We start from the raw sequence: 144,179 nt of genomic DNA, 5'->3' as shown, positions 1-144,179 counted from the left end.
CAAAAATCCTTACACCACCTTTGTTGAAATAAATACAATCTCTACAAAACAGATTCCTACTACCTACGAATGCGGGCCATGCTTTACCCCCGCCCCCATAACTTTGCAATTTCCTCAAATCTTGAGTTAATTCACAAGGCTTTCGGCTTATTATCTCTTCTATCCTGTGTGGGCAGAATTGCAGACACACACATTCTGACCAAACTCGTGGAATTTTCTCAGCATAGTCCTATATTTATCCAACATACCGTGTACGTTTAATATCAGTAGTCCGCACATGAATAATAACGTTGGTCGGCTAAAAAAAAAACTTTTTTTCGTTCCTTTAAAATTCATGGCGATTTCTGTACATTTGACGTTGCCGAATTCAAATATTGCAACCATATTGCTGCAACACAGAAATTTTAAGGGAGAAGGGATTAAAGTCGTGAATCCGTGATCCTATTAACTGAAAGGTCAAAATCTCTGACTAAATCGTCCAATTCTGCCTGAGTGATTAGATGCTGCTTTGCAGTATCAGGAGTTGAAAAGTCTGTATCTGTACTCGCTCTGGGTTCTGCATCTTTTGGAAACCCGACCCTGAATCAGAGTCAAGTCCATAAGTTTCTGATAGATTTGTCACTGTCATTGTAATATCCGGAGGACCCAGCTTAAGAGCAGAAGGTATGTTGGATTACTCTACTTTATGCTTGGATTTCCCAGAAAAAACAGAAACATTGGTCATGCAAAATTAACAATCGTTTATGTGGTCTCGAGGGTTCTCGCCACATCACCAGAACAGCAAAAGGCATTGATTTAAGACTACCTCTAAGCCAGCCTGTTAATGTCCTTGAACATGATTTACAGAAAATCTTTGGAGCCCATACTTTTTCTTCACCTTCGTGCTTAGATCTAAAATAGAGTTCATTAGCTTTCTTCACAAAAAAAACAAACTACTAGATTATGGTCACCCATAAAATTATTTCATATACCCAAGTGTATTGCCCAAGTGTGTTCTCTGATCGATTTGCCTGTTTTGATGGATGAAAAACCAGTGTTGATGGGGGGGGGGAGGCTTACAATCTATGCCTGAGACTGACTAATCATCCACGGAATGAAAAACGTCCATAAAAGTTCCACGCATCATCGACAGGATTCGAACCCGGGCTTTTCCACCCGGTATGGATAGGATAGTGACGAAAGTTGTCTACACACGCAGACAACTTTCCTCACAAGTTGTGATAGTGGCTTCTGGTACGATTTTAATACTTCTCCACAAATGTAGCAAAAGTTATCAGGCTTATTTCAGCGAGAATGGGACATATTTCACGTACAGTTAAGGTATGTGCACATAAGAACAAATTAAGAAATTGCAGATTTTTATTTCTACATTTAAACATGATTTACACTTAGGCACACACTTGTTTACAAACACTAATTCACTAAAACACTTGCTCTCTGAAACGCTTTTTGAAATACAAAATGCTTTCTCGTGCGGAACCCACTCCATAACGCAGATGGAATTCTCTTATCAGACGAAATCAGTGTTGCTCAAGAGTTTGCCAACATTTTTCCAGAATCCAAATAAATGATACATTGAGACCTGCCCCATTTCCTGAATTTACACCTGTTAAAGATGATATCCTCATCAACCTCTTTATCACAGATGACTATACTAGAGGATGACATTCCTGGCTTATTTTGGAAAATGACTGTAACTACCTCAAAACCCCATATACTTTGGATCTTCAACTTGTCTCTCAGGCTGACAAAGTATCCTAAGCACTTTAAGCACGTCAATATAGTTGCAATTTTCAAAACAGGTGATAAAAATGATGCAACTGATTACAGACCAATATCCTTGCAAAAAACAGCCTGGCTAAACTCTTCGACAAAGCAGTACACAAACATCTCTTTGAATTCTTAAGTTCTTTCCTTAGCATTAGCATTAGTACAGGCATATGATTCAAGAAAGCAAACTTATGCAGCATCAGTCAAAAAAATAAAAAAATAAATAAAAACTTCCACTTCACCCCTCCGTTCGTTCGAAATACCTGTCCAGCTGAGCCTTAAACTTATTTAGGCTATCAACTTCCAAAACAAGGGATGGAAGTCTGTTCCACCAACCAACTACCCGCTGGCTAAAGGCAAATTTCCGCACATCTATCCTACATCTGTCTTTCCTCAATTTGAATTTTGGCCCTCTCAGGCGATTATTGTTGGCAAGAGGAAGAATCCCATCAGCACTGAGCATGCTCAAACCATTCAAGGCTTTATACACCTCTATCAAATCCCCTCGCCGGTGCGTAGCCTCCAGACACTGTAATTTGCAAAATTTATGCCTTTCTTCGTAAGAGCAACCCTTTGTTCCATTCACTAATCTTGTTGCCCTTTTCTGTACTCGTTCCAGCAGCTCTACATCCTTCTTGAAATGAGGCCTCTAGACCTGTACACAGTACCCAAGGTGTGGCCCGACCATTGCCTTATACAAGGGAATAATCACCTCCTTATCCCTGCTAGAAAAATTCCTGTATATCATTGACAAGACACCATGAGCTACTCTTTTTTTTTTTTTTTTTTTTTTTTTTTTTTTTTTTTGATTTGGTAGTTATTGGCGCATCGGCTTCTGTGGCCATATTGCACCTCCCAAGGTTTTTGCAGTACTTTGATCCAAGCCCGAGGCGGGAATCGAACCCGCGACCTTTGGGTTGCCGGGCAGGTACTTTACCCACTCGGCTAGCCCGGTCGGCTGAGCTACTCTTGCAACCCGTCTGCACTGCTCAGAGAATTTCATATCTGCCTGCACAATTACCCCCAGGTCCTTTTCATTCTCTACCACTGTCAGTGTAGTACCACAGAGTTGATACGTTACTCTGGGTTGCTGTTTCCCATATGTAGTACTTTACATTTGTCAATGTTAAACTTCATTTGCCACCTTTCAGCACATCTGCTCAACCTTTCCAGATCCTGTTGCAACAGCATAGCGTCAGTAGTGTCCTTAACAACCCTGCCAACTTTTGTATCATCTGCAAACTTGGACATTAAGCTTGATATACCATCATCAATATTATTTATAAATACAGAAAACAACAATGGACCCAACACTGAACCCTGAGGGACTCCACTAATAACATTAGTCCACGATGAGCAGTGTCCATTGGTTACCACTCGGTCTTCTCCCCTCAACCACCCTTTTATCCATAGCAGCAATTTGCCTCCAATGCCACACTGCTCCAATTTGTGCAGCAGTCTTCCATGTGCAATAGTATCAACAGCCTTTCTAAGATCCAAGTATATAATATCAAAGTTATTCCCTGCATCATAGTATCCAATCGGGTCACATTTGCACATCTCGTCTATGAGTACCTCCCCTGAGTCCAAGGAAGCTCTCATAATTATGGCTAAGGGTTTGCTTACTTCCTTTGCTGCCTCCTTTAATATAACTGGATAGATCCCATCCACCTCAGGTGCCTTTCTTGTGTTTATCTTCAACAATTTCTCCTCCACTTTACTCTCAGTTATTACAAGATTCTCTAGCCTACTGCCAGATTTGAATACACCTCTGGCATTCCCCTCGCTGAATAACTCCATGTTTGAATGCCGATACAAAATATTCACATAGTTTGTTAGCCACCTGAGCAGGATCATCAACAGTTGAACCATCGATATCAAGTGGACCAATCTGATTCATCCCCTTCCTTCTAGAGTTTACCTTGCTGTTTTTCTTTGCATCCGTTGCCAAAGATTTCTCGTAATCTATCTTCGCCTGCCTAACCTCCTTTGTAACTTGTTTACAGATCAACTTATATCTATCATAGACTTCTGTGTCACGTGTTAATTTATATGTATCCCATGCGTTTTTCTTCTCTGCCATATGTCTCATTAGTTCATCTGACATCCATTTAGGCCTAAACCTTGAACAATATTTCTTAGTTGGTATGTAAAGCCTAGTAGCTTCCAAGATAAGTTCTTTGAATGCTTCCCATTTTGAATTTGCTGTTGGCAACATCATCAGTTGGTCCCACTGTATAGAATTTAAATACTGTCTCAGACCATCGTAGTCGCTTTTACGAAAGCAATAACCCTTCCCTTTATCCCTGATGGTAGTTACCTCTTTGAGTAAATCCCACTTCAGCACACTGAGATCACTGCCACCTAGTGGTTCCTTTATCTGCAGATTCTTAATGCATGAAGAATCACTACTGATAATCAAATCAAGAGTATTACTCCCTCTAGTTGCCTTCCGAACATGCTGATGTAGAAAATAATCATCCAATAAATCCACAAAAGCTTTGCTAGTGTGTGAATGACCAATCCACAAATACCAGTCAATATCTGGGAAATTAAAATCCATTATAAGACTCTCTGATTTACTGGCCCACTCTATTTCCCTGTACAGTTTCTTATTATACTCATCAGAGTCATTAGGCCTATAGCACACTCCTACTCTCAATTTTGATCTTCCAATGCTTATGTCACACCAAACTGACTCGACACTGCACTGTCCAGCGAGGTCGACTTCCTTGGATTTTATGTGTTTTATGCGTTCACTTCCTTGGATTTTATGTGTTTCTTAACTAATATCATAACCCCTCCCCCTCCCTTCCTATCCTTTCTGTAGACGTTATACTCCCCAAATTCCAGTTCTGCATTCCTTATATCTGTGTGACACCACGTCTCTGATGTCCCAACAATATCCGCCTTTGATGCTTTGAGCAATACCTCAAATTCATCAAATTTATTTACCGATCAGAATTTGTAAATTCTGATTGGTCAGAATCAACATGGTTTCTGCAGTGGCAAGTCAGTAGTCACAAATTTGCTTCCTTTCTGGCAATACACTTTTGAAGTTCTTAATAACCACCTTCAAGTTGACGCAGTCTACACAGATATATCTAAGGCACTTGATAAAATCCCGCACGAACAACTTCTGGAAAATCTTAAGCTATATGGTATCCGTGACCCTTTGCCCTCATGGCAACCCAGCTATACTGCACATTATTCCTTGAGTGTTATCATCAATCAAATGAACTCGGCCCGTTTTATAACGCCGAGTTCACTCAAGGCTCCCCCCTTAGGTCCTCTGCTTTTCATTGTTTTCGTAAATGATCTTCATTCTTTCATATGCACCTCCAATGTTCAAGTTGCTCTCTATGCAGATGATCTTAAGATCTACTCAGTAGTGAAGATTACCGATTCTCAAGAGCTTCAGTGGGCTCTCAATTAATTCTCTTGGTGGCTATCTCTAAATAGCTTGTCTGCTAATCCTTGGAAGTGCAAAGTAATCTCTTTGTCATCCTGCAGATCTCCACAACTAATAAATACGGAGCACGCTATTAACTCTGTGATCATCGAAGGGTGTGGCCAAGTTAACAACCTGGGAATTCTCTTTTCCTACAGTGTTAAATTCGATGCCCATGTCCTTAAAATCACTAGCAAGCATTCAAAACACTGGAATTCATCAAACGGAACACCTACAAGTTCAAAAACTACAGATATTCGGTTATCCTTTATAAAACTATTGTTCAGCCAACTATTGTTCTTGAATTCAGTTCACCTATCTGGAATCCTCACACAAAGACCAACAAAATTGAAGCAGTCCAAAAATTTTTTGTTCGTTACCTTACATTCCGTAATCCTCTATTTTATCACTCAGTGTATTAGGAATTGCTGTGTGATTACTTTCACCTGAGGCCTCTGTGCACTAGAAGCTTTATTGCTGGCATCACCCTTCTAGCCAAAGTACTCACTGGAACTTATGAAGAATCTGATATCCTTAGTAAAATCAACTTCAATGCTCCTTGCAGAGAAGTCAGGATTTTGATTTGATTTGAATTTTATTGGTGCATTAGCAACTAAGGCTACAATTCGCCAAAACCAGGTCATTAATAAAAAGTTAGGCCACCATGTCGAGATACATAACACAGGAATAAACCATATATCAACAAAGAAATAACAATAACATGTAAATTTTAAATACGAGCAAAAACGTTTATTGATTTTAAATAGCTAAAAACAGGAGACACATGGTTATCATCGGATAAAATGTGACTGAGTGTATAAGGCTCAGCCAGATGACTAAAAGCGGTAAAATAAAAATCACATTAGTGTCTAAAACGTGGACATTCTTTTTGAAATGTGACAAATACGTAAAAGGGTGTCACAGTTCTCACACATAGGACAGTCATCTGCCCTTAGCCGAAATGCATGTGTAAGATGACTGTGTCCTATGCGGCGGCGAGCCAGAACAACTTCCTCTCTGTGATTCCTGCGCAGACTAGACTGCTAGTGTCAGATGACAGGCTTTATCTAATAGAGCTTGTTTGTGACTTGCTCATGCCAAGATTTTGCCATTGGGACAGTAATTTAGTGTGTATTAACTGCCTGTAGTCTGTATAGGGGACTAACAGGCAATATGTGTTGTGGGGTTCTGGTGATCTGGCCGCAGCATCGGCCAGTTCATTTCCCCCGATCCCAATGTGGCTTGGAATCCAGCAGAAACGAATGTCAAAAGAACACTCAGACAGAGAGTGTAGCGTCTGCTGAATCCGGGTAACAAATGGATGAGGATTATACCTCATACCCTATAAAGCCTGCAGTGTACTTAGAGTCAGTGTACATCATACCTTTGATACCTATGGGTTTTAATGTAGTCCAAGGCTAACTCTATAGCATACAACTCAGCTGTATTTATGCTGCATTCTTGGAGAATCTTTCCAGATATAGAACGACCCGGAAAGATAGCAGCAGATCCAACAGATAACTCCGATTTCGAGCCATCAGTGAAGACAGGCAAGAAATCGGAATATTCAGCTCGGTGGACAGCATAGAGTTGGTGGTCGACAGAAGATGGAGTTATGGACTTACCCGAATTTTTAATGGAGAAGTCGCATGATGGGAAGCGAGCATGCCAGGGTGGAAGTGGTTGCCCTGGTGACTGGGCAACATTGTCTACCATGATGTCGAGCTCTCTGAGTAGCACTTGGACACGGATACCAAATGCCGGTTGGCAGTCTGACAAGTGTTATATTGGTTTTCCCATCGAGGCTTGAAAACGGATGTCCACATAGGGTTGTCTGGCAGGGATTTTAATTTAAAGGTACTGTACATTTTAAAGACAATTGCTTTCGTCGGAATGACAATGGTGCTTCAGTTGCTTCAACATATAAATTCTGGACAGAGGTTGTTCTAAATGCTCCAGTAGCAATACGGATGGCTTGGTGGTGAACTGGGTCCAGCCACCTAAGTACGCTGTTTCTAGCCGATGCATACTCGTGACCCACAATCTAGTTTAGATCGGATAAGCGCACGATAGAGGCTGAGTAAAGTGGAGTGGTCTACTCCCCATTTATTGGAGGAGATAGAACGTAGGAGGTTCAACCATCATCATAAGGTAAAAAAATGTCAACTTCTTGTCGAAAATGAGCCCCAAGAATTTTGTCTCGGGTACTGCTGGAATGATGTCTTGTCCGAGTTTAAGTTCTGGTTCAGGGTGAAGGTTCCGTTTGCGACAAAAGAGTATGCAGAGTCTTCTGTGGCGAGAACCTAAAACCATTTGTCACTGCCCAAGAGTTGACGTGGTCAATAGCATGCTGCAATTGTCTTTGGCGCCTCCGTAGCCAGGTGGGCAGGAGCAACAGTGCGTAGTACACGCTTCTTGATTAGACCGGGGTTCTAGCCCATGACCACCAAATACGGAGAAGGCGGAAAGGTCAGGGAATGACCACCGCATATCCCGGAACAATATGGCCTTAGTTGCTAATGCTCCTAAAAACCAAACAACAACAGCAGCAGCAATTGTCTTTCAATGACCCTCATATTGCATGACTGCAAAAAGATGCTAAAGTCGTCTACAAAGAGGGCACTGTTTATGGTTGGAGGAAGTTATTATTATTATTATCCATATGGTGCAAAGAAGCCTGAGGCTTATGCTGCACTAGCCAAAAAAAAAAAAATTCCATTACCCTGAGAGAGAGAAGTAGAAAGGAATCACCAAAAAAGGGAAGAATGATGATATCCACTCAGGACCCTGGGTGTGCCAAGCCCATACTCACCAGATGTGAGCCCCTGGGGATAAGTTGTTCAGTTATAGAGTTAACTTTGATAGCAAAAAGCATAACACTTAAAACTGATCCTTGTGGAACTCCCTCTTCTTGGCAGAATGGCCGGGAAAGGGTGGATCCTACACGAACTTGGAAAGACCAGTCTGCAAGAAAGTTTTTAATAAAGAGGGCAATGTGTCCCCTAAGACCAAAGTTATATATGTCTTTTAAAATTCAATATCTCCAAGCCGTGCCGTACGCTTTTTCCATATCAAAGAAAACCGACACCTGGTGCTCACGTTTCAGGAAAGCATCATGTATAAATGTTTCCAAGCGGATTAAATGGTCAAGTGTTGACCTGTTCCTTCTGAAGCCACACTATATCCTGCAAAGGAGGTTGTTAACTTCTAAATACCACAAAAGACGAATATTGACCATTCTTTCCAGGATCTTGCACAAGCAGCTCGTCAGAGCAATAGGACGGTAATTTTTTGGTATTTTTGGATCCTTTCCTGGTTTTGGAAAGGAAAGGACGGTTGCCATATGCCATAAATGTCTCTTCAATATAGATTCTATTATAGAGAAAGAGCAAACAATCCGTGGATTCCGATGAAAGGTGTTTAATCATCTCATAATGGATGTTGTCTGGCCCAACAGCACTCTCCTTGGATAGCGAGAGTGCTGCTTTCAGCTCCCACTGTGTAAAAGGCTGATTGTATTCCTCGCAATTGTTAGAGGGCAGCTTTAGGTGATGTTTTTCTGATCTTTGTTTGATCGTGAAGAACTCTGGGGGATATGTTTTTGAACCTTTGGCGAATGTCTCCCCGAGAGTATTTGCAATTGCAGTTAGATCTGCAATTGTACATCCATTGTTCCAGGATCGATGAAGGGTGTGAGGTGTATTTGCTCTTCATTTTCAAAAAACTTTGTCCCAGATGGCTTTGGGATTGGTAGCCCGTGTAAGGGAAGATGTAAATTTGATCCGTTTCCTTTTGGCTCTGACGTCTAATGTGCCGTGGTTTGGCACGTGCACGATTGAAGGCTATTAAATTATCTGTGGTGGTGTAACGACGAAATGTTCCCCATGCTTTGTTTTGAGCGTTCTTAGCTGCTGTGCATTCTCCATTCCAACATGGTTTTGGAAAGCATGACGATGGCCTTGGAATGGCAACTGCCACTGCCTGGACCATACTTTGTGATGTGCTTTACTGACTCATTAATTGGCTCCTGGCCGACTGTTGTGGTATTGAATGTTGCCAGATGACGAAAGGCATTCCAGCTGGCGTGATCGATCTTCCGAGTGGTATCCTCGACTGGTGACATTGTCTCCCATCAGAAATGGTGGATAACACGGGGAAGTGATCACTACCATAAAGGTTTTCTTCAATCTCCCATGTACTCAGAGGCAGGAGGGAAGCGGAGCATATGGAAAGATCAATGGCAGTAAATGTACAGGTAGCCGTGTGGAAAAAGGTGTTAGATCCCACATTTAGAAGGGCCAGATCATTTTCAAGTAATTGCTCGATAATCTGACCTCTTCTATTGATGTCAGAACTACCTCACAGAGTATTATGTCCATTGAAATCCCCTAATAATAGAAAAGGGGGTGGCAACTGCTTAATGAGATCAAGGTCTGCCTCGGCAGTGTCGTTCCAGGTAGCAAATAAAAGGAACCCTAGTGTAAGACGAACTGTTACAGCCTCTAGATTAGTGGTGAGAACCATAGCTTGAAAGAGGATGTGGTTACCCACAATGATAGCGACCTCTCCGTGGGCAGGCCATCCCCAACTCTGTCTCTGCAAATAACTAAGCAGTTACGTAAGGATCTTCATTTACCTTTAAATACATCTCCTCTAAGCAAATGCAAGTTGGTTCATGCCTTGATGTCATCTCTATTTCTATGGAATCCACAGCAGTTCCATTGTAGAAATTTAAATGTACCCATTATTTAGATATATTGGGTCCGTCTGATGGCTTTGTTTTCTCAGTCCTGGGTTTATCTCTCTCTTTGGAAAGACTGTACATTGGCCTGTATCCATTTATTCTTCTTCCGCAAAGAGTTCCAGGACAGACTCATCCTGTACCTCATCTTCGACATCCAGTCTCTTGGATTGCAGATGCCTGTTCCCCTTTCTTTGGAGTTTCTTTAGCACTGTGTTTTGGAAGTGCTGGAGCACTAGGAGGTATGGATATAGGAGTGGCAGCTCACTGTGATTTTTGGGTGGACTTTTGGGAACTTAATAAATAGTGCACAATGGGAGTAAATGACTTCCTTGGTGGAATACTCATATCGGTCTGAGTACCAATGGTACGTTTCCCAGAAGCTTTCTGGGCATATGAGGGCTTGGCACTATTTATTGGTTGGATGCGTTTTCTGGCCTCTTGAAAAATGTTTAGCTGTTTTTAGTCTCTGAATTTCCTTTACATCTTTCCACTGCTGGCATGCTCGAGAATATGCAGAGTGTTCTCCTTGGCAGTTAGTACAACTTGGCTTAACATTCCTTGCCCTCGTGGTCTTTAGCACCACAGCAAGCACAGGCAGGGGTGCCATGACAAGCTGTTTGAGAGTGGCCATACTTTTGGCATTTAAAACACCTGTGGGTTCGGGATATAAATCCTCACTGGGCACCTTAAATAGCTTGCTTGGAGGCCATGGGGTGTTGAACGTTAGGATGAGAACTCGGATAGGTACGAGATTCCCATCCTTCCGCATCGATATTCTTTTGACAACCATCACTCCTTGGTCAGAGCAGATCTCTTCTTCAGAAATATGAAGGTCCCACTCTAATATGACACCTTGTGAGAAATTCAAGGCTTTATGGGGGTAACGATGATTGGTAATCCCCCTAAAAATGTGGCTTTCAGTAGTTGCTGCACGTTTTTGGCTTGCAGCCTCAACTAAAACGTCTCCAGAATGTAGCCTTTTGACAGAATTTGGAGATCCTGTCAACCCTTCTAATCCTTTCTGGATGAAAAAGGGTGACATTTTCCCAAGTACCCGCTCTCCGGTGGAATGGAGAATGAGGAAAAGCAGTGTCACATATGGTCTATCCTCAGCTGCAGTTATCGGTATGTTCCGATCGATTAGGTAGGGGCCTTGTTGGGCCCCAGAAGAAATATAATTTAAATTACTCATAGGAATAAGATAAAAATTTCCAACGCCCTAAGCACCTCACCCTCCACGGAGCCCTATGAGGGGAAGCCCACTCGTGAACTAGCAGGTACTGCGCCACGAACAGGATGCCAAGTTCGCTTAAGAGTACCATACTTACGTTTCCAATAAGCCTTTATCCCATCCCAGGACCGAAGGGAGGGAGACTTATTAGAACGCAGTAAGAGCCACCCGGCGATTGATCCCAGTTGGGCCGGTCCCCCTTTCCGTGTTTCACGGGTCACGGTGCACATGCCGGATTGCAACGATGTAACCCTGGAACCAAGGTATGGGTGTTAAATCCCAGTGATGCTAATCTGGAGGTCCAGCAGCTTCATTGGGAGGTCCCCTCACCACATACAGGTGCCCACGTCGAGGGGACAAGTCAGGAATCTTACGCTGTTTTGCCTTGACTCTGCCACCACGGAATGGACTAAGTTCAGTCCACTGAACAGAATCAGCAAATGACTCTCACTGACCTTTCTGACAATTCCCAATCACTGATGAACTCCATCCACAAGTTTGCCTCCTCTCTGAATTGCACAGTGATTTTATTATTTTTTTTATTCTCTAACTAATTAATTATTTGTTTTACCGGTAACTTAACTTAATGCCTACTTCTTTTTTTCATATGATTTTAATGTTTAAATCTCTATCAATGTTTTTATTCCTATTGGGTTTCATATTATTGTTATCAACTCTGTTCATTGTTCTTCTCTCAGATACACTGTTAATAGTTACCTGTTCTGTATCTTGTTATTAATAGAAATAAAAAAATATACCGGTAGAGAAGTTCTAGATGGTTCACAATGATTCTAATGAACTCTGTAGAAAGTTGTAGAACCTTCCTGAAACATCCTGACCTTGATTCAACACAGCAATATTCTAGAACATTCAGAAATGTTCTCGAATGCTCTAGGAATCTCCCGAATGTTCCAGAACAAAATTAAAAAAAAAAAAAAAAAAAAGAAGAAAATAGATACAATAGATGGAAAACCAATTAAACCGACTACATGTCTTGGTTTTCAGTCATTAAACTAAAATTAAACGATATTTGAAAACTGAGGATGATCAGAACTTTTAATGCACATATCTATGTTTTTGAATACCTATGAAATTCTGACGAAATTATTTAAGGGAGTAAATTAATGCCTAGCAGTGTAATTCTCTCTTTACCTCCCTTAAAATCCGACCATCTGTTTGTAACATCAATTGTTGCTTCTGGCGAACACACTCTGATTGTGGACCACCTATCTTTATTACAAAAAATGTTACCCATTTCCCTGACAATATTCTCCCAATAAAACTAAGTCAGCTTCGACCAAAGCAGTCTGCACTTCCCAATATTTTGCCGACCAGGCTAGCCGGGTGGGTAAAGGGCCTGCCTGGCAACTCAAAGGTCACGGGTTCGAATCCCGCCTCGGGCTTGGATCAAAGTACTGCAAAAACTTTGGGAGGTGCATTATGGCCACAGAAGCCGATGTGCCAATAACTACCAAAAGAAAAAAAAAATATATATATATATATATATTTTTTTTTTTCTGGGACCCGAACCAGGGGTGCCTCACTTGGCAGGTCAGGAGATACTTGAGTCCCCGACGAGCTCACAGTTAAATTTATTTCTAGGGCAAGCGTTTGTTTCTTCGTTAACTCAAATTCTTTCCATAATGCACTAAGTTGTATTTGAGATTAGTACACTCCTTACATAGGTTGAAAAGAAAAGAATCATCAATTGAGCCATGTCTGTCTAATTGACCAGCCTTAGAATACATGCCAGAGTGCAGTGGCATAGCCAGAACTTTTTGTCAGCAGGTACATTCACAAAAAAAGTGGCAATTGCAATTCACAACAAAAGGTGTCATTTGTTTTTGTTAAAAGTGCCACAATACCAGATTTCAGTGTCAGGGGGTACAATGTACCTGCTGACCTTCCCCTGGCTATGGAACTGTATGAGCCCTACAAACTGTACTACCCACGAGGGCGTTCATGAATGTAATATATCGGGGCTGGCTTGTATCCAAATCTCCAGTTTCATTTTGTCTACACCAAATCTCAAAACTGTCAAATAGTTATCAATGAGTCCAAACCAGATTTATAACAAGCTAAAGTAGAAAATTTGCTCCCTTTAGAAACAGTTGACTATTCTGTTCTCTTAGCACTGTTATATTGGCCACAACTCCCATCCATCAATGTTCCCACCTCTATCTACAAACTAATGATTCTATTGCATTCACATTAAAAGAAAGCTGACTAACTAGTACGGTGATTTCCTTCTCTTCTATGGATGATCTTGGTAAACCAACTCATCATACCCAATACTCAAATCCTTCTAACGGAATGTAGAGAATTCTGAACAATCTTGATGGCAAGAAAGCTCTAGTTCTGATGGAATTCCTCAACTTGCTCTCAAAACCTGTGCTCATGAGCTTATTCCTGCTCTGTGTTGCCTTCTTCTTCCTTATTCCACTGCTGTTTTCCCTTCTTCTTAGAAATTTCCTCTTGTGCAACCAGTTCCACAAAATGGTGATAAATCTCTCCCTTCCAATTAATGTCCTGCTGCACTTGCCTCTACTCCTTTCAACGAAATAGGGAAATTCATCAACCATCAACTCTTAAATTATTTCGAAACCTTCCATATAATCAATATTCACTGATATGAATTCTCTTGGTGTCAACTCATTTGTGATATATTGACATATATTACTTGTTTTTGAACAAATGAAATGGTAAAATCTGGTTAAACTCATGCATTTATTATATTTCTAAGGCTTTTGGTCGTGTTTGGCAGAAAGTCCTCTATATAAGCTCCCATCTTATGGCCTGTCAAATAACATTTGGGTATCATTTTCTCTGTGAACATTCAATGCAGTTGTTGGTACAGTGTTCTAATTTCTTTACTAATGGTGTTCTAAAAGTTTACTTCCTTCTTTCATGATCCAATTTGCTGATGATAGCACAGTAAATTCCACCTTCCAGTGTAAGAAAGCTTGCCCCAAATGTCTTCTTGAATATTAACCTTAAATGCTGATCCTGAACTTATTCTCGAGCAATGCAAAGGAAAGTTACTTCAGCACTTCTAAACCTGTAGTCTTATTTCCCACAAAAAAAAAAAAGTCCATTGCTCCCTTCAATGACACTCAGATTTCAAGACAAGATCATATACCACTATCAGCAATTACCCATACTTCTAATTTCTCTTGCTATAAGTGCTTGCTATTGTTTGTTATTTGGGTTTTTAGGAGCATTAGCAACTAAGGCCATATTGCTCCGGGGATATGTGGTGGTCATTCCCTGACCTTTCTGCATCCTCCGTATTTGATGGGCACAGGCTCGAACCCCGGTCTAATCAAGAAGCATGTGCTGCTCCTGCCCACGGAGGCGCCTGCTATAAGTGCATATAAAGGAGAAGTTCGAACACTTAGCAGGCAAAATTGCATGTATTATTGTAGTGATTGGGGGCCTCAAAGACCAACCCTGAATGTCTACTTAAATACACATGAAAACCAGAATGCAGTTTCATGAACTCAAATATGGCCTTCAACTGCAGCCACCTTCAGAAATTGCATAATGCTTCCAGACCGTCATGTTCAAGAAGAGATTAAATGTTTTGCACTGTTCTACATCAGGGTTAAGCGAGTTCCACTGCATTAGGCAAACAGCTATGGAAAATACATCTGCATTTCGATGCACATTTCTGATTCGTAAGTAACGATCCACAGAATTGCGCAAAGCATTTGGCCTAGGTGTGGTATTGTGGATTATAGCTCCCATGTGCAAGTTACTGCTATGGATAGAGATATGGTTAAGTGGAACAAGAGAGAGAGTGGTTATCAATGGGCACTGCTCTTCGTGCACTAATGTTATCACTGGAGTCTCCAGGGTTCAGTGCTGAGCGCATTGTTTTCAGTATTCATTAATGATACTGAGGAAAGTATGAGTTTATGAAGGTGTATAAGGCTTAATATCAAAAGTTTGCAGTTGAGATTTAACGTTGACAAATGCAAAGTATTGACACGGATAGCAGTTATTAGTGGAGTTCTCCAGGGTTCGGTGCTGGGCCCATTGTAGTTTTGTGTATTCATCAATGATATTGATGAAGGTATATCAGGATTAATGTCCAAGTTTGCAGATGATACAAAGGTTGGCAGGGTTGTTAATGACAGTAAAAGACAGTATGCTACTCCAACTGGATCTAGATAAGTTGGACAAATGGGCCGAGAAGTGGCAACTGAAGTTTAACATTGACAAATGCAAAGTACTGCATATGGGTAGCAATAACTCAAGAGAAACGTACCAACTGTGTGGTACTTCCCCGAGTGTAGTACCAACTGTGTGGTACTACACTCGGGGAAGTGGAAAGTGAAAAAGACCTGTATGTAGTTGTGCAGTCGAATATGAAATTCACTTAACAGTGCAGATGGGCTGCCAGGGTAGGTCATGGAGTCTTGTCAATGATATATAGGAATTTTGCTAGCAGGGACAGGCAGGTGATTATCCCATTGTACAAGGCAATGGTTAGGCCAAACCTAGAGTACTGTGTACCGGTCTGGAGGCCTCATTTTAGGAAGGATGTAGAGTTGCTAGAACGAGTACAAAGAAAGGCAACAAAGGTGTGCTCCTACCAAGAAAGGCTTAAGTTCTGCAAATTGCAGTGCCTGGAGAGTAAGCACTTGTGAGGTGATCTGATCGAGGTGTATAAGGCCTTGAATGGGTTCAGCAAGCTGATTGCTGATGGGATTCTTCCACTAGCTCAGATTAAGAACCTGAGGGGGCACAGTTTCAAATCGGGGAAAGACAGTTATGAAATAGATGTGCAGAAATTTGCCTTTAGCCAGTGGGTGGTTGATTGCTGGAACAAACTTGTTGTTGTTGTTGTGGAAGTTGTTAGCTTAAATAAATTCGAAGAACTGGACAAATGTTTGGAGCAAATGGATGGGTGAAAGGGGGAAATTTTTTTTTTCTTTTGTTTTTTTTGGCTGATGCTGTGTAAGCTTGCATGCATCATAAATGCTAATGCGTTTTTACAAATCCTACTATCCATTTCAGTCAAGACGACATCAAAGAAAAGTGTATCTTGACCAGTTTCACTTGTCGTCTGGATTAATTTGCCATAAAAAAGAATGGAATAGTATTAATATAATTTAACAATGTATAAATTTAAGTCTATAGTTTTCTATGAAACAACCAATATGATGCTGTTTCACAGAAAAGTTGATGTTGCCTACACGGTACAGGTAGAGCTGATTTGCACAAATCTATAACCTGTTTGTGGCATTGAGAAAATAAAGTTTTTCACAAATTGCATCAATTTCATATCGTAGACAAACTTCATCAGAAGTTGCCTGGGCATTGCAGTACACACTGCAAATAAGAGCCACTGCTCCATAGGAAAAGGTATATCACTATTTATTTCAAATATATGCCATTATTCAGTAGGGCAATAGCCTCAGTGTGAAAGTATAAGCTATGAGTAAATCAAGTTTACTTAGAAATGCATGAATTGCAGAGATTGTTCACCACAGTATTTACTAAATGTTAAGATATTATAATTTACTAAGGTTATTTATTTATTTTTTTGGTAGTTGTTGGCGCATCGGCTTCTGTGGCCATAATGCACCTCCCAAGGTTTTTGCAGTACTTTGATCCAAGCCCGAGGCGGGATTCGAACCCGCGACCTTTGGGTTGCCAGGCAGGCACTTTACCCACCTGGCTATCCCGGTCGGCACTAAGGTTATAAGTCTTGGTATATACTAAACGCTGAAAACAGTATTACAAAATAGCAATATACCTCTTCTCCTTATGGAGCTATGTTCTTTATTTGAAGTGCATCATGCAATACCAGGGAAATTTGAAATGCCTCTGCAACATGAGAATGGTGCTTTACGTAGCGTCTGGTTTTTTCACAGCTGTGTTTTCAAACTGAGGCATACCTGTACAATAACTTTACCTTCTTTAGTGGTGCCAACTCAATCTAAAACAGACTACAGTATGCTTATAGCTACATACAACATTGAGGCTACTTAATTTGTACAATCATCTTACAGTGAACAAGTTTTTAAAAGGATATTGAAACTGCTAGAGAAACACATGAAATGAAAAATTTTTTTTTTTTTTATAACACATCTCAATTATGTCAAATATTTATTAAATTTCAATAATAACTGCATTTCAAAATAATTTTGTCTTCAATTAATGTCCCTGCAGCACTAAACAATCCACATAGACCCTTACTGAAGCCTAAAAATAAAGAGTTCATAATTGGAAAGATGTTTTGTGGTGAGCAGTACTGGATTTAGGTAGTAGTCGGAGGCCATGGTCCACATATATTTAGAGGACCTTGTCTGATGTCATATGCACTTGCTCCCAGAGTATTTTAAAATGAATGGGATATGAACATAAAAAACACAATAAATGAAAAGAGCAATAATTATAGTAAAAGAAATACAATTAAAAAGCTATAAAAACTTTTTTTCTTAAAACAGTTGCATTGGTCTGGTGATGAAGTATGATTTATGATAAATATCAAGAAAAGGATTTAAAATATTAGATTAACAATTATATTAAGAAAATACTGAATGCAATGCAATGTAACACAAATTTTATTGAAAAAAAAAAGAAAATAAAAAAGGAAAAAACTAGTACACTGTATTTACACTGTATATATTAGTATCAAAAGATTGCTTCTGTTGAAGTTAAGAAAAAGTCAATAAATCAAATATGCAGCATCAAAAATCATCATTGTTGACACCTGTTATATTCGGTGGTCATTACAGGTTACTATGATAGCAAAAATCGGTTCTTCTGGACTCTCAAGCCCTCCATCCACAAATTTATTTTCTTCTATGCTATCCTATTTTCTGTTAGATCTTTAGCTGGTTAGCCTTCATTCTTCTAATATCTGCATGACCAATTAATCCACTTTACTCTTCATCTGCCTATACATCTATACCATTCATTTGTTTTGAACATGTAATAATCTTTTTTCATCCATTTTTTCATTATGTAATAATATGTCTATTTAATTTTCTTAAAACATTCTGGAAGTTCTAAATTTTAATAAATTCTTTAATTTTAGTTTCCAGGTACACAATTTTGTCTTTCAGCTAAGTTTATTTTTGCTGCAAATGAATTTGAGCATATGGTTTCTTACTTCCCGCTTTACTTATTCTGTTGTTCTATATATAACTTTTCAGCTTCATTAAATAACATTGTTAAGAAAATAAATAACTTGTTCCAATTGCTGTTATTTAGTCTAGATTAAATTGCTCTCTCTCTCTCAAATTTCTAAAGTTTTATTTTTTTGGAACTAATTTTCATTAGTTGAAATTGCCTAAAACATTTATGTAATTTATTCAAAGATTCTAGAATGACACAATAACATCAGCATACAGTGATGATCTAAATTTTACATGTCCACTGATAAACTTTGTCAGTGATATTTTTTTTTTGTTAAACCTGTGAATTTTAACATGTGCCCAATATTTTCTTTCTTTTTGATCTGTGTGGCTCCTTGTTTTTAATTTAAATATCTGGGCACCACCCCAGATATGGGAACAATATTCCATGGCAGGGCGAATTTGCGATTTATACAGAGTGAGAAGCTGTTTGGAAGAAAAGTAACGCCGAGAGCGAAAGAGAAAACCAAGTTTTTTAGATGCAGAGGAAGCAATATTTGTAATGTGCTTGTGCTAAGAGAGATTAGAAGTCAGGGTAATCCCCAAAAGAGATATATCATTTTGCCTAGAAATCGGAGTGTCACTAAAGATAAGCATAGGAGTAGAAGAATCCTTTTTGCGAGATATAAGACAAGACTGAGTTTTAGAAGGGTTGAAATCAACTAAGTTGTCTTTGCCCCACTGGAGAATTACCCGAAGATCGGCATTTAAGGAATTGGTAGCAGATTTTCGAGAAGTAGAAGCTGATTGAGCAGGACAAGGTTTCTCCAAATGGAAAGTGGAATGCAATGTGCTATCATCGGCAAAACTATGGATAGGATTTCCCGTTAATGGAAGAAGGTCATTAATATACAAGAGGAAAAGAGTGGGGGAAAGAACTGAACCTTGGGGGACACCGGCATTAGTGGAGAAGTTAGAAGACAGAGAGCCATCTACCATCACCCTCAGTGAGCGATCAGAGAGAAAACTGGATAACCAATTACTAAAACAGTTGGCAAACCATAAGATGGAAGCTTGTTTAGAAGACCTTTATGCCAAACACGATCAAAAGCCTTTGAGATGTCAAGAGCAACTACCTGGGTTTCACCGAACCTTTCCATTGAATTAGTCCATAAATGGGTAACATAAGCCAGAATATCACCAGTGGATCGACACTGACGGAATCCATACTGGCGATTGTTGATCAGATGGAAGGTTTCTAGGTAGTTTAAGAGTTGGCGGTTAATTGATTTCTCCATTACTTTAGAAAGAGTAGAAGTAATTGCAATGGGACGATAATTGGATGGGAGGGATTTGTCACCCTTTTTAGGAACTGGCTAGATATGAGCAAATTTCCAAGCAGAAGGAAAAACACCTTTGGAATAAGAAAGTGAAAAAAGGCGGCAAAGAATAGGAGTAAGTTCAGGAGCACAGGTTTTGAGAACAAGTGGAGAAATACCATCAGGACCTGGAGCTTTCTTAGCATCCAGATTCATCAAAATCCTTCTGATATCCTTTTGACGGAAGACCACAGGAGGCATTGAATGGAGCGTGTTGGGAATAGTGGGAGGTGTTTTACCAAGATCATTAATACATGAGCTGGAAGAAAAATGGGATGCTAGCAGGTCAACTTTATCCTTGGCTGAAGTGACAACAGAACCATCTGGTTTAGACAGAGGTGGGAGAAGAGATGGGCAAAAGTTGCGGCCAATAGCTTTGGCAAGAGACCAGAATGCTCGGCTACCATTAGGGTAAGAAGCAAGTTTTCTACTCTTATTCTGTTCAAACTCTAGTTTGGACTGATTAATAACTGCTTTACAATTGTTGCAAGCTTTGGTGTAGGCAGAAAATGAAACTGAAGAATTAGAAACAAGCCAATTACGATATGCAACATTCTTCTCTTGAACAGCCTTAGCACATTTATTGGAAAACCAAGGTTTAGATAAAGGACGAGATTTTAAAGTGGAGTGTGGAATAAAGGATTCCATTCCTGCAAGAATAATTTCACTGACACGATCTGAACAAACGTTGACATCAGAAGTTTTGAAACAGTAATCTGACCAAGGAAAAGAAGAAAAGAAGTCTCGCAGGTCATCCCATTTTGCATTCTTGTAATGCCAAACAACACGAGGTTGGGAATAGCCATGAGATAAAGGTTCCATTGGAGAAGAGACAATCACCAAGTTGTGATCTGAAGTGCCTAAAGGACCTCTCACTTCGACCGCGTACTTAGAAGGGTTGTTTGTGAGAAAAAGATCAAGCGTATTGGCTGTATGATTAGGATTGTCCGGAATTCTTGTAGGTAAATGAACAATCTGTGCTAGGTCATTAGTAATTGCAAAAGCCTCAGCATCTCGACCTGCTGGGTCGGTGTGACTAGAAAACGGAAGCCAGCTGGAGTTGTGAACATTAAAATCACCAAGGAAAATTACCTCACTGTTAGGAAAGTTGGACTGGAGAAAGTCAAGTTGCAAAGAGAGGAAGTCAAAGAGCTCCAAGTGATTAGTGGAGTTGGGAGAACGGTAGAGACAACAGATGAATTTGACACAATGAGGTAGAGAGATTTTAAGCCAGAGAAGATCGAAGAGAGGAGATTCCAAATTTCCAAGTCTCTGACAGGGAATATCAGAACGGACATATGCACAAGTACCACCTTTGAGGCGAAAGGAATCATACAGCGAATAATTTGGGTATTTGAGATGAGCAGTAGTTGAATCAACCGATAACTGAGATTCTGTCAGAAAAAGTACATGGGGTTTGGCAGACTGCAAGTGGAAATGGACATCGTTGAGATTAGAACTGAGACCACGTATATTTGTGAAATGAATTAGGAAGTGCTTGGGAGGTTTAGATCTTTTCGCAGATAAGCTTGCTCTGTTATTTTGACAATTCATGGTGTATTCAATAGTAAGAAAAAGTGGGTGGGACATGCTGTATGAAGTAATGAAATTTTTGGATATGGCGTACACGTGGTAAGAATATACCCAGATCCTTGACATAACGTGGCCTCGACAATGCTCCCCACATACACACTACTCAGACTCCCTCCAGTCACTATCTGGCAGAGTAGAAGTAGCAAGATTATACACTAGCTGATCAGGAAGCCTCCTATAGAGTTACCAATAGGTTTGGTCCGGTGTACTAACTAGTGGCCGGCCTGCGAACACCGTTTTAGAGCTGTACCCTCGAAATGTAAGGAATATTGGATCTCGCCACGACGTTCATCATAACTTCAAAAGTCATCAATCATACTGCATGATGGAAGAGATAGGGAAGGGTTGACCGGAACTTAGCTCTAGAGACTAAACATGGGTTCCACCACTTCAAGCCTCCAATAAGCAAAGTGGTGGTATTTCACCGGTTGATGAGAGTCATCTACCACCTAGTAAAGGACCGGGATTAGACCCGGGTTCGAGCCCGTCACCTGGCTGATGATGATGATACCAAAATTGAGTCTTCTAGATGAACAGAAAACTCGCTACACTATCATTATGGGGGACTTAAATGCTAAGGTTGGAAAGAGACAAAACAGTGCAGAAAGGAAAACTATGGGAAATTGGATTAGACCTAGATTAGACCGGGGTTCAAGCCCGTCACCACCAAATACGGAGGACGCGGAAAACCGCACATCCCGGAGCAATATGGCCTTAGTTGCTAATGCTCCTAAAAAAAAAAAAAAAAAGGACACATAGCTCGAAGACATGATGACAGATGGACTAAGAAAATAACAGAATGGTACCCAAGAGGAGCTAGAAGAAAACCTGGAAGACAAAGGTGGAGATGGATAGATGAAATTCATGAGTTTTTGGGTAGTAAATGGATGGCCAGTGTTCAAAACAGAAGGAACTGGAAAGTTGCTGGAGAGGCCTTCATCCTGCAGTGGATTGAAAATGGCTGATGATGATGATACCAAAATTGAGTCTTCTAGATGAACAGAAAACTTGCTACACTATCATTATGGGGGACTTAAATGCTAAGGTTGGAAAGAGACAAAACAGTGCAGAAAGGAAAACTATGGGAAATTTAAAATTGGTGAAAGAAATGAAAGACTTGTGGAATTTGCAAATGAACCATTCACCATTCTCTTGACCTTTTTTCAAGAGAATGGTGAACAGAAAGTGGACATGGAAGAGCCCAAATAGATTAAAACTAATGAAATCGACCTCAACCTCACCAACAGAAGATATATCGTGAATGATGTTACTGTCCTGAACAAGGTAAATGTTGGAAGTGATCACAGAATGGTAAGGTGCACACTTGATATAGATGTAAGAAAAGAAAGGAAAAAACTGACTCGAGTAAATAATACAAAGGTTTTTGAGATAACAGAAGAGGAGAAAAAGCAGTATGTACTAGAAAATACCCCAGGGGCTCATATCTGGTGAGTATGGGCTTGACACACCCAGGGTCCTGAGCTGGATATCATCATTCTTCTCTTTCTTGGTGATTTCCTTCTCTCTCTCAGGGTAACTCAGAATTTTTTTTTTTTTTTTGCCTGGTGCAACAAAAGCCTCAGGCTTCCTTGCACCATATGGCTGATAATGATATGATATGAAAACTTAAGAACAAGTTCAAACTTCTGCACTACTCAGGACCAAGATATTAACGAGGAATATTACAACTTTTTGAAAGTGATAAAGCCCAAGAAACCTATAGCTAAAAAGAAATCCAAAGAAGGAAAAAATCAGTCAAGAAACACTTGTCATGATGAACCGAAGACGACAAATGAAGAGAAAGAAAAACACTGACAAGGAGAAAATTGAGTATACTGAGTTATGCAAAGCCATTAGAAAGAGACTCAGAGAGTTCTCTCTGAGTCTCTTTCTAATGGTTTCTATGTTCATAAGAAAATTTAATACAACAAAAGTAGAACAAGCATTAAGGGAAAACAAAGGATTTAAATCAGCAGCCATGAGCAGTAATACAGAAAGACAAATGATACTGAAACTGAAGAATAGCGACGGTGTACTTATAAATAGCAGAGAATGCATAATTCAAATAGCAGAAGACTACTAAAAAGAGTTATATAAGGAGTGAGGGAATGATGCCAGCAGTGGGGAAGATGTATCGCAAATTAGTAACACATACAACATACCTGATGTGGTAGAACATGAGTTGAAGAAAATGAAGAATCAGAAAGCCCCAGGGGAAGATGAAGTTACTGTAGAGTTGTTAAAATTGTGAGGAAGAGACATGACACAAAAACTGGCAAGACTCTTCAAAAATGCATTAGAAAAGGTGTGATGCCTAAGGAGTGGAATAATGCTGTTATAATTTTGTTGCATAAGAAAGGAGATAAATCAGAAATTTGAAATTATAGACCAATTAGCTTGTTATCCCACATCTACAAGTTGTTCACAAAGGTTATTACTAACAGATTAGAAAGAATACTTGATGAGAATCAACCGAAAGAGCAAGCTGGCTTTAGGACAAGATTCTCAATTATGGATCACCTTTACGTAATGTCACAGCTAATGGATAAAGCAAATGAATATAAAACACCATTATGCCTGGCATTTTTGGATTATGAAAAGGCATTTGACTCCATACAGCATAAGGCAATGTTTTGGGCACTAGAAAGACAAGGCATAGATACCCCACATATTATGATTTCAAAGAAAATATATGAGAATGTACCTCCTTTATTAGATTCGACAAAGATAGTAGTAAATTTAAAATTGAGAAAGGAGTTTGACAAGGAGACACAATATCTACAAAGTTGTTTACTACTGCCCTTGAGGAAGCTTTCAGAAGATTAGACTGGTTGCAGAAAGGAGTCAGTGTGAATGGAGAATACCTAAACCATTTACGATTTGCAGATGACATTGTGGTCGTAAGCCACGATCCCAAAGAATTAGAGGAAAATCTTAGTCAGTTATGCAGAGTCAGTAAAGATTTTGGACTAAAGATGAATACGGCTAAAACAAAAGTAATGATGAACAAGTATGCCACAGAAAGGGATAAATCAGAAATTGAAAAGGTGCAGTCGTATACTTATCGGGAACAAGTGATTGGCTGTAATAATGATAAATGGCTGGAAGTCAAGAGAAGAATAAATTTTGGATTGATAGCATTCAGGAAATATAGTCACATACTGAGAAACAGGATCCCAATTTGTCTGAAACTTAAAATAATGAACCAATGTATACTCCCCAATGATTTATGGAAGTGAAACTTGGGCACTCACCAAAAGAATGGAAGAGAAGCTGAACTACAGAGCGAAGAATGGAATGAATTATATTGGGAATCAGACTGTTAGATAAGAAGAAATACACATGGATTAGGCAGCAAACTCAAGTAAAGGACATTCTTATCAAAACTAAAAGAACTAAAAAGGTCTTGGGCAGGACATATAGCTCGAAGACATGATGACAGATGGACTAAGAAAATAACAGAATGGTACCCAAGAGGAGCTAAAAGAAAACTGTTATTTGTTTGTTATTTGGTTTTTAGGAGCATTAGAAACTAAGGCCATATTGCTCTAGGGATATGTGGTGGTTATTCCCTGACCTTTTCCGCATCCTCCGTATTTGGTGGTCACGGGCGCAAACCCCGGTCTAATCAAGAAGCGTGTGCTACCCACTGCTGCTCCTGTCCATCTGGATAGGGAGGTGCCTAGAAGAAAACCTGGAAGACAACAATGGAGATGGACAGATGAAATTCAAGAATTTGTGGGTAGTAAATGGATGGCCATTGCACAAAACAGAAGGAACTGGAAATTTGCTGGAGAAGCCTTCATCCTGCAGTGGATGGCTAATGATGATGATGAACATAAAAGCCCAATAAACTGGAAATTATTTTTATTGTCGTGACCTACAGAAATGTGCTTTAGAAAAATATCAAGAAACCGTTCAAAACTGATTCTTATAACGGAACATATGATAATGATGAAAAGGTAGTTCTCCCTTATAAAAATGACCTTTTAGAGAGGAAACTAACCCCTGGCTTAGTGCTGTGAATGGTTTGTAAAGTCTGGGTACCTGCGTGTACTTTTGTACCTTACAATAAAGATCATATTTATAAATTGCTTAGTTATATAGCGAAAATTTCAACTTCCGAGGTCTTGGAAAGAATTACCAAAAAAAAAACAATATGTTATTGGTTTCACATTGCGACATTTTCACAATACTTCCATTTATTCCTATAGGATGCAAAATATGTTTCCGCAATTTTTTTAAGTTTATACCAGCTGGCAAAAACTTAAGTAAAGTCGAATTTATAGAAGTCGAGTATTACGTAAGTCGAGAAGTGCCTGTACTGAAAACACCAATGGGGCCAGCACCGAAGCTTGGGAGACTCCACTCAACCATCCCTTTTGTTTATGTGCAACAGTATCAAAAGCTATTCTGAAATCTAAGTATATGGTGTCAAAATTATTACAGGCTGGCCTCGATTAACGCGATTAATTTGTCCCACAAGCGCATCACGCAAAACGGAAACGCGTTAATCGAATATAATAATCAATAGGAAAAATTATAATTGGTCCTTGACCTTCTGGAATGTCCATAAAAAATTTTAAAAATACCTTTTATATAACGTTTTAACTGTATACAATGTAAAAGATAATGAAAATAATTATGGAATTAAATGTTTATTGCATAAAACAGCAGTTCCAAAACTGCGCGTCGCGGAATATTTAAAATTTTCTAGGGAAACACAGCAATACTCGACATCTGTCGGACACCGCGCGAACTACTAGCTCGAGGTAGTTCACAGTTTCAGCATTTCTTATTAAGTTGTTTGGACCTAACTACTAAACGGAACTGTTAGTTATTTCTTTTGGTCTGGGTGCGCTTTGAAAAAATTACTGAGATACTAAGGGCGCCGTGAACCGAGAAAGTTTGGGAACCTCTGACATAAAATACACAATGAAGAAATGACTGTTGCGGAAATATTTGAACAGTATTGACTTTCTCTTTTCATCAATCAATTTTCGATAGTCGACAACAATCTTCTGTGGGCCCTGGATAAATATCGCAGAAAACCTTTCTGCGATATTCTCTGTGATACGAAAGATTTCATCTAATTCTTTTACTGTTATCTCCTTCGCGGTAACATTTTCATCTGGCTCATTTAAAAATTTGAATTTTTATGCAAGTGTGCATTGACTTTATTAACAGGAGACAAACAAGCAACACGTCTTCTTCCAATGGTTGATAGAACACACCGAGGCGGGCAGCAGGCAAACGTTTGTTTATTGACCGCATGACTCGCGGTAAGCTTAACGCGCGATTCGAATCTTTTTCAACTATCGCATTAAAAAAAAAAAAAAAAAAAAAGATCGTGTTAACTGGAAATTTGCATCGTGTAAAGTGAAAAGTGGTATAATTTTTCAAATAGCGTTAATTGAACTCGCGTTATGCGAGGCCTGGCTGTATTATTATTTTTTTTAATCCAGTTCCTTCGTTATTGTATCAGACAAGATTGTCCCTTAACAAATCCATATAACTGCATTCCTATCTAGATGGTCTTGCATTACTTCTTTAACCAGTGAGATTATTTTCCATTGAACAGAAGTCAAACTAATAAGTCTGTAATTACTAATTTTACTCTTTGATCTCCCTTCATGAATTGAAACAGATTGAAGTAATCTGTTTAAGATGGGGATATATTCTCACTTCTCCTTTCCATAGGATACTTACCTGAATTGAAGAATGCCCTTATAATTATAACTTAGGGTTTGTTGTTCTGTTTTGCTGCCTCTCTCTAATATAATTGGATTGATCCTGTTCACCTGAGATGCTATAGTTACATTTAGTTTCAATAATTTCTCTTCCACTTTTCTCTCAGTTTTCATACAATTGCTTAGCTCACTATTAGAATTTTATAAACTTCTGGTATCCCCACCCAGAAAAATGTCCTCATGTGTAAAAGGAGATGCAAAATACCTATTCAGTTTGTTAGCAATATAAGCAGGATCATCACCACTTAAACCATTCATATCTAGTGGACCAATGTGATTCATCACCTTCCTCTAGTGTTTGCATAAGTGAAGAAGTCTTTGAAGCTTATTTTTCTGTTCTTTGCCAGATACTTCTCATAATCTGCCTTAGCTTGCCTAACTCCCTTTGCAATTTGATCCCAGACTAGTTTATATCTACTGTAGGGGTCGCAGACTAATTTATATCTTCTGTATCACCTGATAATTTATATGCATTTTGTCATTTTTCTTCTTTATGACAAGTCTCACCACTTCATCTGACATCCACTTAATTCTAATATTTGAACAGTATTCTCTTGGTATAAAAAGCCTAGCAGCATCTATGATTACATCACTGAATACTTCCCATTGACAATGGCTGCTGGTAACTTCATTAGTTGGTCCCATTGCCTAGAATTTAAAAACCATATGAGACCACTGTAGTCACCTTTACTAAAGCAAAAGTCCTTCCCCTTGCCTTTGACTGTAGTTACATGTTTAAGTAAATCCCACATTAATACACTGTGATTACTGTATCACATCAAGAGTACTGCTTTCTCTAACTGCCCCTCGAACGTGCTGGTGTAGAAAACATTCATCCAATAAATCCCCAAAAGTCATGCTACTGTGTGAATGTCCAACCCAGAAGGTCCCATCAATATCTGTAAAGTTAAAGTACCCCATTACAAGACATTTTAATTAAAATCAAAGAAGAATACTGTTGTCTTTTTACGGCTACGTGGTTCAAGCCTATGTGGCCATAAAAAGACGACAGTATTCTTCTTTGACCCCAGGGGCTCACATCTGGTGAGTATGGGCTTGGCACACCCAGGGTCCTGAGCTGGACCATTCTTCTCTTTCTTGGTGATTCCCTTATAATTCTCTCTCTCTCTCTCTCTCTCTCAGGGTAATTCAGAATTTTTTTTTTTTTTGGCTGGTTCAGCATAAGTCTCAGGCTTCCTTGCACCATATGGCTAATAATAATAATTAGTACACTCTATATGTCTGTATATTGTCTGTTATACTCCTCACAGTCATTAGGCCTAACACACTCCTACTCTCATTTTTGTTCTCCCAGTGCTTATGCACACCAAACTGACTGAATACCACATTAGCCATAACCACCTATGTTAACTGGATGCATTGCCTTAGACTTTGTGCTTTTTAACTAAGAGCACAATCCCCCCCCTCTCCTGCAATCCTGTTTTGCCTGTCCTTTCTGTACGCTGTACCCCCCATTTTCAAATTCTGCATCCCTTACATCTGAGCAGGGGCGGCTCGGTAGGCACTGTGGAACTAAATATACAGTCAACGGAGTTATATGAAATTTTGTGAAGAACAATGCAACGCATTGAATATTTTTATTAACAAGTCCCACATATTGTATACTCATCCTCTATTTCCAATAATCATTTCAATAATAAATGAATAAAAACACGAAATTGTTTTCAACTTTGAAGTTTAAATGTAGGTGGAACGGTGTGCTACACAGTTCCACATTTTGGCCCCAGTGGTTGAGTCAATGCCTAGTTCGCAGATTGCCAATATGCATTTTTCAGAGGCGATAAAATGAGTCAAGAGGAACTGCAGAGCGAGCAGTGCTGATTTGAACAGAACACCAAACTTGAATGAAAAAGTTATTAATCTATTTTCAACAAATAAAAACAGAAGAATGGATTTTATTTTTAAATAAAATTTAGAGATTACCCAGTCTATTAATGGTAAGTGTCCAGTTAATGTTTTGTAATATTTTTAACCTGCTTATTATTATTATTACCATCTATGTCTACATGTCTTATAACCAAGGCAATTTAATGTAACGTTAAGAAGCAGCACCCCTGTACATCAGAATCACGAGCCACCACTGCATCTGAGTGACACCATTTCTTCGATATCCCTACGTGTACATTTGAAGACTTAATCAGCACTTCAAATTCATCAAATTTATTTTATATGCTCCTAGCTTTGGTGTACATGCAACCATACATGTATTTTTTTTTTTTTTTTTTACTCTTAGTAACCTTAACACAGGCCATACATCTGCCTGTTCCATGAAGACCCCCTTCATCTCAGCCGACCTTTAAATCCCTGACACCTTGCTTTCCAGGCTGCTGCATGTTTCAAGAGAAGCAGCTGCAAGAATCATTTACATATCTGCCTGCAGCTGCTTTTAACAGATTAACAGCAGCTGCATGCAGAGAAATATGCAATGAAAAATTCCATCACCTAACATTCCAGTTTTAACGTTGTCCACAATTCTACTGGATAATGCTTTCTAGTCAACTTAAACCTTTTCCCAAAATTACAATACCATCCCAAAAATTTAATATTGTCCTAAATATGGTTGAAGCTCATGGTTTATCAGTGCATGTAATTGCATAAAATACTGTAAAGATTTAAATATTACTATTATGGAAATACGCCTCATATGAACTTTACATGCAAATAAAGGTGTCAATTTTAATTAAATTTAAAAAAAAAATTCAGGTGAATAAAATGTTATATCAAAGTTACTGAAAAATTCTGAATACTGAATTTTATTTATTTCAATGTACATATGAATTATTACTTGATAGGGTAACCAGAGCTCCTCATAACCTTACTATCTTCAGTTTTTCACTGAATTAAAGAAATTTTAATATTCTGATTTAGGAAGGTTTCCTGTCTCTTTATTTCTAAAGATCTAGTAATTAAACAGTTAGGAAAAATTCACTAAAGAATTACACTAGGATACGTGAAAGTATTTATTTATTTATAATTGTCAAAAGGAAACAGTGTGTTGCTTGGTGGCATAATGTTCCGCAAAACAATCAAATGCCACTGGTCACCCTTTTTCGAGTGACATGTCACTTGCTAACATTTCTGCTATCAGCTTCAACAGTAGCACAACTACAAAATGTAAAAACTGCAGCTATTATCAACCCACTGCAGGATGGAAGCCTCCTCAACAATTCATGCTGAGGGAAATAGACCATAATCTGCCATGCTGGTCCAGCGTGGGTTGGCAGATTGATCGTATTTAGCAGTCAGGGGCTCGAACCCCAGTCTACTCAAAGAGCGTGTGCTACTGCACTCTCGCTCCTGACCACTTGGCTATGGAGGCAAAATACAGTAGAGAAATAACTATTTTCGGCAAAATAGTGCTCATTGCCTTCACATTTTTTGAAGCATACGATATACATACAATTAATGCCTACGTACCTTCATTAAAGATGGTGAAAATAGTGTCCACTGGATCTGAAGCACACCCTGAAAAGATTCAGGGCTTGGAGACAACAACACTCCATGTGTTGTTGTCTCCAAGAACAGTCTTTGAAAACCCCTCAGTATGTGCACAGGCTGTGGTGGATCTAAACAAAAGCAGGGCACTACAAATGTATTAAGATTTTTTAATTTTTTTAAAATACTTTTATTTGTTGCTTTCTTTGTCTTCTTTCTAAATCTATAAAATATTTTATTTACTAAATACTGATACAACCAGATACTATAAATAAAATTTACTAGTAGTTACTTAATCAGCACATTTACAAGCCTTGCAATTAAAAATAGGAAAAACTGTCACAAAAAAGGAAGACAGTATCATAATACTGATATAATAGGCTAAAATGAACATCCAAAACAAAAAGGTCACCCATCAGACACATACTTTACTGTGTTAATCAAATTAATATTATATTGTGCCAATTAGGGATTGTTTAATGCTTTACACACATGTCAATTGCTTCCTCCTACCGTAGTTAAAATGACAAGGATGGGATCACATTTCTTGAAGCTATTCAGTGTGTTTCTCTTCATACATGGCATATAACAGGGACTGAATTTGTGATACTGGTAAATCTCGGAAAGAAACTGACTGGTGCAAATGAGTTATTATTATTATTATTATTAGCCATATGGTGCAAGGAAGCCTGAAGCTTATGCTGCACCAGCAAAAAAAAAAAAAAATTCCCGCGTTACCCTGAGAGAGAGAGAGAGAGAGAGAGAGAGAGAGAGAGAGTCAAAAGTAGAAAGGAATGATATCAACAAGAAAGAGAAGGATGATGATATCCAGCTCAGGACCCTGGGTGTGCCAAGCCCATACTCACCAGATGTGAGCCCCCGGGGTTAAAAATAATACCCACCCCATGCAGTTATTTTATACTGTAAATTAGATTGAAGTAATCTGTTTAACACGAAAGGAACATTAACATTAGTGTAAAGTTAAGAGACAGCCAATGAGGTATCTTATCTTTTATAATCTAATGAGATGAGAAAAGTCTTTCAACATTAGAAAGGTTGAGAAGTTTTGTTCATGCAAATGTGGCATATTAATAGCATATTCCAAGAAATTTCAGAAATATTGGAACTGGATACACCTCGAGATTGTCATATTTGTGTATTTGATTATGTGCAAAGCATAGTTACATATAATAACTTGGCATGCTTCTTACAAAATGAATGAAATGAATAATGAGATTTAAATCATGGCTTTAGTTCTTTCCCATGAATGGTTTTAGTAAAGCTTGTAGTCAAATAAAGACCTTGGAATAAACTACAGGCAATATTATATTGATATCTCAATATTTTTTTTTTATAAACATCAACGTTCTGAAACTTCTGTCAATCCTTTTGTCACATGCACTGCTCCTCTTGATGATTAGAATGCCCAAGAAAAAGAGATGACATCATAAGAGTGTAACTGACCAATCAGAGTAACCCAGTAATTCCATTCCACCCTACCCTCCAAAGACTCTTTTATTTATACACATTAATTTTAATCCATTAGTGAAAAAAAAAAAAAAAAAAAACCTCAGGTTTTAAAAAAAATTTTTTTTATAAATTTATATTCTTTTCCCAAATAGATTTGCATCAATCTCTCTCTCTCTCTCTCTCTCTCTATATATATATATATATATATATATATATATATATATATAGATTTCTATTTATCGTTCTATCTTTAAATTTTTTATATACATGGCTTCATTAACTTTTCTTTTAATAAAATCTCTCCCCCATCCTGATTATTTGAATTTTTTACATTAAAAATGTGTTCAGCTACTTTCGATTTGCTAGTACTGTATTTTCCTTTTTTAATGTTTACAGCGTTTGACAATACTAGTTTCAGATAACCTGTAATTGTTCTCCTTGTTCCCATGTCAGAAACATATCGTTCACATATCTGATCCACATAGAGGGTCTTGTAGTGATGAAACCAATGGCTCTTTCTTCAAAAAACTTCCAGTAGAGTCAAGAGTGGGTCCCCCAAACTTTAACTTGTATGCCTGTATATAAATATTCCCTAGAATTTGAAATACCAGGGTTCAAAAGCCAATTGTAATAATTTAAGTAGCATCGTTTCTGGAATTCAAATTTCCCGCCATCTTATTTTGCCCTTGTGGGTTGCTATAATCACCGTCCTCCCAACACCATGCTGAAAAGACCTGAGTTTGAATCCTGTCAATGATCCATGGATCTTTTTCATGCTGTGGCTGCCCTCGTGGGAAGCACAGCTGGTAGGATCGCAGTCCTCCCCACACCGGGCGGAAAAGTTCGTTGTTCGGTTTTTAGGAGCATTAGCAACTAAGGCCATATTGCTCCGGGAATATGCGGTGGTCATTCCCTGACCTTTCCGCATCCTCCGTATTTGGTGGTGACGGGCTTGAACCCCGGTCTAATCAAGAAGCGTGTGCTATGCACTGCTGCTCCTTCCCACCTGGCTACGGAGGTGCCCAGGGCGGAAAAGACCTGAGTTCGAATCCCGTTAATAATGGGAGGGATTTTTATGGGTATTTTTCACACCATGGCTGAGTTTGTCGGTGTCAGGTGAGAGTAGAATGGTTTATTCTCCCAGAAACTCTGCTTTTTCGTCCAGCAAACAGAAAATTGACCTCAAAACACACACTATACACGGAGCTACATGGCCTTAGTCACCCATGCTCCTAAAACCCAACAACACAATGTGGCTGAGTTAGTTGGTCTCAGGCGAGGGTAACATGCTTTTTTCTCCCTGAAACTTGGCTGTTTAGTCCAGTAAACAGCAAATCGACTACAGAACACACTCAAGTTTACAGACATATTATACAAGTATATGCCATAAGTTGCTGATGCATGTAAAATCCTACTACAATCACCAACCCTTTTATTTTCGTTTTTTCCCCCTCTATATTGGTTCTCTAACGGGAATGTTTGTAAACATGTTTTTGAATTTTAAAGTAGTTAGTTTTGAGTGGTATTTAAAATGGAAAATGTTTGGAAGTCTAAGTCATCGTCAACACCGAAAAAAGCAAAAGTTGCTGCTTCTGCAGGAAAAGTTTGCCAATATGTTGCTATGCCCTATCACAGTGGTGTGCAAGCTTATTTTGCTTGCGACCCCCTTTATTAAATATAAAATTGATGCGACCTCTCAATGTAAACCCCGAGGGAGGATGACAAGATTTTTAGAGAAGAAAAGTGGCATTTTATAAATTATGGAGTAGAAAATTTCATTTGAATACTGAGAAAGGAATAAAAAAATTGTTTCCGTTTTAATTTACACATTAAAATAATTGTTTAATATTTTAATTGAATACAGAAAAAACAAAAAATCAAATTCTTATTCTTCAATTAAGATTACAAAACAATAAAAAATGAACAATTACAAAACAAAACAATTAATGAGAAGGATGAGCTTGGATAATCGATAATATTTGGTCCGTATTTGGACACAATATTTGAAATTGCTAATCTCGTGTCATCTGGATGAAGTCTGGAACGTTGTTTTGTTTTTATAGCTGTTAATTTTATGACATAAATATGTAGACTCGAAAGGCAGCTAGCTATCTTTGTATCGCCATTATTTTTGAAAGCTTCTGAGTATTAATATATTTGTTCCCTGTCCTTAAAGACTTATATTTAAATCATTAAGTTTATCAAATATATCAACAAGGTAGCCAAGTTTTCCAAGCCATTTTTGCTTTGTAAACAATTGAGCAAGGTTCTGATCTGTATCTGATAAAAACAATAAAACTTCCTGTTTGAGGTCAAAAAGACATCTCCCTTGACAACCACCTCTCACTTTTGTATATAAAAGCAGCGTTTCATAAGCAGATCCCATTTCATTACAAAGTATAGTGGAAAGTCTACTATTTAAGATTCTGCTTTCAATAATGTTGATCACACTTACTGCATCTTTTAAAACTTTGTGCAAATCAGTTTGCATTTCCTTCGCTACTAATGCAATGATTAACTATTTGGAGCAATTTCCTTTACTTTGCCTTTTAAACCTTTATTTAATGCAGCCATCAGTACAAATCACAACACAGTTGTTCCACATTAGATTATTTGTTTGAAAGAAAATATTTATAACGTCAAAAATCTTCTGGCACATCGTTCTTCCTGCCAAAGCTTTGCAAAATAGCAAATCCTCCAAAATAACCCCCTCGTAGTAGTATCTGACATATACAACAAGTTGAGCAAGGTTTGAATTATCTGTGGATTTATCTAACTGTATTGCAAAAACTGGACTTACTCTCAATCCATTTAATAAATTCAATTTTATGTTGTGCGATAATGCAATACGCTGCAAGACTGTCTCTGGACAGAGGAATGGTTTTGAAATCATTGCTCTACTTTTTTCCATGCATAATTGAAATAATTTTTATTGCAGCAAGGAGAATGCACCGAATTATGAAGCAGAGTAAAGCTTGCATGCAACACACTTGCCATGTATATTTACTTATATTTACTTCTACCGCACATTCGCATATGTCTCTAATTTCCTGTACTATATTGCCTAAAGGCAATATAGTACAGGAAATTAGAGTTTTTATACTGTAGGAAGCACGAATTACTACTCAGCACTTGAGTAGTATTGAGAAGTATACTGAGAAGCCGCACTAGTCAGTTGCTTTTTGTGTGTCCATAGCCAGTGAGCAAATTAAGGCATATCCCTGATGCAGTAGGGTTCATTTGTATCTCAGACTAAGTTTGAGTAGCAAGGTCTGTTTTAACAACAGATTTTTAGCTTTTATGTACACAAAAAATAAATTTATTTAAAAATTTCCGCAACCCTTTTAATTTATCCAGGGGGTCGCGCCCCATAGTTTGTGCACCACTGCCCTATCATATGACTTATGGTATCCTACTACAGAACTGTACTACACACTTTGTGGGATCACATTCGTCGCAAACGACCACAACTGCATGCAGGTGGGTGGATGCTGCATCACATCAATGAAACGCCTCACATTGCTCATACTATCATCAAGTACTTATGCAGCATTGACATTTCAAATGTGTTCCTCATCTGCCCTACAGACCTGACTTTGTAGCCTGCAATTTTTTTTTATTTCCAAAGCTAAAAAGTTGCTGTGAGGAAAACGTTTCTAGTAGTCAAAAGAAGTGTAACCACAGCAGAGGCGATCCCCACATGCATGTCAAGAAATGGCTTCCACCATGTTTTTGAAGAATGTTAGAAATGTTGGAGTAAGTGCACTTCATCAAATGGAAAATATTTTGAAAAGGACCATCAAAATATGGATGATTAATAAAGGTATGTTGTGAAAAAAAATTATGATCATTCTTTATTGAAAAGCCCTTGTGGTTTTTTTTAATGCACTATTGTTAACTTTAGACAGTCCATAGATGCTTCTCTTGTACTGTTACACAATACTCATGGATGTGATGTTGCCTGTAAAAATATACAGAGAGAGAGAGAGAGAGAGAGAGAGAGAGAGAGAGAGGGGGGAGAAACAAAAAAAAAAAAAAAAGTAAAAAAGGAGTAATAAGGAAGGAGATTAAAATAATATTTTTCAAGGCATAGTTTGCTTCCATGCGGTGTGTCCTGTAAACTATCCCATCTGTCTTGATGCACCTGGGTCATGTCATAGAAACTATCCTATAGCAGTCCGGCCATACTTGGACTATGTCTTTTTTTCGCAATGCAACCCAAATATTAAATTTTTCTGATTGAGGATATGCTTAAGACCACACAAGATAATCTTTGTGGGCTTGAAAGGTGCACAAGATTACCAGGAACTTTGGAAAGCTGGATTCCTTCGGAGTGGATATGTGAATCTTATTAAATAAAATTGACATATGAAATAAAAATTTACTTTTCAGATTGAGCCATTTCAAAAACATGATTAATAGCTTTGTGTTAATAGCATTTAACATGCTCATAAAGTAGCGTATAGCAAAATACTGTTAATGATAAAAAAAAAACGGTTTTACACTACGATGTCTGTTTAAAAAGTTAGGTAACAGTATTTTGTGTTCGAAACCAATTGCCTTTTGTAATTGCGAAACCTCACATGGATAAAGGCGAAATAATTGTTTATAGGAATTTTTGGCATGTTCCTAAATCAGGAATACTGTATGTGCATTTATGTTTCTTTATGAATAGAAGTTAGGAACAGGGCATGAATTTCTTGGAAAACGCCAATGAGGAAGTGATGTCGACATCCAGCAGCGTATGTAATGCTCTTATAATTTAAATATTTATTAATGTATATTTTGATTTATATTTTTGTTTTCCTACCATAATCTGGTTTTCTGATTAGAAAATTAATTATTTTATCCTATACAAGGTCCCCAGCACTTTATATTATTTTTTAAGTTCATTCCTGGAATCATTCATCTTAGTAAAAGTTTTGTATCAACAGTGATTCAAATCTAAATGGTTGCGGAGAGGTAGCAGGTATACGTTGGGTTCATGCAGGTCAGTCAAGTGAGCTAGCAAACAGTGCAATCAGAGATCATGTTTTATGGCATAACACATATTTTTGATGGGTTTTGCGTGGTTATGCCAATGAGTAGTAAATATTGGCATTGACTTCTGCAATTTCCAGCATGACAGAACATGCTCTGGCAAACAGATCGGCAGAGAAGTATGCTGCATTGGCCATCACATTTACCAGATTTAAGCCTCTTAGAGGTTACTGCATGCGGGATCACTTGAAAAACATGGTGTTTGAACAGGAAATTACTTACTCCGGCGATGTAAGTCATTTTTGATGCCACAAGACAGGTTAATTACACTGCACTTCTTTGCGAAATTACACATTCCATGGACGTACAGAGTGAGAGGTTACATCCAATCTGTCAATAGATGTTTTGAACAAATACCGTAGCCTCAGTTACGTAAACTTAGAACATAATGTAGTCATTTTGTACTTTACCGTAGTATATATATACTATAGTGCAGTGTAATCATTTTTTCCAATACCAGACTCCTTCAAGTCAAGCTGCATTTCAGCTGCTCAGAGTACAGTAATCGTTGAGAAGTGGATCGGTGTTGATACAGTATACCATTTTTCACTCAGAATGATCTCAGGAATCACTGTCTGAAGTTATGACAGTATACCCTTACTTGAATCTTGACCAAAAATAGAAAATTTTCAGCTGTTTTAAGTGTATACTACAATCCGTTTTGCGCTTTGGAACTCCCAGTTGCTAGTATGCACTTAAATTAGATCACATTTCTCTTTATCATCATACAAGTAAATCTTGAACTCTGAACTTCAGTATACGTTGTCTGAGAATGGTTCAATAAGAATTTTTAAGAGGACGAGAAAACAGTGAACTTTAAATGGAAAGACGTATTTAGTGGTTTCTGGTAACAAGAAAATCGAAAGAGGCCACTCATACACCATAATTTATTTTATTTTATTTTCTTCGTAGGCTGTTTTGCTGTCTGTTCGTAGGTTGCTTATAATTTCAACAGGGCAAGGACGTCCAGAAACTTTAACATTGGCATACGGTGCCTTGCTTGTGAGTTAGGGTTTGAAGTACAGAGTTTAAAGGATATCAGAAAATTTTCACTGATGTCACCCCACCCCTCCCACGCGCGCGCGCACACACACACACACACAGTATTCAACTATAACAACATAACATTACGTCTGTTCTTAGGTTGCTTATAATTTCAACAGGGCAAGGACGTCCAGAAACAACATAACATTACGATTGTCATTATCTAAATTCGGTAGAAAAATTAGATGGTTTTTGTTGTTATTAAAGAGTGACTCAGTAAATTCCTTAAAGAATAAAGCAATTTCAATGGCATATTTGTGGATTTAAACAAAAGATTTTGATGGAATTGATTTTTAGTAAATATACAACAATCTGTGCAAAAAGGTGTAAACCGAAGAGGTCATATGTGCAGGAAAGCACAAGAAAGCTTGTGATCTGACTATTGCCCAAGTTTGTTCACCAACAACGGAAAACAAATAGTACCTCACGGTCTTCCGAGAAGTGGTATGAGTATCGGTATGCATTTAGCAGATGCTACAGCAGAGAGGATGGGCTGTGCTTGTTGAGTGTTCAGAGAGTAGTGTCTTTAACCACTTATTATTTTCATGGGCTGAAAACTCTGCTCTCTCTGCCTGATCGGCAAACTATAGCCTCATTCGAAGAGGAATTTAGAAATTCCTCACAGTCATCGATGGGAATCGAATCCAGACCTCTCCATGAGTAACAAGTGGCAAAACCGCTATACCATCACAGAGGACTAGTGTCTTTAACAAATGGGAAAGGATCTGGAAAACATCCATAAATAAATAACTGCAGCAATTATCAATCCACTGCAGGACGGATGCCTCCTCACAATTCATGTTGAGGGAAATGGACCATAATTTGCCACGCTGGTTCCAGTGCAAATTGGCAGATTGACTGTATTTAGCAATCAGTGGCTTGAATGCCGGTTTACTGAAAGAGCGTGTGCTACTGCACTACCATGCCTGACCACTCGACTATGAAGGCCACATTCCCAAAGAAGGTGCAAGTGTAATTTTGTCCTAAGCCACTGACCTGAGTCAATTGTGTGCAGCCTTCCTTAACTCTCCCCTGCACTTTTAATGCTTCCTCAATGGCATTAGCAAAAATCCTTGCATCTCTTCTCAATAGCGCAAGCAGTGGCCAGGTAGTGGAGAAAAGAGAAACACATAACACTGTTACTTGCAAACAAAATAGACAAATCACAGCAAATAATGTATCATATTCAAGAAGAAGTGTCATTGGCTCACCAGATTCCCTTCATTGTAAGCTCAGCAGCCTGCAGAAAATACTTCAATATTCTGAATAAAGTTCGTATACACTGGTGTTCAAAGAAAGTGCATCACCCCTTAAAATTGTAATTGCTGTCCGAATAATATAAGTATACAGCAATATTTCTTACAGATTGCATCAGATAAGATTTACACGTGCAGGTGATGATGTAATATTGCATCAGTTGTTACTTACAGCTACATAAGAAAACTCTGCAAGAGCTGCAGTCATTCCTTGCTTGTGTCAGGACAGTGAGATATGTGCAGTTGACGCCACGAAGAAAGAATGCTATTGTTGCTTTATGTGAGGAAGGATGTTCTTCCCATTGAGTAGATTTCTTTCCAAAATCAAGAATACTGGTTCTGCTGATAGGAAAAAAGGAACCAGATCCAAATGTGTCTCTATGCTAAAACAGGACTGCATTTTGAAGTGCTTATGCCTTAAAATCCATAATTGTTCTGTTGTTTCTTTGACCATTTAGCCCCTATTGGGACCCACTGTTGCTCACACTTTGCCACGAGAAGGCAGGTCAGGCACCCAGTAGATTATTTAAGTACTCTGGCAGGTCCCGCCACCTATTTCCAAGGAATTCAGTGGAATGGCTTATTTAAAAAAAAAAAGGGGGGCGAACACTAGAATTTGGAAAGGTTGAACTTGGCAGCATTGTTAGGGGCATGTTCGGTCGGTTTAGTTAGTGGGGGGAAGACTGAAGGCTGGTGGGAAAACAGGTAGAAGGATGGGGACGATAGAGTAAGCATCCCCAAAGCAGTCAGCAGGGACAAGCCCTACCAGGCGAAGTATGGGGTAGGCAGAGAGGGGAGGAGATAGAGACCCATCCCCCCCTGCCTGGGGATGAGATTTTAAAAGGGAACGGGGTTTGTGCAGCCGGTTCAGATCGCCATGCTTGTGATGCAGTGTGACTGTTTTTTCAACTCTCATTACTTTTTGAATTATTTCCAGATGTGTGTGTGTGTGTGTGTGTGTGTGTGTGTGTGTGTGTGTGTGTGTGTGTGTGTGTGTGTGTGTGTGTGCGCACAAAATTAAATTTATTTATATATTATGTATGAATGAAATCTAGGATTAAGTATGATTGTGCTAGAGGTTTAAAAGGAGTTTTTTTTTTTTTTTTTTTAACATTAAATCCATAAATACATATTTTTGATGATCTATGTATTGTATGTGTTATTCGGCAGAAGAAATAAAGCACCTTTAGTGAATTTTCTGAAGAATTTTAACTTTTCTTTTCACAACCCAAACTGTACAGAATTCATCTGGTATGATGAACATCATTAAAGTTTTTAGAATGAAAACTGCAATCAAAAGGGATGAAACCATTCAAAACTGTAAGAAGGAAGTCAGTAAGAAAGTAAGTCACAAAATAAAGGGGAAAAAAGCAGTAAGCAGGAAACTGACTTGAACACATTTACTTTTCAATCACCAAAAAACGTTTGTAAACATGTCCCATCACTTTATCAAATTCTGGAATCCGCTGCATAAAAAAAAAACATTGGTCACAGTCATAACCTGTGCCTTACATCATCAGAAAAGTCTGCCATCAAGTTGTTTAAGTGGAATAAATGAATGGAAACTGTTAGGGGCATGGTCAGAGCAACAGAAAGGATGATCAAGAAATCCCACCCCAAATCATTAACACTCTTGTGTTGCACCCACTGTATGTGTCATAGGGTTGTCAAGGAATAGAATTTCACATATCAAAAGCCCAGGCAATTTTCTGCAAGTTGACTCCCTAAATTCTTTCAAAAGTGTCCAATATCAGTGGTGCAACACAGTATCACCAGACTTGAAAATGCACAAGAACATCACGAGAGTCCCAGAAACCAGTCACCTCTATTTTCATGAGCTGTGCTGTCAGATGCTCTACATAATCTAATGGTACAGCCTTCTTTGTTGGGGGTGAACCCAGGATCTTCCAGTGCATTCATTTATGTTTTAATTTGAGTTGAAATGGTGGACTCACGATTCTGTTGCTGAGGATGTGAAGATTGAAAATGATATTCTTGTAAGTCACTTTTTATACAACAAGTTTCCAGAATATGATAAGTACGATAAGATAAGAGTATAAATGTTTTTGGTGATTATGATAAAAAATAATCAGGTCAGTTTCCCTGCTTGCTCCCACCCCACTCTGTAACTTACTGGACCTCCCCTCAATTTTGAGTCTATAAGGGTGGTTCAAAAAGTTCGTATTCTAACACATACAGGACAGCTGTACTATAATGATTCCTTTTTATTTTTCAACATAACTCCCGCCCTGCAATGTACTTCTCCCATTGATGCTCTAGCACCTTGATCACATTAGAGAAAAAAAAAAAAAAAAAAAACTTTTATCTTGATCATCTAACCACACACCCACAGCTGCAATTTCCCCCCCCCCCTCAGATCAAAGGCATATCTCTTTCCCCAAGATGATATCTCTTTCCCCAAGAGATATCATCTTTCAGCTTAGGGAACAAATAAAAGTCACTAAGGACAAGATCTGGAGAACAGGGAAACAACTTAAATCTTGCAGTCAGTATGGTAGTCATCACAATCTAGGAGATTGTGATTGAGTGCACAGTTGTGAAGGAGCAAGACACCTTTTTTTGCAGTTTCCATGTCACTTTTCCTTGATAGCGTCACGAAGTTGCTTATGAGGATTAACAGTTACAGTGGTGCCCTTTTCCAGATAGTCAATCATGATGTCTTCTGCATCCCAAAAAACTGCCATCATCACCTTACCAGCTGATGAAGCAACACCAAATTTCTTGGGAGGTAGAGAACATGGACACATCCACATTACACTTTATTTTTAAGTCGTTTGGTCAAAGTGATGAACCCATGTTTCATCCATTGTAACAGTCCGGGACCAGAAATTTCATGGAGCCTCATGAAGCATGTTCAAGTTGATGCACATTTGTTTGCAGCATGCCTTTTGCTCATCTGGAAACATCTGTGGGATCCATCAAACACAAAACCAGGATTTAATTGACACTGCCGACTGAAATGCCTACAGACTCAGCTATACAACTACGAGTTATTTGTGTGTTTTGCATCACTGAGTCATGCATGGATTGATGTTTTCATCAGTGGTGGTTATGGAGGATTGGGAAGAATGATCTGCATCAGTGCAGGATTTCCAGTCACAATGAAATTCTCCATGCCACTTCACAACAGTGGAATATGCAGGAGCCTTATCGCCCAATGTCAGCATCATATCAGCTTATACCTCCTGTGCATAGAATCCTTTCAAAGATAGGTATTTTATTGTTACTCATCGTTCTCCCCACCGCATTTCGAAAATTTTCTGATCCTTATTTAACAAAATCACCTGCAAAAAAAAACTGACAGCATCTATTAAATCGAAATTTGGTACAGTGACTTTTAAATCAGGTTTTCAACAACTACAAACAAAAGGGATCTTATTTAATTGCATGTTGTTAGAGTGTTATGGAGTAAAGATGAGATTAATAAAGCTATCCTAAACACTGCAAGCTGGGCCAACACACAGGCTGCTGATAATCCTCTAATAATGGCCTAAAAAGCTTATATCTTAAAATTATTGGAAGAGAGGGCCCACAGTCTCTGAGAGTTGGTAGGGATTTATTAAAAATACCTTGCACCTCAGATGCTCTACATCACCATGCACTTTGAGCTATAGCTCAAACCAACACAGTAAATTCTGTTACAGCACTTTTCAGTGGGACTGGCCTTAAAAAGCACTATAAGTGGAAACTACTTATATAAAAAAAAAATCAATATTTCAGTTAGGTAGCATTAGTAGTGGCAAATGATGCAAGAAAACAAACATATACAGCATCAGCAAAAAAAAAAAAAAAATCCAAATTCACCTATTCATTCTCTCCAATAATTTATCTAGTTCTTTCTTGAATTTATTTAAGTTATCAACTTTTACAACAACAGATGAAAGTTTGTTCCAGCAATCAACCACCTGCTGGCTAAAGGAAAACATCTGCACATCTATTCGGCAACTGCCCTTCCTCAATTTGAATTTGTGTCCCCTCATGTGTGCGGTCTGAACAAGAGAAAGAATCCTATCAGCATTGAGCTTGCTCAATCCATTCAAAGCTTTAAACACCTCAATCAGATCACCTCTCAGGTCTTTTTTTAGCTTTCTTTTCAATGTTTATATGAACAAATGGCTTATATGTAAAATGAAAACCTGCACATTGGATGCCTTTAACCTGTTTTGCTTAAAAAGAATGAAATTAAAAAAAAAAAAAAAAAAAAGATTTTATTAAACTAAATTAAAGCATACTTTAGTATTTTTGTATAAATCTAATATTAACATAATAATCCTTTCTGATAATGCTGTCATTAACAAAATTTATGGATGCCAGTTGAACACACAGGCCACACAACACTAATTACCATACCAACAAGGAAAGTAGTTAAACATGTTGAATAAAAAAAAAAATCTGAGGAGAGCATATGAATGCAACAACAAATAGCTAATAGCTAGACACTGAATTCTAAACAGTGACCTATCTACCTTCAAAGGTTCAAGTTAAATATAAAATAAATGTCACTGCATCAGGAACAATTTCTTTGAAATAAACAAATTGCAAGATTAATGATTCCTAGAATTTAATCCCTATCATCCCTTTCCCAATGCCAAAAATCAAAGGAGGGATTTATATACTGCTTTATTCCCCTTTGGAACCATTAAAGTTATGTAAACAGGAAAGCAATTAAACAGGAGCAATATAGGCATTAAAAAATACATGTTAAAATAAAAAAATCACTTCATGGAATTAACCATGGAACCAGAAGAAAATCAAGTGGGAATGTTATAAAGGAAGTTGACTGCACATGAAAAAAATTCAGCAAGTACTCTTTTTAAACCACTGTATTTGACAAAATCTTGCTACAAGAGAGATTTTAAAATTATTACTAAGGAAGCACTATCCCATCAGCTGATCACCATATGCAAATTCAAAAAAAAAAAAAAAAACCAAGTCCTACCCTTCTAGAAACTCTAGTGTCAACTGCACTCATTTTATGTATTCATATAACAGAAACTGCAAAAATACAAACTGTGGCCATTTCAAAGCAACAACCATTGTCATGAAACAACCACAATTTAATTTTAAGTTTTTATATTTTAAATTATACAATGCACTCACAAATATGGTTTTAGTTAACTTTGCAACTCATTACATAAAACATCTGCCCATTGATTGGACACTGATCCAAAATGGAGCAATATAGAAATGTTTGCAGATGTTTGGTACCCATTTCAGTATGAAGATGACAAATGATGATGATGTATGTGTGCTCTGATGGCTTGAAGATAATTATTTTATATTAAAAATTGTAAAATTAACAAACACTGTCTTCAATGATATGAAACACCTTTCTAAATCAAATTCAGTTAATGCTGTGGTGAGACAGGGGTACATTGGAACCATAATTGTGAAAAGCACCAAAGTTTTAGTCCTAAACATGATTCTGGACTTAAGTGTATTGCACAGCTTTTACATAAAATTTACGAAATGTGATGTTTCAAAAACCTTCATTTCCCATTGCACTTTAAACTCCCATCTTTTATTGAAATGCAATTATGACTGTATACATATTTCAAGAAAGGACGTTTATAATGGCGTATTCTTGAATACTTTTGCACAGCATACCGAATTTAAAATATTAACCTCTATTTGAAAAAAAACTGGTATAAAATTAAATAAAAATAAAATAAATTAAAAAAAAAATATATATATATATACTTAAGGAAGTTTTGCAATATTTTCTACTCTTGAAGAAGGTCAAGGAGCTCTTTTGCTTTAGATATGCTGAAAGTGAAAGACTCTTCCAAGTCAGCAACTGCAAAAAATATAATATACAGCTAACTAAACAGATAAATAATAATAGTAATTGAAGAAGGAGCACAAAAAGCAATTTTACATCAATCATTAATAATAAAGACTGAAAATACAATTTATACAACATTAAGCATAAAACAAAAAAATATCTAATTTCTGTAACAGACAGACACAGCAACCAATGGTCAAGAATTAATTTATGTTACACTGGAACAAAACTACTACCACAATGAAGTGGAAGACAAAAAAGTTACATGAACAGTTGTGCTGGACAGACAGGTGCTTTATATGTGTAATTTCAAGTAAACAATGACTGTTCATTTCGGAAACTGCTCACATAAAACTGTCTATATTCAGGAAGGTACTGAAAGTATTAGCCATCATGGTAGAAATTGTGAATCAAAAATTAATGCAGAACGGTTATTTTAGAGAAGGACCTGTTATGTCTCGATACCACAGGGTTTAGTCAACCCAATCATTTCTATATTTTAAGCTCATGGGAATGGATAAGATTTTTGAAAATTTTTACCATATTTTTGATTAATTAACATATTAAATTGTGTTTGGCAAATAGTTTAATCGTCTTAGTCATGTTGATTAGCTTTTTTTAAATTTGGCTAGTAATTTTGTAAATTATGACTTATTATTCATATCGCTATTGTATCGGTGTTTTGGCACAAATATTGTAACACCTAACTAGTAGTACAGTGGAATAGTAGGATTCAACTGTGATAAATAAGTAACTCGAACGTTCTAGGCATTTGTCAGGCATTTTTTTTATGATTTTAGCTAAGAAATTTTACTTTTCAGTAAGCATATAACTAATTTAAAACTCCCATCATAACAGTAACTTGATAACATAAGGTATAACGTAAAACTTAACAGCGTAGGTATAACGTAAAACTTAATAGCATAATACATAGCACTGCAATTAGGAATCTATTAGATTAGGGCAGAATTGTCAACTGATCAATTAAATTGATTCATTTTCATTGTTGATCAATTAAATTATATTTAAATGGAAATCATGCCTCATACAGCAGCAAAATGGGAGTGCTGCAAAAGGGGAGAACTGAAGGGAGCAATTCTTTATGAATCAAGGCCTAACAAAATGTGCAACTTGTGCAATGTTTGCAGTGAAGGGGAATGTCTTTGTATGTGTTTGGTGCAGAGCATGAAGAAATTAGGTGCCAACTCAGTGTTCTGATGTTTTTTTTTTTTTTTTTTTTTTTTTAATCAGAGTAGGAAGAGTAGGGTAGATGCCTTCGAAGGAATTAAAATGAGGAGGAAAGGGGAAATCAAGCTCTCTGCTGCCCAACTCAATGCCAGAGCTCACACTTGTGCATAAGGCAACACAGCGGCATTCTCCAAAGTAGAATGCATCGGTCCTACAGGAGGTCGTTTTTTTGGTGACTATTTTCAGGGAAACGGGAAATACCTTGTACAAGGATAGGGGGAATAGGACCAGGGTATATCTGCCAGGCAGGGGCAAAAGTTAATGACATTATCAAGCAGATATCACCTTTGAAGGGCACAAAAGGTGATACTGTTGTACACGTTTGCACAGAGTAGGAGATCTGTGCACTTAGTAAAAAAGTATTGTCGATGTTGGAAAAAAGTCAAGAGTTAGGATTAAATTTGAAAGTCTCTGCAATTCTGCCCAGACACGATGAGTAGATATATGATGTGAGCCTTGTCAGTAAATTCGGCCATGGAGAGATTGTGCAAGGCTCGTGGGGTAGAATTTTTCTCAGTGTGGTCTGCGCTTCTACAGGGATGGGATACACTTAAATAGAAAGCAGATGCGAAGAGGGTGGATGCAAAGTAAGGTATAGCAGTATGCACTCCAAAACTTAGATGAGAGAAAATGAAGAATATTTAGTCCTGTCATGTACTTTGTATGGATTGACAGATTAATTGCAGAAAGGTGAACTTTTTATCAAATAGGAGTCTCAAGAACTCAGAGTCTGACACTACCGGAATAGCATTTTGTCCAAGCCTTAACATAGGTTCGGGATGAAGACTCCACTTAAAAAAAGTGTACACAAACAGTTTGATGTAGTTGTCTTTCAATAACCCTCATGTTGCATGACTGAGAAAATATGCTAAAGTCATCAACATAAATGGTGCTGTTTACAGTTGGAGAAAGTGTTTCTGTGAAGGAATTTCCTTTGATGGCAAAAAGAGTGACACTTTAGAATTAGTAGAAGCATATGATGCAAGAAAGCAATATCATATAGCATCAGCCAAAAAAAAAAAAAAAACCATTCCCATTTCAACCATCTATTTGCTCCAAAAGTTTGTCCACTTCCTTAAATTTATTTAAGCTATCAACTTCCACAACACCAGATGGCAGTTTTTTCCAGCAATCAACTACCCACTTGGTAAAGATGAATTTCCGCACATCTATTCGACAACTGTCTTTCCTAATTTAAGTTTATGCCCTTCAGGATAGTAGGTGGTAGATGACTTTCATCAACCGGTGAAATACCACCACTTTGCTTATTGGAGGCTTGAAGTGGTGAAACCCCATGTTTAGTCTCTAGAGCAAAGTTTCCGGCATCCCCCCCCCCATACTTCTCCTTCAACCCATGCACGGTGCTAAGTACTATAGGTTTTGATACCTTTCGTGTTTGGGGTTTTCATAAAAAAAAAAAAAAAAAAAAATTCTGAGCAATAGGAAGAATCCCATCAGCATTGGGCCTGCTCAATCCATTCAAGGCTTTATACACCTCAATCAGATCACCTCGCAGATGCCTAGCCTCATGCTGCAAATTGCAGAACTAAAGCCTTTCTTCATAAGAGCACCTCTTTGTTCCCCTCACAAGTCTTGTTGCCTTCTCTGTATTCTTCTAGCAACTCTACATCCTTTCTAAAATGAGGCCTCCAAGACCTGTATGCAGTACTCGAGGTGAGGCGTGACCACTATCTTGTACAGTGTTAAAATCACCTGCCTATCCCTGCTAGCAAAATTCCTATGTATCATTGACAAGACCCTATAACCTGCTCTAGCAGCCTGTCTGCACTGTTCAGAAAACTTCTTATCTGACTGCACAATTACTGGTCTCTTTCATTCTCCACTACCCCTGAGTGTAACAATAGTTGGTATATTTCTCTGGAGTTATTGCTATCCATATGCAGTACTTTGCATTTGTAAGCATTAAACTTCAGTTGCCACTTCTCAGTCCATCTACCCAACTTTTCTAGATCCTGTTGCAATAAAATACTGTCATTAACAACTGTGCCAACATTTGTATCATCTGTAAACTTTAACATTAAGCCTGACATATCGTCATCAATATCATTTATAAATATAAAAAACAACAATGAGCCCAGCACCGAACCCTGGGAGACTCCACAAATAACATTAGTCCACAAAGAGCAGTGTCCATTTATTACCACTTTGTCTCCTCCCACTCAACCATCCTTTTATCCATTGTAGCAACCTGCCCTTAATGCCATATTGCTCCAATTTGTACAGTAGTTTTCCATGTGCAACAGTATCAAAAGCTTTCCTGATATCCAAGTATATAATATCAAAAATATTTTTTGCATCCAGTTCCTTTGTGACCACATCATAGTATCCAATTAAATTGGCCAGACAAGACTTCCCTTACAAACCCATGCGAAACCCTGTATCTGAATTATTACTGCAGTCTTGTCTAGATGATTCTGCAATGCTTCTTTAACCAGTGATGCCATTATTTTCCAGGGAACAGAAGCTAAACTAACAGAGCTGTAATTACTTGTGTCACCCTTTGATCCCTCAGTGTGAATTGGAGACACATTTGCACATCTCCAGTCCGCGAGAACCTCCACCGAGTCCAACGATGTTCTCATAATCAAGGCTAAGTGTTTGCTTACTTCCTTTGCAGCCTCCTTTAATATAACTAGATAGATCCCATTCACCCCAGGTGCCTTAAAATTTCTCCTCCACTTTGCTCTGTTATTACAAAATCAGTTAGCTCTCTGTTAGAGTTAGCATTAGCGTTAGTTGAGGCATACAATGCAAGAAAGTGCTTAGGCAGCATTAGCCAAAAGAAAAAAAAAAAAAAAAAACCTCCCAATTCATAATTGAGTTTACTAAGCTTCCCTACAGAATGGTTCATCTGTGAATGTAGCTGCAAAATACTCATTCAGTCATTCAGATTCAAAATACTCATTTAACAGCTATCTGAGCAGAATCATCTACAGTCAAACCATTGATAACAAGCGAACCAATCTGATTCATCCCCTTCCTTTTAGAGTTTATATAAGTAAAGAAGTCTTTGCTGTTTTTCTTTGCATCCTTTGCCAAAGATTTCTCGTGAACTGCCTTCACTTGCCTAAAATCTTAGCATTAGTAGAGGCATTTGATGCAAGAAAGCAAGCTTATGCAGCATCAGCCAAAAAAAAAATAAAGTAAAATAAATAAATAAAAAATAACCACTTCCACTTCACCCCCCTGTTCGTTCGAAATACCTGTCCAGCTATATCTTTTGCAACTTGATTACAGACATGCTTATATCTATCATAGGCTTCTGTGTTGCCTGACAATTTATATGCATCACATGCATTTTTCTTCTCTGCCATGAGTCTCATTAGTTCAACTGACATCCATTTGGGCCTAAACCTTGAACAGTATTTCTTAGTTGGTATGAAAATTGTAGTAGCTTCCAAGGTTAATTCTTTGAATGCTTTCATTTAGAATTTGCTGTTGGTAACATCATCAGGTTGGTCCCACTGTATAGAATTTAAAAACTGTCTCGGACCACTGTAGTCACCTTTACAAAGCAAATACCCTTCCCTTTAACCCTGATGGTAGTTCAATCTTTAAGTAAATCTACATAATACACTGTGATCACTGCCGCCTAGTAGTTCCTTCATATGTAAATTCTTAATTCATGAATAATCACAGCTGATAATCAGATCAAGAATATTACTCCCTCTGGTTGCCTCTTGAACTTGCTGCTGTAGAAAACGATCATCCAATAAAACCCACAAGTTCGTCAATATCTGGAAAGTTAAAATCCCCCGTTATAAGACATTCTAATTTACTGGCTCACTCTATTCTTCTGTACAGTTTTTCATTGTACTCAGAGTCAGTCCTATAACACACTCCTACTCTCATTTTTACTTTCACAGTGCTTTAGTCACACCAAACTAACTGGATGCACTGCCTCAGATTTTATGTTTCCTAACTAACAGCATAACCCGTCCCCCCCCTTACTATCTCGTGTGTCCTTACAGTACACAATGTACTCCCCAAATTCAAATTCTGCATTCCTTATATCTGTGTTACACCACATCGCTGATATCCCAATAATATCTGCTTTTGATGTCTTGACTAGCACTTCAAATTCATCAAATTTATTTGCTATACTCCCAGCTTTGGTGTACATGCAAGCATACATGCACCTATTCTCACTCATGGTTAAACTAACACAGCCCATGTATTTACTTGTTTCATGATGACTCCCAGCAGTTTTTGAAATCCCCGGCATCTTGCTTTCAAGGCTTCTGCTTGTTCTAATATGAGCAGTGCCAGAATCACTTTCATCTCTGCCTGCAGCTATTGCTAATCTATTAATTTATGAATCGCCCCATTTTTATTCACTTTTGTGTTAACTGTGGATTGGGCCTGAATGACAGCTAAATATGTAGTTGTTTTTGTATTCTGTCTATTTTGTGGAATCCTCTGACTTTGTGGTTTTCCAGAGTATAATTATCTGTAAATTCTTAATGCATGAATAATCACTGCTGATAATCAGATCAAGAGTATTACTACCTCTGGTTGCCTCTTGAACTTGCTGTCATAGAAAACGATCATCCATTTAATCCACAAAGGTCTTGCTAGTGTGTGAGTGAACAACCCACAAATTCCAATCAATATCTGGAAAGTTAAAATCCCCCATTATAAGGCACTCCGATTTACTGGCCCACTATTTCTCTGTATAGTTGTTCATTGTACTCATGAGTCATTAGGCCTATAACAAACTCCTAACCTCATTTTTGCTTTTACATGGTTATTTTACACCAAACTGATTCAATGTTGCACTGTCCACCAATGTCAACTTATGCACTGCCTTAGATTTTATATTTCTTAACTAAAAGCAATACCCCTAATCCCTTCCTATCCTGTCTATCCTTTTTGTACATACTGTACTCCACAAATTCCAATCCTGGATTCCTTATATCTGTGTGGCACAATGATGTCTTGATCAGCACTTCAAATTCATCAAATTTATTTACTATACACCTAGCATTTGTGTACATGCACCTATTCCTACTCTTAGTTACCCTAACACAGCCCATGTATTTACTTGTTTCATGATGACTCCCAGCAGTTCCCGAAATCGTCAGCAACTTGCTTTCCAAGCTGCTGCTCATTTCAGTAGAAGCAGTGCAAGAATCACTTCAACCTCTGCCTGCTGCTACTGTTAATCTATTAGTCTGTGAATCCCCCGAAGCTAGCAGTTTTCTGACCCATCTAACATTGCCTCAATAGCATCGGCAAATATTCTTGTGCCCTTCTATTTAAGTGTATCCCATCCCTGCATAAACAATCTTCCTGTTAACAAGGATCACGCTAAAAAATATTCTACCTCATGAGCCTTGCACAATCTCTCGATGACCAAAATTGATAGACAAAGCTCTCATCATATATTCCCTCTTATTGTTTCTGGGCAGAATTGCAGACACTTTCAAATTTAACCCTAACTCACGACTTTTTTTGAACACTGACCTGTACTTGTTCAGTAAATCCACAGATCTCCTACATTTTAATATCATTAGTGTCAACCTGTACAACAATATCACCTTTGTACCCTTAAAAGTTGATATCTGCTCTACAATGTCATCAACTTTTGTCCCTGGTAGACATACCCTGGTCGTATTCCACCTGAGCAATACTGATCCTTGCAATATTCCCTCATCTTGGCAAAATGGACAAGAGAAAGTGAGGTTCCTAGACGAACTTGTAAGAATTGGTTGGCTAGAAAGTGTTTAATAAAAAAGGTATCTACCTCGAAGACTGAGGTTATGCAAATCTTTCAAAATGCCAAATCTTTAAGTTGTGTTAAATGCTTTCTCCATATCAAAGAATACTGAGACAAGATGTTCTTGTTTTAGGAAAGCATCCCGGATGGATGTTTTCAGTCTAATAAGCTGGCCCATGAGTGGACCGGTTGTTCCTGCACTGGATGCTGGAGAGAAGGTTGTTTAATTCTAAATACCATTTTAAACGAAAATTAACCATTCTTTCCAGGATTTTGCATACACAGCTAGTTGGAGCACAATAGGATGATAATTAGTAGGGGTACAGGATCCTTGCCTGGCTTCGCAATGGCAAGAACAGTTGCTATGCACCAAGCATCCAGAAACTGCTCTTCAATATGGATTCTGTTATATAAAAGGAGTTGGTGATTCACAGATGTTGACGAAAGGTGTTAAATCATTTCATAATGGATGTCATCTGGTCCAACAGCACTTGTCCTTAGACAGGGTGAGAGCTCTTTTTAGTTGTTGCATTGTTGTCTAAGTTGTCTTTGCCAACCTGGAGAATTACCTGAAGATCCGCATTTAAGGAATTGGTAGCAGATTTTCGAGAAGTTGAAGCTGATTGAGCAGGGCAAGCTTTCTCAAACTGGAAGGTGGAATGCAATGTGCTATCATCAGTAAAACTATGGATAGGAATTCCAGTTAAGGAAAGGTCATTAATATACAAAAAGAAAAGAGTGAGAGAAAGAACTGAACCATGGGGAACACCACCATTAGTGGAGAAATTAGAAGACAGAGAATCATCTACCATCACCCCCAGACACTGGTCACAGAAAAACAGGATACTCAATTACAACAACAACAACAGTGACATTAAAACAACTTCATCAACCCCACTACCTAGGCTGAAGCCCATCGAAGGCTATGGACAAAATATTAACTAATTTCAGAGATTCAAAGTTCAGATTTGGTTAATATAACACAACACATAAATTAAACAAATAATTATTTCAGCCATTTAGCCTCTTCTAAGTAAAAACAGATCTTAAAAATTTTGCTTCCATCAATCTTAGTGAGAAGAGTTACACTACCTACTCGAATCACGGTGTCTTCTAAAAATTGCTGCAACATAGTTATTAAAATAAGTAAATAGCTGTCTTTCAGACACCATGATCCGTCTTTCCCTCACCAGAGTGCCTACTGACAACACCAAATTCATTCTGAAATCAAGATATTGATTACAATCTAACATTACATGTCCTGCAGTCTCATCTCTCCAAGAGTCCAAACTGAAAAAGCCTATAAGATAAACCATAGCCTGTTATTAAAAATGTAGCATTCAATCCAAACTGCAACCAAGTTCTTTTCCAGATATCTACTATATCCAAATTAGCATTAGTAGAGGCGTATGATGCAAGAAAGCAAGCTTATACAGCATAGACAAAAAAAAAAAAAAAAACCTCCCCATTTCACCGATTCTTTGCTCCAAATGTTTCTCTAGTTCTGCCTTGAATTTATTTAAGCTGTCAACTTCAACGACAGATGGAAACTTGTTCCAGAAATCAACCACCCACTGGCCAGAGGAAAATTTCAGCACATCTATTCTACAGCTGTCTTTCCTCAATTTGAATTTATATCCCCTCATGCGATTAATCTGGACAAGAGGAAAAATCCCATCAGCATTGAGCATGCTCAAACCATTTAAGGACTTGTACACTCAATCAGATCACCTCGCAGCTGCCTGGTCTCCAGACATTGTAATTTGCAAAGCTTAAGCTCTTGCCTTTCTCTGCATTAGTTAAAGCAACTCTACATCCTTCCTAAAATGAGGAATCCAGACCTGTATGTGGTATTCAAGGTGTGGCCTAACCATTGCCTTATGCAAGAGGATAATCACCTCCTTATCCCTGCAAGAAAAATTCCTGTATATCATTGACAAGACACCATGAGCTACACTTTCACACCATCTGCACTGTTCAGAAAACTTCATATCTGACTGCACAATTGCCTCCAGGTCCTTTTCATTCTCTACCACCCTGAGTGATACAGTTGATTCTGGGTTAACTGCTACCCATATGTAGTACTTTTCATTTGACAATGTTAAACTTCAGTTGCCAATGCTCAGCCCATCTGCTCAACTTTTCTAGATCCTGTTCCAGAAGTGCACTGTCTTGGTGTCATTAACAACCAGCCAACCTTTGTGTCATCTGCAAACTTAGACATTAAGTTGATATACTTTCATCAATATCATTAATAAATACAGAAAACAACAATGGACCCAACACTGAACCCCCTGGGGACTCCACTAATAACATTAGTCCATGAAGAGCAGTATCTATTGATTACCACTCCCTGTCATTTCCCACTCAACCATCCCTTTATCCACAGTTGGAGCAGTGTGCCCCAATGTACCAACTTGTACTGCAGTCTTCCATGGGCAACAGTATCAAAGGCCTCACAAAGATCCAAATATATGATATCAAAATTATTCTTTGCATCCAGTTCCTTTGTGATCACTTCATAGTATCCAATCAAATTGGCCAGAGAAGACTTCCCCTTAACAAACCCATGCTGTGTCCGAACTATAACGGAATTCTTGTCTAGATGATCCTGTAGAACTTCTTTAACCAGTGCCTCCATTAATTTCCCTGGAACAGAAGTTAAACTAACAGGTCTGTAATTATTTGTGTCACCTTTTGATCCTTTGTGAATTAGGGTCACATTTGAACATCTGCAGTCCATAGGTACCTCCCCTCCCCTGAGTCCAAGGAATCTCTCATAGTTATGGCTAAGGGTTTGCTTAGTTCCTTTGCTGCCTCCTTTAATATAACTGGATAGATCCCATCCAACCCAGGTGCCTTTCTTATGTTTATCTTTAACAATTTCTTCTCCATTTTGATCTCAGTTATTACAAAATCATTTAGCTCACTGCTAGAGTTTAATACAATTTCTTCACCACTTTGCTCTCAGTTATTACAAATTCACTAAGCTCACTGCCAGAGTTTAATACACTTCAGGCATTCCTCTCCCAGAAAAACACCTCATGTGTAAATGTAGGTGCAAAATACTCATTCAGTTTGCTAGATACCTGAGCAAGTTCATAAACAGTCGAAGCACCAATATCAAGTGGGCCAATCTGATTCATCCCCTTCCCCCTAGAGTTTACATAAGTAAAGATATTTCTGGTGTTTTTTTTGCATCCTTTGCCAAAGATTTCTCATAATCTGCACTTGCCTTCCTAACCTCCTTTGCGACTTGATTACGGACCAGCTTATATCTACCACAGGCTTCTGTGTCACCTGTTAGTTTATATGTATCCCATGCATTTTTCTTCTCTGCCATATGTCTCATTAGTTCACCTGACATCCATTTAGAACTAAACCTTGAACAATATTTCTTAGTTGGTATGAAAAGCCTAGTAACTTCCAAGATTAATTCTTTGAATGCTTCCCATTTTGAATTTGCTGTTGGTAACATCATCAGTTGGTCCCACTGTATAGAATTTAAATATTGTCTCAGACCACTGTTGTGACCTTTACGAAAGCACAAACCCTTTCTTTACCCACTGATGGTAGTTACATCTTTAAGTAAATTCCACATCAGTACACTGTGATCACTGCTATCTAGTGGTTCCTTTATCTGCAGATTCTTAATGCTAGTTAGTTAGTTATTTGGAGCATTAGCAACTAAGGCCATATTGCTGCAGGATATGCGGTGGTCATTCCCTAACCTTTCCGCATCCTCCTTATTTGGTGGTGACGGGCTCGAACCCCGGTCTAATCAAGAAGCATGTGCTACGCACTGCTGCTCCTTCCCACCTGGCTACAGAGGCGCATGATTCTTAATGCATGAAGAATCACTACTGATAATCACATCAAGAGTATTACTCCCTGTAACTGCCTCCTGAACATGCTGCTGCTGTAGAAAACAATCACTGAATAAATCCACAAAAGTCCTGGTTGCTAGTGTGTGAGTGACCAACCCACAAATTCCAGTCAATATCTGGGAAATTAAAATCCCCCATTATAAGACACTCTGATTTACGGGTCCACTTTATATCTCTGAACAGTTGTTCATTATACTCATCAGAGTCATTAAGCCTATAACATGCTTCTACTCTCTATTTTGCTTTCCCATTGCTTATATCACACCAAACTGATTCAACACTGCACTGTCCACTATGTCATCTGGCTGCACTACCTTAGATTTTATGTGTTTCTTAACTAATAGCATAACCCCTCCTCCCTTCCTATACATATTGTATAAATTGGAGCAGAATAGTATTAAGGGTAAGATGCTACATGGATAAAACCATGGTTAGTGGGAGAAGACAGAGGGTGGTAATCAATGGATGCTGCTCTTCATGGACTAATGTTATTAGTGTAGTCCCAGGGGGTTTGGTGTTGGGCCCACTGTTGTTTTGTATATTTATCAATGATATTGATGAAGGTATATCAGGATTAGTGTCGAAGTTTGCAGGTGATACAAAGGTTGGCAGGGTTGTTAATGACAGTAATGGCAGTGTGCTATTGCAACAGGATCTAGAAAATTTGGGCAGGGTTGAGAAGTGGCAACTGAAGTTTAAAATTGACAAATGCAAAGTACTGCGTATGGGTAGCAGTTACCCCAGAGTAATGTATCAACTGTGTGGTACTACACTTAGGGTGGTAGAAAATGAAAAAGACCTGGGAGTAATTGTGCAGTAAGATATGAAGTTTTCTGAGCAATGCAGACAGGCTGCAAGATCAGGTCATGGGGTTTTGTCAATGATATACAGGAATTTTGCTAGCAGGAAAAAGGAGCTGATTATCCCTTTGTCTAAGGCAGCGGTTCCCAACCTTTTTTTTTGACTCACGAACCCCTTTCAACATAATATTTTTAACGCGAACCACTAAGCCTATATTCTCTGAAATCGTATAATATTTCTGAATTTTTATTACAAAATATTTCCATTACTACGTTTTTATAAGCGACATAGCATAATAATAATCATTTTTATTATTAAGTATCATTTATACTTTGTAAAGCAGTTATTAATCAGTCCAAACTAGATTTCGAACAGGATAAGTGTAGAAAACTTGCTTCTTGTCCAATGGTAGCCGACCATTCTGGTCTCTTGCCAAAACTATTGGCTGCAATTTTTACCCATCTCTATTCCCACTTCTGTCAACCAGGTGGTTCTGTTGCCAAATCATCCAAAGATAAAGCTGACCTGTGGCATCAACCTCAAACCATTCTCAGTACACTACATTCAATGCCTCTTTTGGTCTTCTGTCAAAAGGATGTCAGAAGGATTTATTATTATTAGCTGTATGGTACAAGGAAGCCTGAGGCTTATGCTGCACCAGCCAAAAAAAAAAAATTCCCGAGTTACCCTGACACACACACAGAGAGAGAGAGAGAGAGAGAGAGAGAGAGAGAGAGAGAGAGAGAGAGAGAGAGAGAGAGACAGAGACAGAGAGAGAGAGAGAGAGAGAGAGAGAGAGATATGTAGAAGGGAATCACCAAGAAAGAGAAGAATGATGATATCCTATCCAGCTCAGGACCCTCGGTGTGCCAAGCCCATACTCACCAGATGTGAGCCCCTGGGGTTATTTTAATGAATCTGATGCTAAGAAAGCTCCAGATGTTATTTCTCCAATTGTTACCAAAACCTGTGCTCCTGAACATACTCCTGTTCTTTGCCGCCTTTTTTCACTTTCTTATTCCAAAGGTGTTTTTCCTTCTGCTTGGATATTTGCTCATATCCAGCCAGTTCCTAAAAAGGGTGACAAATCCCTCCCATCCAATTATCATCCCATTGCAATTACTTCTACTCTTTCTAAAGTAATGGAAAAATCAATTAACTGCCAACTCTTAAACTACCCAGAAACCTTCCATCTGAATAATGATCATCAGTATGGATTCCGTCAGTGTCGATCCACTGGTGATATTCTGGCTTATGTTACCCATTTATGGACAAATTCGATGGAAAAGTTCAGTGAAGCATAAGCAGTTGCTCTTGACATCTCAAAGGCTTTTGATCGTTTGACGTAAGTCTTCTAAACAAGCTTTCATCTTATTGTTTGCCAACTGTTTTTTGTAATTGGTTATCCAGTTTTCTGTCTCTCTGATCGGTCACTGAGGGTGATGGTAGATGGCTCTCTGTCTTCTAACTTCTCCACTAATGCTGGTGTCCTAAGATTCAGTTCTTTCTCCTATTCTTTTTCTCTTGTATATTAATGACCTTCTTCCATTGCCCGGAAATCTTATCCATAATTTTGCTGATGATAGCACATTGCATTCCATCTTCCAGTTTGAGAAACCTTGGCTGATGCTACATAAGCTCATATGCTTGCTATCTTACATTACATGCCTCTATTACTATTACTCCCTAAATTCCAATTCTGCATTCCTTATATCTGTGTGACACCAAGTCTCTGATATCCCAACAATATTTGCCTTTGATGTTTTGATCAACACCTCAAATTCAAAAACATTTAGAAAGAATTTAGGTTTGTGTACCTTTTCAGATTCTTGCTAGTTTATTTGCCACTTAACTTTGATCTCCTCACATGTTTGTTTTTTTTTGTTTTTTTTTCCCTTGCTTTATATAAGCTCTGGTGTATTTTTATTTTTTGTAGTTGTTGGCGCATCGGCTTCTGTGGCCATAGTGCACCTCCCAAGGTTTTTGCAGTACTTTGATCCAAGCCCGAGGCGGGATTCGAACCCGCGACCTTTGGATTGCCAGGCAGGCACTTTACCCACCCGGCTAGCCCGGTCGGCAAGCTCTGGTGTAAAGCCTTCCTACTTCATCTGGGCAAGTTGTTATGCCCATAATAGTTTTCTTTATATTCCTTTTTTGTATCATACATAAATCCAGATATGTATATCTTAGTGCACTTGCATCATTAATACACAGCCAATTATAAATTAGCAAATTTGCAATAGCGGCATTGTTTAAGTTACATCTCATAATGTGAATACCTTCACGATGAGTTGCCATGACATTGCACTACTTCGAATAAGTAACGCTTCACTCGAAGCAGAACTGTTGTTACTTATTCTCAGTGGATATCACCACCCAGACGCCACCATTTCAGGGCTATTTGGCCCTTCTTCGGTGGGTGGGTAGGTACTCAAGTGATGTAATGATGACAAAACAGGTGAAGTTTTTTTTTTTTTTGTTAGTTGTTGGCGCATCGGCTTCTGTGGCCATAATGCACCTCCCAAAGTTTTTGCATTTTTACTCTGATCCAAGCCCAAGGCGGATTCGAACCCGCGACCTTTGGGTTCATGGGAAGCCCTGGTAAGCACTGAAGGGAACGCCGATCCCTGGGGGATTGTGTACAAAGTGACCACTAACAAGCTCCCCAGAGGTGAGGTCGTATCAACCACAAAATTACCGAACGGACTGTACACCAGATCGTGGCAAGATACTATCAATAATATTCTAGACGCTACATTCCAGCAGCCTGCTGACCCACACACACCGGAACAGCTACAGCTCTGCACGGAAAATGAAACATATCACACAACTGCAATTGAAGAACCCTTCACCACAACCGAGCTCAACTTAGCTGCATCTAGAATCAGAAACAAGAAGGCTCCGGGCAGAGACATGCTCGATCCAGAAATCGTCCAGAAGGTCATTGAACTTATTCCCACTACAATACTCAACCTGTTAAACCACTGTCTCCACCAAGGATTCTTCCCCACACAATGGAGGACTGCAATCCTTAGACTTATATTGAAGAATGCAACCAAACCACATGATCTGCCACAATCTTACCGGCCCATTGCACTGCTGCCAGTCTTCAGCAAACTTCTCGAACGGATGATCTCCCATAGAATAGAAGCCCACTACAATGACGCTGGTCTCTCCTCACCTAAGCAGTACGGTTTCCGGAAAGGACGCTCCACGATTGATGCACTGGAAACAATCATTGAAGCTGCTACCAACTGCAACTCCAAATACTTTCTACTAATCTCCTTTGACTTTGCTGGTGCCTTCGATTCCCTCTGGTGGCCCAGCGTCCTGGGCAGGCTCCGAAGAGCGCATGTCCCAGAAAACTTATATAGATGCATCAAGACCTATCTCCAGGACCGGCGAGTTGTCGTGTCTGCTCCCCACTGCAGTGTCTCCAGACCAGTCTTCAGGGGATGCCCTCAGGGATCTGTCCTGGGGCCTCTCCTCTGGAATCTGGTGCTGGATGATTTCCTGAACACCAAACTCAACAATGTACAAACCCAGGCCTATGCAGATGACCTGGTCATGCTCTTTTCTGCCAATAACAGAACCCAACTAGAAGCAACTGCCAACCAGGCCATCTCCACCCTTCAAGCTTGGGCAGAGCATAACAACCTAAAGATCTCCCCAGAGAAAACCAATTCGATCCTACTAAAAGGCACCCTTGATTTGAGAAGACCTCCCCAAATCAAGGTCAATGGTGTTACAGTAAAACTAAAAACAGAGCTTAAATATCTAGGTTTGATCTTAGACAAAAACCTTTCCTTCACTCCTCATCTAGACCAACTCAGGATTAAGATCAGGAAGTATGCTGCCCAAGTCTCAAGAGTTGCCCGGAAGGACTGGGGCTTAAAGAAGAGAACGCTGTCACTCTTCTATAAGGCAGTTTTCATCCCGGTTATCACCTATGCTTCTGGAGTCTGGTACAAGAAGGCCAATACCGTAGTAAACAGATCGCGCCTAGGAACTATCCAGCGCTCTCTTCTCCTTCTGTCCTCGCGTGCCTGTCGCACTGTCAGCACCCATGCGCTCCAGGTCCTCACTGGATCTCTTCCACTGGACCTGGAGATTGTTCGTCATGGGTTGCTCTACCAAATAGTCAAAGGAAGAGCAGTTACTTGTGCAGGTTTCACCACTGACCCAGCAAATAATAGAAACGCTGAAAAGAAGAGACTTAATGAACATCTAACAGACACCTGGCAAGAAAGATGGCAGGCATCAACTAAAGGCGCTGTCACCAAAAGATTCCTCCCTGATGTCAGGGCCTCCTACCCCCTCACACCTGTCTGGTTTTCACCAGGACTCTATGCTACCTACCTCCTCACTGGACATGGCTCCTTCCAGAAAAAACTACATGACTTCAGAATTTCAGACTCACCCCGCTGCCACTGTGGAGAGGATCAGACGTGGGAGCACCTTGCCCACAGCTGTGAAATCTACGAGGACTTCAGGAGGATCCTAATAACAAAACTACGCTTCAACTACCAAAATCAAGAACACCTCACCCTACAGAATGAAGAAACTTACCGAGCTCTGACTCAATTTGCAATGGACTTATTTACCAGGCAGAAAGCGCTACCACCACCTTAGTATCCGAATCAATAGGTCATAACAACCATGACTGCCAATTGTTGCTACGCATCATTGAGCCATGGATGCTAACGCCTTGGACCAACTTGCACAAGACTTGACTAGCAGTGCAATAAAAGACAGGGTCCGCACATACCTTGACAAATTCCTCATCATTGATTTCTGGACAAACTTCTCTCGCCCAGATGTGACACATTTCATCAAGAAGAGGCCTAGCATCGATCCCTGGACTTGACCATCAATCTTGGACTCCCGGTTTTGACCCTCCCCCCCACTGTTCGTTCTGATGGACTACTGGACCAGCCTTCAGTCTGGATGCGACACAGACTCACCAAATGGAGCCCCAATGACGGCACCTGAACTAGACCTTACTGAACATGACCCATCCACCATAGCAGCACTCACACTGCTGGATTTCCAGCAAGTTGTCGGCTCCAACTGACTGGCCGTGCTAGCTGTACCTACCCTGAACTTGCGGAGTATATCTCTCTCTCCTTTTTTTTTTTTTTTTTTTTTTTTTCGGCTTCTTTCTTCTGTTTCCTGCCATCCGTTCTTTTATCCCCCCCCCTATTTTTCTCTTACAGAATGATTTTTTTTTTTTTTTTTTTTTTATATTTATTTATTTATTTATTTTATTTTATTTTATTTTTTTTTTTTGTGGGGTGGTGGTTTTCGTCCACCCGCCACCCCACTCCTCTCTCTGGTGAGGCACTGGGCATGCCACACTGTCATCAGGGGCCATCTTCCCTATTGGCCCCTTTCTTCTGTTTCCTACCCTCCAGTCTTCTGCCTTCCTCCCTTACTTTTCTCTTGCACAACGTTTTTTTTTTTTTTTTTTTTTTTATTTAGTTTATATATATATATATATATATATATATATATCTGTGTGCGTGTGTGTGTGTATATACATATATTTATATATACACATACACGCATTCCCCACAGGTCTAAATCTAAAAACATCAAAATTACTGCCCGACCTATTTGGCCCTAGAACAAGTTATCAGCGAACAACCCTACGCTCTGTTAAAATTACAACCGTTGCTCAAGAAACAGCGATCAGCTCATTCTCAAATCTGGTCCTAGCCACTGAAATCCCAGGAAAGTAGGTGGCAGGACCCGCCAGAGTACTCTAGCTACAGTGGTACACCTGGTCAGCCTCCCCGTGGCATGGTGTGGTAACGTCGGGTCCCACTAGGGGCTCGGCGGCTAATAGACCGGAGGAACAAAGGGCACAACACAATATACAGCACATGACCCCCACACACTTCAAATCTCTGGCCCCGATACAATGTACACCCGCGGAGATGGGAGAAATCCCAGGAGCCGTTAGACACTAACATACCTTATACCTTATACCTTACCTTTGGGTTGCCAGGCAAGCACTTTACCCACCTGGCTAGCCTGGTCGGCCAGTTGTGAAGTATATCTCCAAAATATGAGAGATGCCTGATGGTGTATGATATAAGCTAGGATTCTAATGCATTAAGGGCTAATGCCTCAAGCTGCAAAAGAGTTAAGACTATGTATATCTTATAAGTGCATTTGCATCAGAATACACAGCCAATTATAGATTAGCCCAAATAGCCCTGAAACAGTGCCGTCTGGGTGGTGGTATCCACTGAGAATAAGTTACAACAGTCTTCTCCTTCGGGTGAAGCGTTACTTATTCGAAGTAGTGCAATGTCATGGCAATTTGTCACGAAGCTATTCACAATATGAGATGTAACTTAAACGATGCCGCTATTGCAAATTTGCTAATCTATAATTGGCTGTGTATTAATGATGCAAGTGCACTAAGATATACATAGTCTTAACTCTTTCACAGCTGAGGCATAAGCCCTTAATGCATTAGAGTTATAAATGCAGATAGTAAAACTTTATACTGAACTGGCAGACTACCAGATATAATTTGCAAGACCTTTGTCGAGCCAGTTTGGCAAGCACAAGTAATACTAAGCAGGGCAAATCTTTGTGACTGTAATAAATACTTATTAATGACAACCTTAACAATTAAATGCACCCATGCTACGGAGGCGTGTTATGATTGGGACAAATAGGCACTCAAAGTTAATTTAGGGCATGGCCTTTAATGCCCCAATCCCTTCTTACAACCCGCTGGCATAAAGTGTCCTAATTTTTGTCTTTAAATATTTTCAACTTCCATGGTTGAACAAATTACCAAAAAAACAATGTGTTATTGGGTTCACATTGCAATGTTTTCACAATACCTCTATTTATTCCTACGGGATACAAAATACGTTTTAACGATTTTTTTAAGTTTACACTGGCCGGCAAAAACTTACGTAAAGTTGAATTTACAAAGTTGAATATTACGTAAGTTGGAGAGTGCCTGTATAGCATTTTCTTTCTTCATAACAAGTTGTTCCAGTGTGTCCATAGTGTTTATATCTTCCAGAAAGAGATCATTCAAGACTATGCTCACGGAATCAGCCCAATTTAGAGTAGTATTATTTTCATTACTTATAGTACAAGAAACATTAACTAAGTATTTCTTGTTAGTCGAAATTTTAAACACTGAACTCCATGGATTTCGAGATCCTTGCTCTTCAACAAAAATTTTCCAACTACATATCTTAGCATTACTGATGGCACCCACATATAACTTCCTGTGCTGCCTGTAAAAATTGCCATAGTGGTTTACAAGTTCTAAATCACCAATCCTCCTGCATCTTTGATACTTTCTTCTTAAACTTAGTCTCTTTACACATCTGAATTAATTCTTCATTCCATCAGAAAACAGGTCTTGTTACAAAACACTTTTTCTTCATGGACACTTTACATGATTTTATCAATATGCCAGGTAAAGCCTTTACATATTCACATGAGTTCAATTTAGGCCAGTCAACACCAGATATTAAACCAAAGTATTTTTCATTAAAGTTATTCCACATAGAATTTTTAACAAAAAATCTACTTATATCATGCACATCTCGAATTCCATCTTGTGCGCTTATCTTGAAGGATGTGCTGTGATGGTCGCTGGTCGTATATCCGTCTAGCACTTTCCAATTTCTAATATTATTCTTAACTGCACCAGTAGCTATAGTTAAGTCTATATATGACTACCCATGCACAGTCGAATAAGTGTGCAGATGCCGTTCTTCATTAATCACTTCCATTGTGTAAGCAGCAAGAAAATCCTCCAGTAACATTCCTCTGTCATCAGATACCTCGCTGCCCCACAACGGAGATTTAGCATTGGAGTCTAAAGCAACCACCATCTCACAAGAGCCAAATATGTCTGCTGCAGCCTCTCAAGATATTCCACATAAAGATCCATTTCTTCAAAGTACTGACAATACAGTCACAAGATATAGTCTGCCAAAGCTGCCAATTATTTTGCAACGTAAAATGTTTTTGCTAGAAAAGGTCATTACCTGTGTAACAACTAAATCTTGCGAGTGTACAATAATGGCAACCATTGGCTTATCTCTTTCTGATATTATCTTATATCCTCGTGGATATCCTCCAACTTGTCCACAGACTACATAAGGCTTGTGCAAGAAGGCAACCGCTATATTATCTTATTATCTCACTCCATTAAATAATTTAGTTGAGATGCAACATTTTTTGCACATTGAGCATTCAATTGCAAAACTAAAACTTACTAGCCATAATTCATTTTTTCCTTATAGATCTCCAATGATTTCTTATATTCATGACATATCTTATCAATTGGTGCATGAGCAGCCTCAATGCTATTCCTCTTACAATTACAGCATACTGGTTGTTGATTACGATTTGGGCATTCTTTATAGGAATGTCCTTCTTTGACACAGTGGCCACACAGCCTCTCCTTACAAAATTTTGCTATGTGTCCAAATGATAAGCATTTGTAACATTGAGTTACAGGATATATTTCTCAAAATCTACATGCTGACCAGCCTATAAGCAATCTTGACATATTCTTTATCTTCAACTACAATACTGGAGCCAACTGTATGACCCAATTCTCTGCCTGTGAATTCTTGGTCTTATTTACTGATAATATTTCAATACTATTCATGTACTTCTTTTCTATTACATTAACTCCTTAAAATTCTTCAACCACAGTTGTTTTAGAAGGTCATCTTTTGTTATCCCCTTCTCTACATCAAATATCACCACTTTAGGCATAATAGGCTTAGGTACAGTATATCTTAAACCCATATCTCTGTATTTTCAAACATCTTTTAGTTTGGCAATGTTGTCGTCAGTCTCAGCCTCCACAATCACACGAGTCTCTCATAGGCCTAATATTTTACATGCTCTAATGACAAGGTAGGTATCACTTCCTTACCTTAAGGATATCAGCCTTTATCTCCTCACCAGATTTATATTGATCAGTTGTTGCCTTTATTATCATCATCTTTGGAATTTCTGGAATCATTAAACCAGATTCAAGTTCTTTTCGAGTTACACTTAACACACTTTTTCTGACTTTTTCTTCAACTTTTCTTTTAACATTATGTTCTCCACTTGTACATCTTGCACTTTGGCTTCCAACTGGTCCCAAAAATCAAGAATGATTCGTATAGCTACAGTTGGAACCTTGCTGTTAATGTTCCATAAAAAACTTCTGAAACAACTTTTTGCTTCTCTTATATGTTCAAAACCTTCAACTTCAACTTTATCCGTAACACTATCATCTTTTCTTAGTCTTTTCCGATTATTTTCTTTCTTGCCTTGAACATTTGAATTAGAATTCACTTCTTTGGTTGGTACCTTAGCTTTTTTTTTTTTTTTTTAGAGCCTTTCACCTGTGTGCCTTGAGGAGGACCTGAAAGTGATAACGACCTGCCCTTAACAGGAGTTCTTGGTATACTTTTACAAGAAAATACTACTAATTCAGTCAGTTCTTGGACCTGACCTAAAATTTCAGTATTTATTTCTTAGTGTTCATCCTTGGTTACTTCACTGAAAGCCGCCATCAATTCTTCATCACACAGAAAGTCAACCTCACTAGAGGAAGACATATTCGTACAAATAAAATTAGTATATATACAATTAAAAACCAAGAATCAACAATGCTGATAACTGGTTAAATATATACATTATATACAAAATGTTAGAAAGCAAGGAGGTCTCAATCCCAAGCTCAATCTTAAATGGAACAATTAAGATAACCACAAAATCTATCTTCGATTAGAAAATCATCCGCCACCCAAGTTAAACAGGCTTGGAGGTCCCAGGGGCCAATTCCACAAGAAAATGAGATTGAAAGGACTAACAATCGCCTCAGTCCAATTTGGCCCATTTAGCCGAGCAGGAATCTCCTGCCCATCTGCCCTAGACTATGTGGAAGTAGGGCCAGCTACTTTCGGGCGATATAACTCTGTATAATAAGAGAAAAATATAAATCTGGCAAAGCAACTTGTCTCACTAAGCTCACACTTATTGCACAAACAATCAGCCCTCGATAGCCCCTAGGGATGATACTCAATTACAGAAAACAGTTGGCAAACCACAAGATGGAAGCTTATTAATGATACTTTTATGCCAAACACAATCAAAAGACTAAAAGGTTAACAGTGGCCGCAGGCAGAGGCAAAAGTGATTCTTGCACTGCTTCTATCAGAATGAGCAGCAGCAGCATGGAAAGCAAGGCAATGGAGATTTCCATTGCCTTGGGAGTCAGAGTGGAACAAATAAATACATGGGCTGTGTGCGTCTCCCTAGCCAGGTGGGAAGGAGCAGTAGTGCGTAGCACATGCTCCTTGATTAGACCGGGGTTCGAGCCCGTCACCACCAAATACGGAGGATGCGGAAAGGTCAGGGAATGACCACCGCATATCCCGGAGCAATATGGCCTTAGTTGCTAATGCTCCTAAAAACCAAATAACAACAACAACAACATGGGCTGTGTTAGGATAACTAAGAGTAGAAACAGGTGCATGTATACTTGCATGGACACCAATGCTAGGAGTATAGTTAATAAATTTGATGAGCTTGAAGTGCTAGTCAAAACATCAATATTGTTGGGATATCAGAGTCATGGTGTCACACAGATATAATCAGTACAGAATTGGAATTTGGGGAGTACAATGTGTACAGAAAGGATAGACAGGACAGGAAGGGAGGAGGGGTTATTCTGTTAGTTAAGAAACACATAAAATCTAAGGAAGTGCATCCAATTCATATTGGTGAACAATGCAATGTTGAGTCCGTTTGGTGTGACATAAGCACTGGGAAAGGAAAAATGAGAGTAGATCTGTGGTATAGACTTAATGAATCTGATGAGTATAATGAGCAATTGTGCAGAGAAACAGAGTGGACCAGTAGATCAGAATGTCTTATATAATAGGGGATTTTAACTTTCCAGATATTGACTGGAACTTGTGGGTTGGTCACTCGCATGTTAGCAAGACTGGATTTGTTGGATGACTGTTTTCTACAGTAGCATGTTCGAGAGGCAACCAGAGGGAGTAATACTCTTGATCTGATTATCAGCAGTAATTATTCATGCATTAAGAATTTGCAGATAAAGGAACCACTGGGAGACGGTGATCAAAATGTACTGATATGGGAATTACTTAAAGATGCAACTACCATCAAAGCTAAAGGGAAGGTCTTTTGCTTTCGTAAAGGTGACTAAAGTGGTCCCAGACAGTTTTTAAATTCTGTACAGTGGAATCAACTGATGATGTTACCAACATTGAATTCTAAATGGGAAGCCTTCAGGGACTTAATCTTGGAGGCTATAGGGTTTTCATTCCAACTAAGAAATACTGTTCAAGGTTTAGGCCTAAATGGATGTCAAACGAATTAATGAGGTTCGTGGCAGAGAAGAAAAATGTATAAAATGTGTATAAATTATCAGGTGACACAGAAGCCTGTGGCAGACATAAACTAGTCTGTAATCAAGTCACAAAGGAGGTAGTAGTAGTAGTAGCAGTGGCATTTGATGGAAGAAAGCAAGTGTATGAGCTTATGCAGCATCAGCCAAAAAAAAAAAAAAAAAAAAAATCACACCATTCCCTCCAAATGCCTGTCCAGTTCCTCCTTAAATTTATTCAACCTATCAACTTCCACAACGAGCGATGGAAGTTTGTTCCAGCAATTAACCACCCACTGGCTAAAGGCAAATTTCCGCACATCTAATCTACATGTCTTTTCTTAATTTGAATTTATGCCCCCTTAGGTTCGTAATCTGAACAAGTGGAAGGATCCCATCAGAATTCAGCGTGCTCAACCCATTCAAGGCCTTATATACCTCAATCAGATCACCGCGCAGGTGCCTAGTCTCCAGCCACTGCAATTTGCAGAACTTAAGCCTCTCTTGATAAGAGGATCCCTTCATTCCCCTCACCAATCTTGTTGCCCTTCTCTGTACACGCTCAAGTAAATCTACATCCTTCCTAAAATGAGGCCACCAGACCTGTACGCAGTACTCAAGGCGTGGCCTGACCATTGCCTTATACAGAGGGATAATCACCTCCTTTTCCCTGCTAGCAAAATTCCTATATATCATTCACAAAACCCCATGACCTGCCCTGGTCGCCTGTCTGCATTGCTCAGAAAACTTCATATCTAACTGCACAATTACTCCCAGGTCTTTTTCATTTTCTACCACCTTAAGTGTAGTACCACACAGTTGGTAGGTTTCTCTGGGGTTACTTCTACCCATATGCAGTACCTTGCATTTGTCAAGGTTAAACTTCAGTTGCCACTTCTTAGCCCATCTGCCCAAATTATCTAGATCCTGTTGCAGTAGCACACTGCCATTATTGTCATTAACAACCCTGCCAACCTTTGTATCATCTGCAAACTTCGACATTAAGCCTGATATACCTTCATCAATATCATTGATAAATATACAAAACAGTGGACCTAACACCGAACCCTGTGGGACTCCACTAATAACATTAGTCCAAGAAGAGCAGCACCCATTGATTACCACCCTCTGTCTTTTCCCACTTAACCATCCTTTTATCCATTGTAGCAACTTACCCTTAATACCATTCTGCTCCAATTTGTACAATAGTCTTCCATGCGCAACAGTGTCAAAAGCTTTCCTGAAATCCAAATATATGATATCAAAATTATTTTTTGCATCCAGTTCCTTTGTAACCACATCATAATATCCCATCAAATTTGTCAGACAAGACTTTCCCTTCACAAACCCATGCTGTGTCTGAATTATTGCTGCAGTCTTGTCTAGATGATCCTGCAATGCATCTTTAACCAGTGACTCCATTATTTTACCCGGAACAGAAGTTAAACTAACTGGTCTGTAATTACTCGTGTCACCCTTCAATCCCCCTTTGTGAATTGGGGATACATTTGCACATCTCCAGTCCGTGGGAACCTCCCCTGAGTCCAAGGACGCTCTCATAATTATGGCTAAGTGTTTGCTTAGTTGCTTTGCCGCCTCCTTTAATATAACTGGATAGATCCCATCCACCCCAGGTGCTTTTCTTATGTTTAACTTCTACAATTTCTCCAGTCAACAGTCGAACCATCGATGTCAAGTGGACCAATCAGATTCATCCCCTTCCTTTTAGAGTTTATATAAGTAAAGAAATCCTTGCTGTTTTTCTTAGCATCTTTTTCCAAGGATTTCTTGTAATCTGCCTTCGCCTGCCTAACCTCCTTTGTCACCTGATTACAGACTAGCTTATATCTGCCATAGGCTTCTGAGTCGCATGATAATTTATATGCATCCCATGCATTTTTCTTCTCTATTACGAGTCTCTTTAGTTCATTAGATAACCATTTAGGCCTAAACCTTGAACAATATTTCTTAATAGGTATGAAACTTTTAGTAGCTTTCACGATTAATTCCTTGAATGCTTCCCACTTAGAATTTACTGTTGGTAACATCGTCAGTTGATCCCACTGTACAGAATTTAAAAACTGTCGGAGACCATTGTACTCACCTTTACGGAAGCAAAAACTCTTTCCTTTACCCCTCATGGTTATTAAATCTTTAAGTAAATCCCACATCAGGACACTGTGATCACTGCCACCTAGTGGTTCCTTTATCTGCAAATTCTTAATACACGAATGATCACTGCTGATAACCAGATCAAGAGTATTACTTTCTCTGGTGCCTCTCGAACATGCTGCAGGTTAGGCAGGTGAAGGCAGATTACGAGAAATCTTTGGCAAAGGATGCAAAGAAAAACAGCAAAGAGTTATTTTCTTATGCAAACTCTAGAAGGAAAAGGATGAATCAGATTGGACCACTTAACATAGATGGGTTGACAATTGATAATCATGCTCAGATAGCTGATAAATTGAATGAGTATTGCATCTAAATTCACACATGGAGTTATTAAATGAGGGAAATACCAGAAGTTTATCAAACACTAACAGGGAGCTAAGTGATTTAGTAATAACTGAGAGCAACGTGGAGGAGAAATTGTTGAAGTTAAACATAAGGAAGGCACCTGGGGTGGACAGGATCTATCGAGTTATATTAAAGGAGGCAGCAAAGGAAGTAAGCAAACACTAAGCCATAATTATGAGAGCTTCCGTGGACTCAGGGGAGGTCCCCATGGACTGGAGGTGTGCAAATGTATCCCCAACTCACAGAGGGGGGTTCAAAAGGTGACACAAGTAACTATAGACCTGTTAGTTTAACTTGTGTTCCGGGGAAAATAATGGAGTCACTGGTTAACGAATCATTGTTTTGTTTGTTTGTTATTTGGTTTTTAGGAGCATTAGCAACTAAGGCCATATTGCTCCGGGGATATGCGGTGGTCATTCCCTGACCTTTCTGCATCCTCCGTATTTGGTGGTGACAGGCTCAAACCCCGGTTTAATCAAGAAGCGTGTGCTACGCACTGCTGCTCCTTCCCACCTGGCTACGGAGGCGCCTTAACGAATCATTGCAGGATCATCTAGACAAGACTGCAGTAATAGTTAAGACACAGCATGATGGAAGATCACAGAAGGCACTGGATGGAATGTACTGAAAATGGTAAGAGATACTAAGATCATCAACATATGAGTTAGAAGAAAAGTAGGATGCTAGCAAGCTGACTTGCTAGCATCCTACTTTTTTAATATTGTTATCTTGAACAGCCTTAGCATACAATTATTGAAAAACCAACGTTTAGATAAAAGACAAAATTTTAAGTTGTACTGTGGAATAAGATTTCATTTCCACAGGAATAATTTCACTGACATGACCTGAACAAACACCGATATCAGAATATTTAAAATGGTAATCCAACCAAGCAAAAGAGAAAGAAATCACACGGATCATTCCATTTTGCATTCTTGTAATGTAAGTCATGAGAGAAAGAGAAAACTGGAGAAGAGACCATAACCAAATTGTGATCTTAAGTGCCTACTATAGGACCACACAACTTTTTTTTTTTTTTAGTTAGTTGTTAGCACATCAGCTTCTGTGGCCATAATGCACCTCCCAAGGTTTTTACAGTACTTTGATCCAAGCCCGAGGCGGGATTCGAACCCTCGACCTTTGGATTGCCAGGCAGGCACTTTACCCACCCGGCTAGCCCAGTCGGCCCACACAACTTGACATTATATACAGACACTCCCTGACTTACGTAATACTGAACTTCTGTAAATTCGACTTTACGTAAATGTTTGCCAGCCAGTGTAGACTTAAAGAAATTGTGGAAACATATTTTGCATTCCATATGAATAAATGGAAGTATTGTGAAAACATTGCAATGTGAACCCAATAACACACTGTTTTTTTGGTAATTCATTCCAAGACCTTGGAAGTTGAAATTTTCGCTATATAACTAAGCTATTTATCACTCTAAAAGGTCATTTTTATAAAGTAGTGCTACCCTTTCATCGCTATCATATGTTCTGTTATAAGAATCAATTTTGAATGGTTCTTTTGATATTTTTCTAAAGAACATTTCTGGAGGTCATGTCCATAAAACAATAAAAATAATTTGCACTTTCGGGTTTATTGGGCTTTTCTGTTAGTGCATCTAATTATAAACAAGTAGTAAACTCGATCTTATTAGATTTGTGAAAATCCCTCGAATTGTGTGGGTTTTTACGTTATTATGGTGAAATGTGTTTCCTTTCACTGAAATCTTCAATCATATAAGAAAAATAAATAAATTTTCAGAATCTTCTCTTTGTTCCTATTTACTTATTATAATGATGAAGGAAAAGCAACCAACAAAAAGTGCAAGTGGTGGCAGTGGTAGAAAACGAAACTTAGAAATGAAGATGAAAATGATTAAGAGGTATGTAGCAAGGTAAAGTTTGTCTTGCTACATACCATCTACTGCATGAGAATTAAGTCTCGCTGTTTCAACAATGAATGCTATTTCAAAGGATAGTGCAGTTATAAAAGAACAAGTTAAAGGATTAACACATTTAAGATCAACAGTGATTGCAAAACAACATTCAGGTGCTATATAGAAGATGGAAAAGCTATTAATAATATGAATGGAAAATCAGATTCAGAAGTGAGTTCCCCTGAGTCTAATGGCCATTCAAGCAAAAGCAAGAAGTATTTATGAAGATATTAAGGATAAGTACGGCGAACTGCAAGTCAACTTCGTGGCAAGCAACGGGTGGTTTTATAGGTTCAAGCATCATACTGGTTTCCACAATGTTAAAGTATGCAGTGAAGTCGCCAGTGCCAATTCTGCAGCAGCAGAGAAATTGTGATGTGTTGGAAAAAAAAAAAAAAAAAACCTTCTAAATTTCACAGCCCTCAACCTCTGCAGCTGTGTACTTATCAGCTGGAGACATTGCTTCTGGCAATAGGCCGCCTCCACAGCCAGGTGGACAGGAGCAGCAGTGCGTAGCACGCACTTCTTGATTAGACCGGGGTTCGAGCCCGTGACCACCAAATACGGAGGATGTGGAAAGGTCAGGGAATGACCACCGCATATCCCCGGAGCAATATGGCCTTAGTTGCTAATGCTCCTAAAAACCAAATAAACAACAACAAGCTTCTGGCAATGATTCTCAAAAAAGTAAAACTTGCTGATGATATGCCTGTCCCCCTTCCTTTTTTTGTAATTTTATAATTTTGAAATTTTTGTAATTGCGCACGTTTGTAATTTTTCCTATGAATGAGATAAGAAAAAACCAAATAAATAATTCTATTTACAAGTTCATCAAGCATTTCTTCATTGCCTCAATCAAATTCAGCAAGCAAAGTTGCGAGTGCTGCATAAGCCTTTAAGGAAATTTCCGAGTCACATAAAATTTTACTTACAGAGTTCTGCAGAACGCAACCTTTATGGAAGTCAGCGAGTGCTTAGAAAGGCTGTTCATGAGAAAAAGAGCATTGGTTGCGTGATTAAGCTTGTTTGGTATTCTAGTAAGTAAATGAAAAATCTATGCAAGGTCATTAGTAATTGCAAAAGCCTCAGCATGCTTTACTCAATAAATGAAAAAAAAAAAAAAAAAAAAAATTGAGTGACCAGGTTGGTCCATGTGACTAGAAAACTGAAGCCAGCTGGAGTTGTGAACATTAAAATCACCAAGGAAAATTACTTGACTGTTAGGAAAGTTGGACTGGAGAGAATCAAGTTTCAAAGAGTTCCAAATGATAACTGGTGTGGGAGAACAATAGAAGCAACAGATGAATTTGACAAAATAGGGTAGAGAGATTTTAAGCGAGAAAAGATTGAAAAGAGATTATTCTAAATTACCAAGTCTCTGACAGGTAATATCAGAGCAAACATATGTACAATTACCACCTTTGAATCTAAAGGAATCATACAGCAAATAACTAGGAAAACTGATATGAGCAGTGGTTGGATCAACTGATAATTAGGATTCTGCTAGAAAAAGTATGTTGGGCCTAGCAGACTAAGTGGAAATGGATATCATCGAGATTTGCAACTGAGACCATGTATATTTGTGAAATGAGCAAGAAGTGTTTGCAACTCTGCAAAATCCATAAAATAAAAATATAAGGAGATTAATGATGCTGTATATATCCAGTAATAAATTTAATGACAAATGACAAGGATGTTACTTTTGGGATAAAATGGACTCCTTCATCAGCAATATACAGATTCTAACAGAATAATGATGTTAGAGAAAAAATTTAATAGATACAGAGTTGTGCGCGTTGTAATTGCATGCATGGCAATGATTGAACATTCAACTACTAGATTGGTGCTCATTGTTGGTGCATGAACTTTTGCTGCCAGTGTTTATCCAGCTTCAAGACAGTTGTTTCCAAAATAGAGTGTAGCCTCATGCCCTTGCAGCAATTCGTGGTTCTTGAATTGCATGATATGTTGAGTGACTCTAGCCAGAGGCGGTGGCGAAAGTGCCAGGATTGGTCAATCACTTCGTAATCGTGTCATGATGGGTCAACCAGAAATGTTCCGCAATTGCGGAGTGGTCAGTTTCACCAATGCAAATTGATCTGTCATGCTCCGCAAGGCAGTCTTTAAGGTATCTCGAGCTCTCTCCTATGTAGCAACTGCCACAATCTTTGCAAGTTACGTGGTATACCACTCCGCTACGCAAAAGAGGGGCGACCAGAGTTTTCACGTTAGAAACCAGGGAACATAAGCTTCTACCAGGTAGTTGAATGCATTTTATGCGATATTCCCAGAGATTTTTGAAATCTGGTTCGACATGCCCGGATAGTAGGGAATATAGGGAGTAGGCATATTGTCATGTGGTGGTGATGATGGTCTCGGGCGAGCTGTTGTGCTTGTAGCAAGCACTTATCTAATATGTGGGTTGGATAACCACAATTGATCAGTTACCCTGGAAATCTCGGTGCACCTAGCTTCCTCTGAGCTGGAATTGTTCCAAGCTCGGGAGAATAGAGTGTGGGTGGTGCTGTTGAGATGGCTAGAGGTGTGGCCTGATCTGTAGTTGATGAACTGCCCGCACCACATTGGTTTACAGTATGCTGAGGTCTCCAGGCATGGGCCCACATGCTTTACCAGAACATCTAAGAATGGAAGGGACCGGTCTACTTCTAAATCTAAAGTGAACTGCATGATAAAGAATTGAGGTACTCCAATAGTGTTGCCTCCGAACCACGTGGGATGACGGTGAAGATGTCATCAACGTACCTACACCAAACTGTAATAGGTACAGGCGAGCTCAGGAATATCTGTTCCTCCAATTACTCTATGGCGATGTTGGCCACGACAGAGCTAACAGGGGCTCCCATAGCAGTACGATGCACCTGCTTGTACAAGGAATCCCCCAAAGGTAATGATGCTGCCTGACAAGCATAGATTGAGGGCAGTACAGATGTCCTCTATGGATAGCGATGTTCTGCTTGGTAGATCTGAGTCGTTCTCCAGAAGTCGCTTGGTGCAGTTTACGGCCTGTTGGACTGGAATCAATGTAAACAGCCACACGACATTGAACGAGGCCATAATCTCACTGTCAGAGATTGAGAGTTCTTTAATTAGGTGAATGAACTCGCCGCTGTTAGTGACAGTGTGGGCAGTATTTACAACTAGAGGTGGAGACATGCAATATACATGTTGCAGCAGGACACAATGGACCAGAAAGGAACGCCTGGCTTGTGAATCTTAGGTAGGCCATAAAACTGTGGTAGTTGACAGCCCGTGGCAAACAGTAGCCACAGCCGATGCCGAAATTTTCCCAGATTTGAACCATGTGGAAACTAGTTTGTTGACGTTTGACTCTAGGCATCCCAAAACTTCGATGGGTGGATTGGTCACAGGTTCATAGAAATCGGGGTCCTGTAGAAGGACAAGGGCTTTCCCCAGATACTTTGACTGGCCTAATATGACAGTGTGATGTCCTTTGTCTGCGGAGAATACGACGGTGTTGTCCTTTCTGATGGAGGAAAGAGCAGCGGACTGCCGATGGTTGAAGTTGGAGCGGATGGGCCATGTGCGTCGGAGGATGGAGGCCGTTTTGAAGAGGATCTCATTAGCAGCTTCTTCAGGTTGGCTATACTTGGCTCTACTCCCATGGCCAGCCGTGTGATCGGTTGATATTACACCTTGGTTTAATGGGTGGATTAGCGAAGTTATGTTGGGCAGTAAATAAACTACCTGAATATTCGAATGACTAAGGTCTTGTGGATGCCCTGGAACATAGCAATAGACACTTGAAATTAAGATTTTTCGTTTTCATGTAGCTTTGAATTTCAGATACAAAGCAGTGAAGAAACCAATTTTTAAAAATAGTCATTGTTACCCAAGCTTTTTTATTTGCCTACAAAAAAGCAAGCTACAGATAGCTTGCTTTTTTTCATTGTTCAAGGATTCAAAGATCAATTAATGATCATTGGTTTTGTCATTAAATCTCTGAATGAATTACTACATAAGATCAAGGCTATTCAATCTCTGGCAGCTTTAAAGCCCTGTGCTGTTTTCTCATTTTTTGAGATAAAAGTTCTTGGTGGCATTTTTTTTCCAATACAGTCCAGTTTCATCAGCGTTGAAAACTTTGTCTGTAGTACGGTCTTGTTCTTGTGTAATATTTACCAGTGCTTCGAGAAATTTCTCTGTAGCTTTTACATTGGCAGATGCACTTTCACCTTGAACTTTTTCATTGTGTAAATTGAAGCATTTCTTGAAATTTTCAAACCAGCCTTTACTGGCAGAAAATTCACGAACATGCAACTGTTGTTTGGAAGAGGATTGGCTGGTTTTCTGAAGAAGTTTATAAATCTTCATTGCTTCAATGGAAAAATTCCTTATGATTTATATAGAGGACAACGCCCAGAAGTCGGTGGCATCCAAGGGTACCACCGACTTCTGGGTGTTGTCCTCTATATAAATCATAAGGAATTTTTCATTGTTTCCATAATTGAATCTCATGCACAATGTATTTTTTGCACTTCAAGCACCATGTTAATCAAGGTTTATTTGTACATATGTGTGTGCATGCGTGCGCACACACAGAAAGAGAGAGAGAGAGAGAGAGAGAGAGAGAGAGAGAGAGAGAGAGAGAGAGAGAGAGAGAGAGAGAGAGAGAGAGAGAAAAACAATATACAAACTTCTCCCCGTTCCCATTCCCTTCAATGTTATTATACTGAATACAGAAATGGAGAGGAAGAGTGTTTTAGAAGGAATACATACCTAAGGCTTTTGAATAGTTTAAAAAAGAAACTAATACAGCATAATTTACGAGCCAATACAACAAAATTTACGTGTCTCGTATAAAATGCTGAAGCCAAATACAGTCAAAGTTCTTTAGAGCAATTCTCTTTTTAATGTCGCACATGTAATAACATCCTATGTCATTGGTCCCAGAAAATTTTTCATTAACCTAATGCTATTTTATGAACAATAACCACTTCTGATATAACCACTGTTTTATTTCCCTGGGGGGGGGTCGTTTTATAGAGCTTCGAATTTGATAATGTAAACTAACTGTGGCAACAGTAAAAACGGTACGACCTGAGTTGCACCTCAGTGGAAAGCCAGAGGACAAGAGCATTTGTGGAATGCAGTATGAGCAGCAGCACCTAGTAACTAAGTTCACTACAACCATATTAAATATATTAAAATAATTAATAGATTGATTAATAAATATTAACAGATTAATTAATACTATTGTTATTAATTAATAAAATTGTTTATTAATTAATGCATATTTGATTAATTAATATTATTAATTAATAATTAATATATATAGAAAGGGAGAAAGAAAAGGTTTTATGGTGCATCAGTGTCCGAGGCTATAACGTACCAAGTCAAGAAAGAAGAAGAAACTTTAAAAAGGTAATATGGGAGGAGAGTAATAAATGTTATATAGATGTAATCGAACTGAACCAGCTAAGTCGGAGAATATAAAACTACAGAGTTTTATTAAGTGTACTATAAAGTTATCTTAGTAATTAATTGATAAGATACTTATATTTAATTTATACTTCAATTAAACATAGAAAAGAAAAAATCAATTAATTAAAGGGGAAAAAATTGAATTAATGTTACTCTATATTCTTTTCCTGTTTCTATTATGCTTCTTCCATGTAAACTTGTGGCTGTCTTTATGGTAAAATACTCAATCTCTAATTCAGAATCCATGGTTTAATCACAATTCTAATAGCCTTTCATCATTATTACTAGGTTTATCTTTCTCTCCAAAATATCCTAAAAAAATTATTTAAATGTAATTTTAATTTCATATTCTGCTATTTAAATTTCTAAACAATACTACTCTTTCTATAAATTTTTAGTAAAAATATAATTTTTTCACAGAAAATAAGGTAAGAAGCTTGGATTACATTCTAGATCCGACTTACATACATTTTTCTTTTTTCACAGTTGTTGTTTTGGGGCCTTTACGGTGCAAGGACAGCAAAGGCCATAACGCGTCTAACTTTTTTCACAGCTGAACTATTTCATATTATTGTTTTTATATGCATTCCAAATTACAATAACAATTACAAAAACCTAAGAAACACATGCACAAAAAAAAAGTTATAAAAACATATGAAATTAGTAGATGTGTGTTGTGTACATCTGTCTGCATTAAATGATCTTGCAAAAGCTATTGTATGTACTTTCAGCAAGAGTGATTACAATACTTAGAACTGTTAATGCATAAAACTCATAATTAATAAATACAAAGGTTAGTAAAAAGGAAAAAAAATCACTATGTGTATGTGTGCAAGCAAGTTTGCACTCTGTGATGGTAAAACAAACAATAGAACATGTGCAAATTTAGGCTACCCTACAGGCATGCAGTTTATCATGTGATAATCACATGAAGCTGGTGTGTAGCATTATTTAATGTGCAGTTCCAAAAATATTTATGCAGTTTCAAATGTTTTTATTACAATATGTATGGTAAAGTTTTATTCCTTGCGTGTTATACTCAGGTGGGTCCTTAACTTCACAGAATAATCCAACTGATACAGCAGTTTCTCAATACCTTCCATGCCTATGTATACAAGTCTGTAGCTGTATGTGCTGAAGGTTGGTTTGCCTGTTTATGGGAAGAAAAAAAAAAAAAAAAAAAAAAAAACTTGTGAATTACAGTGGGTCCTTGATTTATGCTGATTTGAATAAGTCAATGTGCAGTGCTACTTGGCATGTATTAATAGCAAAGCCACATTTGGGAATATATCCATAAACATGCTCATTCTCTATATCATGTTATGTGCAGTAGTAGCTCTTTACTTAATGGTGAATTTATTTTAAAACTCGGTGTGTGAAGTTGAATACTATATTCATAATTATCTGTGCTACATTATTGGGATTTATTGTGTAGTTTAATATTCTGCCTTAGAATTTTTTATAAATCTGTTCTTTAAAATAAAAAATAAAAGTAAAATCATGTCTGGTCATAAGAGTGGAAGTGCAAATGCTAGTGAACACATGGCTGAAAGACCAAGCAAATCTATAACATTAGAAGAAAAGATGGAAGTTATTCAAAGAATGGATGGTGGGTAATCATGTCCTACTGCTTGTAGGGAGCTATATTTCATCCCCTCCAATGTAATAACAATTATAAAAATGCTGATAAAATTAAAAAGACGATGGAAACTGCAAGAAGGAAAACTGCTACAACTGATATTCACATGGTCCTATGATTGAAAAAAATGAAACAGTTACTCTCATTGTGGGTTGACGGGGCAAATGAAAGAAACATTCCTCTCACACAAAGTGTTATTTGTGATAAAGTGAAGAATTTGTTTGATGAGATAAAAGAAAAGGAAAGTGATGATGATGAAATACATTCATAGCAAGCAAAGGCTGGCTTGCTAATATCAAGCAGGAAACTCAAATTTACAATATAAAATTAACAGTGAGGCTACCAGTGCTGATGAAGAAGCAGCAAGGGCGTATCCTGAGCACTTCAAGTGACTCATAGAGGAATGTGAATATCCACCTGACCTTGTTTCAGTATGGACAAGACTGGCCTTTATTGGAAGAAAATGCCATCAAAAAATCATCTTCCACGAAGAGATATGCTCCTGGATTTAAACCTGCCAGGGACCATTTAACTCTTCTTCTTGGTGGAAATGCTTCAGGAACTGTAGAACTGAAGCCACTGCTCATTTATCACTTTGAAATACTGAGGGCTCTCATTGAAGCAAATTTACCAATCATTTGGACTTCAAACAGAAGGGCTTGGGTGACAATGTCTTCACAAACTGCTATACAGATAATTTTTGTCCAATGATACATTGCTACTGTGATGAAAATAATTATCAAAGGAGGTGCTGCTATTGTTGGACAATAGCCCCAGGATATTCAACAAACATTGGAGAGAGAGAGAGAGAAGGGCAACTGTGGATGTAATAGTTGAATAGTTGCCACTAAATACCACCTCCCTTTTACAACTAATGGACCATAGAATCATAGCAAATTTTAATCTACTACCTTCGGCAGCTATTTAGGGAGACATTACAGGAAATGGGCAACTAACATATGCAACGAGTCAAAGTATATAGGAAGTCTTATAATATTGTAAAGGGAATCAACAACATTGATGCTGCTTGGAAAGAGTCCACCATACTCCATTCATACATCAACTTGTATGAACAGAGTGTGGTGGAAAGTGTGGCCTGAGTGTGTACTACATGATTTCAGGGGATTTGAGAAAATGCCACATATTGAAAATGAAATCACTGAAATTGCTCAGGAGGGAGGGCTTGACAACACAGTTGTTGGAAAGCCATTCTCAGCTTCTTACAAATGAGGAGCTGGAAGATTTGGCTGCACAGTTGACTTGGAAATTAGCAGCAAGAAGAAGAATGGCCCATTTTACAGTCCATAAAAACCCATGACTTGAAGGAAATTCTGGCTGGGATTGATAGGTACCTACAGAGGTAAGGTGACATTAATCCTGACTGGGAATGAAACTGTTCTATTAGAAGAGGAATCTACACAGCATTGCAGCTTTACTACCATGTTCTGCAGGAGAGGAGGCATGAAGCAATGCAAACAGCCTTCCTTACTTATTTTAAAATAAAATCCGAAGAGCCATCAATTGATTTAAAGATGGCAGAAAATAATCCAGTTGACCCTGACTATCCACAACCACGGCAGCCTTCCTTTCATCAGCAATGCCTACATATTTATATTTTATTATGGAATAAATATGATTTAAATGCATGTATATAATGTTTATGTTAAATACAATATTAAAATTTTTGTATATTTTATGTAAGAGTCTCAATTTTTGTACACCTCGAACACATCCCACTGAAATAAATTACAATTCAGGTTTCATTTATGCTGATTCAATACACACTGGCATCTCCAAGAACCCAACCCCAGCATAAACCAAGGGGCTCCTGTACTTGCTGATGAAAAACCCACATATTTCTTTTGAGGCAGGCTAATTCAACCTTAGTGAGTGAAATCTGGACTATGATGAGATTCAAAGCAAACTTTTCCAAATATGTGCCCAGTGACTAAGCCACTATATTATCACAGATTTATTATTATTATTAGCTATATGGTGCAAGGAAGCCTGAGGCTTACGCTGTACCAGAAGAAAAAAAAAAAAAAAAATCCCAAGTTACCCTGAGAGAGAGAGAGAGAGAGAGAGAGAGAGAGAGAGAGAGAGAGAGAGAGAGAGAAGAGAGAGAGAGAGAGAGAGAGAGAGAGAAGGGAATCACCAAGAAAGAGAAGAATGATGATATCCAGCTCAGGATCGTGGGTGTGTCAAGCCCAAACTCACCAGATGTGAGCCCCTGGGATTTTTTCTTGTTGATACATGTATTATGGTGTATCAACATCAAATATCATTTCTGAATAAAATGTATGTATTCACAGGACAATTTGCAAGTTGCACAGGAAAATTGTGGCTAAGGACAAACATGGGTAAACAATGCAGTCAAGTCAATAGCAGTCGGTTGCTAGAACTGCCTATTCAGTGATGTTTGCTCGATAATCCAACTATGTTACCAAAGCATGTGATCATTTACTGTCTATCACTTTGGTTCAACATAATGCTCAGAAACTGAAAATAAACAAGCTGGAGTGCACAGAATGTGGATATGGGTTTTATTTATTTATTTTCGGAAGATAAAATTTCTGCTTGCTTCAAGCAAATCAGAATGATTTAAAGGAAGAAACAGCAGTACTAATCACACTCAAGCGAATTTCTTGAATAAACCTTTAATGGTAAATAACAATAAAGGATTATCGGCAAATATGTATGTAGTATGTACATTTCTCCATCCAGAGTACAACAGTTATTTGGATGAGCTCTTCGATTTACTATTTAATACTTTCATTAATCAATTTCAGCTGAGCAGTTCGTAATCTGAGCAGCTTGCTTGGATTACAAACCTGATGGGGCATAAATTCAAACTGAGGAAAGACAGTTGTAGAATAGATGTGTGGAAATTTGCCTTTAGCCAGCAGGTGGTTAATTGCTGGAACAAACTTCCATTTGTCATTGTGGAAGTTAATAGCTTAAATAAATTCAAGGAGGAACTGGACAAACTTTTAAAGGGAATGGTTGTGTGAAATTAGTTTTGTTTTGTTTTTTTTTTACTGAGGCTACATAAGCTCATATGCTTGCTTTCTTGCATCACATGCCTCTATTACTACTACTAATACTACTATTATTATTTGAAGTTTTGTTTGAGAAATTTCCAAAATGACAAGTCTGCAAAGTAAAAATGTATGTTCGTTGAAGGAAGCTACCAAAGGAATTCTTTTCTCTCTTCCCTGAATACAGGATATCCCCATGGCTGTGGATTAAATTTTACAGGGTTAAATAATCACATGGATGACTTCCAAATTTTGACTAGTGACCAGAGTGGATAATGTAAATAAACTTTTAATGGTAATAATGTTTACAGACAGTCAGCATTATTTACCATTCTCCATTTTGGAATGCAACAACTGTGTTGATGATGGTTTTGATTTCCTGTTTAATACTTTTCTATCAATCAATTTCACTAGCCTAACCAAACTCAATAATTTCATTATTTAAGGTTTAGTTAGAGAAATTTCTAAAAATTTACAGCTAGAAGTGAAGCATTTTCCAAAGAATAAAACTGTTGCAGTCCACAATGGAGAAGTGCATGTGCTATGTATGTATTTGCTGATTGTCCATAATCATTATTTGCCATTAAAAGTTTATTCACTATCCCCTTGGGTCATTAGTCAAAATTTGGAAATTCTGATAATTAATGTAGTTAGTGCCACTCCTTATGTTACACACATTTTAAATTTACTATATGCAGAAATTTTATCTTAAGAAAATAAATAAAAACAACCCTCCAACATTCACAAATTACTTGCAGTTTCCGAACATTGTGTGTGACTAAAGTGATTAACGTATGGAAAAGGTCACGTGAATAATTAGAGTGAGCATTCCCACTGCCAATCAAAGCAGTTAGAAGTGTCACCAGCTTGCTTTGACATTTATGCATTTACCGATGCTTATTCTTTGCCCAAATTATTCTGTGAGTATACACGGAAATCACAGAATAGTTTGTGCAGCAAAGTAAGGTTTCTTAAGGAATTTTAAAAATTCCTTAAGAAACCTTAGTATTAGGTGAATTACAAATTCACTTTAAATCAAGATACACTGTATTCTAAAAGATGTTCCTAAGAATAATTTATGAACATGCAAAAAACATGTACTTCAAACTTGCATAACAAAGGGACATCTGTATTTATTTTCTACCTTAAGCACTGTCTACCTAACTGTTCCACTTTGATGAAAACTTTAGTCTTAATCTCTCCCATATCATGACAGTTAAGTCCTGCAATTTTTTTTTTTTTTTTTTTTTTTTTAAAGCACAAGTTCTTTACCAAGAAATATGGTTCAGTTTTATTTGCATACAAAAAAAATGTATCCTTTATCATCAAATGTACATTTTGGTTGCATATTTAGACTTAAATCAGACATAATAATAAAGTCACAATGATATTAAAAACAATAATTCTGCTCACCTTCACTACATCTAATGGCTTTTAGACAGTTATCCAACAGATTTAAAACTTGAACCATTTCATGTTTGATTTTCTTCTGATGATACAGCTCCTGCTCAAAATGGGCTTTTTTTGTTTTCTCCTTTCCCATCAAGGAAGGAAGGAAGGAATGGAGGGAGAAAAGGAAAAAAAATAAATTCTTTAAATAAATACTTTTATTCCAAATTGACAGCAGGCAAAATAAAATATCTTTGATAATACGTAGCTGCCAACTTTTGCCTTTCAAAATGCTGTTGGTAAGACAATTGGATATGAGATTTTTTTTTTTGCCAAAACAGGTGAAAAATGGGGGGGGGGGTTGTAAGAAGGGGAAAAAATTTCATAAAAACTAGAGAATTTTTTTGGAAAGAGCAGAAGGTTTTTGTAAAGTTCCACTACTCTATAAATTAAATTTCACTGACAAAGTACACATTTTATATTAAAATACATTCTAATATTACTTACTAATAGAAAATGCTTTCAAACATCAACTTATCTAGAATTTTGCCGTCTGTAGATTTCTGTTTGGACTGTCTGTTAGACAACTGATTATGACAGCTTTGTGAAAGATACTGTACTAGACTTTGCACCTCTTCAGAAATGTTGATTAATAGTTTTGTTTATAACAATATACTGTTATTTAGACTGTCAAGAGCATTCATAAAACTTCACCAGAAAGAAAAGATCTGAATTCAGTTCCCCCCACCTGGTTAAATATTCTCTGACACTCACCATTGCTATGAGGAATTATCAAAATGCCAAAAATGTAGTAATTGGACTTTGGGTAATTTGTTATATTTCATGCTTCCTTGTGCACATGCCCAATCAAGGACTACTGGACATCGATTATTTCTTCTTTCATAATACAGTCAGTCCTCGTATAACACGTGTTTACACTACACGAATTCGATCATACACGATTTATAAATAGGGGAACGATATCTTATATAACACAAACCGAATTCGCTTATGCACGATTCGCCTTTGTGTTTACAAGAAATGGCAGTCGAACGCGGAATCACCCCAACCGAACGCAACACGATAGGAATGAAGAGAAGATTCTAAAAATGTATTTATGTTTTTTATATCAGTGAAGGGGAAACACATTTCCCCTTCACTAAAATCGCAAATGCAATTAGATCGAGTTTACTACCAGTTTATAACAGATTCCACTAGCAGAAACGCAACTGGAAATTGTTTTTATTGTTTTATGGTAGTAACCCCTAGAAATGTGCTTTAGTAAAATGTGAGGTGTTAATAGTGTATCTCACCCTTTACGGTGTTGTTTATTCAGTTGCTACACACGCGCAGCTTTGTTTATGTGTATCAAGCATGCCTCCTCGTTTTGTAATTGTGCTTTGTTCCCTAAAAATGAGTAAAATTCTTAAAAGGTGTGAAAAGGAAGCGTACTGGTGTAGACACTGCAGATTCAGAGAGAAAAAGAAAAACAATATCGATAAACAGAGGCGGACTGGGTCAAAAATTCTTACCCGGGAAAATTTATAGTGGCCTCATACTATGGTTTATGGCCAAAATCACACCGGGGTTTCCCTGGTAAGGCTTATGGCCAGTCCGCATCTGTCGATAGAGAAAAAAATATAAAATTGTGAAACGCTTTGAGCGAGCGAAATGAAAGACCATGTGATATTGCACGTGCTACAGACCTAAATGAGGCAACGCCGAGAATTAGAAAGAATGCAGAGAAAATAAAAACAACTTTCATAGCAGGAACAACTCAAAGTGTAATTAAAATCCATTAGATTAAGACACAAAGAATTGGAAGAGATGGAACACCTATCATCTGTTTAGATAGAAAATCAAACAAAAAACAAGTTTGCTTACGATAGAAGTAAAAGCATTAGCAATACAGTGGTACCTTGGATGACGAGTAACTTGGTATGCGAATGTTTTGCAAGACGAGCAAAAATTTTTAATAAATTTTAACTTGATAAACGAGCGAGGTCTTGCAATACGAGTACAGTCAGTCCTCGTATAACACGTGTTTACACTACACGAATTCGATCATACACGATTTATAAATAGGGGAACGATATCTTATATAACACGAACCGAATTCGCTTATGCACAATTAGCCTTTGTGTTTACAAGAAATGGCAGTCGAACGCAGAATCACCCCAACCGAACGCAACCCGATAGGAATGAAGAGAAGATTCTGAAAATGTATTTATGGTTTTTTATATCAGTGAAGGGGAAACAAATTTCACCATAATAACGTAAAAACCAACAATTCCAGCTATCGGTATAATCGCAAATGCAATTAGATCGAGTTTACTACCAGTTTATAACAGATTCCACTAGCAGGAACGCAACTGGAAATTGTTTTTATTGTTTTATGGTAGTAACCCCTAGAAATGTGCTTTAGTAAAATGTGAGGTGTTAATAGTGTATCTCTGCCTTTATGGTGTTGTTTATTCAGTTGCTACACGCGCGCAGCTTTGTTTATGTGTATCAAGCGTGCCTCCTCGTTTTGTAATAGTGCGAGCGATGAATCTGATTTCCGTGAAATCCTCAAAAGGAGGCAAAAGCAAGTGTCATTGGAAAGATTCCTTGTTAAAGTCGCACAAAAAGAAAAAATCAACAGATAGCAGTGATTCCGTTAGAGACAGTGAAAGTCGTCCTACCCAATAATTAATAAATTCGATTGCTTTATGTATATTAAATTTAAATATTAAAAATATAAAAAGGTACGTATTTTGTATTAATCATTTTTACAGTATATGAATATTTTTGAGTTTTGGAACAAATCATCTGGGTTTCCATTATTTCTTATGGGGAAATTCGCTTTGATATACGAGTGCTTTGGATTACGAGCACGTTTCCGGAACGAATTATGCTCGCAAACCAAGGTACCACTGTATTTTATTACGTAATAGTCGTAATAAAATGCGTAAGTATTTTATTATGATTATTTATTGTGTTTGGTAATGTTTTGGTTACAAATGTGTGTTCAATCTTGGGTGGTCGGCACCTAACCTCATTTTTCCCATAGGGCCTGTTGTTTATATTGCACGATTTTGCATTGCACGAGGGTTTCTAGGAACGCAACTATCGTGCTATACGAGGACTGACAGTATATTAACCCCAGGGGCTCACATCTGGTGAGTATGGGCTTGGCACACCCAGGGTCCTGAGCTGGATATCATCATTCTTCTCTTTCTTGGTGATTCCCTTCTACTTTTGTCTCTCTCTCTCTCTCTCTCTCTCTCTCTCTCTCTCTCTCTCTCTCTCTCTCTCTCTCTCTCTCTCTCTCTCTCTCTCTCTTAGGGTAACTCGGGAATTTTTTTTTTTTTTTTTTGGCTGGTGCAGCATAAGCCTCAGGCTTCCTTCCACCATAGCTAATAATAATAGCATTTGGTTGAAACTGAGAGAACTGATGCTGAGAACTATCTACTGCTTCATCTACTTCTTTATCTTCAACAAACTCAAGAAATACTGAAAACCTGTCCACAAAATTTCAATTTTAAAAATGATGCACTGCTAACTGAAGAAATTCGTGCCACTTTGCAGCAATAAAGTACTTTCTCACTAAACAGAATCTACCTCTGTTGTTTTAGACTCTCCACAAATTTGGTAGTTTGCATTTGGTAGAAATGCCTATGGCTAAGTCAGAATCATCCTTCTCCTTTAGACTGCTGTAGTAATCAGCATTCAAAATGGAAGAGAAAGATTTAAAGACTGTTGGTATAATAAATCTGCATGTAGTATTCTTCATCGTGTCTACGAGTAATAACCTCAGCACATGGATGTGTAGTACGCTGTCTTGAAGAACTGAGTTCAGATTTTCAAATGTTGGTAGAACGTTTAAAAGAAATGAGCAAATTGCTTTATTCAAGCCAAAAGAGAGAGAGACATACGGACTTTCTGCACAAGTGAGGATACATTGACTAGAATTATTAGCTTGCCTGGCCTGTGCACGATTACTTTTGCCAGAAGTTTGCAATTCAGAAGCTCTTTTTACTGGGAGTTCATTAATTTATCTTCTTTCAAAGTTCTTTTGGATCAAGAACTAGATCTCGATGTGAGTCAGTGGCACTCACTAGCATTAGAAAGGCTTTAGTTCTGCAAATTGCAGCATCTAGACACTAGGCACCTGCGAAGTGATCTGATTGAGGTGTACAAGGCCTTGAATGGATTGAGCAGGCTTAATGCTGATGGGATTCTTCCTCTTGCTCAGATTACAAACCTGAAGGGGAGAAACTGAAATTGAGAAAAGACAGTTGTCAAATAGATGTGCAGAAATTTGCCTTTAGCCAGCGGGTAGTAGATTGCTGGAACAAACTTCCAACTGTTGTTGTGGAAGTTGATAGCTTAAATAAATTCAAGGAAGTGGATAAACTTTTTTTTCTTTTTTGGCTGATGCTGTATAAGCTTGCTTTCTTGCATCATATGCCTCTACTAATGCTAATCTCATTGAAAGAAATTGTTAATTAGCTTTGCACCACACAAGTAAAATGAAAGGAGTAATATTACGAAGAACAATACTATTTTGAAATACACCCTATAGCCAATTCAATAAACAAAAATAAGAAAAATTTGCAAATTGTTTTTAAAAAAATTCCAATGTTATGTTTTTTTTTGCATAAAGAAAAAGGTTGAGGAAAAGTGGGTTTTGCGCAGAGAACAAAAACTGTATGTCACTGCCTGTACAGGGTTATTCAAAATGAAGTCCGGGGTTTCAGTACAGGAATTGTTTGAAACCCCAGACTTCATTTTGAATAACCCTGTATTATAACAGTGAAAGGGAGGAGGAGTCAAATTGAGTAAAAACCACAGGTTCTCTGTCATAAATCCAATTAGTTGGCAGCTACGATAATATCATTAAAGGATATGAACTTAAGATAGACATTAAGTGAAGTGACCTCAAAAAGAATATATTCTAATTCAATTTAGATTTGCACATTACATTTTATTTTATTCAGAAAAGTTACAATTAATTTGAAACCATAATGTTCCAGACTTTACACTAAGCGCTATTGCATCTTTACGGCTTTACACTAAGCCATAATATATATTAAACTGATTAAATTAATTGCACTTATACGGGAACAGTTTGATTTGTTCGTTTTAAGGTGCATTTTAGGCCATAACACTGCCAGTATATCATGACTGTATGAGTATGTATTCACAGTCCAATTTGCATGGTATAAACCCCTCCTCCCCTGCCAGATATTTTTTTTTTTTTTTTATGTAAACCCCAAACACGAGAGGTATCAGAACCTATAGTACTTAGTACCGTGCTTGGGTTGGAGGTTGAGAAGACGAAAGAAGATATCTGTTGACATTGGACTTGAACTTCTGTAGACTGTAATTTTCAGGAAAAACGTATGAAGGAAGGAAGGTTGTTCCAGAAAACGGCAGTTGAGTGAATAAACAAGGAAGATGAAAAGTTGGTTCTGTGAGTTTGAAGTCAAACAGTAAATGGATGTTGGCTGGTGGTGGCATGTGTTCGGACTGTTTTGAAAGAGAGAGCGGGAATTATAGAAGCCAATTCAGAAGAACAGTGCCCATGGAAGTATCTGTAGAAAAGGCATGCAGCAGAAACAGTACGTCTATGAGACAGCGAGTGGAGAGACTCTGTTAGAGATGAATCATTAATTAACCTAACTCCCTTCTTCTGAATAGAATCAAAAAGCCTGAGAGAGGTTTTGGGGGCACCACCCCAGATGTGGGAACAATATTCCATGGCAGGGCAGACTTGCGATTTATACAGAGTGAGCAGCTATTTGGAAGAAAAGTAACGGAGAGAGCAAAACAGAAAACCAAGTTTCTTAGATGCAGAGGAAGCAATATTTGTAATGTGCTTGTGCCAAGAGAGATTAGAAGTCAGGGTAATCCCCAAAAGAGATATATCATTTTGCCTGGAAATCGGAGTGTCCCTAAAGATAAGCATAGGAGCAGAAGAATCATTTTTGCGAGATATAAGACAAAACTGAGTTTTAGAAGGGTTGAAATCAACTAAGTTGTCTTTGCCCCACTGGAGAATTACCCGAAGATCGGCATTTAAGGAATTGGTAGCAAATTTTCAAGAAGTTGAAGCTGATTGAGCAGGACAAGGTTTCTCAAAATGGAAAGTTGAATGCAATGTGCTATCATCGGTAAAACTATGGATAGGATTTCCAGTCAATGGAAGAAGGTCATTGATATACAAAAGGAATAGAGTGGGGGAGAGAACTGAACCTTGGGGGAACCGGCATTAGTGGAGAAGTTAGAAGACAGAGAGCCATCTACCATCACCCTCAGTGAGTGATCAGAGAGAAAACTGGATAACCAATTACTAAAAACAGTTGGCAAACCATAAGATGGAAGCTTGTTTAGAAGACCTTTATGCCAAACACGATCAAAAGCCTTTGAGATGTCAAGAGCAACTACTTGCGTTTCACCGAACCTTTCCATTGAATTAGTCCATAAATGGGTAACATAAGCCAGAATATCACCAGTGGATCGACACTGACGGAATCCATACTGGCGATCGTTGATCAGACGGAAGGTTTCTAGGTAGTTTAAGAGTTGCCGGTTAATTGATTTCTCCATTAATTTAGAAATAGTAGAAGTAATTGCAATGGGATGATAATTGGATGGGAGGGATTTATCACCCTTTTTAGGAACTGGCTGGATATGAGCAAATTTCCAAGCAGAAGGAAAAACACCTTTGGAATAAGAAAGTGAAAAAAGGCGGCAAAGAATAGGAGTAAGTTCAGGAGCACAGGTTTTGAGAACAAGTGGAGAAATACCATCAGGACCTGGAGCTTTCTTAGCATCAAGATTCATCAAAATCCTTCTGATATCCTTTTGACGGAAGACCACAGCAGGCATTGAATGGAGCTTGTTGGGAATGGTGGGAGGTGTTTTACCAAGATCATTAATACATGAGCTGGAAGAAAAATGGGATGATAGCAGATCAGCTTTATCCTTGGCTGAAGTGACAACAGAACCATCTGGTTTGGACAGAGGTGGGAGCAGAGATGGGCAAAAGTTGCGGTCAATAGCTTTGGCAAGAGACCAGAATGCTCGGCAACCATTAGGGCAAGAAGCAAGTTTTCTACTCTTAGCCTGTTCAAACTCTAGTTTGGACTGATTAATAACTGCTTTACAATTGTTGCGAGCTTTGGTGTAGGCAGAAAATGAAACTGAAGAATTAGAAACAAGCCAATTACGATATGCAACATTCTTCTCTTGAACAGCCTTAGCACATTTATTGGAAAACCAAGGTTTAGATAAGGGACGAGATTTTAAAGTGGAGTGGGGGAATAAAGGATTCCATTCCTGCAAGAATAATTTCACTGACATGATCTGAGCAAACGTTGACATCAGAAGTTTTGAAACAGTAATCCGACCAAGGAAAAGAAGAAAAGAAGTCTCACAGGTCATCCCATTTTGCATTCTTGTAATGCCAAACAACACGAGGTTGGGAATAGCCATGAGATAAAGATTCCATTGGAGAAGAGACAATCACCAAGTTGTGATCTGAAGTGCCTAAAGGACCTCTCACTTCGACCATGTACTTAGAAGGGTTGTTTGTGAGAAAAAGATCAAGCGTATTGGCTGTATGATTAGGATTGTCCTGTATTGTTGTAGGTAAATGAACAATCTGTGCTAGGTCATTAATAATTGCAGAAAGAGGTGCATGTATACTTGCGTGTACACCAATGCTAGGAGTTTAGTAAATAAATTTGATGAATTTGAGGTTTTGCTTAAAACATCAAAGGCAGATATTGTTGGGATATCAGAGACATGGTGTCACACAGATATAAGGAATGCAGAACTGGAATTTGGGGAGTACAACGTCTACAGAAAGGATAGACAGGATAGGAAGGGAGGCGGGGTTATGCTATTAGTTAAAAAAACACATAAAATCCAAGGAAGTGAAGCCAGTCGACATCGATGGACAGGGCAGTGTCGAGTCAGTTTGGTGTGACATCATCATCATCATCAGCCATTTTCAATCCACTGCAGGATGAAGGCCTCTCCAGCAACTTTCCAGTTCCTTCTGTTTTGAGCACTGGCCATCCATTTACTACTCAAAAACTCATGAATTTCATCTATCAATCTCCGCCTTTGTCTTCCAGGTTTTCTTCTAGCTCCTCTTGGGTACCATTCTGTTATTTTCTTAGTCCATCTGTCATCATGTCTTCGAGCTATGTGTCCTGCCCAAGACCATTTTAGTTCTTTAGTTTTGATAAGAATGTCCTTTACTTGAGTTTGCTGCCTAATCCATGTGTTTCTCTTCTTATCTAACAGTCTGATTCCCAATATAATTCGTTCCATTCTTCGCTGTGTAGTTCTTAGCTTCTCTTCCATTCTTTTGGTGAGCGCCCAAGTTTCACTTCCATAAGTCATGGTGGGGAGTATACATTGATTCATTATTTTACGTTTCAGACAAACTGGGATATTGCTCTTCAGTATGTGACTATATTTCCTGAATGCTATCCATCCAAAATTTATTCTTCTCTTGACTTCCAGCCATTTATCATTATTACAGCTAATAACTTGTCCCAGATAAGTATATGACTCCACCTTTTCAATTACTGCTCCTTCAATCATTATTTCCCTTTCCGTGGCATACTTGTTCATCATTACTTTTGTTTTAGCCATATTGATCTTTAGTCCAAAATCCTTACTAACTGTGCATAACTGATTAAGATTTTCCTCTAATTCTTTGGGATCGTGGCTTATGACCACAATGTCATCTGCAAATCGTAAATGGTTTAGGTACTCTCCGTTCACATTGACTCCTTTCTGCGACCAGTCTAATCTTCTGAAAGCTTCCTCAAGGGCAGCAGTAAACAGCTTCGGAGATATTGTGTCTCCTTGTCAAATTCCTTTCTCGATTTTAAATTTGCTACTGTCTTTGTCTAGTCTAATAAAGGATGTAGCACTCTCATATATTTTCTTCAAAATCATAATATATGGAATATCTATACCTTGTCTTTCAGGTGCCCGAAACATTGCCTTATGCTGTATGGAGTCAAATGCCTTTTCATAATCCACAAATGCCAGGCATAATGGTGTTTTATATTCATTTGCTTTCTCCATTAGCTGTGATATTACGTGAAGGTGATCCATAGTTGCCAATCCTGTCCTAAAGCCAGCTTGCTCTTTCGGTTGATTCTCATCAAGTATTCTTTCTAATCTGTTAGTAATGACCCTTGTGAACAACTTGTAGATATGGGATAACAAGCTAATTGGTCTATAATTTCCAATTTCTGATTTATCTCCTTTCTTATGCAGCAAAACTATGATTGCATTATTCCACTGCTTAGGCATCACACCTTTTCTAATGCACTTTGTGAAGAGCCTTGCCACTTTTTGTGTTATGTCTCTTCCTCCCAATTTTAACAACTCTACAGTAACTTCATCTTCCCCCGGGGCTTTCCAATTCTTCATTTTCTTCAATGCATGTTCTACCTCATCAGGAAGAATATCGGGCATGTCGTATGTGTTGCTACTTTGCAATCCATTTTCCCCACTGCTGGTATCATTCCCTCGCGCCTTGTATAATTCTCTATAGTAGTCTTCTGCTATTTGAATTATGCCTTCTCTGCTGTTTATAAGTACACCATCGCTATTCTTCAGTTTCAGTATCATTTGTCTTTCTGTATTACTGCTCATGGCTGCTGATTTAAATCCTTTATTTTCCCTTAATGCTTGTTCTACTTTTCTTGTGTTAAATCTTCTTATGTCCTCTCTGAGTCTCTTTCTAATGGCTTTGCATAACTCAGTATACTCAATTTTCTCCCTGTCAGTGTTTTTCTTGCTCTTCATTTGTCGTCTTTTGTTCATCATGACAAGTGTTTCTTGACTAATTTTTTCTTCTTTGGATTTCTGTTTCCCTATAGGTTTCTTGGGCTTTATCACTTTCAGAAAGTTGTAATATTCCTCGTCGATATCTTGGTCCTGAGCAGTCTGCAGAAGCTCAAACTTGTTCTTAAGTTCCAGTACATACTGCTTTTTCTCCTCCTCTGTTATTTCAAAGACCTTTGTATTATTTACTCGAGTCAGTTTTTTCCTTTCCTTTCCTACATCTATATCAAGTGTACATCTTACCATTCTGTGATCACTTCCAACATTTACCTTATTCAGGACGGTAACATCATTCACAATATATCTTCTGTTAGTGAGGATGAAGTCGATTTCATCAGTTGTTAATCCATTTGGACTCTTCCATGTCCACTTTCTGTTCACCCTTTTCTTGAAAAAAGTGTTCATTACTGACAGTCCTTGAGATTCTGCAAATTCCACAAGTCTTTCACCTCTTTTATTTCTTTCACCAATTCCAAAATTTCCTATAGTTCCTCTTTCTGCGCTGTTTTGCCTTTTTCCAACCTTAGCATTGAAGTCCCCCATAATAATAGTGTAGTGGGTTTTCTGCTCATCTAGAAGACTCTCAATTTCAGTGTACATTTTTTCAACCTCTTCATCATCATGGCTCGATGTTGGTGCATAAATCATTATAATCTTTAGCTTGTACCTCTTAGAAATCTTGAATATTAGTTGATGTACTGACACCCTTGGTGATGTACTTTTGAATTCCAAAATGTTGTTTTTAAAATCTTTATGGACCAGAAACCCAACTCCACCTTCACTCCTTTCACTGTTTCCATTGGTGTACAGCAGATTTCCACTTGATAAACTTATAAGTGATTCATTTCTTCTTCTTGTTTCAGCCAAACCGATGATATTCCAATTCACATTTCTAATTCCTTTTCCAGCTCTAATATCCTGTCTTCACCGATGAGTGATCGTACGTTATAACAGACCAAGTTCAATTTCCGTGCATGGCAGCCTGGTCGTACCCAGAGATTCTTAGCACCCTCTGCTTCCACTCTGATCCTCTCGCTGCCGTAAGAGGGAGAGTGAAAGCTGCTGGGGACTAAGGGCCATTTTGTATTGTTGTGCTCTCATTGCTGGAGGGTTTGGTCTTTTCCTCTTCACTCTGACCAGGCGTCTTGAAGAGAACCACTCTACACGTTCGTTGCCACCTAAGTGACGTAACAGGGCTTACCATCGAGAAGGTGTGCATGAGTGGATTTTAGAGAGGCAGGCCAACCGGACTTCTCCTAAATCTTCTGTAATAGAGAGATATTGGATCCATCAGTGTTTTAGGCTGTGTCTGATAACACACAGGATACCTGTTCCCCTCTAAGCCTCTTAGAGTGACATAAGCATGGGTAAATCAAAATTGAGAGTAGGAGTGTGCTATAGGCCTAATGACTCTGATGAGTATAATAAGATACTGTACAGGGAAATAGAATGGGCCAGTAAATCAGAGAGTCTTATAATGGGGGATTTTAATTTCCCAGATATTGACTGGAATTTGTGGGTTGCTCACTCACAAACTAGCAAGGCTTTTGTGGATTTATTGGATGATTGTTTTCTACATCAGCATGTTCGAGAGGCAACTAGAGGGAGTAATACTCTTGATCTGATTATCAGTAGTGATTCTTCATGCATTAAGAATCTGCAGATAAAGGAACCACTAGGTGGCAGTGATCACAGTGTGCTGAAGTGGGATTTACAAGGAGGTAACTACCATCAGAGGTAAAGGGAAGGGTTTTTGCTTTCGTAAAGGCGACTATGATGGGCTGAGACAGTATTTAAATTCTATACAGTGGGACCAACTGATGATGTTGCCAACAGCAAATTCAAAATGGGAAGCATTCAAGGAACTAATCTTGGAAGCTACCAGGCTTTACATACCAACCGAGAAATATTGTTCAAGGTTCAGGCCTAAATGGTTGTCAGATGAACTAATGAGACATATGGCAGAGAAGAAAAATGCATGGGATACATACAAATTAATGGGTGACATGGAAGCCTATGATAGATATAAGTTGGTCTGTAACCAAGTCACAAAGGAGATTAGGCAGGCAAAGGCAGATTATGAGAAATCCTTGGCAAAGGATGCAAAGAAAAACAGAAAAGAGTTCTTTACCTATTTAAACTCAAGAAGGAAAGGGATAAATCAGATTGGTCCACTGGATGTTGATGGTTCAACAGTTGAGGATCCTGCTCAGGTGGCTGACAATCTAAACGAGTATTTTGCATCTACATTCACACATGAGGAGTTATTCAGGAAGGGGAATGTCGTAGGTGATGTAAATATTGGCAGTGAGCTAGATGATTTTCTAATAACTGAGAGGAAAGTGGAGGAGAAATTGTTGAGGATAAACATAAAAAAGGCACCCGGGGTGGATGGGATCTATCCAGTTATATTAAAGGAGGCAGCAAAGGAAGTAAGCAAACCCCTAACCATAATTATGAGAGCTTCTTTGGACTCAGGGGAGGTACCCATAGACTGGAGATGTGCAAATGTAACCCCAATTCACAAAGGAGGATCAAAGGCTGACACAAGTAATTACAGACCTGTTAGTTTAACTTCGGTTCCAGGAAAATTAATGGAGGCACTGGTTAAAGAAGCACTGCAGGATCATCTGGACAAGAATTCAGTTATAGCTCAGACACAGCATGGTTTTGTTAAGGGCAGGTCTTGTCTGACCAATTTGATTGGATACTATGATGTAGTCACAAAAGAACTGGATGCAGGGAATAACTTTGATATTATATATTTGGATCTTAGAAAGGCTTTTGATACTGTTGCACATGGAAGACTGCTGCACAAATTGGAGCAGTGTGGCATTGGAGGCAAATTGCTGTTATGGATAAAGGGATGGTTGAGTGGCAGAAGACAGAGAGTGGTAATCAATGGACACTGCTCAACGTGGACTAATGTTATTAGTGGAGTTCCTCAGGATTCAGTGTTGGGTCCATTGTTGTTTTCTGTATTTATAAATGATATAGATGATGGTATATCAAGCTTAATGTCCAAGTTTGCAGACGATACAAAGGTTGGCAGGGTTGTTAAGGACACTACTGATGCTATGCTGCTGCAACAGGATCTGGAAAGGTTGAGCAGATGGGCTGAGAGGTGGCAAATGAAGTTTAACATTGACAAATGTAAAGTACTACATATGGGAAACAGTAGCCGCAGATCAACGTATCAATCTGTGGTACTACGTTGACAGTGGTAGAGAATGAAAAGGACCTGGGGGTAATTGTGCAGGCAGATATGAAGTTCTCTGAGCAGTGCAGACGAGCTGCAAGAGTAGCTCATGGTGTCTTGTCAATGATATATAGGAATTTTTCTAGCAGGGATAGGGATGTGATTATTCCCTTGTATAAGGCATTGGTCAGGCCACACCTTGAGTACTGTATACAGGTCTGGAGACCTCATTTCAAGAAGGATGTAGAGCTGCTGGAACGAGTACAGAGAAGGGCAACAAGATTAGTGAATAGAACAAAGGGTTGCTCTTACGAAGAAAGGCTTAAGTTTTGCAAATTACAGAGTCTGGAGACTAGGCATCAGCGAGGTGATCTGATAGAGGTGCATAAGGCTTTGAATGGCTTGAGCATGCTCAATGCCAATGGGATTCTTCCTCTTGCTCAGAATAATCACCTGAGAGGGCATAAATTCAAATTGAGGAAGGACGGATGTCAGATAGATGTGCAGAAATTTGCCTTTAGCCAGCGGGCAGTTGGTTTGTGGAATAGACTTCCATCACTTGTTGTTGAAGTTGATAGCCTAAATAAACTTAAGGCTCAGCTGGACAGGTATTTCGAACGAACGGAGGGGTGAAAATGGGAGTAGTGGTTGTGCTTTTTTTTTTTTTTTTTTTTGGCTGATGCTGAATAAGCTTGCTTTCTTGCATCATATGCCTCTACTAATGCTAATGCTAAGATGAAGCGTATTGGCTGTATGATTAGGATTTTCCTGTATTGTTGTAGGTAAATGAACAATCGGTGCTAGGTCATTAATAATTGCAAAAGCCTCAGCATCTCGACCTGCTGGGTCGGTTTGACTAGAAAAAGGAAGCCAGCTGGAGTTGTGAACATTAAAAAGAATTGCAAAAGCCTCAGCATCTCGACCAGCTGGGTCGGTGTGTCTAGAAAATGGAAGCCACCTGGAGTTGTGAACATTAAAATCACCAAGGAAAATTACCTCACTGTTAGGAAAGTTGGACTGGAGAAAGTAAAGTTGCAAAGAGAGGAAGTCAAAGAGCTCCAAGTGATTAGTGGAGTTGCGAGAACGGTAGAGACAACAGATGAATTTGAAACAATGAGGTAGAGAGATTTTAAGCCAGAGAAGGTCAAAGAGAGGAGATTCCAAATTGCCAAGTCTCTGACAGGGAATATCAGAAAGAACATATACACAAGTACCACCTTTGAGGCGAAAGGAATCATATACAGCGAATAATTTGGGCATCTGAGATGAGCAGTAGTTGAATCAACCGATAACTGAGATTCTGTCAGAAAAAGTACATGGGGTTTGGCAGACTGCAAGTGGAAATGGACATCGTTGAGATTAGAATTGAGACCACGTATATTTGTGAAATGAATTAGGAAGTGCTTGGGAGGTTTAGATCTTTTCACAGATAAGCTTGCTCTATTATTTTGACAATTCATGGTGTATTCAGTAGTAAGAAAAAGTGGGTGGGACATGCCGTATGAAGTAATGAAATTTTTGGATATGGCATACACATGGTAAGAACATACCCAGATCCTTGACATAACGTGGCCTCGACAATGCTCCCCCGCATACACACTACTCAGACTCCCTCCAGTCACTATCTGGCAGAGCAGAGGTAACAAGATTATACACTAGATGATCCGGAATCCTCCTAGAGAGTTACTAATAGGTTCATTCCGGTGTACTATCTAGCGGCCGGCCTGCGAACACCGTTTTAGAGCTGTACTCTCGAAATGTAAGGAATATTGGATCTCGCCACGATGTTCATCATAACCTCAAAAGTCATCAATCATACTGCATGATGGAAAAGATAGGGAAAGGTTGACCGGAACTTAGTTCTAGAGACTAAGCATGGGTTCCACCACTTCAAGCCTCCAATAAGCAAAGTGGTGGTATTCCACCAGTTGATGAGAGTCATCTACCAGCCAGTACTGCCTGGTAACATAGAGGGATGGCATTCCTCCATGTGGTGTGAGCACCACACCTCGACCCCTGCTTACGTTGGCTCACACCTGGGTGGTCATCCACCATGTACTTGTGCATGGAGGTTATACCCAGGATTAATAACAGTCCCACCATCATGAAGGTGCAAGCAGAGGATTTGGCTGTCACAGACTGTTCAGACTTCACCAAAATTGGGTCCGTTAAATCGCTGACTGAAGAGGATTAAAACCAAGACTTCTCTAACAAAGTGAGAAAATGAAGGAAATGGAAAACTAAGCAGCACAGAAAATACTGAAATAAAAGCCTAATCAGGAATAAAAGATAGCAAAAAAAAAAAAAAAAACCCATAAGCAATAAACATTCTCTGAATTCCACTATGAGAAATCGTCAAAGAAAACTTCCTACAATCTAGTCTAAACCTCTTCTACTGTAATATCAATTTATGGCCTCTAGTACTGGAATTCTTTATAATAGCAAAAATTTTGCCTTTATTCATTTTACTAACCATTCCCATGGCCATATAAATCTCAATAAAGCTCCCTCTAAGGTGCCAAATTGCCAAGCTCTCTAGCCTACATAATTGAAATCTTTCCTTGTATGGTCAAACCTTTTGCCAATCTCAAACCATGTGAGTTGCCTGTCATTGGGTCATTTCCAGAATCTCAACGTGTTTTATAGATGAGGTCTCCATACCTGGACACAGTATTCGAAATGCAACCTTACAATTACCTTATACAGTAGAATTATGACCTCTCTATCTCTACAAGCTATTGTTTGATAAATCACTGACAGAACACCATGCACTTTCCTGGCCACCTGTTTACATTATTCTGTCCATATCATAACTCTTTAATTCCTTTCTTCCTCTACTGTTTTTAATTCAACCAACCCCACCAAGTGTATATGCTATTTTGAGATTTCTATTCCCCAAGTGTAAGGCCTTGTATTTTGCAGCATTAAAACATAGCTACAACTTTACTGACCATTCTTGAAGGAATGCTGCTTCGTACTGATCATTAACAAATATTACAATCTTTACATCTGCAAATTTCAACATTACATCCTCAATCTGCCTGTCGATGTTGCATATGAAAATCAGAAACAACACTGGTCCAAGAACAAATCCTCAAGGATATCTTCTTGAAACAGTGTTGTTTTTGGTTTTCATAAACCGATCCCACTTCTGTAGCTTTTTGCCGCTCCTGGAACAGAGAAGTTTTTCCTGATTTATTTTCTGTTTTATTAGCTTAAATTGGCATATTAACTTTTTTTCCAGAGTAGCTTTATATTCCTATTTACGATACTTAGTTTAAAGTAACTTAGATAGAGATTTTGTAGGTATTACTTAGTATCGGTAAGGGTATCAAATCCACGTGTTTACTGTTCGAAAATTGCCGTCATTGTTACGCGATACAAAATATCTCGAACTAGATAGCATAAGCTTAATATAGTATAGTATAGTTCGTAATATTGTCAATTAATCAGTAAAATCTATTAATCTTGTTGAAATTCATTGTTAATTAAATTGTACTTTTAACTATACATATAACAACTTAGGTTACGTAACATAAATAATTAGTAAAAATAAATAATTAATACTTAGCTTGATATGGAAGTTATATAAAGGGATTTCGTAGATAACACTCGATACTGAAACATAAATATAGCGTTATAACTGTGTTGGGATACAAGTTTAGGGTTTTAATTTTGTACTGAAATTCGAAATTTTATTGAAATTAAATAGAAATCATGACTCAGACCAGAGCAGCAAAGCAAAAGGCTCAAGCTAATGGGAGGGCTGTGGCTCAGGGGAGAACTGAGGGGCAGTTGCCCTCTGAATCACAGCCTTTTAAAATGCACTACTTGCTTGATGTTTGTGGAGCAGTCGAGTACGGGACATGATACTGCCATGGGGGATGTCTTTGTGTGTGTGTGCGCGCGATGCAAGGAGTGTAAGGAAATCAGGAGACAACTCAGCGTTGTTATGGGCCTATATGAGAGCTTGAAGGACAGGGTGGATGCCCTCGAAGGATTAAAAGTGAGGGGCCCCATCAAGCTCTCAGCTGCCCACACCAATGCCAGAGCTTGAACTTGGCCATCACCCAACACAGCGGCAGCCCCCAAGGGAGAAACGTTGGTCCCAAAGGAACTAGTAGTTGTTGGCAACTCTATTGTCAGGGAAACGGGAAACATGCTTTGTAAAAAGGATAGGAAGAACAGGACCAGAGTATGTCTGCCAGGGGCAAAGGTTGATGACGTTGTAGAGCGGATATCATCTTTTAAGGGCACAAAAGGTGATATAGTTGTAGACGTTGGCACTAATGATATTAAGAATAGGAGACCGGTGGAATTACTTAACAAGTACAGGTCACTGTTGAAAAAAAGCCATGAATTAGGGTTGAATTTGAAAGTGTCTGCAATTCTGCCCAGACACGATTGGAGGGAGTATATGATGAGAGCCCTGTCGATCAATTCGGCCCTGGAAAGATTGTGCAAGGCTCGAGGGGTAGAATTTTTTTCAGCCTTGTCTGTACTTGTTAACAGGAGAGACTGCTTCTACAGGGATGGGATACACTTAAATAGAAAGGGTGCAAGAATGTTTGCTGATGCTATCGAGGCAGTGTTAGGTGGGTCGGAAAACTGCTAGATTGGGGGGATACAAGGACTAATAGATTAACAGTAGCCACTGACAGAGGTAAAAGTGATCCTTGCACTGCTTCTATTGGAATGAGCAGCAGCCTGGAAAATAAGATGCAGGATATTTCAGAGACTGCTGGGAATCATTGGGGTACAAGTAAACACATGGGTTGTGTTAGGGTAGCTAAGAAAAAGAACAGGTGCATATACTTGCATGTACAGATATTGGGATTTCAGAGACGTGGTGTCACACAGATATAAGGAATGCAGAACTGGAATTTGGGGAGTACAATGTCTACAGAAATAATAGACAGGATAGGAAGGGAGGAGGGGTTATGCTATTAGTTAAGAAATACATAAAATCCAAGGAAGTGAAGCCAGTCGACATCGCTGGACAGTGCAGTGTCGAGTCAGTTTGGTGTGACATAAGCATTGGGAGATCAAAATTGAGAGTAGGAGTGTGCTATAGGCCTAATGACTTGATGAGTATAATAAGAAACTGTACAGGGAAATAGAGTGGGCCAGTAAATCAGAGAGTCTTATAATGGGGGATTTTAATTTCCCAGATATTCACTGGAATTTGGGGGTTGGTCACTCACACACTAGCAAGGCTTTTGTGGATTTATTGGATGATTGTTTTCTACATCAACATGTTCAGGAGGCAACTAGAGGGAGTAATACTCTTGATTTGATTATCAGCAGTGATTCTTCATGCATTAAGAATCTGCAGATAAATGAACCACTAGGTGGCAGTGATCACAGTGTGTTGAAGTGGGATTTACTCAAAGAGGTAATTACCATTAGGGGTAAAGGGAAGGGTTATTGCTTTCGTAAAGGCGACTACGATAGACTGAGACAGTATTTAAATTCTATACAGTGGGACCAAATGATGTTACTAACAGCAAATTCAAAATGGGAAGCATTCAAAGAACTTATCTTGGAAGCTACTAGGCTTTACATACCAACTAAGAAATATTGTTCAAGGTTTAGGCCTAAATGGATGTCAGATGAACTAATGAGACATATGGCAGAGAAGCAAAATGCGTGGGATACATACAAATTAACACGTGACACAGAAGCCTATGATAGATACAAGTTGATCTGTAACCAAGTTACAAGGGAGGTTAGGCAGGCGAAGGCAGATTACGAGAAATCTTTGGTGAAGGATGAAAAGAAAAACAGCAAAGAGTTCTTTACTTATGTAAACTCTAGAAGGAAGGGGATGAATCAGATTGGTCCACTTGATATCGATGGGTCAACTGCTGATGATCCTGCTCAGGTAGCTAACAAACTAAATGAATATTTTGCATCGACATTCACACATGAGGAGTTATTCAGCGAGGGGAATGCCAGAGGTGTATTCAACTCTGGCAGTAAGCTAGAGAATCTTGTAATAACTGAGAGTAAAGTGGAGGAGAAATTGTTGAAGATAAACACAAGAAAGGCACATGAGGTGGATGGGATCTATCCAGTTATATTAAAGGAGGCAGCAAAGGAAGTAAGCAAACCCTTAGCCATAATTATGAGAGCTTCCTTGGACTCAGGGGAGGTACCCATGGACTGGAGATGTGCAAATGTGACCCCAATTCACAAAGGAGGATCAAAGGATGACACAAGTAATTAGAGACCAGTGAGTTTAACTTCTGTTCCCGGAAAATTAATGGAGGCACTGGTTAAAGAAGCACTGCAGGATCATCTAGACAAGACTTCAGTTATAGCTCAGACACAGCATGGGTTTGTTAAGGGGAAGTCTTGCCTGACCAATTTGATTGGATACTATGATGCAGTCACAAAAGAACTGGATGCAGGGAATAACTTTGACATTATATACTTGGATCTTAGAAAGGCTTTTGATACTGTTGCACATGGAAGACTGCTGCACAAATTGGAGCAGTGTGGAATTGGAGGCAAATTGCTGCTATGGATAAAGGAGTGGTTGAGGGGGAGAAGACAGAGAGTGGTAATCAATGGACACTGCTCATCGTGAACTAATGTTATTAGTGGAGTCCCTCAGGGTTCAGTATTGGGTCCATTATTGTTTTCTGTATTTATAAATGATATTGATGATGGTAATAGTGAAACTTCTCCTAACGGACACCTCTCGTTAACGGACATCTCTCTACAACGGACATTTTCAAATTCCCCAACTCACCTCCATTGGTTTTAACGTGTTTGCAGCTTCTGTCTAGCGGACATTCTCTGTAACGGATGCGGACAGGCAATCTGCACTGTTTCGTTTAGGTTAGCACTTAATTTGATTTCCCCATAACGGACTGCGGGAGAGCTCACGGCCCTTTTTCTAGGAACGTTTCTTCCACATATTGCCTCAATCTATTTCCGATTCTCTGAATTTTATCAAGGTTTACGTCGCGGTTGTAAACCCTTTTTCAAGAATTTTACGGCACGTGTAAAACTTCTGATGAATTCGGTGTGTGCAGGGGGCGGGGTGAATTTGGTCGGCCTTTCGTCTTTTGAGTTTCAGTTTTCAGTTTTGTTCAGTGTCGTGTGAAGTGCACAATGTCTTCTCGTAAACATTTAACTTTAAAAGATAAAGTCGAACTCATTAATGCGTATGATCGGCAAAAAAATAGTGTTCGCAATCTCGCTGCAAAATTCAAAACCGGGAAGACGCAGGTAAGCGACATCCTAAAGAAAAAAAATGAACTGCTCAAACGATTTTGGCAACACGGAAATGATCACGTTCAAAAATCATTCCCGAAAACTGTTGGACTTCAAATTGACAATGTTACGTATGAGTGGTTTTGTCGCGCACGTGCTAAAAAAATTCCCATTAATGGGCCTATTATTAGGGAAAAGGCTTTGGAGGTTGCGAAATCTATGGGAGTAAATGAGTTCAAAGCTTCTGTGGGATGGCTAGACAAGTTCAAAACTCGGCATAAAATTTCTTGGAAAACCGTAAGTGGTGAAGGTGGATCTGTTGATACTGGGGTTGTAACAGAGTGGACCGTCAAATTGGAAGAGTTATGTCGTGATTTTGAAGCTAAGGATATTTACAACTGTGACGAAACAGGGTTGTTTTTTAAAGCTCTTCCTGAAAAAACAATGAATCTAAAAAACGAAAAGTGCCAGGGCGGAAAAATTTCTAAGGAACGCTTGACTGTACTATTGTGTACAAATATGCTGGGAGACTTTGAACAACCTCTTGTTATAGGAAAACCACAAAATCCTCGTTGTTTCAAGGGCATAAAATTTAATCTTTTGAATGTTGACTGGAAGTCTAATAAAAAAGCGTGGATGACACGAGATATCATGAGCGAATGGATAAGTCACTTTAACCAAAACATGATTCGTCAAAACAGAAAAATTATTCTTTTCATGGATAATGCTGCATCTCACCCGCACATTGAATTGTCCAACATTCAAATCGTTTTTCTTCCACCAAACACATCTGTCAGCCCTTGGATCAAGGGATAATAAAAAATTTTAAACTTCACTACAGAAAACGTGTTTTAAGACATCTCATTGCAAACATGAACGATGTAACATGTGCGAGTGACCTTGCAAAGAAAATCAGCATCCTAGATGCGATTCAGTGGATTTCCTCTTCAGTAAACGCAATTAGAAAACAAACTGTCGTGAACCGTTTTGTAAAATCTGGCTTCTCAAATGAAAAAATTGAAGTTGTGAACAGCAATGTGGAGCACCAAGAAGAACAAGAACTTCAACATCTACTGATAATGTACGATACTTCAGCTACAAGTGACCCTGGCTACAAAGATATAGACTCGAACCTCACTACAGAAGATGGTGCTCTAGATATCAACGACATTATCATCGATATTTTTCAAGAAGTTCCTCATGAGGATGAAGAAATGGAAGGAGGTCAGGTCATTCTGTCGAAGAACATATTAACGACGAACCGCCGATGAAAATAGAAGAAGCGCTCGTACAAATCAATCGTTTAAAAATGTTATTCGCCGCTGAAGAAGATACTGAAGGACTTTCGATGGTTTCTTCACTCCGAACAAATGTTGAAAACAAAATTATCAGCCGGAAGAAGGTGCAGAAGAAAATAAGTGATTACTGTATGTATTTTTCTTAAGATAAAGTCATAATATGCATAGCACAATTGTATGTATATTATTTACAAAAATATTGTTCAAAATCTGTATATATTTTAATTTAATTTTACATTAAACGTTTAACGATTTTTCTTTCTTTCTTTTTTTTTTTTTTCTCCCTCAGACTTCTTGTTAGCGGACACCTCTCTAACGGACACATTTTCGTTCCCCATGGCTCTCCGTTAAAGGGAAGTTTCATTTAATGTCCAAGTTTGCAGACGATACGAAGGTTGGCAGGGTTGTCAAGGACACTACTGGCACTAGGTGCATGTATACTTGCATGTATACCAATGCTAGAAGTATAGTAAATAAATTTGATGAATTTGAAGTGTTGGTCAAGACATCAAAGGCAGATATTGTTGGGATATCAGAGACGTGGTGTCACACAGATATAAGGAATGCCGAACTGGAATTTGGGGAGTACAATGTGTACAGAAAGGATAGACAGGATAGGAAGGGAGGAGGTGTTATGCTGTTAATAAAGAAAAACATAAAATCAAAAGAAGTGCATCCAGTTGATATAGATGAACAGTGCACTGTTGAGTCAGTTTGGTGTGACATAAGCACTGCGAAAGCAAAAATAAGAGTAGGAGTGTGTTATAGGCCTAATGACTCGAATGAGTACAATGAACAATTGTACAGAGAAATAGAGTGGGCTAGTAAATCGGAATGTCTTATAATGGGGGATTTTAACTTCCCAGATATTGACTGGAACTTGTGGCTTGGGCACTCACACACTAGTCAGACGTTTGTGGATTTATTGGATGATTGTTTTCTGCAGCAGCATGTTCGAGAGGCAACCAGAGAAAGTAATACTCTTGATCTGGTTATCAGCAGTGATCATTCATGTATTAGGAATATGCAGATAAAAGAACCACTAGGTGGCAGTGATCACAGTGTACTGACGTGGGATTTACTTAAAGATTTAATTACCATCAGGGGTAAAGGAAACGGTTTTTGCTTCCGTAAAGGAGAGTACAGTGGTCTCCGACAGTTTTTAAATTCTGTACAGTGGGATCAACTGACGATGTTACCAACAGTAAATTCTATGTGGGAAGCATTCAAGGAATTAATCGTGGAAGCTACTAAAAGTTTCATACCTATTAAGAAATATTGTTCAAGGTTTAGGCCTAAATGGTTGTCAAATGAACTAATGAGACTCGTAACAGAGAAGAAAAATGCATGAGATGCATATAAATTATCAAGTGACTCAGAAGCCTATGGCAGATATAAGTTAATCTGTAATCAGGTGACAAAGGAGGGTCGGCAGGCGAAGGCAGATTACGAGAAATCCTTGGCAAAAGATGCTAAGAAAAACAGCAAGGATTTCTTTACTTATATAAACTCTAAACGGAAGGGGATGAATCTGATTGGTCCACTTGACATCGATGGTTCGACTGTTGATGATCCTGCTCAGATAGCAAACAAACTGAATGAGTATTTTGCATCTACATTCACACGTGAGGAATTATTAAGGTTTGAAAATGGCAGAAGGTTATCAAATTGTAGCAGGATACTTAATGATTTTGTAATAACTGAGAGCAAAGTGGAAGAGAAATTGTTGAAGTTAAACGTAAGAAAAGCACCTGGGGTGGATGGGATCTATCCAGTTATATTAAAGGAGGCGGCAAAGCAACTAAGCAAACCCTTAGCCATAATTATGAGAGCATCCTTGGACTCAGGGGAGGTTCCCAGACTGGAGATGTGAAAATGTATCCCCAATTCACAAAAGGGGATCGAAGGGTGACACGAGTAATTACAGACCAGTTAGTTTAACTTCTGTTCCGGGTAAAATAATGGAGTCGCTGGTTAAAGATGCATTGCAGGATCATCTAGACAAGACTGCAGCAATAATTCAGACACAGCATGGGTTTGTTAAGGGAAAGTCTTGTCTGACAAATTTGATAGGATATTATGATGTGGTTACAAAGGAACTGGATGCAAAAAATAATTTTGATATCATATATTTGGATTTCAGGAAAGCTTTCGACTCTGTTTTGCATTGAAGACTATTGTACAAATTGGAGCAGAATGGTATTAAGGGTAAGTTGCTACAATGGATATAAAAGGATGGTTAAGTGCGAGAAGACAGAGGGTGGTAATCAATGGGTGCTGCTCTTCTTGGACTAATGTTATTAGTGGAGTCCCACAGGGTTCAGTGTTAGGTCCACTGTTGTTTTGTATATTTATCAATGATATTGATGAAGATATATCAGGCTTAATGTCGAAGTTTGCAGATGATACAAAGGTTGGCAGGGTTGTTAATGACAGTAATGGCAGTGTGTTACTGCAACAGGATCTAGATAATTTGGGCAGATGGCTAAGAAGTGGCAACTGAAGTTTAACCTTGACAAATGCAAAGTACTGCATATGGGTAGAAGTAACCCCAGAGAAACGTACCAACTGTGTGGTACTACACTTAAGGTGGTAGAAAATGAAAAAGACCTGGGAGTAATTGTGCAGGCAGATATGAAGTTTTCTGAGCAATGCAGACAAGCTGCCAGGGCAGGTCATGGTGTTTTGTCAATGATATATAGGAATTTTGCTAGCAGGGAAAAGGAGGTGATTATCCCTCTGTATAAGGCAATGGTCAGGCCACACCTTGAGTACTGCGTACAGGTCTGGAGGCCTAATTTTAGGAAGGATGTAGATTTACTTGAGCGTGTACAGAGAAGGGCAACAAGATTGGTGAGGGGAATGAAGGGATCCTCTTACCAAGAGAGGCTTAAGTTCTGCAAATTGCAGTGGCTGGAGACTAGGCACCTGCGCGGTGATCTGATTGAGGTATATAAGGCCTTGAATGGGTTGAGCACGCTGAATTCTGATGGGATCCTTCCACTTGTTCAGATTACGAACCTAAGGGGGCATAAATTCAAATTAAGAAAAGACAGATGTAGAATAGATGTGCGGAAATTTGCCTTTAGCCAGCGGGTGGTTAATTGCTGGAACAAACTTCCATCTGTCGTTGTGGAAGTTGATAGGTTGAATAAATTTAAGGAGGAACTGGACTGGCATTTGGAGGGAATGGTGTGATTTTTTTTTTTTTTTTTTTGTTGGCTGATGCTGCATAAGCTCATACATTTGCTTTCTTGCATCACATGCCACTACTACTACTATGTTGCTGCAACAGGATCTGGAAAGGTTGAGCAGACGGGCTGAGAGGTGGCAAATGAAGTTTAACCTTGACAAATGTAAAGTACTACATATCTAAGTAGTACTTTACATTTGTACTTTACTACTTTGTATATCTAAGTAATAAAGTATCAACTCTGTGGTACTACACTGACAGTGGTAGAGAATGAAAGGGACCTGGGGGTGGTTGTGCAGGCAGATATGAAGTTCTCTGAGCAGTGCAGACGGGCTGCAAGAGTAGCTCATTGTGTATTGTCAATGATATATAGGAATTTTTCTAGCAGGGATAAGGAGGTGATTATTCCCTTGTATAAGGCAATGGTCAGGCCACACCTAGAGTACTGTATACAGGCCTGGAGGCCTCATTTCAAGAAGGATGTAGAGCTGCTGGAACGTTTAGTGAATGGAACAAAGGGGTGCTCTTACAAATAAAGGCTTAAGTTTTGCAAATTACAGTGTCTGGAGACTAGGCACCACCGAGGTGATCTGATAGAGGTGTATAAAGCCTTGAATGGTTTGAGCATGCTCAATGCTGATGGGATTCTTCCTCTTGCTCAGAATAATCACCTGAGAAGGCATAAATTCAAATTGAGGAAAGACAGATGTAGGATAGATGTGCGGAAATTTGCCTTTAGCCAGCGGGTGGTTGGTTGGTGGAACAGACTTCCATCCCTTGTCATGTAAGTTGATAGCCTAAATAAGTTTAAGGCTCAGCTGGACAGGTATTTCGAACGAACAGAGGGGTGAAGTGGAGGTGGTTATTTTTAATTTTTTTTTTTGGCTGATGCTGCATAAGCTTGCTTTCTTGCATCAAATGCCTCTGCTAATGCTAATTACACCAATCTGAAGAACATCCATTAATTGCAACATCCGCTTTCTGCCCTGCAGCCACCTTGCAATCCCTCTTAGAAAATTTCCAGTAATCCCAACACGTTTCAGCCTATACAATAACCTCACACGAGGGACTTAGTCAAATGTTTGTTAAAATCCAAATAAACTATGTTCAAATTGCTACCTACATTCTAGTCGTGAGTAACTGTTTCAAAATAGATTACCAAATTAGTTAAACATGATTTTTCCTTAACAAAAGCATGTCGTATGTCCTTCAGAATGCCTTTTCTATCTAAATGTCCCTGATTGTATTAATCATTGGACCTAAGGAATTCCCCCCTACAGAATTCAGATTGACTGGTTTGTAGTTACTAACTTTGCTCTTAGAACTGCCTTTATGTTTTGGTGATATTTTGGCACATCTCCAATCCAAAGAAATCCCTCCTGAGTCCAATGATGCCCTCATAATTAACCTCAATGGTTCAATGCACTCTCTGGCTACCTTCCTCAAAATTACTGGATATATGCGGTCAACATTCAGAGACTTACTTGCCTTTAGGCTCAAAAGGTTTTCTAACAAACAATCACCCAAAATTTCGAAATTGCTAATTTCATATGTCTAAGCCTCTCCTACATTGTGAAACTTTGAGATGTGATGTTGGAGAAGGATGCTAAGAGTGCCTTGGATGGAGAAAAGAATAAATCAGAGTATAATGGACCAACTCAAAATTAAGACCAGACTAGCTGAAATAATAGATTAAGGAATACTGCAGTATTTTGAACACATAATGTAGAAGACCAAAGGATAATCCAGAGAAAACAATTTTGTTCAGTAGTATAACAGGAAAAAGAAGAAGAGGGAGACCCCCTAACAAAATGGACACTAGAATAATCCTAGAAGCCCAAGATGGGCTGAAGATAGCCTAGAATAGGGTAAAATTGTGGATAAGGTCAAGAGTCCTCAATCTTGAAGAGACTGAAGAAACAGCCTCTCCTCACAATGAAGGGACTTCTGTCAGTAAAGATCAATGCAAAGTATTTATTCAATTCATTGGCAACATCAACTGGGTTATCTGACTTTCCCACACCCATTACACAAGAGTACAATCTGATTTGTTTTATTCTTCTTCTTCACAAGAAACTGTCCCATTCTCTGCCTCTCTTAGTGCTTTCTCATACTCAGCCTTTGCTGCCATAACCTTTTCTGTTATGGTACTATTACAGATCAACTTGTAGCTGTTATAGGCTCAGTTCAGTTCATCGCTTTGTAATTTTCCCATTCCATATTTGTCTGTTCTGTATTCATCCTCCTCGAGCTATATTTTCTTAATGGTATATATGCATTCACAGCTTCTGTGATTATTCCTTTAAAGGTATTCCATAATTCTAATATATGAGGGGTGATAGTTTAATTTGTGGACTGGTGCAAGATCTTAATTGTCATCATCTGAATCTTCTGTGGATTTCTACTTCTTAAAATACTCTCCCTTGAGCTTTATGCACTTTTTGACACCATCATACCCATGCATTGAATGCTTCTTGCAAGCCATTTTTCGAAATGGCTGCAAAGTGCTTCCATTGTAGCTCTGCGAGCATTGTTGTCAGATGCAAAATGCTTGCCTTTCACAGCTTTCTTCAGATGTGGAAATAGAAAGAAATCACATGGGGTTAAGTCCAATGAATAATGGGGACATGACAGAACCTCAGCACCTATGGCAGTGATCATTGCTCTTACTTAATATTAGTCTTGATGGAGAAATAATTTCACATCAGTCACATGGAATATGGCCATCCTACCAAGACACTCATTACCATATGCTTCATTCATCTCTTTAACTGTTTCTGATGCATTTAAGCCCCGTCTGACAAAATAACAAATCACATATCACTATACAATCTGTAAGTCCAACATGATACTTGCTTCAAAATGATCATCAGTGATGGCTAAAAAAAAAACTATTCACTCACCACTAGCTTGACAAGTACTAGCATGCGCAGACAGAGTCTGCTCAGCAGCAATCAGGGAGAGAGCCTTTAGTGGCAGTTATGGAAAGTTCACACAGTTGTTGTTGTTGTTGTTTGGTTTTTAGGAGCATTAGCAACTAAGGCCATATTGCTCCAGGGATATGCGGTGGTCATTCCCTGACCTTTCCACACCCTCCGTATTTGGTGGTCACAGGCTCGAACCCCGGTATAATCAAGAAGCGTGTGCTATGCACTGCTGCTCCTGCCCACCTGGCTATGGAGGCACCCTTCATGCAGTAAACAAAATCTTGCACCAGTCTGAGAATTAAATGATCACCACTTGTATTTGCCCTCCCTCTCCAATCCACCTAATTCATAGATGCCATGTAGCTTAAACTCTCATAGTCCCCTTTTCTGAAATTAAAATCCATGCCTTTAACTACTGCAACATCTTTCTTCATCTTTAAACTAATGACGGTGTGATCACTACCACTTTGACCGTAAGCTCTTTGATGTCATCTGATTCATAAATAATGATCAGGTCTAGAATATTCTTACCCCTAGTATTTTCTCTAAATTGCTGGTACAAATAACAATCATCTAGTTTATTTAAAAAACTTCTCAATGGCGAGTTTCTCTCCCACTTATCCCAATCAATTAGGAGCAAACTGAAATCGCCCATGACATATTCAGACTTGCGTGCCCATTCCATCTGCACGTAGAGATTCTCATTATATTCTTTACAATCTTCTGATCTTAGATTACTCCCACTTTCATTATACCTTTGTTTCCAACTAACTCACACAACACAGACTCAATGCTGGTAGGCATAACTTCTTACTCAACAAAAGCTCCTTTTGCACTCAGGCCTTGAACTTTGGTAAGAAACATTACCCCACCACCCCTTCTATCTTCTCTATCCTTCCTAAATATATTGTATACCACAGAGGAACTCATTAACCCCAATTTGAAATGGATTATATTAAAAGAAACTTCAAATTACCCTGAAAAAGGGCATATTCTTCTGGAGGTTCATCACTTTAAAAAAAGTAAAATTAAAGTAGGTAAAGAATATAAAGAACCATGAATCCTAATGGTGAACTTTCACAGATCAACCTGATTGGTCTAAATGTCAGACATGAGAACAGACCAGCATTGAGAGAGAGAGAGATGTTTAGGTCACATGATGCTCCTGTGTAATTTGAAAATTTTATAACTTCATGTCATTTACCTATCATATGAGGAGTGTTCACTTAATTCACGGACTGGTGTAAGGTTGTACAGTCAGTCCTCGTATAGCACGATAGTTGTATTCCTAGAAACCCTTGTGCAATGCAAAATTGTGCAATATAAACAACAGACCCTATGGGAAAAATAGGGTTAGGTGCCGACCACCCAAGATTGAACACACATTTGTAACCAAAACATTACCAAACACAATAAATAATCGTAATAAAATACGTAAGTATTTTATTACGATTATTTATTATTATACGTAATACATAAGCATTTTAATTACTTAAGTATTTTAAGTAATACGTAAGTATTTTATTACGTAATAAAATATTGCTAATGCTTTTGCTTCTATCGTAAGCAAACTTTTTTTGTTTGATTTTCTATCCAAACAGATGACAGCCGTTCCATCTCTTCCAATTCTTTGTGTCTTAATCTAATGGATTTTAATTACATTTTGAGTTGTTCCTGCTATGAAAGTTGTTTTTATTTTCTCTGCATTCTTTGTAATTCTCGGCGTTGCCTCATTTAGGTCTGTAGCACGTGCAATATCACATGGTCTTTCATTTCGCTCAAAGTGTTTCACAATTTCATATTTTTTCTCTATCGACAGAAGTGGACTGGCCATAAGCCTTACCAGGGAAACCCCGGTGGGCCGGAGGCCGGTGTGATTTTGGCCATAAACCATAGTATGAGGCCACTATAAATTTTCCCGGGTAAGAATTTTTGACCCAGTCTGCCTCTGCTTATCGATATTGCTTTTCTTTCTCTCTCTCTCTCTGAATCTGCAGTGTCTTCACCAGGACGGTTCCTTTTCACACCTTTTAAGTATTTTACTCATTTGTAGGGAATAAAGAACAATTACAAAACGAGGCACGCTTGATACACATAAACAAAGCTGCGCGCGCGTAGCAACTGAATAAACAACACCTTAAAGGCAGAGATACACTATTAACACCTCACATTTCTAGGGGTTACTGCCATAAAACAATAAAAATCCAGTTGCGTTTCTGCTAGTGGAATCTGTATAAACTGGTAGTAAACTCGATCTAATTGCATTTGCAATTATACCGATAGTTGGAATTGTGTTGCTTTTTACGTTATTATGGTGAAATGTGTTTCCCCTTCACTGATATAAAAAACAAATACATTTTCAGAATCTCCTCTTCATTCCTATCGTGTTGCTTTCAGTTGGGGTGATTCCGCGTTTAACTGCCATTTCTTGTAAACACAAAGGCGAATCGTGCATAAGCGAATTCAGTTCGTGTTATATAATATATCGTTCCCCTATTTATGAATCGTGTATGATCGAATTCGTGTAGTGTAAACACGTGTTATACGAGGACTGACTGTATCTTAATTATCATCATCTGAATCATCTGTGGATTTCTCCTTCTGGAAATACTCTGCCTTGAACTTTACACACTTTAGCCACTGTCATACCCACGCATTAAATGATGCTTCTTGCAAGCCATTTTTTGAGACTGTGAAAGTGCTTTCATTGTGGCTCTGTGAGCATCGTTGTGTCAGATGTGAAACACATGCCTTTCAGAGCTTTCTTCAGACATGGAAACAGGAAGAAATCAACATGGAGCTAAGTCCAGTGAATAAGAGGGATGTGGCAGAACCTTGGCAACTATGGTAGTGATCACTACCTGCACAATATTAGCCCTATGGGGCCTGGCATTGTCTTGATGAAGAAACCACTTCACACCGGAATATGGCTGTCCTACCAAGACGCTCATTACCATATGCTTCAGTCATCTTCACTCATTACCATATGCTTCTCTGAAATATTCTGCTAAGAGAGGAGTCTTCCAACAGATTTTAAGTGTCAGGTCATACCCGGTGAGGCAAGCTGGCCTGCCTCCCAATTTGACATTCAAACAGAGGCATATCAATGATGAATTGGAGGCCACATGGCAGAACCAATATACCAATTCTGAGAAGGGTTGTCATTTGTACACCTTTATGCCTTCTGTTCAAACTGAGTCAGGGACGACGTTCCTGGCTCCATTTCGGGTTGGCGACTTGCTGTGTCCTCACTGGACATGGCCCGAAGTCAAGTCTGTACTGGTTGGGTTTGGCCTCTTTGGATTTATGTGCTTGTGGAGTGCCAGAGACAGGTCTCCACACTGTGTTGGAGTGTCTGAATTACATGGGCATTAGAGCAAGGAATGCTCAACTCTCTCACCCTCCATGCTGGAAGGATTGTTTTTGATTATAGAGAACTTCAGCAGATTTGCTGAGTTTGTACATGTCACTTTTTCTCGCAGGGCTTGGCCAAGATAGTAGTGATCTATCTCCTCATGATGGAGATGGTAACTCATGGTGTCGGGTGTTGATGGCCCATCCCCACCACGAGGCCAAATGATCGATGATTATTTTATTTTACTTTGTTGTTTGAGTTGACCAGTTGGTCTTTGTGTTTGAAAATACTAACCTACCAGATGAGTAGAGTTTTTAACGCAAATGAGAACAATGTCGCATATGGGCAAAAGCCGAGGTGGCAATTTGGAGTAGCTCTTTCAAATGATAAATGACACTGGAATATGACTGTCCTACTAAGACATTTATTATCATATGCTTCATTCATCTCTTTACTGTTTCCGGTGTATTTAAGCCCCATCTGACAACAGCAAATCACATATTGCTGTTCATTTGTGTCCAACAAGATACTTGCTTCAAAATTATTTTCAGTGACACACAGCTAAAAAAAAAAAAAAAAACTCTTCATGCAACACTAGCTTGACAAGTACTGGCACGCACACAGTCTACTCAGTAGCAATCGGGGAGAGCGCCTATAGTAGCAGTTATGGAAAGTTCACACGGTAAACATAAAGTCTTGCTCCAGTCATGAATTAAATTACCACCCCTTGTACCTATTACAAATCACCAGGCCACAGAAATCTGCCTTCTACTTGGTAAAGAAAGGAAAGCTCTTGAGTAAGCTGAACATGGCATCAATAAATTTCATTAATCACAGCATTACTATTATGTTAATACTACATTTATCATGTTTACATAGTAATTCTCAAGATGTGTTTAGTTTAATTTAAATGCTTCATAAATGCTGCAAAAATAAGCTAAAAATCAATTATCAATCCCAGTGATCACTGATTTTTTAGCTTTTGGTAGACAGCAGATATCTCCCCAAAATATTGATGAACAATGAAGAAAACCTCCAATAGAGGTTGCCACTTATGGTGCTCTTTGGGACGATTCCTTCAAAAGTACTACAACAGGAGCTTACTCTACTGCAAATACTGTACTTTCAATGTACATACTCACACTACTTGATGAATATTAGATTAAATTCATGTGCTTAATTATAATAAATGTATATAGCCACTCTAAACCCTTCAAGCACCACATCCACTTAACACTCAAGATGTTTGATGACTGGTGAGACTATCTACCTAGAGGTTTGGATAATAGTTTGGTCATTTCAATAGAAGGCATTGTCTGCTTTATAAAAGTGTATAAAACTCATAAAAATTTCTTTTTATTTCTAAATTTTGCAATATAGAGGTTCACTTTGTGGAATGTGCATTTTTTATATTTGGTGAATGAAAACATTTTGCAATTATAAGATATTCATAACATAGCTTTTATGTCTAGTTAAGCTAATGAAATTACCCAGACTATCATTACATTTTGTAATATGGAACTCTTTATTCTAGGGGAATTTGGGTAATTGGTTTTACTGTATAACTTATGTCTAGCTATAACATTGATAAAGTACACACAAATATGTGTTAGGTATTAAATTTAAAAATGGTTAAAATTGGACAAATTAGATTGGTATTATAAAAAGGTTTTTTTTTTTAACTTTTGTCCTGGATTTTCCATGTTGATCTTGATGTTTGTTTGTTATTCGGTTTTTAGGAGCATTAGCAACTAAGGCCATATTGCTCCAGGGATATGTGGTGGTCATTCCCTGACCTTTCCGCATCCTCCGTATTTGGTGGTCATGGGCTCGAACCCCGGTCTAATCAAGAAGCGTGTGCTACACACTGCTGATCTTGAAAATAAGCATCTGTTTTAACATTTGATATTAACAGTGTTGTTTATTTGACTATACTGATAATGTTTAAACTTGTGCCATAAACCGAAACAAATATAAATGCTAGACTGATAATGGTAGTCTTGAAAGGAGCAAATTTGGAAGCAACAAAACCAGCTGCATACAAGAACCAAATTGTGGTGCAGTAGATAAATAACATTATGGACTTTGTTTTCCAGTTCCTGTCTAGGATGGTGGCAGATGACATGCACTCTTGGAACATTCTGTGGTCTAATAATATATAATTTTAACTTAATGACAGTATTATCACACATGCATGCTACTGCAAATTTATCACCAGTGCATCATTCCTTACTTTAAATAAAAACTTGCTTGGGTGCAACCATTTTAAAAGGGTACAGCACCACTACATATTGCTTACTCTATGACATAATTGTATTACAGCTTATTTAACAATGATTGCATAATTTTCCACTTCCCAATTGCTGACCTGACTTTGATCATGAAACATCTGGCTATGAGGGTATATCAATGGATAGCATTAACATGGCATGTTGTGAAACATTCTATATGAAATGCTGTGAGCAATGACTGAAATTGCAATTCTGCATTTATTTGCATTGTCGAAATCAATGGTTATCACACTTTACAATTATATATCAACATAAAACATGAGTATACAGTGTCATATTGTGACCAGAACAGACTTATACGCAGAGCAGTTGTAATCTGAATAAACATGTGTAGTCAAGAACAGACTGTCACAAAAAGTGACAGTATATGAATTTTCTTTTTCATGCATTTCATTTCCACATTGTTTAGACATTCCTAATTCCAAATTTCAGCCCTGTACAATTACTAATTCCCAACTATAGTTCTCCAAAATGATGCAGTTTAATTATAATCAACACAAACACACATTACAATGTTAATATACTTCAACAGGAATATTTCTATTTTACACCTAACAAACTTAGGTCTCAGTACCCAATGTCAAGTGATCTGAACAGTTCAGTGACTTTAAATTAAAAATTACCTTCAGTATTTTCTCTTTAAGTTGACTGATACTTGTATCTAGACATAAATCCATCTCTTGTGAGCAACGACTTTCTGAATGAATTTCATCTTCGGGCAAGATGATGTGATCTGGTATGCAGAATACATTAACGTTCAGATAAGCCTAAAATACAAACATGAAAGAAATATATAACATGAAATGTAAGAAAATTTTAAGATCAACATTTATTTTGCTAGTGAATATATTCAAACTGCCATTAATTACTCAGGCCTGAAATGGTTTTAGTGTCTGGCTAATTACACATGTCCATTCATAATTCATTTATGCTGAGTTTAAAAATAACACCCATTTTTCTATATCACGTAAAGATATTTTATAGAAAATTTAAAAAAAAAAATTTTTTGACACAAAAGTGAACCTACATCTTTTATTATTAGCCTGTGACCATTAGTTACCAACTTCTCTAGTATGATCACAAACAGATAATGCTCAGGAAGAAGTTGAAAGAAACAGTGTGCATTCTCTGTACTGGTTTAATTCATATAGGACAATCCAAGTAAAGGACTATTCATTTCTGTGTATGTAAATTTTGTAATGCAGAATGGCAAAAAGAGGCTGCATTACAGAAAATGTATCAAAAAGATGCACTGTACATAACATATTTCAGGGGTTCTGGGATCCTCACACAAAGTTTGTGATGCTTTTGTCAAACAGTTGAAATGGAGTAAAGATAAAGTCTGTCTCAGCCTTTAGTTATTCTCATGGTCTGGTAAGAACTGAGATGCCATGGGAATAGGACAGCTATTTCTGCTTATGACTATTTTTACATGACATTTTATGTCATTTAAAATGCACATCATCTGCCATCCACTACAAGACCCATTGGCATGGAACTGATCTGCATATACTTTCTCTACTAGAAACTCTCAATACAATTTTATCAAATTCTGAATGCAATATGTACAAGGTAGTCAAAAGTAACTAAACATAAAAATATGTAAATATTTTTATGTGGTCAAAGAAGAAAATCAATTTTATATATTCTAATTTGTATGTACTTGTATATTACTAAAAACATTTCACCAAAAGTAAACATCACATTCTATTCACATATTTCTTATAAAACCAACTAAATTTGGAAATTACAATAAAAGTTCAACAAATAAGCGAGGGCGTATACTTAAATAGAAGGAGTGCAAGAATATTTGCTGAAGCTATAGAGTAAATGTTAAGTGGATTGGAAAACTAACTTACTAGCTTGGGGTGGCAGAAGATACACAGACCAATTAATTAGAGATACAGTCAGCGGTGAGTGTAATTCTTGCACTGCTTCTATTGGAACATGGACAGCCTGGAGAATAAGCAAATACACGGGCTGTGTTATAGTACTAATAGTAAAATTAGTTGCATGTACATTAATGCTAAGAGCATAGCAAATGAACTGAAGGATATGAAGTACTGGTGAAGTCAATTCCAGACAACGAAGGGTTACACTATTCTGAATTTTGAAAAAAAAAAATTCACTGATGTTTTCTTCAAATAGGATGTTTCTTAGAAAACGGTGAATTGACCCATATTTATTTCCATTGTGGAGCAACAGACCTTTGGGATTCCTCTTTGATGAATCAATAAAAAGTCTCTACTGTCTAGGATTGTAACTAATTCCTAAATAGTTCATTAAGTAATTTATATTACAGTAATACCCCGAAGTTACGCGATAGGTGGGTCCGACGAAAATTGCTTAAGTCGAATTCGCGTAAGTCGGAGTACAACTTTGCATTTAAATACATAAATTTTGTTTAATTGGGACCAAGGACTAACAAAAACATCGAAAAATATAAATGAGTTACGTAAAAAAGTTATTTCGATGTCGATGGCTTCATAAAATCTAACAAATTCGTCTCACGACACAGCGCCTTCTTTTTTTCACGCAGAATTTCTTCGTAGCAAGCTAATAATTTTTTTATTCCTTGCTTTGTAGCTATAACGCGTTCTTCAATTGAGCTGAGACCTTCTGTCAAGCTTGCAATTGTCATGTGCTTTTCTGGTGGAACTGGGTCTGAAGTGTCGGATAGTTCAGTGATGTTTTGCTCACGCATCTCTATGAGCTCATTCATTGTCAGCTCCTGACTACGTGAATCCAACAGCTCATTGACATCATCACCATTGACTTCCAAATCTAATTGCCTGGCAAGATTAACTTCTTCTATCACATGAGTGACATGATCAGTTTCTGGTGTTGTTTTCGTCTCGGTTTTAGAGGGGAAAAAAAAAAAAAAAAAAAATGGACAAGGTTACTTCCAGACACCATTCAATGTTTTTTTGTGAATTTCATCCCAAGATTCTTCAATGATTCTTACGGCATCTAAAAGATTGAATTGTTTCCAAAAGTCTTAATTAGGATGGCAGGAGGGTGACCAGGTGCATTGCCAATAAGTAGCATCACTTTAAATGGAATCTGTTTAGACTTGCAATAACATTCGACTTTGTGTATGAAATGGTGACCAAACCAATCCTCAAAAGCGGAAGCTGTCACCCAAGCTTTATGATTTGACTTCCAAATCACTGGTAAGCTAATTTTAGATATACACCAAACGAAAAAATCAAGAACCGCGTAACTCCGAGTTCGCGTAAGTCGAGGTAGCGTAAGTCGGGGTATTACTGTACATTTACACTGCTTCTCACACTGCTTCTATTGGAATAAGCAGTAGCTTGGAAAGCAAGGTGCTGGGGATTTCAAGAACTGCTGGGAATCATCATGCAACAAGTAAATACATGGGTTGTGTTAGGGTAAATAACAGTAAGAACATATGCATGTATACTTGCATGTACACCAGTGCTAGGAGCAGAGTAAATAAATTTAATGAATTTAAAGGGCGGGTCAAGATATCAAAGACAGAAATTATTGGGATATCAGAGCCGCAGTGTCACACAGATATAAGGAATGCATAATTGGAATTTGGGGAGAACAATGTGTATAGAAACGATGGACAGGTTAGGAAGGGAAAGAGAGTTTATGCTGTTAGATAAGAAACACAAAATCTAAGGCAGGTTGATATGAGTGGACTGTGCAATGTTGAGTCAGTTTGGTGTGACATAAACACTGGGAAAGCAAAAATGAGGATAGGAGTGTGTTATAGGCCCAATGACTTTGATGAGTACAATGAACAACTGTACACAAAAATAGAGTAGACCAGTAAATTAGAACATCTCATAATGGAAGATTTTAACTTCCTAGACATTGACTGGAACTTGTGATTGGTCACTCGCACACTTTTGTGCGAGTGACCTGTATCTGATTATCAGCAGTGATTACAATGTACTGATGTGGAATTTACTTAAAGATGTAACTACCATCAGGGGTGAGGGTTTTTGTTTTCTTAAAGGTCACAACAGTGGTCTCAAACAACCTTCCAAAAGGTGTTATTCCTTATGCTTGGAAATTTGCTCATATCCAGCCAGTTCCTAAAAAGGGTGACAAATCCCTCCCATCCAATTATCGTCCCATTGCAATTACTTCTACTCTTTCTAAATTAATGGAGAAATCAATTAACCGCCAACTCTTAAACTACCTAGAAACCTTCCGTCTGATCAACGATCGCCATTATGGATTCAGTCAATGTCGATCCACTGGTGATATTCTGGCTTATGTTAACCACTTATGGACAAATTCAATGGAAAAGTTCGGGGAAACACAAGCAGTTGCTCTTGACATCTCAAAGGCTTTCAATCGTGTTTGGTATAAAGGTCTCCTAAACAAGCTTCCATTTTATGGTTTCCCAACTGTTTTTTGTAATTGGTTATCCAAGTTTTCTCTGATTGCTCACTGAGGGTGATGGTAGATAGTTCTCTGTCTTTTAACTTCTCCACTAATGCCGGTGTCCCCCAAGGTTCAGTTCTTTCCCCCACTCTTTTCCTTTTGTATATCAATGACCTTCTTCCATTGACTGGAAATCCTATCCATAGTTTTGCCGATGATAGCACATTGCATTCAACTTTCCATTTTGAGAAACCTTGTCCTGCTCAATCAGCTTCAACTTCTTGAAAATCTGCTACCAATTCCTTAAATGCCGATTTCCAGATAATTCTCCAGTGGGACAAAGACAACTTAGTTGATTTCAATCCTTCTAAAACTCAGTCTTGTCTTATATCTCGCAAAAAGGATTCTTCTGCTCCTATGTTTATCTTTGGTGATACTCCGATTTCTAGGCAAGACGATATATCTCTTTTGGGGATTACCCTAACTTCTAAAATCTCTTGGCACGAGCATATTAAAAATATTGCTTCCTCTGCTTCTGCTTCTAAAAGACTTTGTTTTCTCTTTTGCTCTCGGCATTACTTTTCTTTCAAACAGCTTTTCATTCTGTACAAATCGCAAATCCGCACTACCATGGAATATTGTCCCCATTTCTGGGGCGGTGCCCCCAAAACCACTCTCAGGCTTCTACATTCCATTCAGAAGAGGACAGTTAGGTTAATTAATGACTCATCTTTAACAGAGTCTCTCCACTCGCTGTCTCATAGACTTACTGTTTCTGCTGCATGCCTTTTCTACATATATTTCCATGGGTACTGTTCAGAATCGGTTTCTATAATTCCCCACTCTCTCTTTCACTGTTGAGAAAGAAAGCTTCTGTTAGTATTTTAGCGCTTTTAACCTAGTATATTTTATTGCATTTTAAATTCGGCATTTTATTATTATCCTGTATATCACAGTTGTTTTATTTTAAAATTACTATCAGTAATATTTTGTTGGTAAATAATTTATTGTAAATATTAAATATTTTAAAATTGGGTTTTTCGTCTTTCGTTTTATTCCATGGTTGGTGGAAAACACTAAAAATCATAGTATGAGTATACCCAACCCCAGAGGCCTATTTGAAAAAAAAAAAAAAAAAGTTCAAGTCTAATGTCAACGAATATCTTCTTTCATCTTCTCAACCTCCAAACCAAGCATGGTACTAAGTACTATAGGTTCTAATACCTCTCGTGTATGGGGTTTTCATAAAAAAAAAAAAAAAAGTTTCGTAAAATCTTGCTAACGAAGACCCAATTTCTCCCTTTGAAAGAGTTTAAAATCTCAATCTTTGATTTAATTGTCAAAATTAAATCCTTTCTTTTTAAAAGACCATAACATTAGCATTAGTAGAGGCAAATGATGCAAGAAAGCAAGCTTATGCAGCATAAGCCAGAAAAAAACACCTCCCATTTCAATCCTCCATTAGTCAAATGCCTGTCCAGCTCAGCCTTAAATTTATTTAGGCTATTAGCTTCCACAACAAAAGATGGAAGCCTGTTCCAGCAATCAACTACCCACTAGCTAAAGGCAAATTTCCACACCTCTATTCTACAACTGTCTTTCCTCAATTTGAAACTCTGCCCCCTCAGGTTTTTAGTCTGAGCAAGAGGAAGAATCCCATCTGCATTCAGCTTGCACAACCCATTCAAGGCCTTATACACCTCAATCAGATCATCTCGCAGGTGCCTACTCTCCAGGTGCTGCAATTTGCAGAACTTAGGTCTTTCTTGGTAAGAGCACCACTTTGTTCCCCCGCAACAATCATGTAGCCCTTCTTTGTACTCATTCTAGCAACTCTACATCCTTCCTAAAATAAGGCCTCCAGACCTGTACACAGCACTCCAGGTGTGGCCTGACCATTGCCTTGTATAACGGGATAATCACCTCCCTGTACCTGTTAGCAAAATTCCTATATATCATTGACAAGACTCTATGACCTCCCCGGCAGCCTGTCTGCACTGCTCAGCAAACTTCATATTTGACTGCACAATTACCCCCAGGTCTTTTTCACTTTCCACCTCCCTGAGTGTAGTACCATACAGTTCGTACGTTTCTCTTCGGTTATTGCTACCCATATACAGTACTTTGCATTTGTCAATGTTAAAATTCAGTTGCCACTTATCTCATTTTCCCAATTTATCTAGATCCAATTGGAGTAGCATACTGTCTTTACTGTCATTAACAACTCTGCCAACCTTTATCATCTGCAAACTTCGGCATTAAACCTGATATACCTTCATCAATACCATTGATAAATATACAAAACAACAATGGGGCCCAACACCGAACCCTGGACACCACTAATAACATTAGTCCACGTAAAGCAGTACCCATTGATCACCACTCTGTCTTCTCCCACTTAACCATCTTTTTATCCATTGTAGCAACTTGCCCTTAATGCCATACCTCTCCAATTTGTAGAGCAGTCTTCCATGTGCAACAGTATCAAAAGCTTTCCTGAAATCCAAGTACATGATATCAAAATTATTTTTGGCATTCAATTCCTTTGTAACCACATCATAGTATCCAATTAAATTGGTCAGACAAGACCGCCCTTTAACAAACCCATGCTGTGTCTTACTTATTACCGCAGTCTTGTCTAGATGATCCTACAATACTTCTTTAACCAGTGATTCCATTATTTTCCCTGGAACACAAGTTAAACTAACAGGTCTGTAGTTACTTGTGTCACCTTTTGAACCCCCTTTGTGAATTGGTGATATGTTATGTTATGTTATGTTACTTGGTTTTTAGGAGCATTAGCAACTAAGGCCATATTGCTCCGGGATATGCGGTGGTCATTTCCTGACCTTTCCGCATCCTCCGTATTTGGTGGTGACGGGCTCGAACCCCGGTCTAATCAAGAAGCGCGTGCTACGCACTGCTGCTCCTTCCCACCTGGCTACGGAGGCGGCAATTGGTGATACATTTGCACACCTCCAGTCCATGGGAACCTTAGCCTAATTAGGGCTAAGGGTTTGCTTACTTCTTTTGCTGCCTCCTTTAATATAACTGGATAGATCCCGTCCACCCCAGGTGCCTTCCTTATATTTAACTTCAACAATTTCTCCTCAGTTATTTAGTTATTACAAAAATCACTTAGCTCCCTGTTAGTTTGATAAACTTCTGGCACTCCCTCCCATTGAATGACTCCTCATGTGTGAATGTAGATGCAAAATACCCATTCAGTTGATCAGCTACCTGAGCGTGACCATCAATGGTCAACTCATTTATGTTAAGTGATCCAATCTGATTCATCCCTTTCCTTCTATAGTTTACATAAGTAAAGAACTCTTTGCTGTTTTTCTTGGCATTCTTTGCCAAAGATTTCTCGTAATCTGCCTTCGCCTACCTAACCTCCTTTGTGACTTAATTACAGACTAGTTTATACCTACCATAGGCTTCTGTGTCACCTAATACTTTATATGCATCCCATGCAGTCTTCTTCACTGCCACAAGCCTCTAATTCATCTAGGAATGAAAAGCCTAGTAGCCTCCAAAATTAAGTCCCTGAAGGCTTCCCATTTAGAATTCAATGTTGGTAACATCATCAGTTGATTCCACCGTACAGAATTTAGAAACTGTCTGAGACCTCTGTAGTCCTTTTAGCCTTGATGGTAGTTACATCTTTAAGTAATTCTCACATCAGTACATTGCGATCACTGTCACACAATGGTTCCTTTATCTGCAAGTTCTTAATGCATGAATAATCACTGCTTATAATCAGATTAAGAGTATTACTCCCTCTGGTTACCTCTCGAATATGTTACTGTAGAAAACAGTCATCCAATAAATCCACAAAAGTCTTAGGTTTAGTTAGTACTGTATGTATATTAATTAAGCTGTGCACGTAAGTGTAAATTTATTTTTGTTTTGCTAACCTGGTAATAATATTCTTCCAATTTTCACATATCATTTAATTTTGTTATTTGATAAGGTAAAATAAAGTATAAATTTATGCTTTATATCTTCATTTTTATAGCCTGTGGATAATATTCCTCTGATTTCCTCAATTTAATATAATCAAAATTCAATTAGCAAATGTGATCACGATAACCAGCGCTTACTGGAATTATTTTATGGCACCAGCATAAAAAAAAACAATGCTGGCTCTTACAGATTATTTACGTTTCGAATTATTAACGTTAAGATTTTTGACACTGTACTGTAGTTTTAGCTAAATTAAAAAAACTTTGATTTCATATACCACATGATAACTCACATTGAACAACTACATGTTGCCACCAGAGACTGCCATCTAGTGGTTTTTCAAAACACACTGTCACAGCAGTCTCATCTTTTAAATAAATGACTCACTGAGCTTTCTTTGAAGAAAATTTTTTGAAAGCAGTACAATGCCACAGCAAAAGCATATTTTTGTTCTACTGTGAAAATTAAAACCATTGAATTTTCTACACAATTTAAATCTTACTGGCCACAAAAAAAAAAAAAAACAACAGATTAAAGGACAGTCCTACAAGTGTCTTATTAGAAGAAATGTCATGCTTTTTTACTTGAATGCTTAAAGACAAATGTGACTGTCGACACGAGTGCTGGATTCCTTTTTTTATATTTCCATTAAAAATCTTTTATTTTTATTTATTTTTTTTTTAGTTATTGTGCCAGATTTAAAAGAATTTCAGATTTTATAGTTTACTGTACTAATTATAATAATGCACATAAAATTCATTCACCATTTACCTCAACTTTATCAAATGCTTTATTCATCTTTTTTTCAGCAGCTTCCAGGATACATCTAGCAGCACACTTTATAGCATCTTCACTCATTAAGTGACAATACTGAAAAGAAATAATTCCATAATAAAAGCAATCAGTATTATAATGAATTATTACTCTGCAATATATATGCCATATTGCAATTACTCTTAACATCATGAAATTCTAGAAACAGCATCACTCTTAACATCATGAAATTCTAGAAACAGCATCACTCTTAACATCATGAAATTCTAGAAACAGCATCACTCTTAACATCATGAAATTCTTATACAGAATCAGCAAAAAAAAAAAAAAAAAAAAAAAAATCCCATTTCACCCATCAATTCACACCAAAATTTTGTTCACTTCTTCCTCGAATTTAGGGCTAAGCACTTTTAGCATTAGAATTAGTAGAGGCACATGATGCAAGAAAGCAAGCTTATACAGCATTAGCCAAAAAAAAAAAAAAAAAAAACCTTCCCATTTAACTGATCTATTCATTTCAAATGTTTGTATAGTTCTGCCTTGAATTTATTTAAGCTATCAACTTACATAACAACAGATGGAAATTTGTTCCAGCAACCCGCTGGCTAAAGGCAAACCTCCACACATCTACTCTATAACTGGCTTTCCTCAGTTTGAATCTATGCCCCCTCAGGTTTGTAATCTGAGGAAAAGGAAGAATCCTATCAGCATTGTACACCTCAATACCTCATACACCTCAATGAGATCGCCTCGCAGGCGCCTAGTTCCAGAAGCTGCAATTTGCAAAACTTAAGCCATTCTTCTTAAGAGTACCTCTTTGTTCTCTTCACCAGTCTTGTTGCCCTTCTCTGTTTTCATTCTAGCAACTCTACATCGTTCCTACAATACCTTGAATTTTGGTCAAGGCAATGGTCAGAATTGACCATTGCCTTATACAAGGGGATAATCACCTCTTTATCCTTGCTCGCAAAATTCTGTATATCATTGACAAGACCCTATGACCTACTCTGGCAGCCAGCCTGCACTGCTCAGAAAACATTCTACTTCCCTGAGTGTAAAACCACTCAGTTGGTACATTTCTCTGGGGTTACTGCTACCCAAAAGCAGTACTTTGCATTTGTCAATGTAAACTTCAGTTGCCACTTCTCCGCAAAACAAACTGTTTCAAGTTTGTTTGAAGAAGGTTAGGATATTCTGCTAAGACAGATAGTGTTCCAAACAAAGTAACAAAAGAAATGTCACCCAGAGTAAGTTCAAAAGAGAAGTGAACCTCAAAAAAAGAACAAGCATTATTCAGTGTTGCAGTGAATGAATCAGTATTGCCATTACTGCCTAGAAATGACAGCCCATTTCTGTGGTGGAAAAACATGCAAGACAAACTTCCATCTGCTGCACGTCGATCCGGCTCTTGCTGTCTGTTGTCACTGACATTATTGGCGGATTGCTTCAGGGCTTGTCAACAATGTCAATTTCTCCACTCTTAAAAGGTCTTACCAATGTCACACTGTAAAAATTTTTTAGACACGTATAGATTTCAATGGGTGTCACTTCTTCCTTGGTAAGAAATTCAATTTGACTGGATAATACGACGTGGTCACAAAGGAACCGGATGCAAAAAATAATAATTTTGATATCGTATACTTGGATTTCAGGAAAGTTTTTGACTCTGTTGCACATCAAGACTGCTGTACAATTTGGAGCAGTATGGCATTTAGGGCAAGGTACTGCTATGGATAAAAGGATGGTTCAGTGGGTGAAGACATTGTGGTAATCAATGGATGCTGCTGTTCGTGGACTAATGTTATTAGTGGTGTCCCCCAGGGTTCAGTGCTGGGCCCATTGCAGTTTTCCGTATTTATCAATGATATTGATGAAGGTATATCAGGCTTAATTTCCAAGTTTTAAGACAATACGAAGGTTGGCAGGGTTGTTAATGACAGTATGCTATTGCAACAGGATCTAGAAAAGTTGAGCAGATGGGCTGAGAGGGAGAAACTGAAGTTTAACACTGACAAATGCAAAATACTGCAGGTTAGCTGTGCAGTACTACACTCAGGCTGTGGAGAATGAAAAAGTACTGGGAGTAACTGCACAGTCAGATATGAAATTTTTTGAGGAGTGCAGACTCAATAATTTCTCAATAATTTTTTTTGACTAGCAAGTCAACAGTGGGGATTCAAAAAGAGTGGAAATGTTGAAAAATTACATCCAACATAATAGCAGGGTTTCTCCCCACACAAAAGCTCAAAAATACCGTGTTATGTGAGGTTCACCAAAATTCTCTAACCATGTTAGAGCGAAACTGTGTTGTAGAAGTACAGTGTTATATGGGGGTTGTCTGTATATGATGAGAGCCTTGTCAATCAATACAGCCCTGCAGAGATTGTGCAGGGCTCATGGGATAGAATTTTTTCTCAGCATGGTCTGTGCTTGTTAACAGGAGAGATGGAATACTTCTACAGGGATGGGATACACTTAAATAGAAAGGGTGCAAGAATATTTGCTGATGCTACTGAGGCAATGTTAGATGGATTCGAAAACTGCTAGCTTGGGGGAAGGATTCACAGACTAATAGATTAACAGTAGCCGCAGGCAGAGATGGAAATGATTCTCGCGCTGCTTCTATTGGAATGAGCAGCAGCCCAGAAAGCCAGTTGCTGGGGATTTCGGGAACTTTTGGGGGTCATGAAATAAGTAAATACATGGGCTTACAGTAAATAAGAGTAAGAACAGGTGCATGTACACCAATGCTAGAAGTATAGTAAATAAATTTGATGAATTTGAAGTGCTGGTTAAGACATCCAAGGCGGATATTGTTGGGATATCAGAGATGTGGTGCCACTCACATATAAGTGATACAGAATTGGAATTTGGGGAGTACAATGTATACAGAAAGGATAGACAGGATAGGAAAGGGGAGGAGGGGTTATGCTGTTAGTTAAGAAACACATAAAATCTAAGGAAGTGCATCCAGTTGACATAGTTGGACAGTGCAATGTTGAGTCAGTTTGGTGTGACATAAGCACTAGGAAAGCAAAAATAAGGGTAGGAGTTTGTTATAGGCCTAATGACTCTGATGAGTACAATGAACAATTATACAGAGAAAAAGAGTAGGCCAGTAAATCAGTGTCTTATAATGGGGAATTTTAACTTCCCAGATATATACAGGAACTTGTGACCTGGTCACTCGCACACTAGCAATGCTTTTTGTGGATCTATTGGATGATTATTTTTTATAGCAGCATGTTAGAAAGGCAACAAGAGGGAGTAACACTCTTTATCTGATTATCAGCAGTGATTATTCATGCATTAAGAATTTACAGATAAAGGAACCACTAGGTGGCAGTGATCACAGTGTACTGATGTGGGATTTACATCTTTAAGTAAATCCCGACACAGAAGCCTAGGGTAGATACAAGCTAGTCTGTAATCAAGTCACAAAGGAGGTTAGGCAAACAAAGGCAGATTATGAAAAATCTTTGGCAAAGGATGCAAAGAAAAACAGCAAAGATTTCTTTACTTATATAAACTCTAAAAGGAAGGGGATGAATCAGATTGGTCCACTTGATATCAATGGCTTGATTGTAGATGATCATTGTCAGACAGCTGCCAAACTAAATGAGTATTTTGCATCTACATTCACACACGAGGAGTTATTCAAGGAGGAGAGGGCCAGATGTTTATCAAACTGTAACAGGGACTTAAATGATTTTGTAATAACTGCGAGCAAAGTAGAGGAGAAATTGTTGAAGGTAAACATAAGAAAGGCACCCGTGGTAGATCGGATCTATCCAATTTATATTAAAGGAAGTGGCAAAGTAAGCAAGCAAACCCTTAGCCATAATTATGAGAGCATCCTTGGACTCAGGGGGAAGTCCCCATGGACTGGAGATGTGCAAATGTATCTCCAATTCACAAAGGGGGAATCAAAGGATGACATGACTAATTACAGACCTGTTAGTTTGACTTCTGTTCCAGGGAAAATTATGGAGTCACTGGTTAAAGAAGGATTACAGGATCATCTAGACAAGATAGCTGTAATAATTCAGACACAGCATGGGTTTGTCAAGGGGGAAGTCTTGTCTTACCAATTTGATTGGATACTATGATGTGTTCACAAAGGAACTGGATGAAAAAATAATTTTGATATCATATACTTGGATTTCAGGAAAGCCCTTAATGAAATTCTCTAATTTCTTATGTGATTTAAATGCAGTGCTCTCAGACAAGTGGTAAAACCATTATATTGTTAGAGTGATCCCAACAGGATTCCAGATATCCAGCTTTACCACATCACTGACACACAATAACCTCTGATTGACTTTTTAAATACAGTTTCAGTTCGTGCAGCCTCTGCAGTCAGAATATACTCACCACATGCTGACTGTGATAAGTTTATTGTAAAGTAATGTAAATTATAATTTTTTAAAATTTTTTCCACCTTCACTGAAAAAAAAAAGTCCACCCTCCCTCCCTCCTTTTCACAGTACAAAGGTGAAAGGAGTTGAGTTGCTACATATAATCTTTAACTTATAATCTTACTTAACTTATTAGCCAGTATTTGTTACATCCATCTCATTAAATGCAGTATCATCTATTTTATGAAATTAAATGTATACTTTTAACTACTTTTTTGTATTTCTTTATTATTTTTTATGCAGCCTGGTATATACAAAATGGCAATTCTTCTAATCATATGATAAGGAATAGTAAACATTAACTAAAAAGCAAAACACAAACATATTCATATTTCTTTTAAGAATATTAAAGAAACAATAAAAAAAAAGAAAAAAGAAACAATAAAAAAAAAGAAAAAAGAAAAAATTCCAACCCTGAAAATTATAAAACTTACCTGTTGTGCAAGATATAACTGCATTATATTTAAGGCATCTTTTGTATAGTCAACCAGAGCATTGTATACTAAAGAAATGGGAGGAAAATTAAAAATGATGCTATTTTGTTATTTATAATATACACAAAGAGATAGAATTCCTAATATCACATATATAATGTAGCTGAAAAAAACAATCTTTACATTATAATTTTTATTCTCAAAGTATATTTAAGGTAGATGTAAGAAATGAATGCTTGATCACATTAAATTTTATGTGTATGAAGTGTGGTGAAGTTCTGTTTTTTTTTTGATGAGTCAGATCTGGAATGTCTTTAGCAATGGTGACATTAAGTAACAATGTAACAAGTTGAGATAGAAAATTGCTATTATCATGGGTTCCACAAAAAATAATGTCACATATACTAAGTACCCACTTTATTAGGTATATTTACCTAATAGTGAATAGATTCTCCTTCAGCCCTCATCCCTACTGGAGAGAGCTTGTTCCACCTCAGGCTAAGGTAAAGAAAGCCAACACAAGAACCATGGGAAACTTCGGCTAACTTAGCAGGCAAATTGCTTTGCCGCTACCGCACTCTAGTGCTGCTCGCCCAGTAAACAGACAGTAGCTGTTATTAGTCTAGAGCAGGTACATGCACATGTGATGAAATAATTGGTGGTAGGCATGACAGATGACAAGATACTTTGTAATCATTGGTTGGCATTTGATGTGTATTTATGAGTAAAGAACGGTGCATAATTAGTTTTGTAATGAGCGGTAAAAAGCTAATAGTAGGGATGAATCTTTTAAAGATAGAAGAAATTTGTAAGGAAAATAAAATGTTGCTTGATTTTTTGATGAAAATTAAATTAACAAGACCAAAATTGTATTGTTTTAAGTGCAATGATTATTTTAAATTAATTGAATCACAAACAGAGTCACACGGAAAGTTCTGGCATTGTAAAAAATGTTCTATGCAAGTTTCTTTATTAAAACATAGTTTTATGGAAAATTTATGGAAAACAAAAATTCCATTAAAAAAGATAATGTATAATACAATCACTCCCCGGCTTACATAATACTCTACTTACGGAAATTCAACTTTATGTAAGTTTTTGTTGGCCAGTGCAAACTTAAAGAAAATCGTAGAAACGTATTTGCATCCTGTAGGAATAAATTAAAGTATAATGAAAATATCGTAATGTGAACACAATAACGCATTGTTTGTTTGTTTGTTTGTTTGTTTTTTTTTTTTTTTTTTTTGTAATTCCTTCCAAGACCTATTTTTATAATGGAAATTGCACTACACTTTCATCGTTATCATGTGTTCTGTTATAAGAATTTTGAACGCCATTGTGATATTTTTCTAAAGCGCATTTCTGGAAGTCATAACCATAAAACAATAAAAACAATTTGCATTTTCCAGTTTATTGGGCTTTTCTGTTAGGGCAATATATTTTAAACGGGTGGTAAACCCGATCTTATTGCATTTGGAGCGATGATTTAATGGAGCGATGGACAATATTTTCTAGGGCAAGCTTGATGGCAAATAACTCAGCTGTATAACTGCTGCAGCACCACTCCACTATCAGACTTTGATCCATCTCTGTATATTTTCGTGAAATGCGGATAATTTTGTGTGTGAGTAGTATGAAGTTGTCGCACGTTAATATTTGCAAGGGAATCTTTTCCCCAGTTTAGGAAGTAATTGTCACAGGATGGATTAATACAGGACCATGGAGGAACTGAAGTGTTTGGATCTTGGAGGACTTTTTCAAAGTGTACATTCCAGCTTTCTGATAGAGCCTGCAATCTGATGCCAGTAGATTGAACTGCTCTGGGTTTATTTCTGTAGAACATTTTAAACTGTGGATCACTAAGTATAGGCCAAATGGGATGGGTAGGCATGCTTTGAATTTTAGCGGCATAATTCAGAAGTAACACCTTTCTTCTGAGGCAGAGTGGAACTTCATGGGCTTCAGCGTAGAGGCTTTGTACTGGCAATGTTCTATAAGCACCTGTAGCAATCCTGAGGGCAGAATGTTGAACAGGCCATACTAGCACACTTTTGCTAGTATGGCCTGTTTTGCTAGTAGTTGCAAGCCATACTAGCACACTCTCCCTAGCAGAGTCATACACTGCGGCCCCATAATCAAGATGAGATCTAATTAGAGTTCTATACAGGTGAAGTAAGGTGTAACGGTCTGCACCCCATGTAGTAGAAGAAAGAACTCTGAGAATGTTCATTTTTTTCTGGCAGGTTGTCCGGAGATATTTGATATGTTCTAAAAAATTAAGTTTTCTATCAAAAATTAGACCGAGGAGGCGAATGCTATTCATAACTGAGATAGGATGATTTGTCAGGTGTAGCTCTGGGTCAGGATGCATCCCTCGTTTGTTACAAAAGTGAATGGCACTTGATTTTTGATGAGATAATCTTTAACCATTCTGTGTCATCCACAGTTCAATATTGTTTAGTGAGATTTGTAGTTGCCTTTCAATGAAGTTCATATTCAGTGAACTGCAGGAAACAGTCAGATCATCGGCATAGAGATATAAGTTCACAGTGTTGGGAATACATTTGGTAATATGATTTATTCTCAATGCAAATAAAGTAGCACTGAGAACTGAGCCCTGTGGGACTCCTTCCTCTTGTATATAGATTTGCGAGAAGACTTGTCTATAGCGAAATTGAAAAGATCTATACTGAAGGAAGTTTTGTATGTAGCATGGTAAGTGGCCTCTCAGGTCAAGGGAATGAAGATCTTTCAAGATACCAAAACGCCAGGTGGTGTCAAAGGCCTTCTCTATGTCAAGGCAGACCATGATAAGATGTTCATTTCGAATAAATGCATTCCTGACATTTTTTTCAGCTTTGACCATAAGATCTAGGGATGAGCGATTTTTTCTGAAACCAAACTGGTTATCAGAGATTAGATGTTTTGAATCCAGATACCATGTTAATTGGCGGTGTATAATTTTTTCTAAAGTTTTACTCAAGCAACTGGTAAGAGAAATGGGTCTATAATTGTGAGGGATAGAATGATCTTTCCCTGGTTTGGGAATTGCCAGTACATAGGAGTGATGCCAGCGAGTGGGGTATGAATGTTCAATAAATATACAGTTGTAAAAGGTCAGCAGCAAGGATAATGATTTATTGTCTAAGTGTTGAAGCATTATGTAATACACTCCATCAGGACCAGCAGCACTGTTCATTGAGGAATATATAGCTTCTTGAAGTTCGATCATAGTAAGTGTCTGATTGTATGGTAGAGAAGCAGCGGTTTTGAAGTTAAATTCTGATTTTTCGGCTGAAGCTTTGATCTTCTGAAATGACGGATCATATGAGGTCGAGGCAGACAACTGGGAGAATACTGTCCCTAGAGTATTCGCAATCTCTACAGGAGTAGAGAGCTCCTGTCCATTCCAGTTGAATAATGGCGAGGATAATGGAGGAAATTTGTCATTTAGCTGTCTTATTTTTTCCCATATCATTCTTACATCAGTATTTTTATTTATTGAAGTTGCAAATCGGATCCAAGAGTTTTTTTTAGCTTTCTTTCTGATGTGTCGGGCTTTGGTTCTGAGTTTCTTATAATTTATAAGATTATTGGTAGTAGGGTATTTGTGGAATATATTCCATGCTCGGTTTTTTTCTTTTTCGGCATTCTTACATTCTTCATTCCACCAATAGTTTATGGGTCTATAGGTGTCTGATTGTGATTGTGGGATGGCAATAGATGCAGCTGCTAGAATTTGTTTGGTGATATGATTAGTGGCTGTGTCAATTGGGAAAGATTCGACGATCTGTTTATCAAATGAAACATGAGAGGTATACTTGGCCCAATCTTTTTTGCAGTTGAAGAGTGTGATGTTTGGATTTTACAGATTAATGGGTAGTGGTCACTGTTTAGTAGATCATCTAGAGCTGTCCACTCAATATTAGGAAAGAGGATCGGAGAGCATATAGATAGATCTATTGCAGACACTGTTCCTGTTGGGAGAGGGATGTAAGTTGGTGAACCAGTATTTAGAATGGTTAAGTTTTGTCTGTCAATGAGCATTTCAACCCCACAATGGATGGTGTCCATTGAAGTCGCCCAATAAACAGAAAGGGGTTGGCAACTGCAGGATAAGATTTTCAAGTTCGTGAATAGCACACAGATGACTGGGTGGTAGATAGATCGAAACAAGAGTCAGAGTGATTCCAATTGCTATTCGGGTAGCAATGGCTTCTATAGAGGTTTGTAAAGAAATGCGTCTGCATGGGACTCGCAAATCTATGAGAATGGCTACTCCACCACAAGCATTATTTGCAACAGGTCTATCTTGTCTGAAAAGAGTATAGTTTTTATCAAGGGAGATACCTGAGGGGTCAGATATGTCTCCTGTAAGCAGATGCCCACTGGATTATGCTGCTTAATTATGTCGTATATGTCATCAATATTGCTCCTAATTCCATTGGACAACGTTGTTCATTGTTTCAATTTAGATGAAGGAACTGAATCTGACTGCTTTTTGGAAGTCTGTTTGACACGGTCAATTTTAATCCTATCTCTTTTTGAGAAAACAGGTCTTGTGTCTATTTCATCCTCTGGATGGATCTCCAGAATGGTTTCGGTATCATCGTGACTGGAAATTTCATTAGAAAACAGGCTGTAGATTTAGAAATTGCACTTTCAGATACTAAAATCATTGAGGGCAATGAATTGGTCAAGTCTGTGAAGGTGGCAGATATTGATGGCCATACGGTAGTAGAGGAAATGGAAGCACTGAAACCAATTCTTCCAGAATTGTGCTTCGAAAATCCTTTAAATATTTTACAATTTCTCGCAACTAATGAAAGAGCCACTGTATTTTTGAATTTATTGATATCGCTAAGAATATTTTTAACGATTCCAGTGAATATTTTTAACGATTCCAAAATTCCTGATTAAAGTTTATTCAAACATAATTAATTAAATAATAAATATTTAAATTAAAAATTATAAAATTATTTAATAAATCATTTAATTAAAACATACCTAAGGTCGAAAACGCTTCAACTCACCAGCCTTGATGTTGTATCCATTGAAAGAGAAGAAGCAAGGAATTTCAATTTTGAGAAAGTCTTCAAAGATTTTGCCAATAAATGGGCAAGAAAAATATCCTTCTGATTAGTTTTGTTTATATTATCAACATTTCTGGTCAATTGATAACAAATTATAATAATATAAAAATGATAAACAATTATTAATAGTTTTAGTTATTCATTTTTTCATTATTTCAAAATATTGAAGGATTAATATTGAATTTTTCAAGGGGCCCTGCTGGCATGCTCCAATCGGGTCCCACATTTGCTAAGGTCAGCACTGCCTGGGGGTATTGTGCAGTAGGATATGAAGTTCTCTGAACAATTCAGACAGGCTGCCAGGACAGCTCATGGGATTTTGTCAATGATATACAGGAATTTTGCTAGCAGGGTTAAGGAGATGATTATTCCATTGCATAAGACAATGGTCAGGCCACATCTTGAGTACTGCAGAGAGGTCTGGCAGCCTCATTTTAGGAAGGATGTAGAGCTGTTGGAAGGAGTACATTGAAGGGCAATGAGATTGGTGAGTGGAATAAAGCATTGCTCTTATCAAGAAAGGCTTTAGTTCTGCAAATTTTCTGCAACCAGTTCTGTGGCTTTGAAGCTTATATTCTTGCATACTTCTCTCAATTTCACTCAGCTGGAGTTTTAGCCATCTCTGAAATACTCTTATAGGTTGTTAACGGAAATTAGATTTGGTATTTTCGCAATTCAATAGTTAGCAAAATCCATTTGTAGACTAGTATGATGTCATAACCAAAAACTACTGCAAGAAGTGATTGTTGTTTGTTCAAGTGATTGTTTTGTTGTTGCGTTCTTGAAACAAGCCTTTTAAATTTTTAAACGGTTTGATCGAAACTTACTTATTTACTTAAGCTACTTAGAAAGTTGATATTGATCAAAATCTTGAGAAGCAGATTTTATTAAAGTCTGCATTTTTTTCATTCTCCATGTTTTTGAACTCATTCCTTTGCAACACAAGAAGTGGCTTTGGAGCTTTTATTCTTTGGTGGCTTTGAAGCTTTTATTCCTGCATAATATTGTCAACCCCTCCCTCCCTCTCTTGTTTGTTTCTTTCATTCTCTCTCTCTCTCTCTCTCTCTCTCTCTCTCTCTCTCTCTCTCTCTCTCTCTCTCTCTCTTTCTCTTGGGATCTGCCTATGACGTCTATCTTGCCTTACTCAGGCAGTCAGTTAGGACAAAAAAATCTGAGCCCTCGGAAATCAGGGGTTTTAGGGGCCCTGGATTTCTGCGGCAACAGATCGCATTGTGTTTTTAATGGAGAGGTCGCTTAGCACCTTTCCATCCCGCAAAATCCATGTTTGTATTTTGTTTACCCTGGCATGGTTTGAGATGTTGACAGAGAGAATGCGACATTGCAAACAACACTTAACAATTATTTATTATAAAACAAAAAGGTCATGTATACCATCTGCTTTCACACTATAATCATACAATGAGTAAAATATGCATCAATTCTAAGTGCAACTATTTTCAAACTGAAAGACATAATATGAGTTATAAAATAAGAATCAATGGTCTCGCGATTTCATAGGATGGTATATTTTAACTTTCTACACAAATCCTGTCCCTTCCTTTTAACATCCTCTAAATAATGCTAGGGCGTGAGCTATAATACATATTATTGACTTAATTCCACTTTTGACATATAAAAGAGAATCGGAAAGGAAGAATTGAGTTTAGAAAATATTTTAACTGTTTCACACATGATCATTTCTTGCATACTTGGATTTCGCTTACTGATTTAGGTGGGTTTTCCCAGGGCTTGTTGCAAGGCTTCCTTCTGTAAAGACGTTGGCAGTTGTCCTCTCTGGTCCTCGCAATTCTCTCTTGCTAGAAAGGGTGATGCAGGCGGCTACTGAGGGAACTCGGGTGAGAAGGCGGTGGCAGTGAACTGCGGGCGACTCCGTTGATGCTAGTGAGGAATCTTCGAGGAGCACAGGAACGTAGCAGACTAGGCCCAGCAGAGCCTTCGGCAGTGGCAATGGTGACAACAACAAGAACCACACTGGAGACCACGACCACACCCCTTTGGTTTCATTTTGGGCCCTTTTATTCTTTGTGCTCTCCTTTGTCTTTGAGAGCAAAATTATCTCGTTGGCCACTGGAAGTCACGAGTTTCTGTCCAAGACGGTCCAGGGATGACTCGCGCCCCCAAATGGATCCCCTTGTCTCTGAGTGTTTTGCTTAGTGTCCTAGCGTCGGAGATATTAATAAAATGCCCACCTACTCTCTTTATCACGCTGGCTTCCCTCCCACGATTTCCGTTGTGTTACCCCGGTCGTAAAAACTTTTGGGTATCGCAGTTGGTGAAGAGAGAGCCTAGCTTGCAGCATTCTTTCATTGTGCATTAATTTCTGCAGTTCTAGGTATATTCCTAGATAGCATTCTTTCGGGCTCCCTGTATGCTATGTTCGACATATGCCGTGAATGTACCGTTTTTCTTGGCCCATGTGCTATGATAGTCTTCGGGGAAATTTTTTAATCTTGCTTCTCATTGGCTGGGGGGGGGAAACAGAGCGAGAGGTTTTCACGTTCCCTGGGATACGAACTTTGCCTAGCTATGATGGGCATGTTCTCTATTCTTTCAGCTGGCAACAGATACCCACAGTTATACAGCTCAGGCTTGATGTTCTTCTGTTACAATATTAACAGCTGCGTTTTGGTTTGGTTTGGTTATGATTCCAGGGAAAGTAAAACTCTCGGGCTAACAATATTACTACCTGCTGCTTACTCTACCGAATCAATGTCAGTGACTGAGTTAGTGTCATTTAGGAAGTGATGCCATTTCCATATCTTAATTCATACTAAGATATGCAATTTCTGTATCTTAGTATGAACTTACTCTACGAATCAACATTAGTGACTGGGTTAACACCATTTATGAAGTTTCTACATCATTAGGAACTTTCTACAACTTCATTTGCATCATTTAAAATCTAATAGCCACCTAATAGGGAAGTGACATCAATTGCGTTGTTTCTGTTAGTGTAAGAAATTTTCTTTACCAATCGATTTTACTCTAGTGCTGCCACAGATGTTTTCACATCATAAAGGGCAGAAGCTTAGAATGGTTTTAAAGTAATGTATGGATTGCAATCAGGACATCAATACCACTGCAGAGGTGAATGGCTACTGTAACTGCTCTTTCTTCCCCACATTTTGATTCTTTCACAACTAATTACAAAGATTACACAGAAAATTGTGATATTTTGCTAAAGACATGGCACCATGACACCAAATAGCTCTCTCCATGCAAGAAAACAGTCTCTTCTTGCAACTGTCTGTTAATATACCACTCCCTTGAATGCCAGAATGGATTATCTGTCACAATCTGTCTCCAAATGCATATAGAGACATTGCTGAATTACAAAGAAAGATGTGATATTTTACTAAAGACATTAATTAGCATTGGCAGTGCAAGAGAAAGAATCCCATCAGCATTGAGCTTGTTGAAACCATTTAAAGCCTTAAACACCTGAATCAGATCACCTCACAGGTGCCTAGTCTCCAGACACTGCAATTTGCAGAACTTGAGTCTTTCTTGGTAAGAGCACCCCTTTGTTTCCTCTCACCACATGGCACCATTCTGGTCCTCAAACAACACTCTCCATGAATGAAGACAATCTCTTCTTGCAATTGTCTGTTAATTGTACTCACCAACACAGGTATAGATATAAATATGATGTTACAACGATGAAAGTCTGATAAATCTACTAATCCTTCTGATGCCACCAGTAATGTGTCTGAACCCTTTCCTTCAATCATTAATTGTTCATTAGCTATACACATATCACCTCACATACATTAAAGGCACTGCACACTCTTAGACAGTAATTTGTTCACTGTTATTTGCCTGCTAATGTTTACACACATTTTTATAGCACCTTCAGATTCCTACATCAAGATACCAACAGACACATTGTTGGACTTTCTACAATGCTAATCAGGTTGACATGCTAATTGGTTACATACAGTTAATCTTTTATACACAGTTATCTACAAAACAATTTTCATATAAATTCCTCCATTCTTTCTTAGTTGAAGCAGTGTGAATGAGGAGCAACATATTTCAAAAATAGTAAGTCTAGTCTTATTCTAATCAATTGCTGCTCATTTCTACAGAGGTCCAAAAGCTGGCAACTGTTACAATGGATAATGCACAGACAGAACAGGCAAACCAATGATATTCTCTTGAGGATGAAAGGATAAGGGGATAACTGATTAACCTTAAACCATTACATCATAAGCTTTTAGGGATGAGGTCCCTTATCATTATTTGTATTAATACAAAGCAAACATTCAATCATTATTTGGGTATAAACTTACCTCCATCAGTAAAAGATCTTGGTGTAAACCCCAGATACTGTGTTTCGTATTCTTGTCTTGAAAGTATAGTATCCATCACTGCTACAAAAATGCACACACACATGTATGAAAATAAATACAATATAATATACATGGAAATATTTTCAAAAATCCAATTAATTTTAAGGAACAAATATGTTAACTTCTATATCCTAAAAAGTTACTAATCAATCATGGATTATTAACTAAATTTACTAAAAAGTTAATTGAAAATTAAGTAAAAGGCAGTTGTGAAAGTGATTCCTGCTTCTGTTGGAACATGCAGCAGCGTGGAAAGCATGGTGTTGGTGATTTCAAGACCTGCTGTAGGTCCTCATGGAAAAAGCAAATACATGGGCTGTATTAGGATAACTAACAGTGAGAACAGGTGCATGTATACTTGCATGTACACTAAAACTAGGAGCACAGTAAATTAATTTGATGAATTTGAAGTACTGAGTAAGTAATTAAATGTAGGCTTTGTAGGGAGGTCAGAAACGAGTCGCACAGTTTTTAAATTCTATGCAGTTGGACCAACTGATGATGTTACCAACAGCAAATTCTAAATGGGAAGCAATCATAGAATCTACTAGGCTTTTCATACCAACTATGAAATACTGCTCAAGACTTAGATTAAATGGATATCAGATTAACTAATTGAAAGTTGTGGCTGTGAAGAAAAATCACAGGATGCATATAAATTATCTGGTGATACAGAAGCCTATGGTAGATATAAAGTAGTCTGTAAACAAGTCACAAAGGAGGTTAGGCAAGCTAAGGTAGATTACGAGAAGTCTCAGATAAAGAATACAGAGAAAAACATCAAAGAATTCTTTACCTATGTTAACAGTAGGAGGAAGGAATGAATCACATTGGTCCACTTGATATCGATGGTTTAACTGTGAATGATTCTGCTCAGACAGACAAATTGAATGGGTATTTTGCATCTACATTCAAACATGAACAATACTTTAGGAAAGGGAATGCCAGAAGTTTATGAAATGCTCAACAGGGAACGAAATGATTTTGTAATAAGTGAGAGAAATTGTGGAAGAGTAACTGGAAAAGAAATTGATGAAGCTAAACATAAAAAGGCACCTGGGATCTATCATTATATTAAGGGAGGTAGTAAAAGACATAAGCAAACCCTTAGCCATAATTATGAGGGTATCTTTGGATTCAGGAGAGGTCCCTATGGACTGGAGATGTGCAAATGTAACTCAAATTCACAAAGATAACTCAAAAGGCGGCATGGGTAATTGAGTACCTATTAGCTTAACTTCTACTCAAGGAAAAACAATGGAGCCCCTGGTTAAAAAAGTTCATCAAGACAGGAATGCAGTTATACTGCAGTCACAACTCGGATCTGTTAAGGAACCAATCTGATTGGATACTATGATGCAGTAACAAAAGAACTGGATGCAAAAAGTAATCTTGATATCATACTTGGATTTCAGGAAAGCTTTTGACAATGTTGCACATAAAGACAGCTGTACAAATTAAAATAATGTGGCATTATGGGCATGTTACTGCTATGGATAAATGGATGTTTGAATGTGAAAAGACAGAGAGAGGTTATTAATGAGCATTGCTGTTTGTAGACTAATGTTATTAGTGGTGTCCCCCCCCCAGGTTTCAGTGCTGGGCACATTGTCATTTTCTATATTTATTAATGATAATGATGAAAGTATATCAGGCTTAATGTCTAAGTTTGCAGATGACACAATGGTTGGCAAGTTGGTTGGTGTTGTTGTGGGGGTTTCATGGCGCATAAGCTACTTTAGCTATAATGCGCCTATTCATTTATATTAAAGGAAAAGGGAAAGAATCATACTGTCTGAAATGTCCTTAATCAGAAAAGATTAAAAATTCTAGTTTGCTTCAGAAAATGGAAGAATTCAGATATATTTGCCTTGTCACCTATCAAATTCTCTAGGGTTATTGGTTGTTGAAGGATAACCAGTGATTGCAGGGTTGAAATTCTGTCTTGTTTATAATAGGGGCAGTCGATGAGAATGTGTTTAACAGTCATATTTATATAGCAATGTGGACATTGTGGTGGATCATCTCCTGTGAGTAAATGAAGGTGGGTCAGGTAAGTATGACCTATTCTTACTCTTGAAAGAATTACTTCTTCTCGTCTTGATGTCCGGACACTGGAGAGCCAGATTTTCGGAACCTGTTTAATCTGAAAGAGTTTATTATTCGTTTGGGAATGCCATAGTGCTGTCCATTCTGATAGGTATGCAGCATGAATCATTAGTGCATAGTCTGGGGCTGGAACAGGGATATTGGTTAAATCTAAGCTGGTTGCGTTTTTTGCAGTGGTGACATTCTTTAATCTTTAGTAAGTTGGTGACATTCTTTAATCTTTAGTAATAATTTTCTAATTTCATTTATAACAGGGTGAAATTTATCTGAGGAACTACACAAAGCCTTGATTGAGCTGAGGGAATCCGTGTAAATTACTGATTTTAATGAGCAGTCAGGAGGGAGATTTTTTAAAGCTAGTTTAATTGCGAATAATTCAGCTGAGAAGATACTGAATTCAGGAGGAAGGGCTGCTGATACAATTGTATTCGGAAACACTGCAGCTGCTCCAACTTTTGAATTGGATTTAGAGCCATCTGTGTATATCGGTAAAAAATCAATATACTTTTGAGTGTGAACAGCATGAACTTGTCTGATATTTGATGATTGCAAAATATTCTTTCCCCACTGACAGAGGTAAGTGTCACAGGTTGGTATAGGAGTTTGAACCCATGGTGGTTGGGTACAAGTGGCTACTTGTTGTACGGAATGGATGGATATATTCCAAACCTGCAGTAGTTCAAGAAGGCGATGACCAGCTGGTTTTACTATGCTAGGTTTATTTCTGTACAGATTTTCTAATGGTGGATTGAAAAGATATGGCTGAATGGGATGCGAGGCACAACTTTGTATCTTGATGGAATACTTTAGCAATAGCAATTTCCTACGTAAAGATAGTGGCGGTTCATGAGCATCAATGTAAAGGCTATGTGCTGGCGATGTTCTGAATGCGCCAAGTGCAATCCTCAGTGCACTGTGTTGTACTGGATCAAGCCAGCGTAATGCGCTCTTTCTGGCAGAGTCATAAATGGGAGCTCCATAATCAAGACGGGATCTGATTAATGCCCTGTATAATCGAAGAAGGCAGGTACGGTCTGTACCCCACGTTTGTGCAGATAAAGATCTGAGTATGTTTATCTTTTTTAAGCAGGCAGTACATACTTTTTTAATGTGCTCTAAAAAATTTAGCTTGTTG

At 38.2% G+C, this 144,179-nt stretch overlaps 1 protein-coding gene across 1 annotated transcript; it reads right to left on the bottom strand.

Moving 5' to 3' along the window:
• Positions 1-45,009: 45,009 nt before the first annotated feature.
• On the bottom strand, positions 45,010-140,952 carry LOC150091084 (protein MIS12 homolog). Its single transcript, XM_090381727.1, has 6 exons — positions 140,876-140,952; positions 131,470-131,537; positions 126,615-126,713; positions 118,133-118,276; positions 84,183-84,303; positions 45,010-45,093 (listed from the first exon to the last, which is right to left on the bottom strand). The coding sequence occupies exons 1-6, from the start codon at positions 140,949-140,951 to the stop codon at positions 45,020-45,022; spliced, it is 582 nt and encodes a 193-aa protein (XP_090237853.1). The 5' UTR covers position 140,952; the 3' UTR covers positions 45,010-45,019.
• Positions 140,953-144,179: the final 3,227 nt, after the last annotated feature.

This window comes from Mastigoproctus giganteus, chromosome 1, assembly GCF_048544385.1.
Source record: "Mastigoproctus giganteus isolate SK-2022 chromosome 1, ASM4854438v1, whole genome shotgun sequence".
Classification (NCBI taxonomy): domain Eukaryota; kingdom Metazoa; phylum Arthropoda; class Arachnida; order Uropygi; family Thelyphonidae; genus Mastigoproctus; species Mastigoproctus giganteus.
The sequence above is the reverse complement of the archived record's forward strand: the minus strand, read 5'-3'. Positions and strand labels throughout refer to the sequence as shown.

What these genes read in the sequence shown, in the direction of transcription:
- LOC150091084 (XM_090381727.1), bottom strand. Translation starts at nt 140,951, where the DNA reads ATGGATACTATACTTTCAAGACAAGAATACGAAACACAGTATCTGGGG. An exon ending in AAGCATTTGATAAAGTTGAG is followed by an intron (nt 118,277 to 126,614) that starts GTAAATGGTGAA and finishes TTTGTATTTTAG; the next exon opens with GCTTATCTGAACGTTAATGT. An exon ending in AGCCATTAGATGTAGTGAAG is followed by an intron (nt 45,094 to 84,182) that starts GTGAGCAGAATT and finishes TATTTTTTGCAG; the next exon opens with TTGCTGACTTGGAAGAGTCT.